Source organism: Chlorocebus sabaeus, chromosome 11 (assembly GCF_047675955.1).
Source record: "Chlorocebus sabaeus isolate Y175 chromosome 11, mChlSab1.0.hap1, whole genome shotgun sequence".
In the NCBI taxonomy this organism is placed as follows: domain Eukaryota; kingdom Metazoa; phylum Chordata; class Mammalia; order Primates; family Cercopithecidae; genus Chlorocebus; species Chlorocebus sabaeus.
In genome coordinates this window covers 62,610,870-62,755,048 of record NC_132914.1, presented here as the reverse complement: position 1 = coordinate 62,755,048, position 144,179 = coordinate 62,610,870, and the positions used below count along the sequence as shown (strand labels likewise).

Here is a 144,179-nt window from a genome sequence, read left to right as displayed (position 1 = left end):
CAGGATACCATAAAAGTATCAGAGTATTTGAAAAAGTCAGAATTATTATACCTGGAACAATGGATGCTGAGAGCCTATCAGAATTCTTCTAGCTGAGTACAGTGGCTCATGCCTGTAATCCTAGCACTTTGGGAGGCTGAGGCTTGGAGATCGCTTGAGGTCAGGAGTTTAAGACCAGCCCGGCCAACATGGTGAAACCCCATTTCTACAAAAAAATACAACAATTAACTGGGCATGGTGGCAGGTGCCTGTAGGCCCAGCTACTCAGAAGGCTGGGGTGGGAGAATCACCTGATTCCAGGGAGTTTGAGGCTGCAGTGAGCCATGAGTGTGCCACTGCACTCCAGTCTGGGTGACAGAGTGAGATCCTATCTCAAAAAAAAAAAAAAAAAAAAAAAAAGAAGAAGAAGACGAAAGAAAACATTCTAGGTGATTCACTGACATATGGAATTTATAGTTTAGTGAAGATGAATATATATGGACTTAACTACCACACAAGACAATATAGTAAAACTTGTACTCCAACCATGGTCCAAAACGCCTTAGAAGCACAAGGAAATTACAAATTCTGTGGCAAGAGGAAAATGTCACAAACTACCATATGAGAGGCCTGAAGGACTTCAACCTTTTCTGATAGAGAAGAGGTTCAGGCAGTAGGAAAAGCCTAAAGGAAAGGAAGAGGCAGAAAATGTTAGATATGTGTGAGAAATAGGAAAACAACTGATTAATTCTTGGTCCCTAAACTATTACTATTTCAAATATCTCTACCACTTATATAGTTTTAATGAACTTATCCTAAAGAGCCAATGGAGGTCAGCATTTTATTCAGTGAATTCCTGAAAATATGCAGATGATTATTAGCAGAGTGAATTAGTTGTTATCAAAGAAAATGCTCACAATTCATTTTAAGGACTACAACCTCATAACATAAAATGGAAAAATGCAAAATCAAACCATCTATATGACTGTACTATGTACACCAGATAACTCTAGAATTAGAAGAGACTTTAGGGAAAATCTAGGTCTACCATGTGACCTAAACTGTGTCTATCAGGTTCTACCTCCCAGGAATTTAGGATCAAGGTTCAATAATATAGTTCCTCCTTATGAAGGGACACATAAATACTCAGGAGCTGCTGAGCAGCCACATCTAACCATGAAGAGAAAAAAAGAAAAAACAAAAACACCAGCAAAGAAAGAACAGTGAAGCAAACAAAGACTAGAGACAGGGAACGTTCTAGATTTTCCAGTCCCTGATCTCAGGCCCTAAATGAGGTCTGCCTGCATTTGACTTCCAATAGTTTTCCAACAAATTCCTTTCTTCCTTTTTGCTAAAACTAGTTCATTTCTGTTACATGCAACAGAAGCTTAACTAAGGCAATAACCAAAATCTTTCATAAAGTCAATTGTTTGATGAATTACTGATCTTTTCTGTACTTTCCTTTTTTGTACTTCCCTTAAAGCCATAAATATGACTTCAGCATACTCTACAGACAAATATACGAACAGGGATGAGGGACTGTGCTAAGCAATTTTTTTTTTTCTTTCTGAGACAGAGTTTTGCTCTTGTCGCCCAACATGGAGTGCAGTGACATGATCTTGGCTCACTGCCTCCTGAGTAGCTGGGATGACAGGTACCCGCCACCACGCCTGGCTAATTTTTGTATTTTTCATAGAGACAGGGTTTCACCATGTTGGCTAGGCTGGTCTCGAACTCCTGACCTCAGGTGATCCGCCTGCCTCGGCCTTTCAAAGTGCTGGGATTACAGGCGTGAGCCGCCACACCCAGCCTGTGCTGAGCATTTTAAAAGGAAAGTCCATCATGGCCAGGAAAGAGAAAATACAGAATATTCAAAGTAAATCCTTGATATACAGCAATAAGAAATGCTAACGACTGGCAAATTAAATAGCTGATTACCCTCCCATCCAAATTCAATTTAATCTGCTAAATCAGATAGGTAGATCCAACTCAATCTTCTCTGAGGTAAGATCCAAAGGTCATAACCCATTATAGGCTATTTCATCTGGAATGCTCACAGATAACTAGCCTTCCCAACCACGGGAATGTCTGGATGCTCTCTGGCAGTATCCCTAACTCAGACCTAAATAACAAAACTGAATATTAAACTGTCTTAAGGCCTGGGCTTAACTATCCCCGAAAAGCAGTTAGGCATTTACCCTATGACATAACCAGCACTTTCTGCTATTAGATGAGGAAGAAAAAGTAATAGACGCTTAACAAGGAATTTGTCCAGGTATGTATGTATCTTTGTGCATGTTCCAGGTGTTAACACAATCCTGAGACAGATCCGGACTATCCAAAGCTGGACCACACCCATCACATTTGGCTATGGTAGACCAGTTTGACATGTATAGCAAGTCACAGGTTGACAATCAGAAGTTTGAACCACATGTAGTAGGTGGCTCTGCAGAGTTATATAAACAAAAACAATATTATAGGATCTTGGAGTTAGAAGAGACATGGAAACCGTCCAACTTAATAATTTTACCAAGAAGCTAAACATGGGAATCAGATTCATCAACCAAATCCGTAACTATGATAAATTAATTACACAGGTACAGAAAAATTAGAGGGATTGTGACCAGATTATGATAGAATCAAAAATGCAGTGGTGTGATCACGGCTCACCACAGTCTTGATCTCCCCGGCCCAAGCAATCCTCCCACTTCGGCTTCCCAAGTAGCTGAGACCACAGGAGTGAGCCACTATGCCCAGCTAACATTTTTTTAATTTTTGTAGAGACAGGGTCTCCCTATGTTGCCCAGGCCGGTCTGCAACTCCTGGGTTCAAGCGATCCTCCTGGACTGGCCTCCCACAGTGCTGGATTACAGGCATGAGCCACTACACGTGGCCTTAAAATCTATTTTTAATTAATAAGTGGCATATGTATTAGAAAAACTGATGAATCTCACTGTTGGGATAGTCTTTGGATATTCTTTTGAGTTGAGCAAAACAGTAAGGATTTCTGACTTAATGGATTACCATCTTAGTTAAAATACTGGAACAAGCACTTTTAAGAACAAAAAGCAATGTGTTGATTCAAAATCTCAATTACATTGTATGCTGCAAACTTGCCAGACAGTTTAGGCACTGTGACGAAATTCTAGATGGCAAAGAGCTACTTATCTTAATATAAAAATTTCCAGATATTTGTATACGACCCTAACATAAGTCATCAGAAATTAGACTGATATATCAGCTGGGACCAAAATTAAAAGAATATATGTTTAAATGGTTCAAATATAAACTTGGTGTTCGAAATTACTGGCAAGGGGCCAGTACAGTGGATTTTGGTCTTCGAAGGCCAGTTCACCACAAGTATTAGATAAGCCAACACATCACTGGGGAAAAAGAAAGCATACATGTATTTCCTGGCAATAAAATCCACTCTTCGCTATCCAGCACAGTATTTTTTAGAAATCCATTGATAAAATGTGAAATTAGAACCTGTTGTATTTCCCAAGAAGTGCCATTAAAGTTACTTCTAAAATACGAATCTATAAAAAGCAGGGGTTTTTTGAAAAACAATACTATGCAGAAACAAATTTGAAACCAATATCACTGCTCAAGTTACTATTTACAAATTGCAAATTTAATAAAGTTAAATATTGTAAATATCTGTCATTAATCTGAACTGACAATTTTATAAGTTATATGAACCCTGAAGATTTTTCATAGACAAAATTGTCTTTGAAAATCCATTTTGCCACCAGTGCTGCAAATGAAAATATGAAGAGATAAACCAGAAAGTACTGAAAATAATCTATGCTTCACAGAGTCAGGTTTCAACTAATTTATGAGTCCTAGTTTGCCATATCTTATTTGACAATTTAGTCTATTGGTAGCAAAAACAAAAGCAAACTGAAATCTCCTAAGTAATCTCAGCTCTAAGGAATTATAATTTATGTTCTTCCATTCCAGACAAAATTAAGAAACAAGAAACTTTGACGACTACTCATCACAAATGTAAAAGTCCATGCAATTTTCCATTTACCTTTATCCCTACCTTTGTACTTTCAAATAACTGCTTTTTAAAATAATAATCTGATATTAAATTCCCCCCTAGTATTTTCCACATGATTCAAGAAGATTATCTTATGAAATCTTACTGTAACGACTTCAAAACTGCCACTTCCGATAGCTATTAGCCCTAAACCAAATAAGGCAGGAACAGCCCTTTTCATTCATATAGTTTGACTTGAAATAGTCCAGTGTAAAACTTCAAAAATAGACTTGGATGCCATTTTCTACTTAAAAACAAAACAAAACTGATACCTGGCAAACTAGGGGTTCTGTTCGATTTTGGCCTGTGAAATGCCAGCCGGGCCCGCGGTAGTCTGGCCCAGCAGCGGGGTAGCAGCGCACTGAGGGCGGGCGGGCGGCGGGTGCGCTCCCGGGTGCACCCCTCCCTGCCGCCTGCCCGGCGCCCCTGTCCTCTCCGAGGCACGCGGCGAAAAGCGCAGGCCTGGCGGGCCGGTTCCCACGCCCTGGGCCCGTTATCCGAGCGGCAACCCTGGCAGGGCCGACGCACGGAGCAGAGGGCTCCGGGATGGACCCCTCCCCTGCCTCCCGCGGGCTGCCCCGCCAGAACCCTCTCTCGGGGGCCCGCGCGGGGCGAGAGGCTCCCGCGGGTTCAGGTTCGCTCCCGGGACAGGATAAGGTGTCAGTAAGGCTGCCAGACGCCTCCCGTCGGCGGGTGTGGGGGAAGCCAGCCCTGACCTCCTTCCGTTCGGCCCCTCACCGCTGGCGCGGGGCGCAACCCTTCTGCTCCCCTTCTCGGCTGAGGCAGGGGCTGTCTCCGCAGGCGGCCGAGGGGGCGCAGCAGGCGCGGAATGGAATCCGGGCTCGGGGTCACACCCTAACGTGGCAGGGTCGGGGTGGGAGGGGTGAGGCGAGGAGGGGAGGAGAGGGGAGGGGAGCCCTAACTTACCGGACTGCGCACTTCCCAGAGCCGCGGCCAGGCAGAGGCAGAGGCAGAGCGAGAGGGGGCGCGGGAGGGTCCGCCGCGGGCTCATGGAAAGGCCAGGCAGCCGCCGCCGCTGTCCGAACCTCGCTCCCTCCCTCCCCGGCTCCGGGCGACGGACGGGGCGGCAGGAGGCATGACGGGAAATTCCTGGGCACGGGCAGCCGAGTCCAAATATGAGCATAGGAGACGAGCGAGGGAGGACCACGGAGCGCGCCGGCCGCGGACGGGGCCCGCTGCCCGGGGCTCTGCGGCCGCCAACTCCCTCCTCCTCTGCCCTGTCCTCTTCCTCCTCCTCCTCCTCCTCCTCCTCTGCGTCGTCCTCCTTCTCCTCCTCCCCCTCCTCCTCCTCCTTCCCAGGGTTGCCGGCCGCCCTCTGCCAGGGGGCATCCCTTTCCAACACGGGACCTCAGAGCACAGCCGAGCGCCCACCTGGCGTGTTCCACCTGAGACCACTGAAGGAGTGGGAAACAGACAAACCAACACGAAGAGACCGGACAGCGAGCCAGGGACTTGTGGGAAGACGTGTCAGGAGTTGAGAGCGTTGGTGGTGAGGGGATAAAAAGTTGTGGGAGAGTGAGGTAGGAGCAGGGCTGCCAGTTAGTTACTTGGCCATCCTATACATACCGAACAAGCACTCACTATAATACGCGTTCCAGGTGAGCTGGCCCTCTCTAGCAGAGGAGGGTGAGTGTGTGTGTGTTCTTGGCCAAAACTGCAAAGGGGCTCGTCCCAAACTTATGTTTGAACACCATATATGGAGCCCAGGCAGGCTGGCTGAACAATAGTTTTTCACAACAAAATGCTTAAGTTTACACTGGTGTTTCTCTCCACGTGGCTCCAATCTCTATTCATGTCCACCCCCCAACCCCCTCCACACACTTGTTTTGTATTTACCGTAACTTGTCTAAAATGCAATGCTGTAATTCATTCAGAAGGTGCCACCTCTGATGAACAAAACTTCAGTCCTATATGTTTAATTACAGGCCCAAGCCTGTAATTGCCTGAGTTTTCCTTGGCACTGATAACTCCTTGGGTAATCAAGTCCAAATGGCCCTTAACTTTTCAAGACAACATAATTATGTCTTAATTACTATATTTTTTCCCTGAAACTAATGGGACAGGACCTGGAGATATAGGGTGTTAAGTAGTTACGAACATTTTAAAATGCTAGATGATACAGAAATGATTTATTGATCCAAAATACTTAAGGGGTAAATATCAAACAGATTTAGAGTGTGGATTATTTCATCATGAACCAAAGTGATGGTAATTTGTACATCACACTATTTGTTTGAAAATGCTGTATTTGAAAATCAAAAACCTTGTTTCAAATCAAACTCAATTCTGGCAAAGTATTAAAACACATACACCAAAAAAACAGTCCATTGCAAGTGGCTCACCTCAAAACATCTGGCAGTGAAAAAACCACATCCTGTGAATTAAAGATAGCAAGTGGGCAAATGTCATCCTTAATGCATTGGCAATTATAATGGGACTAAGGGTAGATGACCCAGATAAAGTAATTGTGAATAAATTGTAATGCAATGAATACAGAATTTAAATGACACATAAAATGACTATTTAATTAGGAAGCTAGAACCTAGGTAGTTGGAAATACTGAAGAAACTCTTCAGTATTCCCTCCGTTTCCTCTTTTTTTATAGCCTTGTGTTACATAAGTGTCTGTTTTTCTACTTCCCTCACAACACCTTGCAAAGTTCTTTGCCCGTAGTCCAAATGTTTGTTTAAAAACAAAAATAAAATGGGCACAGCCATTTGTAGAAAGGAATATGGGAGCTCCCTAAGTGTTAAACATATTCCAAAGGCTTGCAATAATTATGGCTATATTTAAAATATTTTAGTGAAGAATCTTACATACAAAAATATAAAATTATAAATAATACAATATCATTACAACCTAATTTATGTTAGTAAAAATACAGAGTTCATTGTATCAACATAGCTGACATCACTGTCAGCAATGCCAACTGCTATTCTAAAGGCTTGAATAAATATGCTAAGCGTGGCAGAAAAGAACAAAAGTTACTAAGTGCGTGATAAGAGCCAGACACTGTGCTAGATGTTTTTTATACCTGATATCTCATTTAACCCTTACAAATATCTCTGAGATTATTTTTATCCCTATTTTACAGCTAAGGAGGCTGAGCCATAGATAAGTAATATGCTACCAGGAAGAGGTGAAGTAGTATTAGAATTAAATCCTCATTCTAAGTGTATATATATTTTACCATACTAATCAGTCTTATTTTCTCTACATTAAAAAAAAAAGTGGCATTCAAAAACTGTATTCGTTGGGCTCTTGTGGTTTTAAGTAACTGGTATGCACTCAGGTTACCTCAAGTAACCGAGGTAAAGAATACATGTGGAAATAAGACCAGAGGCTTACCTGGCGTGTCAGATCATCCTTTGTGGGCATGGTGGGTGGGGCCTGTGCCTTTGATAGCTAGGGAAACAGGAAAGGTACCACCCCCTTGACCACATTCCTATGAGTTTTGTAGTTTAACCATTGATACTTTAATCATATATTTTACAATGCTTTTTAAATGTCTTCTTTGTTAATAACAATCATGTTACCATATTCCGTTCAACATTGATTTTAAGGCAAAAGACCCAGAGGAGGTAGCTGCTTCTGGCTGCTTCCTACACCATCCCTCCCCCAACCCAGTGGTGTGCTGGTAAACATTTAACAACCAGATCTGGATGAAAGGGGTAGGGGCCCTTATCTACAGCGTTAACCAATTCACATGGTACAAATACTCCCACCAACCAGATGTCTCTGAAGGCAGGGTTGGGAAGGGATCCACACAACCAGTTTTCGGGGCCATAGAGTCAGCTCCGGCATACCACAGCTGCAACTCATGAAATGTCTTCAGAACACAGAATAATTCAAGTTGCATAACCACAGCTCTTTGTCTCTCTGCCTGTGTTTCCACTTCTGTTCCCACAACCAGGTGCCAACTCTCTCCATACATCTCATAAACAAATGCCCCAGGGGGAAGAATCTGATTCTATCACCATTCTTATATTAAGTCTGTCTCATAAGCCACTGAGCAGACTATAGAATGGCCGCCCCCGATCCAGGTGCTAGTTCTTCAGTTGTGGCTAAGATGGAAAGGTCATATGCCAACAGAACATGGCCGCCCATCCTAAAGAAACAGCCTGTGTTGCTGTCTTTTTATAGGGCTGTGCTTGGGGCAGCCTCTTTCAAAAAGAATAGGTGAACATGACAGGCATCTAAGCTGTAACCTCCCCAAGGTGCTATTCTCAGCTCTTTAATAAAATCTCCTCAGACACTGCACAAAGCCTTGGGACAGCCCCCACTTCACATACCCCAAGAAACATCTTAGGTGGATGCCAACAACTGTAAAACAAGTGCCACTGTTCTAAACCAATTAATGCTCAATTGGACAGTAACAGTAATACCTCTTGGGGGATGTAATTCTTCAAACTACACTCAATACAAACTCCCCAAATTCTGCTTTCCTATAGTGGGAAGTGGGCAGTTATTACTCTCACCCCTGACAAAACTGTGTTATACTGATAGAAGCATGCCTCCTGCCTCAGTGCGCTACAGTGGGAACAGGGTTGAGAACTATTCTCAACAATGTGGGGGGCACACCATGAGTACTGACTGACTAAGGGAGACGCCTGAATTTTTCTCAGATTCTGAAAAATGATCTCCATTGCCATAACACCGTCCAGCCCCCAGTCACCAAGTGCGTTAAAATAATAAGCACTCACTACCAGCAAATCAGGTAGGACTCATAAAGCAGAGAGAGAAGACCAAATTAAAGTGACCATTTTCCTTCTTTTCACAGTAAAGTGATTTGCCTGCATCTCCAATGATGGTATTTTCTGTTTGACACAGTCGAAGCTATCCCTTTTGTTGATAAATTCTGGAGAAGTTGAAGTCTATACTCCTGTGATTGATGTGCTGCCTGACTCTGACAGATTTTTCTTTGGATATGCTGCAGTAAGTAATAAATATTTAACAAGATTTTCCATATTATAGAGAATTAAGTAATCGTCTCTAGACCAACAAAGCTGCTTGGCTTTTGGCAAGGTTTTATAACATAAAGCGGAATAGGCAAAAATCAACTACACACACAGAGAATAGGACAAGGGGAAGAATTAACTTTTTAAGTGGTACAGAAGCATTCACTCAGTCTCTGTTCCTAAGTGCTTCTTGTATTGCCAGCATCTCACCCTATGGGTATGTATGTCCAATTCTAAAGGTGTGTATTTTTCAAACAACTTGGCCCTAACTGCAGATCAGTTCTTTTATCTATTGTTCAGCCAAAATGGCTACGATCTGGTCCAGTGGTAGAGGAAACTCTAGCTGTGTTAGGTTTTCTGGGAAATGGCATGTTGTTTTCCAAAATGATGACTCAAGGGATTTTCACCCTACAAGCTGCTGTTACAGCTTAACGGCCACATAAGAGTCAGGACCACTCAGGAGTCAGGGACTTGGGCTTTGGTATCAGATACATCTATCCAAGTGTGGCTTCTACTATGAAAGCTTTGGGACAGTGGACAGGTAACTTCTCTAAAGCCTTGATACTTGTGTCTATAAAATGGAACAGTGAAGGTACCTACCACATACGGTGCTTAGCACTTAACCCCACGCTAGCGCATGGTAAGTCCTTAATACATGTCAATATAGTACTAATATTAATTTTTGTTATTACTTCCCGACTTTCAATCACTACAAAGTCATTCTTTGCCCTTAAAGCCTTATCTGATATGATTTCCTCTGTCTTAAATGAGTCATGACTCAGTTTCTCTTCACAGCTCAGAATCCTGCATTTGTATTCATAGTTACTTCTTAAGGAAATCTGTTCAGATTTAGTAATCTCTTCAACATATTTTTCTTCAAAATTTCTTTTTATATTTACATCTAAAGTTACTAACAGTAATTATTTTTATAATTTAAAAAAAATTTTAACTCCTTCAAAGCAATAATATTAGAAGACTACACACACATTTAATGATTATTCAAACTATTTTGTGAAAACCACTTTTAGAATTGCCATCAAAATATATGATGCAATTTTTAAAATATCTTCAACAAGGGAAATCATCTTTGCAGTCATTCATTCATTCACTCAAATATCAACCAAATGTTTGCTATGTGCTAAATAGACAATAAACAAGATAAATCAGTAAAATATTTAGTAAGTTAAAGAGTAGTAACTACTGATAAGATAAATAAGGCAGAAAACATTGCTAAAAGTGCTGGGGAAGTGACAATAATGACCTGAAAGAAGAAAGCAAGCCATTCAAATATCTGGGAGAGGAGGGAATAGCAAGCAAAAGCCTGCACCCAAGGTGAAAGCAGGCCTGCTCCGTAGGAGGCCCATCCTGGAGGCCAGGTTAGGAAGTAGATGGTAAAAAGGGTAGTGAGGAGATGGGGAGAGCATTAGTAGCTGTGGTCTGGGAGGCAATCTTGTAGGATCTTATGGGTCATTATAAAGACTTGGGTTTTTATGGTGAGATGGGAGGCTATCACAGCGTTTTCAGTGGAGCAGTTACATTACCTGACTCACATTTTAAGAATAACTCTGGCTATTCTGATAAGGCATGTACAGACCTTGTTAGGAGGTCTTGAAATAACCCAGGTGAGACAGGAGGTGATTTGGAGTAGAGAATATTCAGTGGCGGCGGTGGAAAGTGATTAAATTGCAGATATATTTGGAAGGAGAGGCCCACTAGATTTGCTGACAGACCAAATGTGGAATGTGAAAGAAGAAGGAAAACTTAGAAGTTTAAATTAAAATTTTTAAAATGTGATATATAAGTACATGCTGACAGAAAGTCACTTTGGAAAGCAATAGGAATCATCATAATTTCTTGGGTGGAAGAGAGCTTAATAAAAGTAGCTTCTAGCCAGGTGTAGTGGCTCATGCCTATAATCCCAGCACCCTGACAGGCCAAGGCACGAGGATCACTTGAGTAGTTTGAGACCAGCCTGGTCAACACAGGGAGACCCCATCTCTACAAAAAAAAAAAAAAAAATTAATTAGCCAGGTGTGGTGGCATGTGCCTGTAATCCCAGCTACTAGGGAGGCTAAAGTGGGAGGACCACTTGAGCTTGGGATGTCAAGGCTGCTGCGAGCCATGATTGCACCACTGAACTCCAACCCAGGTGACAGAAAGACTCTGTCAAACGAAAAAAAACAGAAAGAAAGAGAGAGAGGAAGAAAGAAAGAAAGAAAAGAAAGAGAGAAGAAAGACAAGAAATAGAAGAAAGAAAAGAAAGGAAAGAAAGAAAGAAAGAAAAAAGAAGAAAGAAAGAGAAAGAAAGAAAGAAAGAAAAAGAAAGAAAGAAGAAAGAAAGAAAGAAAGAAAGAAAGAAAGAAAGAAAGAAAGAAAGAAAGAAAGAAAGAAAGAGAAAGAAAGAGAAAGAAAGAAAGAAGAGGAGCAGGAGGGAAGGAGGGAAGGAAGAAAGGAAGGAATGGAAGGAAGGGAAGGAAGGAAAGGAAGGAAGGAAGGAAAGGAAGGAAGGAAGGAAGGAAGGAGAAAGAGAGAGAAAGAGAAAAGAAAGAAAACAATTCTAAAAAGTGGGCCGTGGGGAAGATCGGAAGAAGAGTAATGTTGGGAAGCTTACCCAGGCTAGTATTGCAGATACCCAGACTTGAGATGATGAGGACCCCTAGACTAAATGGTAGCAGTGAGACTCAAGATGAACAAGGAGATATGGTAGGAATAAAGTTGTCGGATAAAATACAGAGTACCCAGATACATTTGGATTTTAGATAAAAATCAAAAACATTTTTTAGTATAAGTATTGCATGGGGCAAACTTACACTAAAACATTATTCATGGTTTACCAGAAACTCAAGTTTAACTGGGCATTCCATATTTTTATTTGCTAAACCTGGCAGCCCTAGCGAGAAACTGGTAAACTCACTCCCACCCCGCAAGTCCCCATATTTCAGTCAGAGGCAAATTCTGAAACAAACAAAAAACTTGTGTAATGTGACCAGTGTGATATGGAGAGAAATTCATTGTTAGTCCAGCTCTCTTGAAAATCTTGAAGAGATCAGTAAAGATGTCAATTTTCTTTACAGATCTATTTATTTTCCAGCCAGGGCATGAGCCTTATTAATATTGTGGCTACATTCTATTCTCAATACAGGTTTGATACTATGCTGTATAATCTATATGAATGTGTATATGTGTGCACATGTGCACGTTTAGTGTATGGGTTGATTAGCAAAGGAATTGTAGGGTCAGAGTTCCTGCTGGAGGGAATATTGAATAGGAAACATGGATTGGAGGACCCACAGTCAGCTCACCCATCATCCCCCAGTGTACACATATGAACACACACACAAACACACACACACACACACAGGCAGGGATATTTTTCCCAATGTGGTCCTCACAGGCCAAACCTGTGGCCTTATGTGATTGGACAGTGTATGGTATGGGTGGGAAGGAAGAAGGGCTCAGACTATAAGGCTCCTTTCAGTGGAGGAGTAGGGACAGTTGAAAGATTCAAAGAAGGGGATCCATTTGGAGTAATAACTTGAACCTAGAGGCAGGTCAACAGAAGCATTCAGGAAGGTGACTGTCTGAAACCATAAGACCCTTGGGTGATGCAAGGAGAAATTCAAAGTAGAACTGCAAAACTTTTACCCTTGTCTCTCCTACTTTGTAATTCCATTCTGGAATCGCCTTAGCGGGGCCTGGCATCTAATTTTGTGGAGACTGAAAGGTCAAAGCAGCAAGAAGAAGAGGTATGGTTTCCAACCACTTGTAGATACAGGGAAAGACTATGATTCACAATTGATGATTGACAGTAACCAAGAATAGCCCACAGTAAAGCTAGAGGCCACAAAAGGCCTGCAGTCCACATCCCTGGGGAGTATTATTTCTTTTCTTTCCTGGGTTTTTTTCTTTTTCTTGGCAGGGTCTGGCTCTGTTACCCAGGCTGGAGTGCTGTGGCATGATCATGGCTCACAGCAACCTCCATCTCCCAGGCTCAAGGGATCCTCCCATCTCAGCCTCCCAAGTAGCTGGGACCTCAGGCGCATGCCACCATGCCCGGCTAATTTTTTTTTTTTTTTTTTTTTTGGTAGAGATGGAGTTTTACCATGTTGCCCAGGCTGGTCTCAAACTTCTGGGCTCAAGCGATCCTCCTGCTTTGGCCTCCCAAAGTGCTGGGATTATACCACTTGTGAGCCACTGTGCCTGGCCTGTTGAGGGTATTTTGGAGAAGACAAGTGGAAGAGAAAGTAAAGCCAACCTTCATGACTGGCTTGTGGCCTAATGAGAGCTGGCCCTGAGCAAAAGTGAGCCATGCTCACTTTTGGACATGTGGATAGTAGAGATATAGGGGAAAACTTGGCAGGACTTGGATACTGACTGAATTCTCAAGAGTAATAAAGAGATTTGCAAAGGAAGTGAGAGTCTGCCTCCTTTTGTGACTCCTCAAATGGTAAAGGACACTTAATACATGCTGGTGACTGACCCTTTATAGTTGTAGGGGGAATGATTAAAGTGTAATTTATATGTTTCAACTCTCATAGAGAAAACAAATAGACCAAATAAACCATCAGCCACTTAACTTTTCATGATAACATAAAATGAAATAAAAATAAGAAACCTTGTAGAAACCATTTATACTCTGTTCCCAGTGATAACAGTTATAAGAACAAGTAAAATTGGCTCATGTTAATGAAAATATGTAACTGTATCACAACCAAAGCTCTGAAAAATTCAAGACATTTAATGGAAAGAGACCCAGAAGAGACATTTACTACAGTATCTGAAGTAAAAGCAAGGCATTAAAGCAATCAAAACATCTTCCAAATGAATCAAATGGAAGTCAGCTAATTTCATGTTACTTCATATCAATAAGGAAAAATATATTGGAAACTCCGTATATTAAGTAAGCATTGATATTAGCAACATGAATGAAATAGCTCTAAACTATTTCCAACTTTGCCTCTAAAATTCCTTTGGCCTGATGGCATAACGTATTATTTCCTGTTCTTCTACTCTGTGGGAAGTAACACACCCATTTCAATCTTTGTCACTCTTTTTCCTATATCAGCATTCATGGGAAGAATTATTTGGAGCTGCTCTGATGATCCTCCCTAGGTTGAGACCTCAAATCATATCCAGAAACCGTATGGCAGTGAGTCTCAATCTTAAAAATCAGAATTACTTTGAGAGTTCATTAATATCCTGGGGTCTTTCCCAGACACAGCGATTCAGCAAGTCTGGTGAAAGGTTCAGGAATCTGCATATCTAACAAATACTCCAGGTAATTCTAAGACAGGTTGTCCATAGATCATTCTTTGAAACACTCTGGTTTAGAGTAACTGGAATAATTTTCATGTCTGCTTCCCAATGGGGATGAGGGCATAAGTTTAAATCTCTCTTTTCTGTAATGCCCATAACAGGGGTAAGAAAGATTAATAGGAAAATACATGAGTGTATATATGACACAGCTTTCATGACCTTTCTGAAATACATGGCTTATTCATAATCCAACTAATCAGAAAAATCAAATAAGTAGAATTTTCAGTTTTATTCTACAATAAGTGAGGTTCATTATGAAATGAGGCGCTGTAAGTTTCTGAATTGTTTCCTAACTCATCAAAGATTAAATTAAGCTGCTTATAGTTTTAGTGCTGTGAAGTTTTTGAAATTATCTTTTAATTCAGTTATAACTCTTAGGTAACTGTAATATTAAATTTACCAGGACACATTTTTAATAATTATTCCAGGAAAATAGGAATTAACTGTACCAATCTAATGCTAGAATATGATATACTTTATTATACCAAAATATAGTTATAGTACAAATTTTTCCTGAACACAATGAAAATAGTATGCCTTCTCTAAACATTTTTAATTACACAGAGAATATTTCTTCAACCAGTATCTATATATGAAAAGGTTCCGTTTTATAGCTAAGTTGTGTTTTGAGGACATTGTGCTGTCCTTCGGAAACACCAAGAAAAGCAATTTTGATTTTTTGATGCTATTAAAGCATAGTAGAATGTGAAAATGATAAATTTTTATACAATTAGAGTTTTATTTAGATATAATACCATGTAATTTTTGAAAATGTGCTTTTATTTCAACGTTATGTATTAAAATGTGGCTAATATTAAATGTGAAACAATGTAGAATTCATAATAATAAATAAATAACAGAGTAAGTGGCCAATCAACGAGGTTCATGGCTAGTTCTTTGGGTCTGCAAACGGGATTCAACAACCCACATGGTAGCTTATACAAATAATCGCTCTTGCTGTCTACTTCTCTCTTGTTTATATTGCTCCCTATTATTTTCTAGGGATGTCCGCCATACAATCGAGCCATATTGTTACAAGATGTAATCACATGAATTAATTTTTAAGACTCCTATGGTTAAAGATTATACTAGCTTATATGTTTAGAGGGACATTAAGGAACATTTTAATAACACAGGACTAATTGTAGACAGTCAGTTTCAAGATTTAATATCTTCTATTGGAATGCACAGACTGGTCATTGCAGTCAGATTGACACCTCTGTAATGAGTGACACTACCCTAGTTCCAGTGATAATAATTCTTCAACACTGCCATACGTGGTATCCGATCTCAATGTTATTCACATTGAGAAAAAAGTTACATTTTGATTTTTGCCTTTTTGAAGCAGAAGCACCAAGCATAAAAGACAGACATTATGAACACAATAGCTGAGGAAAACAATAAGATGAATCATTTAGCAAAGATGAAAGACAAGGTATATAATTTCAAAGCAAATGAAAAGGATATAGTAGTTTCAAAAGAACAAAAACAGTTAATGAAAAGCAACAAGTTTCAGAAATAAAGGAAAACATCAAAACTTCTGGGCATTCAAAACTGCACTCAAAAGGGATATACCAGAAAATTCACCACTAATGTGATGTTTGCTGTGGGTTTTTTCATAAATATCTTTTATCAGATTTAGGAAGTTCCCTTCTACTACCAGTTTGCTAAGAATTACTTTTTACAAAAAGATATACGAATATTGGATGTTATCAGATGCTTTTACTATATCTGAGATGATCATATTATTTATTTCATTTGTTAATGTGACAAATTATACTGATTTTCTTTTTCTTTTTCTTTTCTTTTCTTTTTTTTTTTTTTTTTTTGAGATGGAGTCTTGTTCTGTCACCCGCGATCTCAGCTCACTGCAACCTTCACCTCTTGAGTTCAAGAGATTCTCTTGCCTCAGCCTCCCAAGTAGCTGGGATCACAGGCACTCGCCATCACACCTAGCTAACTTTTTTTGTATTTTTAGTAGAGATGGGGTTTCACCATGTTGGCCAGGCTGGCCTCAAACTACTAACCTCAGGTGATCTGCTCGCCTTGGCTTCCCAAAGTGCTGGGATTACAGGTGTGAGCCACCATGCCCCGCCGGATTTTCTAATGTCAAACTGCATTCCTGGAATAAATCCAACTTGGCCATGATGTGTAATTCTCACTCTATGTTGCTGAATTTGGTTTGTTGACCAATTTGGTTTATTTGGGATTTTTGCTATTTTCTTTATTCAGTGAGATTGGCCTTTGAATTTTCCCTTTTTGTCTTGTATTTGCATCAAGATTATGCCAGTCAGGAGTGCACCCCTTTTTTCTATTTGCTGGAATAGGGAATATGTCATTTCAAAAGGAAGCACTGAAGAAATAATACATTTTCACAAGTCTTACGTGTGAGCATCGTTAAGGGGGATCACAATGAAGAACAGCAAAGGGATGTTAAAAATAAGTCATATTATCAAGTTGTTGCTCTCACAGACCAGTTTAGAAATAGTAACAGTGATATTACATGGCAGTCATTTTGCATTATTTCATTGAGTTCTCTTGATAACACCATTATTACTGTTTTAAAAATGAAGAAACAATCTATTTACATAACTTGCCTAAGGTCACACCACCATCAGTATGTGTCAAAGCTGAAATCTAAGCATGGTTCTGATTCTAGAGACAATGCTCCTAAGCACTTATCCCTCTTTTCTCTGCCCCTCCTGCCACCCTGTCTCTCAATGGAAGGATTGGGTGTGTTTCAGAAGTCCTTTCCTATGTCTGCTAACAATAACAACTCATGGCAGGCAAAATAAACATAGCCCTTTTCCGAAGTGCTGAAGTTATAAAAATTCTCATTGTCTGAGATTCATTGCCAAAGGTTGGCAGTAATTCGAAATATATTAGCAGAGGAGATTAAATTTTACAAACAGAATAAAGACAGTTATGAGAATCTCAATTAAGGTAAACATTTAAATATGTAATAAATATTCATGGTAAATTTTGTAAAATACGTATGTAATCCAACAGATTGGTCTCCACTGCTAAATTTTTGAGCATTTCTTTCCAATTGTGTGTAGAGAATACACTCAATTTATTTTAAACATATAATTTTTCACCTTTTAACAACTCTAATGTAGAAATAAAACATTTCAGAATCAATGATATCTTAAAATTGTTGTCAAAATTACAAATAAGAAAAGTGCTGCCTACCTGCATTAAGGTTCATTTCTGCCAGGGGGATGGATGTTTTCTTCTTCCTGGAGGGAACTGCCTTGTCTGCCCTCATTTCCTTGGTTGATCTCATCCAGTTATGTGGCTTTAAGTTCCATCTGTACACAGTGATTCCCAAGTTTATAACTATCCTTGTCTCATCCTTTGAGCAATGGCTTTCTGCTCTACAGCTCCTCTTGGATGTCTAACAGGTATCTCAAACTTAATATACCCAAAACCTACTCTTTTTTGTTTGTTTGTTTTTTGAGACAAGTTCTCTGTCACCCAGGTTGGAGTGCAGTGGATGGTGCAACCACAGCTTGCTCCTGTGAGCACTTTAAATTTTCTTTTTGCTTAAGCTTTTCAGATGATGCTGGTAGTAGCAGTTGAAACCACAATCTGAACAAGGACTGGTTGGTTTCTTTGCAGTTCCCTTCTAGAGACAAGTCTACTTCTCATTTACCCTGACCCTACCTTTATGCTAGGGTCTTCTACTACAATCTACACCTTGAATGTCATTTTTGTTGTTTTCTTTCTTAAGGTCCAGAGAAAATAATGGTGCCTCTTACAACTGACAGTGTCTTATATGAAATATATTTGAGGCCAGGTGCAGTGGCTTATACTTGTAATCCCAATGATTTGGGAGGCTGAGGTGGGAGGGTAGCTTGAGGCCAGGAATTCAGACCAGCCTGAGCAATGCGGCAAGATCCTGTCTCTACAAAAATAAATTTTTAATTAGCTTGGCATGGTGGACATGCCTGTAGTCCTAGCTACTTGGCAGGCTGTTTGAGCTCTGGAATTTGAGGCAACAGTGAGCTATCCTGGAGCCACTGTACTCCAGCCTGGGTGACCAAATGAGACCTTATCTCTCTACATATATAAAAAAAATTATACATATATGAATGATCTAATGTATATGTAACTTAAGCAGTTCATAGACACTACTTTCCACATCTTAAATAATCTTCAAAGGCACTATTTTGATGATTTTCCAGAATTCCATATGATAATCTGTTATTTACTTATTACCATATCTGTAGATTTAGTTGCTTTTAATTTTTAGTCACAATATAAAGAAAGTTGTGATGAAAATCATTTTCATCTATCTTCATGTTATCTCTGGTAATTTCTTCAGAATAGACTCCTAAAAATTAAAATATAAGAGTATGAACATTAAAATATTTTTTTGTTACATATTGCCAAATTGACCTTCAGAAATGCTCATCGTGTTACGCAACAACCAACCGTTATGTAAAGGGCCTATTTTCCCTAAACTGAAGTCAAATTTATCCAGTTTCCTGTAAAAAACACCTTCTCAATTGTTCTTTAATTTGCCTTTATTTCTGTGGCTGAATGTTTTATGTATTTATTGGCCATTTGCAGTTGTTCATTTGTGGCTCATCTCCTGATGTCATTTGACTACTTTTCATTGAGATACTGGTCTTTCTTTGTTAGAATATTTTTTCAGAATATTTTTGCAATGGGCCGGGCGCGGTGGCTCACGCCTGTAATCCTAGCACTTTGGGAGGCCGAGGTGGGCAGATCATGAGGTCAGGAGATCGAGACCATCCTGGCTAACATGGTGAACCCCGTCGCTACTAAAAATACAAAAAATTATAGTCTGGGGTGGTGGCCGGCGCCTGTAGTCCCAGCTACTTGGAAGGCTGAGGCAGGAGAATGGCGTAAACCCAGGAGGCGGAGCTTGCAGTGAGCGGAGATCACGCCACTGTACTCCAGCCTGGGCCACGGAACGAGACTCCATCTCGAAAAGTTAATTAAATTAAATTAAATTAAATTAAATTTCAATCATTATTCAGCATTAGGTAAAAATATAGACAAACCTGACAAAAACAAGTAATGGATAAAGGATTCTCTATTTAATAAATGGTGCTGGGCCACTCCTATTCAACATAGTGTTGGAAGTTCTGGCTAGGGCAATCAGGCAAGAGAAAGAAATCAAGGGGATTCAGTTAGGAAAAGAAGAAGCCAAATTGTCCCTGTTTGCAGACGACATGATTGTATATTTAGAAAACCCCATTGTCTCAGCCCAAAATCTCCTTAAGCTGATCAGCAACTTCAGCAAAGTCTCAGGATACAAAATTAATGTGCAAAAATCACAAGCATTCTTATACACCAGTGACAGTCAAACAGAGAGCCAAATCAGGAATGAACTTCCATTCACAATTGCTTCAAAGAGAATAAAATACCTAGGAATCCAACTTACAAGGGATGTAAAGGACCTCTTCAAGGAGAACTACAAACCACTGCTCAGTGAAATCAAAGAGGACACAAACAAATGGAAGAACATACCATGCTCATGGATAGGAAGAATCAATATCGTGAAAATGGCCATACTGCCCAAGGTAATTTATAGATTCAATGCCATCCCCATCAAGCTACCAATGAGCTTCTTCACAGAATTGGAAAAAACTGCTTTAAAGTTCATATGGAACCAAAAAAGAGCCCGCATCTCCAAGACAATCCTAAGTCAAAAGAACAAAGCTGGAGGCATCACGCTACCTGACTTCAAACTATACTACAAGGCTACAGTAACCAAAACAGCATGGTACTGGTACCAAAACAGAGATATAGACCAATGGAACAGAACAGAGTCCTCAGAAATAATACCACACATCTACAGCCATCTGATCTTTGACAAACCTGAGAGAAACAAGAAATGGGGAAAGGATTCCCTATTTAATAAATGGTGCTGGGAAAACTGGCTAGCCATAAGTAGAAAGCTGAAACTGGATCCTTTCCTTACTCCTTATACGAAAATTAATTCAAGATGGATTAGAGACTTAAATGTTAGACCTAATACCATAAAAATCCTAGAGGAAAACCTAGGTAGTACCATTCAGGACATAGGCATGGGCAAAGACTTCATGTCTAAAACACCAAAAGCAACGGCAGCAAAAGCCAAAATTGACAAATGGGATCTCATTAAACTAAAGAGCTTCTGCACAGCAAAAGAAACTACCATCAGAGTGAGCAGGCAACCTACAGAATGGGAGAAAATTTTTGCAATCTACTCATCTGACAAAGGGCTAATATCCAGAACCTACAAAGAACTCAAACAAATTTACAAGAAAAAAACAAACAAGCCCATCCAAAAGTGGGCAAAGGATATGAACAGACATTTCTCAAAAGAAGACATTCATACAGCCAACAGACACATGAAAAAATGCTCATCATCACTGGCCATCAGAGAAATGCAAATCAAAACCACAATGAGATACCATCTCACACCAGTTAGAATGGCGATCATTCAAAAGTCAGGAAACAACAGGTGCTGGAGAGGATGTGGAGAAATAGGAACACTTTTACACTGTTGGTGGGAGTGTAAACTAGTTCAACCATTATGGAAAACAGTATGGCGATTCCTCAAGGATCTAGAACTAGATGTACCATATGACCCAGCCATCCCATTACTGGGTATATACCCAAAGGATTATAAATTATGCTGCTATAAGGACACATGCACACGTATGTTTATTGCAGCACTATTCACAATAGCAAAGACTTGGAATCAACCCAAATGTCCATCAGTGACAGATTGGATTAAGAAAATGTGGCACATATACACCATGGAATACTATGCAGCCATAAAAAAGGATGAGTTTGTGTCCTTTGTAGGGACATGGATGCAGCTGGAAACCATCATTCTTAGCAAACTATCACAAGAACAGAAAACCAAACACCGCATGTTCTCACTCGTAGGTGGGAACTGAACAATGAGATCACTTGGACTCGGGAAGGGGAACATCACACACCGGGGCCTATCATGGGGAGGGGGGAGGGGGGAGGGATTGCATTGGGAGTTATACCTGATGTAAATGACGAGTTGATGGGTGCAGCACACCAACATGGCACAAGTATACATATGTAGCAAACCTGCACGTTGTGCACATGTACCCTACAACTTGAAGTTTAATAATAATAAATAAATTTAAAAAATAAATAAATAAATAAATAAATAAATAAATGGTGCTGGGAAAACTGGCTAGCCATATGCAGAAAATTGAAACTGGATCTCTTCCTTATGCCTTATATAAAAATTAAGTCAAGATGGATTAAAGACTTAAATGTAAAACTCCAAACTATAAAAACCCTAGAAGAAAATCTAGGCAATGTCATTCAGGACACAAACAAGAGCAAAGATTTCATGATGAAAATGTCAAAAGCAATTGCAACAAAAGCGAAAATTGACAAATGGGATCTAATTAAACTAAGAGCTTCTGAACAGCAAAAGAAACTGTAGTCAGCACGAACAGACAACCTACAGAATGGGAAACAACTTTAGTACAACCAAACATGTAACATTTTTCTTTATCATTTCTTCATCTCTGTGCTTAGACCTTAGACCTATATCAAATGTTTTCCTCTAATTTTTCTTTTGCTTATTTTATGAATATTTCTCAAGTCTTTATTCCTACTGGAACTTACCTGGGTATATGTAGAGGAGTATTAACAAATAAAGTTTGCAAAAGTTTGTTACTAATATACATATCATATTAATGATATACAGTCTAATACGAAAATAGAATCGAAGTGATTGAGAGTCAGAAAAAAATCTAGCTTGCTTCCTCATCCATTCTCTGCTGAAATCTGTGATACTCTTCCCTAAATCAAATGACTGTGTTTGCCTAATGGTATTATTCATGTTCTCCCTGTTCCCAGCTAATTGCTTAGAACAGTGCTTCCCCACCTTGTTTTAAACTTTAATGGCGGGGGGGCGGAGCAAGATGGCCGAATAGGAACAGCTCCAGTCTCCAACTCCCAGCACGAGCGACACAGAAGACCGGTGATTTCTGCATTTTCAACTGAGCCTCTGCTGCTGATACCCAGGCAAACAGGGTCTGGAGTGGACCTCAAGCAATCTCCTACAGCTACAACCTACAGCTGAGGATCCTGACTGTTAGAAGGAAAGCTATCAAACAGGAACGACACCTACACCAAAACCCCATCAGTACATCACCATCATCAAAGACCAGAGGCAGATAAAACCACAAAGATGGGGAAAAAGCAGGGCAGAAAAGCTGGTAATTCAAAAAATAAGAGCGCATCTCCCCCGGCAAAGGAGCGCAGCTCATCGCCAGCAACGGATCAAAGCTGGACGGAGAATGACTTCGACGAGATGAGAGAAGAAGGCTTCAGTCCATCAAATTTCTCAGAGCTAAAGGAGGAATTACGTACCCAGCACAAAGAAACTAAAAATCTTGAAAAAAAAGTGGAAGAATTGATGGCTAGAGTAATTAATGCAGAGAAGCTCGCAAACGAAATGAAAGAGACGAAAACCATGGCACGAGAAATACGTGACAAATGCACAAGCTTCAGTAACCGACTCGATCAACTGGAAGAAAGAATGTCAGCGATGGAGGATCAAATGAATGAAATGAAGCGAGAAGAGAAACCAAAAGAAAAAAGAAGAAAAAGAAATGAACAAAGCCTGCAAGAAGTATGGGATTATGTAAAAAGACCAAATCTACGTCTGATTGGGGTGCCTGAAAGTGAAGGGGAAAATGGAACCAAGTTGGAAAACACTCTTCAGGATATCATCCAGGAGAACTTCCCCAACCTAGTAGGGCAGGCCAACATTCAAATCCAGGAAATACAGAGAACGCCACAAAGATACTCCTCGAGAAGAGCAACTCCAAGACACATAATTGCCAGATTCACCAAAGTTGAAATGAAGGAAAAAATCTTAAGGGCAGCCAGAGAGAAAGGTCGGGTTACCCACAAAGGGAAGCCCATCAGACTAACAGCAGATCTCTCGGCAGAAACTCTTCAAGCCAGAAGAGAGTGGGGGCCAATATTCAACATTCTTAAAGAAAAGAATTTTAAACCCAGGATTTTATATCCAGCCAAACTAAGTTTCATAAGTGAAGGAGAAATAAAATCCTTTACAGATAAGCAAATGCTTAGGGATTTTGTCACCACTAGGCCTGCCTTACAAGAGACCCTGAAGGAAGCACTAAACATGGAAAGGAACAACCGGTACCAGCCATTGCAAAAACATGCCAAAATGTAAAGACCATCAAGGCTAGGAAGAAACTGCATCAACTAACGAGCAAAATAACCAGTTAATATCATAATGGCAGGATCAAGTTCACACATAACAATCTTAACCTTAAATGTAAATGGACTAAATGCTCCAATTAAAAGACACAGACTGGCAAACTGGATAAAGAGTCAAGACCCATCAGTCTGCTGTATTCAGGAGACCCATCTCACGTGCAGAGACATACATAGGCTCAAAATAAAGGGATGGAGGAAGATTTACCAAGCAAATGGAGAACAAAAAAAAGCGGGGGTTGCAATACTAGTCTCTGATAAAACAGACTTTAAACCATCAAAGATCAAAAGAGACAAAGAAGGCCATTACATAATGGTAAAGGGATCAATTCAACAGGAAGAGCTAACTATCCTAAATATATATGCACCCAATACAGGAGCACCCAGATTCATAAAGCAAGTCCTTAGAGACTTACAAAGAGACTTAGACTCCCATACAATAATAATGGGAGACTTCAACACTCCACTGTCAACATTAGACAGATCAACGAGACAGAAAGTTAACAAGGAGATCCAGGAATTGAACTCATCTCTGCAGCAAGCAGACCTAATAGACATCTATAGAACTCTCCACCCCAAATCAACAGAATATACATTCTTCTCAGCACCACATCGTACTTACTCCAAAATTGACCACGTAATTGGAAGTAAAGCACTCCTCAGCAAATGTACAAGAACAGAAATTATAACAAACTGTCTCTCAGACCACAGTGCAATCAAATTAGAACTCAGGACTAAGAAACTCAATCAAAACCGCTCAACTACATGGAAACTGAACAACCTGCTCCTGAATGACTACTGGGTACATAAAGAAATGAAGGCAGAAATAAAGATGTTCTTTGAAACCAATGAGAACAAAGATACAACATACCAGAATCTCTGGGACACATTTAAAGCAGTGTGTAGAGGGAAATTTATAGCACTAAATGCCCACAAGAGAAAGCAGGAAAGATCTAAAATTGACACTCTAACATCGCAATTAAAAGAACTAGAGAAGCAAGAGCAAACACATTCGAAAGCTAGCAGAAGGCAAGAAATAACTAAGATCAGAGCAGAACTGAAGGAGATAGAGACACAAAAAACCCTCCAAAAAATCAATGAATCCAGGAGTTGGTTTTTTGAAAAGATCAACAAAATTGACAGACCACTAGCAAGACTAATAAAGAAGAAAAGAGAGAAGAATCAAATCGACGCAATTAAAAATGATAAAGGGGATATCACCACCGACCCCACAGAAATACAAACTACCATCAGAGAATACTATAAACACCTCTACGCAAATAAACTGGAAAATCTAGAAGAAATGGATAATTTCCTGGACACTTACACTCTTCCAAGACTAAACCAGGAAGAAGTTGAATCTCTGAATAGACCAATAGTAGGCTCTGAAATTGAGGCAATAATTAATAGCCTACCAACCAAAAAAAGTCCAGGACCAGATGGATTCACAGCTGAATTCTACCAGAGGTACAAGGAGGAGCTGGTACCATTCCTTCTGAAACTATTCCAATCAATAGAAAAAGAGGGAATCCTCCCTAACTCATTTTATGAGGCCAACATCATCCTGATACCAAAGCCTGGCAGAGACACAACAAAAAAAGAGAATTTTAGACCAATATCCCTGATGAACATCGATGCAAAAATCCTCAATAAAATACTGGCAAACCGGATTCAGCAGCACATCAAAAAGCTTATCCACCATGATCAAGTGGGCTTCATCCCTGGGATGCAAGGCTGGTTCAACATTCGCAAATCAATAAACATAATCCAGCATATAAACAGAACCAAAGACAAGAACCACATCATTATCTCAATAGATGCAGAAAAGGCTTTTGACAAAATTCAACAGCCCTTCATGCTAAAAACGCTCAATAAATTCGGTATTGATGGAACGTACCTCAAAATAATAAGAGCTATTTATGACAAACCCACAGCCAATATCATACTGAATGGGCAAAAACTGGAAAAATTCCCTTTGAAAACTGGCACAAGACAGGGATGCCCTCTCTCACCACTCCTATTCAACATAGTGTTGGAAGTTCTGGCTAGGGCAATCAGGCAAGAGAAAGAAATCAAGGGGATTCAGTTAGGAAAAGAAGAAGCCAAATTGTCCCTGTTTGCAGACGACATGATTGTATATTTAGAAAACCCCATTGTCTCAGCCCAAAATCTCCTCAAGCTGATCAGCAACTTCAGCAAAGTCTCAGGATACAAAATTAATGTGCAAAAATCACAAGCATTCTTATACACCAGTGACAGTCAAACAGAGAGCCAAATCAGGAATGAACTTCCATTCACAATTGCTTCAAAGAGAGTAAAATACCTAGGAATCCAACTTACAAGGGATGTAAAGGACCTCTTCAAGGAGAACTACAAACCACTGCTCAGTGAAATCAAAGAGGACACAAACAAATGGAAGAACATACCATGCTCATGGATAGGAAGAATCAATATCGTGAAAATGGCCATACTGCCCAAGGTAATTTATAGATTCAATGCCATCCCCATCAAGCTACCAATGAGCTTCTTCACAGAATTGGAAAAAACTGCTTTAAAGTTCATATGGAACCAAAAAAGAGCCCGCATCTCCAAGACAATCCTAAGTCAAAAGAACAAAGCTGGAGGCATCACGCTACCTGACTTCAAACTATACTACAAGGCTACAGTAACCAAAACAGCATGGTACTGGTACCAAAACAGAGATATAGACCAATGGAACAGAACAGAGTCCTCAGAAATAATACCACACATCTACAGCCATCTGATCTTTGACAAACCTGAGAGAAACAAGAAATGGAGAAAGGATTCCCTATTTAATAAATGGTGCTGGGAAAACTGGCTAGCCATAAGTAGAAAGCTGAAACTGGATCCTTTCCTTACTCCTTATACGAAAATTAATTCAAGATGGATTAGAGACTTAAATGTTAGACCTAATACCATAAAAATCCTAGAGGAAAACCTAGGTAGTACCATTCAGGACATAGGCATGGGCAAAGACTTCATGTCTAAAACACCAAAAGCAATGGCAGCAAAAGCCAAAATTGACAAATGGGATCTCATTAAACTAAAGAGCTTCTGCACAGCAAAAGAAACTACCATCAGAGTGAACAGGCAACCTACAGAATGGGAGAAAATTTTTGCAATCTACTCATCTGACAAAGGGCTAATATCCAGAACCTACAAAGAACTCAAACAAATTTACAAGAAAAAAACAAACAACCCCATCCAAAAGTGGGCAAAGGATATGAACAGACATTTCTCAAAAGAAGACATTCATACAGCCAACAGACACATGAAAAAATGCTCATCATCACTGGCCATCAGAGAAATGCAAATCAAAACCACAATGAGATACCATCTCACACCAGTTAGAATGGCGATCATTCAAAAGTCAGGAAACAACAGGTGCTGGAGAGGATGTGGAGAAATAGGAACACTTTTACACTGTTGGTGGGAGTGTAAACTAGTTCAACCATTATGGAAAACAGTATGGCGATTCCTCAAGGATCTAGAACTAGATGTACCATATGACCCAGCCATCCCATTACTAGGTATATACCCAAAGGATTATAAATTATGCTGCTATAAAGACACATGCACACGTATGTTTATTGCAGCACTATTCACAATAGCAAAGACTTGGAATCAACCCAAATGTCCATCAGTGACAGATTGGATTAAGAAAATGTGGCACATATACACCATGGAATACTATGCAGCCATAAAAAAGGATGAGTTTGCATCCTTTGTAGGGACATGGATGCAGCTGGAAACCATCATTCTTAGCAAACTATCACAAGAACAGAAAACCAAACACTGCATGTTCTCACTCATAGGTGGGAACTGAACAATGAGATCACTTGGACTCGGGAAGGGGAACATCACACACCGGGGCCTATCATGGGGAGGGGGGAGGGGGGAGGGATTGCATTGGGAGTTATACCTTATGTAAATGACGGGTTGATGGGTGCAGCACACCAACATGGCACAAGTATACATATGTAGCAAACCTGCACATTGTGCACATGTACCCTACAACTTGAAGTTTAATAATAATAAATAAATTTAAAAAAAAAAAAGAAAAAAAAGAAAAGAAAAGAAAAAAAAAAAAAGAAATATTTTATCGAAGTATAAAAAAAAAAAAATAAATAAATAAATAAATAAACTTTAATGGCACTCAAAGAAAAGGATAATAATTGTACCATGCATTGGTTCAATAAAGGAAGCTGCTTACAACCTGCTGGAGGCAACTAGGCCTTGAGCTCCACTATCCCAAGTCCTGCCACCTAAAGCTAGTATTTGGGCAAATCTGTAATGCATTCATGGCATACCAGTTGGGACGCTGTGTTCCAGAATAGTTCTGTTACTTACATGTTCCTAATAGGATCCCTGTTTCACTGATATGTTACTGGGTTCTGTTAATCAAATGCTGGTAGTGATATAGAAGAGCCCAGTGGAGATTATCAAACAAAATGAGAATCCTGAATAAAATAAGCATCAGGAAACCATTGTCCTTTTGTCCATTTGTCCTGTAAGGAGAGAAGCCTGCTAAGGAGAAGAGCCTGAATTTCAAGAATACAACTAAATATTTGTTGTATTATTGGGACACAGGAAATCTTTGTGAAAGATATCCTCTGTCAGTCAAGTTTGTATGAGGAAATTGAGTGACTCTCTGTGTGGAAGTATCAATTCATAAAGATCTTCTAAGTTATTACAAGCCAAAGAGCCTGTGCCTCTTCTAAGGAAACACAGTTGCCGGAGCCATAGGCCCTGGCAATAGTAACATTAGAGCTCTAACTTTCCTCTTAATTTTTTTTTTTTTTTTACTTTTATTGAATGATTCACTTTTCTTATTAATTTTAAAAGCCACCTTTATCATATACTAAATTCTTACATACTAGAGTATCTTCATAATTCAAGTGTTTATCAACTATATAACCTCACATGGAGGTTATATGGTTATTTGTGGAATTACAACATAAAATATTCTCTTACAAAAGTGCCCTTTAAAAAGTCAGTGCCTCCTTGCATATCCTTGTCTGCTTCACAGTATGATCTATTTCTGCCCATTATATTAATGTCTGTGTCAGTGTCTTGCAGATTGTCATTAAAAACACAATATAAGTTCAATGAAACTCCACTAAAAAGTGAACTAGCAAACTTCTCAAAATTTGGAGGATTTCACAAAGTCAATAAAAATGACATAAAACTGCTCAAATTACAAGCATTACCAGAAATGTATCAGGGTTTGTCCAGTTAGCAATTAAAAAAAAGTTGGAAATGATAAAAAACAATGACAAGGAAGTCAGACACAGTGGCTCAGGCCTGTAATCCCAGCACTTTGAGAAGCTGTGGTGGGTGGATCACTGAAGCCCAGGAATCCGAGACAAGTCTGGGCAACGTGGAGAGACCTCGTCTCTAAAAAAATACAAAAACTTAGCCATGCATGATGGCACACATTTGTGGTCCCAGCTACTCAGGAGGCTGAGGTGAGAGGATTGCTTGAGCCCAGGAGACAGAGGTTGCAGTGAGCCAAGATCACACCACTGCACTACAGCCTGATCGACAGAGCAAAACCGTCTCAGAAACAAACAAACAACAACAAAAATGACCACAGGAAGAGCCAAAAGGAATTATATGATCAGAGAGAGACCGTTTTCAAAATGAAGCCTGGGATATTATGCAAAATGATTCTTTGATTATAGAGCAGAAATCAAACATAAACTGAAAATTATCGTTTCATGATTTTAAATAATTTGTCAAAATGCCAACTGGCTTTTTTGCAATAATTGAAGCATATCCCACCAAAATTATTAGGAAATTGAAGGATCCAGAATAGTCAACACGATCTTGACAAAGAAAAACAAAGTTGAAGGACTCACACTTCTTGATTTAAAAACTTGCTAGAAAGCTACAGTAATCAAGACAGTGTGGTATTAGCATAAGGATGGACATATAAATCAATAAAATATAATTGAGATTCCAGAAATAAACCTTCACATTTACAATCAGTAGATTTTTGACAAGGGTGACAAGACAATTCAGTTGGGTAAGGAACAGTCTTTTCAACAGATAGCTCAGTGCTGGGATATCTCATGGGATGTCGCAAATGGATACCCACATACAGAAAAATGAAGTTGGACTACTACCTCACACAATATTAAAAAATTAACTCAAAATGGATCAAAGTCCTAAATGTAAAAGGAAAAGCAATAGAACTTTTAGAAGAAAACATAGGTGTAAATCATTATAACCTTGGATTAGGCAATGGTTTCTTAAATACTCAAACCACAAGCAACAACAAAAAATAAATTGGACTTTATCAAAATTTAAAACATTTGTCCTATAAAAGACATCATCAAGCGAGTAAAGAGCCCACAAATAGGAGAAAATATTTGCACATCGAAATCTGATAAGGGACTTGTGATCTACAACATTTAAAGAACTCTTACAACACAGTAATGAAGGCTATACCCCAATTAAAAATGGGCAAATGATCTGAATAGGTATTTCTCCAAAGAAGATATATAAATGCCAATATGCACATAAAACATGCCCAACATCACAAGCCAGCAGGGAAAATGCAAATCAAAGCAACACTAAGACACCATTTCATACCAACTAGGATGGTTTTAAAAAAGATCATCAGTATTGAAGAGGGTGAGAAGAAACTGGAACCTTCATACACTGCTGGTGAGAATGTAAAATGGTACAGCTGCTTTGGAAAACAGCCTGACAGTTCCTCAAAATGTTAATCATAGAGTTACCATATGACTTGTGGGTTGCCACAACCTTCACTTCCACTCCTACTTATACCCAAGATAAATGAAAACCTGTATCTATTTGAGAACTAGTATATGAATGGTCATACCACCATTCTTCATAATAAGCAAAAAAGTGGCAATAACCCAAATGTTCATCAACTAACAACACATAAATAAAATATGGTGTATCTATACATATTATTCAGCTATAAAAAGCAATAAAGTACTGATACATGCTACAACATGGATGAACCCTGACATTACTCTCAGTGAAAGAAGTTGGCCACAAGGGACCACATATTGTATGATTACGTTTATATGAAATGTTCAGAATAGGAAAATATGAGGACACAGAAAGATTAGTTGTTGCCTAGGAATGTGAGGGTTAAGAGGATTGGGAGTGATGGTTAAGAGGTGTAAAGTTTCTTCTTGGGGTGATGATAATATTCTAAAACCGATTGTGGTGCTGGTTACACAGTTCTGTGAATACACTAAAAACTACTAAGTTATACACTTTAAATAGATGAACTGTATGATACGTGACTTATATCTCAATAAAGTTGAGATAAATACACCTAATATATCTCATAAAGACAAATTTTTAAAATTCTATTTATGAGTTGATTAAACCCAGCTGAACATAAAATTAGTGTACTCACAAATGGATGTGAAGAAGTTTCTCAGTATGTTGTACAGAAAGACAAAGAGATGGAAAATATGAAAGAGGGACTAAAAAAATGGAGTGATGATGGAGTAAGGAAGTCTAACAACTACCTCCCCTTACTAACTCTACAGAGCCCCTTGTAGGAGCAGTGCATCCCCAAAACCATCTCTCTGTATTTCATTATCACCCTTTAATCAACCTTTGTGTCCATATGCATACTAAGGTGTTTTTTTAAAAAAACTATCGTCCAAACTTGTGATCAAAAACCAAATGCTGCAAGAATCTTTTCCACAAATCTATGTCGAATTTCAAGCTAATGGCCACAACTTTTTCTTTTTTTTGAGACAGAGTCTTGCTCTGTCACTGAGGCTGTAGTGCAGTTGCACAATCATAGCTTACTGCACCCTCTATCTCCCGGGCTCAAGTGATCCTCCTGCTTCAGCCTCCCAGATAGCTGAGACTACAGACACATGCCACCATGCCCAGTTAATTTTTTTTTTTTTTTGAAGTAGAGACAGGGTCTCACTATGTTCCCCAAGCTGGACTTGAACTCCTGAGCTCAAGTGATCCTCCTGCCTCAGCCTCCCAAAGTGTTCAGATTACAGGCATGAGCCACTGTACGAAGCCAGTCCACAACTTTTAGGAGGAAGACTAATTTCGCATTCAGAAAGAGACTAATTTCACATACAGTCCAAAAGAGGTAGGAAAAAAGGAAAAGGAAACAACAGATGAGACAAATAAAAAATAAACAGCAAAATGACAGACTTAAACTTAACCAATGAATAATCACATTAAATGTTAAATGTAAATGCTGTATATACCCCAATTAAAAGGCAGAGATTGAGTGATTATCAGACCAGATCTTTTAAAAGGATCTAATTAAATACTGCCTACGAGAAACATAGTTTAAATATAAAGATATGAATAAGTTAAAAATAAATGAAAAAAAGATATACCCTTCTACCACTTATCAAAAGAAAGCTAGAGTGGCTATCTTAATATCAAAGTAGATTTCAGAGCAGAGAATATTATCCGGGATAAAGATCACTTCCATAAAGGAGTCAAAACACAGAGAATATAACAACCCTGATTATTTATATACATAATAAGAGAGCTTTGCAATACATGCAGCAAAACCTGTCAGAACTGCAAGAAACAGGCAAATTCCCAATTATAGTTAGAGATTTCAATAATCCTTCTCAATAATTATCAGGTAGATGAAAAATTAGTAAGAATACAGACTTGAATAATACTATCAAACAACTTCATCAAATTTACATTTATAAAACAGCCCACCAAATAACAGCAGAAAGCACTCTTTTTCAAGTACACATAGAATTTTTATGGAAAGTTTGTGTTGTGGACCATAAAGTAAGTCTCAACCTTAAAAGGATTTAAATCATTCAATGGATGCTAAAGGAATAAAATTAGAAATCAAAAGTGTAAGTAAAGTTACCTGGAAAATCCTCAAGTATCAGGAAACTAAATAACACATTCCTAAATAACCCAGGGGGCAAAGAAGAACTCAAAAAGGAAATTAGGATGTATTCTGGACTGAATGCAAATGAAAATACAACACATCAAAATCTGTGGGATTCTGCTAAAGCACTACTTAAGAAGAAATTAGGTCCCTGAAAGTTATATTGAACTCCCTAGAATCAAAACACAAACTTAATTTTAGATGCAGAGTAACAGAATAAAGTGTATGGGTTGATTCAAAAAATATATACTGAGCACCTAATTTCAACCAGACACTATTTGGGGACTTAAAAATCAAGCAAACACCACAAAAATAAGACTCCCTATTCTTATGGGGATTGATATTGTAGCACGGGATATAGGTAACAAACATATAAGATACTTTCAGATATTAATAAGAAAATAAAACAGCAATTTAAAAGAGAAAGGCCAGAGAAGATCTCTATGAAGAGATGTGAACTGAAACCTGAATAAGGAGGAGCAGGCCATTCAAAGATCTGGTCCCAGGGAAGTAATGTTACAGGCAGAGATCAGCAAGTATGAAGGCCCTGTAGATAGAAAGTATACAGGAGACATAGAAAACCAGTGTGGCTGGAGAAAGTTAAGTGAAGGAGGCATAATAGGATGGTTATCAGTAAAGCCAGAGAGCAACATCAGAAAAGGCAGAATCAAGTAAAAGTTAGGTATATAGAAGACAGGCAAACAGTTTAGTTCGACTGGAGCACAGGTAGATGGATGAGGACTGGGATTTGGCTGGAAAGGTACAGGTTGGTTTAGACTTGTACTCATGGTAGCCACTGTCTACATGTGGCTATTGGCTACATGTGGGTAGTACAACTGAAGGACTCAAGTTTTAATTTGATTAATTCAAATTAATTTAAATTTGAATTTAAATTTTAAAACTTTTAAGTATTTGGGAAGAACTTGGGTATGTGAATCTACTGTTTCAACTGTAGATTTTTTGATATCTCAATATAGATCAAGTATTTCTAATTAAAATGTCAAATCTGGATTAAGATAGGCTGTAAATAAAGTTGCCCACTGTATAGGTTTTAGCACTTAAGTCATATATCCCAGGGTCACCTTAGCTATAATATATACTCCAGATTTTTGAAGTATGTAAAATAACATTTTTAAAGACAGGTTCAAATAATTTGAATACATAAGGTTAAACATACTAAAATTAATTTTACCCATTTTATACTTTTTTTAATGTGGCCATTAGAAAACTATTAATTACACAACTGACATATTTCTCTGAAATAGCACCTGTCTAGATAAAGGCAGGCCTTGAAAAATCCAACTTGAATTTCACTATTATTTGGTAGGAAATAGTCACTGAGATTTCAAAATTCCACATTAGTGTTTTTTTTGTTTTTTTTTTTTTTTTTGGTCAAGAGAAGTATGGCAACATTTGGAACTATAAAAATAGGACTGCCCTTTAAAAGCTGTATTTTTAAATCACTTCAACAAAATGAAGTCACCAAAAAAAAAAAAAAAAAAGAGGAAGAGGAAAAAGAAAAAGGCTTTCAGGCCAAATGACTTGATTACAGTTACACAGGCTGTCTAACATAAAGCCTCAAACAAATTTCTAGTTTTGAGTGTAAGATAAACCATTTAAGAACAGTTCAAAACTGTTCTTAACAGTTGACAAAAGTCAACTTTAGCATGTATTCCTTCTTTCGACAGCCGCAGGTTTCTAGACCTATACAAAATCTCATTTTTCTACAAACTAGGAAAATTTCTAATCAATATCAAACAATCACAGGCAATGGCAGAACATTTTAAAAGCTAATTCTGTTTTGTGGAGAGGAGAGATTCTCAGAGACAGTCCCCTCTTGCCCTTCCTCCAACAATGTTCTGCAGTAGACAAAGAGAAGTCAGAGGGATCATTTTGCCTTATTGTGTCAATTTTAGGACATCTTATCTAGCACCATAACTGACTTCCTGCTCCCCTCCTCTAGTGCAGTCAGCCCTGTGTATCCACAAGCTCTAAATCTGTGGATTAAACAAACTGCAGACAGAAAATATTCAAAAAAAATGTAAATAATAAAAATACAGTATAACAACTATTTAGATAGCAATAACATTGTATTAGGTATTAAAAATAATCTAGAGATGATTTAAAGTACATGGAAGGGTATGAGTAGACTGAATGCAAATATTATGCCATTTTATATGTATGGGAGTTGAGCATCTGTGGATTTTAGTGTCCACAGGGGTCCTGAAACCAATCCCCTGCAGATACCATGGGACAATTGTAATCTATAATTTGGGGAATGTCATCACCAGCCAACCAGCTACCCAAACCAGAAATGTGATGGTCATATTAGATTACACTTTAACTTCACATCATTGAAACACTTTCTCAAATTCTACCTTCTTAATTTAGTTCAAATTTTCCTTTCTACTTCACCCCATCCCCAATCCCCATCTAAGGGCCACACAGGTAAGTATGGCAGAAATGTGATTAACCATTTGGACTCGCTAGGTCATCTAACCCAAGGTCATGGTTCTAACTCCCAAATTGTACCTCCCTCAGACAGTTCTTAAAATATCTCAGAAATGTAGATCCCCCTTCACTTGCTAGAAACCACCACCTAAATGTTTTGTAGGCAGGTCAAACTCAACATAGCCAAAACCCCAATTTATCATTTTTCCTATCCAATCTGTTCCTTAAAATGTTGGGATTTTGGATTTCCCATGCTAAATAATTAGATATCAGTTTCTCTCTCAATAATTAATCAAGTCTTTCCCATTTTCTTATTCTTCAAATCTTTTCTCTATTTTTCATGTCAATAAATCCGTATCATCCATTTCTCACCTAAACTCCCCTTAATATCCAACATCCAATCTTCATGTGACCTACAAAGACTTCCATGGTGTAACCATTGCCTACCCCTCTTATCTATTTATGTCCTTAAGCTTAGTGATTCAGTCATAAGAAACTGCTTATGGTTTTTTTTGGTTTTTTTGTTTCGAGTGAGTCTTGCTCACCAAGGCTGGAGTGAAGTAGTGTGATCTTGGCTCACTGCAACCTCCACCTCCCACATTCAAGCAATTCTCATGCCTGAACCTCATGAGTAGCTGGGACTACAGGTGCGTGCCACCGTGCCTGGCTATTTTCTTTTTTTTGTAGTAGAGACGGGGTTTCACCATGTTGGCCAGGCTGGTCTTGAAATCCTGGCCTCAAGTGATCCGCCCACCTCGGCCTCCCAAAGTGCTAAGATTACAGGCCTGTGCCACTGTGCCCAGCTGATTTATTTTATTTAGATATGGGGTCTCATTCTGTCACTCAAGCTGGACGCAGTGGCATGATCATAGCTTACTGCAGCATCGAACTTGTGGGCTCAAGCAATCTTCCCACCTCAGCCTCCCAAGTAGATGGGGACTAGGAAGTGTGAGCCACCACGCCCAGCTAACTCTTTTTCTCATTTAGAGATGGGTCTAAATGTTGCCCAAGGCTAGTCTTAAACTCCTGGCCTCAAGTGATCCTCCCATCTCAGCCTCTCAACTAGTTGGGATTACACACGAGCCAACACACCCAGTTGTGCTTTTAGTTTGTGCATAAACTGGGTTGTTTCTCATCAATATTTGTTCATGTGCTCTCTATACCTATAATGCCCTCTTTCCAGTTTCAGGAGCATTCTCAGGTCTCCAGTGTCTACCCATGAAAGAAAAAGTAAATCTGAGTTACACAGGCTCTGCTGGTTTTAAAATCTAAGAATCAATAAAATGTGTTTATCCTGTTACCCCTAGTAGAGGTTTTCAGGCATAGAAAACCACCATGAGAATGCATTTCTAGTCATAAAGTTTAACCAATGGGGCTTAAAGGTCAAGAGCATTCTGGACATTCAGTTTATTTAAAGCACAACTCTGGTTCCTAATCATCTCAGTTCTTAAGTATCTGTTCTTCAGCATCCTTCCCAAAAGAGTGATTGCCAAAATTCTGTTTGATTTAGCACCCTGTATGAGTCAGCTGGAAAAAGTGACTTGCCAAGGTAACTCTAGGGGGAAAAAAAGGCAAAAATGCCATGGAGGGGACTTACAAAAATGTGATGTCAAGAGGAGCAGGGAGGAAGAACTGCAAGATAAATCTTATTAAAGGAAATGTTCTGGGCACACGACACATCAAAACACAGTTCACTTGGAAATCATAACTTACCATTCAAACTGTGAATACAAGGAAAATATAACAAAATCCAACATCAGCCTTCAATATTCACAAGATATTCATGAATCTACATACCAATGAGTATTGATTTTATAATTACACAGATCACATTCCTTTTCATGAGCTCACCACAGTAATAGAAGGGAAATTTTATCATTGTATCTATACTAATTGTATACTATAATTAATTGTATCTATACTAATTAAGAGTGTTCAACTGAATTAAAATAGGGCTCAGTTGTTGCCTCACCTGCCCTGAAGTCTTCTCTCTATATTAAGATGCATAAGGTGCCTTTCTTTACTCACAGAATTCCTCTGCCTGTTTCGCTCTCACTGTATTTTCCACATTATCTTTTATCTGCTCTGTGTTCTTCCTCTAGACTGTGACCATCTTGAGGACTGGGTCATGTGTTTTTCATCTTTGTATAACGCGTAATAGTACTTGGCATTTGTTAGTAATCAATAAGCGTACCACATGACTGACTAATCTAGTCTTTTTACTTGATTAACATATCAAAAAGTCTAAACCAATGCTAAAGTAACTAGCCTATGAACTGTTTGTTAATAGTTTATAATGCAATAGAATTCAAGCCAGAATGTTAAAAGAAAAAGAAATGCTTCCTTTTAAAGAAAGTCTTGCTTGAAAAAGTATCTAGCAGAACTAATGCTTTGTGATGCAGCTGATTGACATTCTTGCCCCATTTTGGTTCAAATACTTGAAAGTTGGATGAAGACATTTTCATGAGAAAAAATAAAATGCTAAGGGGATGGGTAGTTAAAATTAACTTTATGGTCTTCATTCACCTTTATAAGCACAAATATTCATAGACTGTCAAACTGATTTAAACTAAAGACACCTATTTTCAAGGGTAAAAAATAAATACAGACACAGGGCACTTAAAAAGTTTTTAAAAAGCCAAGACACATAAAAAAAAAACTAATAAATTTTTAATTAGAATTTTTTCCTTTTTTTTTAACAGGACAAGTAACAGATTACATCAAACTTCAGAACTTCTCAAATACCTAGTTATTATACACATTCCCATCTGTCTTGCAGGGAGGGATCTTGGTCGGCTTAACAGTTTCAGGTAAAATAAGTTGCATAATAGTATATATTACAATAATAAATGTACAATGTTTACATGAAATATGTTTTAGAAGCAAGAAAAAGATGCATCTGCATCAAAGGCGACCTTTTAAAATGCCACAACTATTTTTTACATTCACTCTTGCAACAGGTTACAAGATGGGGGTCACTAAGCTCAGATAAATCACTAAGATGCACATAAAATACAGGAAGATTGGTTACTTTATATATTATATATATTTATATTTTCACACGTTAGCATCTGAGACATAAACTGAGAATTTAAAATTTATTCTCTTCAGATAACAAATCATTTTTTATTCTTCATAAACAAGGTGCCCATAAAAGCACATAGGTAAGGCACAATAGGGCTTTCTGTTACAGAATAGTGTGCATCATGTTTACTTAACCAGAAAACGTGCATTATCTGTGCAAGTTCATGCTGCAAACCCAATGCATACAATAAAACGAAAAGGAAACTGAGCTTTAAATAAAACCAAAATTGGTACAATTCCAGCTGCTTCACATATTCATTTGGACTGACAATTATATATCAACAGGTTATTTTTAAAAAGCCAATTGTAGATTACAAGTAAAATTTACTCAGCAACTATTTTTATCTGAAATCATAAACAGTAATAAAGTAAGTTTACTGAAACAAATTAAATACTGAGGCACAAAGCAACGGTCAATCGTGCATTTACTATACTGCAAACTTTCATGACCCAAAATTGCAAGTATAATTTGTCAAATACACATTCTGCTGCAACAATGTGCCCTGCTTTAAACTTGACATATAACAGAGGCACTAACATATCATTAAATTATAAATAGATTGGGAAAATGACTTAATCCCAATGGTACTATGTCACAGCCCTGGTATCTATAATAAATACAGCTTTTCACAAAATATTTTTCCAATATCTGCCAATTTCTTCTTTATTGCTCACATAAATTTAAATCTATTACAACTGGTATCAGAACTTTCACACAAAATCATACTCAGACATTTTTATATAAAACCTATAAAAGATATTTTAAACTTGTATCTAATACTTCCAGGTGTTTGGCTGTTTGATCTATGCAAAAGTACAGCCATATGTGTATATCTGTGTGTGTGTATATATATACAGCTATATATACACACACACATATACACATACATATATACACACACATTAGATTATGAATAAAATAGAAAGCTTATTTTACTGCTTTAATGCAGACATCTTCACAAAACAAGACTACTTTCACCACCACCAGCATTTATACATATATACAAAGCCAGTTTAAGTACATATACATCCACTTACACATATTTGTAACCACTAAGCCCAAATTAATTTTCCCATATTCCAGCTGTAGCAAATGAATCACTTATAACAGAAACCTAAGGTTAAATTGGGAAATCAACAGTTTTACCACATTAGCCTGTAGGAACTATGCAGGTGACTGCATACAAAAATTCACAACATTAGTTCACAAGAAAGTATGGGACTACAATAAGCCTTTTCATCATGCTTTTGTGTGGTTATCCAAACACTTCTTGGTGCAAAAATACAACCACCACATCTGAAAATGCTTAATAAAGTCAGTGTTCCTCATGCAAAACTTTAAATGCATTGGCTTAACTGAGCTCCAAAAACTGAATGAAATAATTATCCTACCTACTCAGCATTGCTGCCTCACTGCTAAATCCCTTTGGAACCTTAAGACTTCTGGAACGTTCAGAGATGTATTCATCAATAAAAATATTACATACAAAAAGCATTTAAAAAGGAAGACAAAAAGCCAAACAGGAATTTTCCTATTGTAAGTAACAGTCTTAGAAATGGAAGGAAATCTTTTCAGGAACTTCCTTGAGAATTGGTTAGGCCAGTCCGAAGACGAAGATGAGACATAGAGTTCATATGTTTATTTGATGGCTTCAATGGAGTGTTGGAAGTGAGAGCCTGGGGAAAGCGATGGTGGTATCTATCTAGCCGTAAATATTTTACTGTAACCAATTTCCCTGTTGTAAGATAAAAATAATATTTTAGATCAGTAAAACTGTTTAATATTTGCAGAAAATTAACTGTGGTAAAAGACATATAAGCACAAAACATAACTAAAGTCATCTAAAATTATTACTCAAAAAAATGCTAACCTAAATTCTTTTACTTGAAATCTGGTATAGTTTAGAATTAAACTATAACTATCTTTTCAAAATGTTTATAATACTCAAATTTCTTACCATCAAACCAAGAGCCATGCAAAGCTTTAAAAGCCTTTCCAGCATATTCTGGAGACAGACATTTAACATATACACAACCCTGGGATATTAAAAAAGAAAGAAAATAGTCTTAGTTTAATAGCAACAAATCCAAAACATGAAATTCAATATTAAAAGTTACTTTACCTCACGTGAATTTTTGTCTACTGCAATGTGAACAATGCCATCATTATCACTGCATTTTTCTAAAATTGCTTCTTGAATTGCCAAATGCCACTGATCCCCTATTTCCCTAAAAGTTAATGAAAACAAAAATCAACAACCATATTCCTACTCGGTAAAAATTCTTCATTGTCTCTTACAACATATATATACTACTAGAATTGGGATAGTTTTAAAACCACATATGATTTTAATTGGTATTAAGTAAATGTTTGTTGACTAACAGGAGGTGGATTTAAAAATAATAATTCAGAAGTCTCAGCCCTCCTCTCACTTTCCAGTAAAAGAGTGCAGAGAACTGGCCGGGTATGGTGGTTCACGCCCGTAACCCCAGCACTTTGGGAGGCCGAGGCAGGCAGATCACGAGTTCAGATTGAGACCATCCTGGCTAACATGGTGAAATTCCGTCTCTACTAAAAAAAAAAAAAAAAAAAAAATTAGCCGGGCGTGGTGGTGGGCACCTGTAGTCCCAGCTACTCGGGAGGCTGAGGTAGGAGAATGGCGTGAATCTGGGAGGCGGAGCTTGCAGTGAGCCTAGATCATGCCACTGCACTCCAGCCTGGGCGACAGAGTGAGATTCTGTCTCAAAAAAAAAAAAAAAAAAAAAAAAAGGACTGCAGAGAGCTGAGGCAATAAAAGACTAGCCCACCGCTGCAGAAAAAATGGATTGGGTCATTCCTACGTTTAAAAATCCTGTGTACTTACAATTATTTCTGTTTTCTTTCTAGTGTTAATAAGTACTTTAAATCAGTTGTGAACTTATTAAAGTTGTAAAAGTTAAATGTTATTTATTTATTTTGAGACAGGGTCTTGCTTTGTCATCCAGGCTGGAGTGCAGTGGCGTGATCTCGGCTAACTGCAACATCTGCCTCCCAGGCTCAAGCCATCCTCCCACCTCAGCCTCCCAAATAGCTGGGACTATAGGCGCATACCACCAATCCTGGCTAATTTCTTTTGTATTTTTTGTAGAGACAGGGTTTTGCCATGTTGCCCAGGCTGGTCTCGAACTCCTGAGCTCAAGTGATCCACCCACCTCGGCCTCCCAAAGCACTGGGATTATAGGTGGGAGCCACTGTGCCCGGCCGAATGTTATTTTCTTTAATTGTAATGATATGTTCAAATTCCTAAAGAAAAATCTTAGTAAATACTATATTTGAGCTTCTCTTTTCCAAAATAATGATACAGGACTAACATTTTGTACAGTCACCTCACTATAACGACAGTTCTAACGTTTTTCTGCTGTAGTAATGGACATTTGTCTTGCTTGTGAGACAAAGATGGTGGGAGAGAGAGGAAAGTGACTTCACTTTAAATCACAAATTTTCACCTTAGGTAATAAAATAGTGGACTTGCGAGTTCCTAAGATATGAGGTGAGATTTCCAACAGAGGTATCATCACACTGCTAATTGTTTCTATCTCTGCAAAATTAGAGGCGGTGTCTCTATGTGTGTGTGTGTGTGTGTACGTGCGCGTGCAAACAGGTGTGCATACTGCTTCCTCACATTTCCAATTCTACTGTCACTTATTTGGAATTTCATCAATGAGTGATGAGACTCTGGGGGTATTTTATACATACTGTAATTACCACTGCCGGGACTTTTAAAACAAAAAGAATTTGATCTGTAATATCACTCCACTGTCGGGACTTTTAAACAGAATTTGATCTGTAATATCACTGGATAGATAAGCAGTACCCTCAGGAAGCTAACTGTAAGAATTATTACAGCTTATATATGAAATACTATGAATTCTAAGGTAGTCACTTTTGACTGTGCTATTCTCTGGAAGCATATGTTGTTTGAATTATAAAGTCTGAGAAGTTCTTCAAATATTACATTGACAAGTGGAGACAGGACTTTGTAGAGAAGCAGGTGTATACATCTTTACAGGAAATGTTTTACAATTTGAGATTTGAAATTTTTAAGAAGCAGTGATTTTTTCATCTACATTTTCTACTGAGGCAAAAATATTGACAGTCATGTATAATGACATGAGTCATTAATTTGCCTCAAGCATTTATCTATTTATCTGTTATGAGGATTCATAGGGAATACAAAGATTTATAAAAGTGTTACAAATCTTTATATATTAGTGTCCTTTGGCCAAATCTTTGCTTGGAATTTAATGAAAGAGAAAAACATAACGTTTCTGTAGTAGAGATTCAGAAGAAAAACATTATCAATTACAGACACACCATTATAAGAATATCATGCATTTTCCAGCCAAATATTCAGAATAAGAGTTACATGTACCCCTGATCATAATACTTACATAACGGGATCAAACATATTCCGAATCTTTAGACACGGTGTCAAACTATTTGGCGGTGAATTTCTTCTATCTAAATGAAATGCTACAAAAACAAGTTAGATTTACTATTTGTCATTGTTCCAATTTGTTGAAAGGTATTCACTTATTCAGTTCATTCGAAAAATATTGACTGCATGCTTTTACTAGGAGCCAGAACCCTGGTTAGATGTTAAGGTAAATAAGACAGATAGTCATTGCTATCAAAGAGTTTACAGTTTAATGGGAGAGACAGATGATAAAGAGTGTCATGCAAGAAAGTACCACTGTGATTATTAAGTCCTAAGAAAGGAAAGTATAGACAGCTTTTTAAAAGTAACTTAACCTCATATGAGAAAATAAAAGTTCCCTGAAAAAGTGACATTTATGTGGGAACTGAAGAGTAAAAATTAGCAGGGTGAAAAGAAGTGTGTAAAGGAAAATTTCAAGCAGAGGTGACTGCTTGTACACAGCTCCTGGGGCAAGAAGGAGCAAATGTGGCTGGAGTAGTAAGAATAGAAAGATAAATCTACAGAAGATGTCAGATTATTTAAGATGATGTAGGCTCCAAAAAATATTTGGGCATTATCGTAAGAGTAATAGAAAGCCACTCAAGTGTTTTTAAGGAGAAGAGCATGAGATCTGTCTTTTAAAACTACAAATTTTAAAATACATTGTTATATGGAGACTCAGGTAAAAGCAGAAGTGAATGCAAGGTGACCAGTTAGAAGGTTATTATTATATTATAGTTGTCTAAGGAGGAGAGGATAATGATGTGGGTAAGACAGGCCAACAGTGCAGGTGACAAGTGGATAGAATCAGGGCATATTATGAAGTAGACATGACATGACCTGTTGAAAGATTGGACAAAGAGGGATAAAGGAGAGATTAAGAATTACCCCTAAGTTTATGGAGAATCAACTCAGAAAAGGTATCATTAACTAGACTACGAACACTGGAGAGATCAGGCTGGTGTACATGTTGAATCTGTGGTGCCCACCTCCTAGTAGAGAAATATATAGTTGGGTGAAAACCAGACTTCATTCAAAATAAAAAATTGGGGAGTTATCCCAATATGGTAAATTAAGTCACAGCAAGATGATCATCTAGGAAGAGATGGCACAGTGGGAAAAAAAAGATGGCCTTGAGAAACTCTAACACCTAGAGGTGAAGAAAAAGAGGATAATCTAGAAAAGGACTGAAGAAAAGTCTGAGGTAGGAGGGGAAAAAAAAAAAAAAAAGAAGAAAGTGGCATCCCCAAATCCCAATGAAGAAAGTTTCAAGGAGGGCTGAACTGTCAAACACTGTTAAGAGGTCAAGTAAAATAAGGAATTCTCTATTTTCAGTTTATAGGGAAACTGAAATGCATGCATCATTTAGAGGAAATAGTATAATCGTTGGCAACATCAAAGCATCATTTTTAAATTTAAGTTCTGGATGTATGTACAGGACATGTAGATTTGTTACACAGGTAAACGTGTGACATAGTGGTTTGCTGCACCTATCAACTCAAACCCATCACCCAGGTATTAAGCCCTGGATGCTTTAGCTATTTACCCTGACAGAGCATCACTTTTATGCCATGTTTAAAGAAGCCTCTTTTTCAAGCTTTTTCAAAGCGAAATTTAATTGGAGAATAAAAAAGGAATGACTGGACTTTGTATTGCATGTCCAAAACAACTTACTTACCTTTTCCACAAATACTGTGTTTAGCAAATATTGACATACTTTTATAGGAAAAAATCATAATCTTCTGATGCATTGTTTTCTGCTTTTCTGTGTAGCAAAGGTTTGGGTACATATGGCAGCCAATCTTCAAAACCCCCTACAAACTTATCCCTTCCTTATTTATACATGTTTTTGAAACTATGTAGGCATTAAGAAAAATATAGAAAGATACCCACAAAAGTTACTTGGAAAGACGGATATATAAATAGAAAGGTCTTAGTAAGAGGAGGCAGGCAAAAATTGGAAAAAAAAGAGCAGTTAAAAAGTTATAACTTCACTTATATACATACAAGTTATATATATTATACTGTATATATAACATAAATTATGTGTTATTTACATAAAGAAATTAGATGAAAAGAATGCAGTTAATATATATAATACTAAGTTGCTTTGTTAAGTGAAATAGGCAAGATTCAAGGAATATTCATCTTTATTAAAGATAAACCATTTATGTTTGCATTAGCAAGGACAAAAGTGTGGAAGGATACTTAAGAAGCTAACACTGATTCCTTCTATGAAATGGAACCAGAAAGACAGCTTTGCCTTCATACATCTTTGAATTGTACTGTTTCACTTAACACATTTTTGTCATTTTGAAAAATTGGAAGATTACTTTTTTGATGTTTACAAATACATACCTTGACCTTGCCATACTTTAGAAGGTATAACTAATATTTTGTCACAGGATGCAGAAGGCTGGATCCACCGCCAAACCAGAAAATCTGCACCACCTATTCTTCGTGTTTCCGTGCGAACTCTAGACTCATTAGCAGCAAGGAAGTCAACAGCTCTATCCCAGACTTTCTTCATTTTTTTCCTATCAAGTGGACAAAATGGCAAATTTACTATCATCTTGGCTTATGTCATCTTTTTGAAATATTAGTATCTGAGGTAATGTTAACTCTAGCTGTTCTTACCACTACTCATGGAGTTTATTCAAAGAAGATTTAGATGCCTATACCTCATCTCAGATTTACTGAGTTTCAATTTCCAGAGCTAGAGCACAGACATCTGTATTTTTTTTCCCCCCAAAGCTCCACTGGCGATTATGTGCTGCTAGGGTCAAGATGCTGCTTCAGGATATGGAATTATCTATTATTTTCAAAAAGTTGTATTTAGTTTTTACTTTAAAAGCTTCATTAATAATAAAGTTAGTACTTAATAAACATTAGTAAAACACCAGCCACTGGCTATCATCTATTTCTTTATCAATATGAAATTAAAGGAAATAAGATGGAGACTAACAACAAAGAATCAAGAATGCCTAGGAATGAGAATGACTTAGAAATCCAGGTGTCACTCAAAATCAGGAGAATAACAGAAGAGAATTTAGAAAGAGAGTATAAAGTACAAACAAAACAAAACCTGTGCAGTAAGTCAGTCTAGTTGAGAAAGGTCACAGCTCTCAATATGATTTTCAATACTGCAGAAAGCACCTATATTTTCTGATTTACTTGAACTCATAATGCTTTGAACACACCTGTCATGAGGCTGTATTAAGGAATCGCGTACATGTGGAATAGGCATGTAAGGCTGTAAATCTTTGTTTTCCTGGCAGGCTTCATTATGACTTCGTAAAACATCTAAAAATAAATAAAATTTACAAAGGAATCAATCACTTGACATAATGTTGTAGTTTAATCACACAATGACTCTTGCAGAAATAGTTGAGATTCTTAGAAATAGTTGAGATTCTTAGAAATACCATACCTATAATCTTCACCACCATATCATACATCTGCCTTGTTTCTTCCTCTTCTTTTGTCCATCGATATTTCATGTAACGCAGAACGACACAAACCATCACTACACCTGTAATATTAATATACTTTGTGTTTTAAAAATTGTGGTAAATATCACTCAATAATATTGCAGTGATTATTTTAACTGCCACAATGGAATGAATCTTCAAGACAGATGGCCCAATTAGCTATACGATTAAAACTACATAAAAAAATTTAATACTGAACATTTTCTAAAGTTTCACTTCTATCTAGAAAAAAGCATTTCTTCCATTACCTTGACAAGTGAACATTTAAATTCTAACTACTATTTAAAAAAAATTAAATATAACTATGTTTCACAAACTGTTTTCCTTTGCAGCATAAAATGACTAGAAAAGTGAATCTCATGAGACTAAACATACTAAATCTTATAAAAATCATCTTAAAAAAGAAAATGAATTTTTCTTTTGTTGTTGTTGTTTTTGAGATAGGGTCTTGCTCTGTCATCCAGGCTGGAGGGCAGTGGTACAATCATGGCTAACTGCAGCCTCCAACTCCTGGGCTCAAGAAATCCTCCTACCTCAGCTTCCCAAGTAGCTGGGACTACAGGCACATGCCACTATGCCTGTCTAATTTTTAAAATTTTTTGTAGAGGTAGGGTCTCACTATGTTACCCAAACTGGTCTTAAATTCCTGAGTGCAAGTAATCCTCCTGCCTCAGTCTCCCAAAGTGCTGCCATTACAGGTGTGAGCCACTAAAGCTTGCCAAAATGAATTATTTTTAAAGAAGAAAGAAAGAAAGAATTTTAAAAAAGCCTATCACCTAAATCCCTATTATCAATTTAAAAATGATAAAAATTTTAATTTAGGTAAATGACATTTTAAAAACATAATTTTAATAAACTTAATTTATAACACTATTATTTAAAAATAAGCTCAATTTTTATATTTTTCAATTGTACTTTCTAAAGTAGATTTCTATGTATACACTGACCACACTTGTTTTTTTTGTGACAGTCTTATGACAAAGTTTTATTCCTACCTCTCCTTATATTACTGTTTTCTAAGCCCTTAGAATGATCCTGACATTATTTTTATTATATTTAGAGAAGACATCTAGCTGTGACTTATGTGGCAACAATCACAAAAATGAAATCTCAACTCTGGCATTTAGTGAAATACACACAAAAATTCAGACTGCAATTTATCTCCTTTCTTACCTTTACAACTTACCTAAGCATAACAACAATAATCTGTGAGTTACAGTAACAAAAGCACGTCGAAAACGACACCAAAAAGACATCAGTGGTCTTGTGGACTGTAAAAACTGCACATCAGTTATATTTGTCAATTCTTCCTCAGGGCCAAAACCAACACACCTATGTAAAAATAAGTAAGGTAGAATTTAAAGTCAAAATCACTTCTCCCAGTACAACATGGTCAAAGTGGAAATCAGATCCTTTACCTTATTCCAACATCTTTTCCATTTTCTAAGATCCACTGCAATGAAGTGTTAAATATACCTTCATATTCAGGACCTAAATCCTAACAACAAAAATAGAGAAAAATAACTATTCTTAATCTACATTCGACTCTCTGTAAGGTATCCCTTATAACACACTCTATATAACATTTTTATTTTAACTACATAACATAAAATATTCATTACAGAAAATTTAAAAAGAATGAGAAAAAAGAAAAAAAAGGTTAGCATTTTCCCACTACTCCAATATAATCAGTGTGAATATTTTGCTTTTTTTGTTTTTAATTTTACATATTTGGGAACTGAGTCTCTCTCACTCAGGCTGGAGTGCAGTGGAACAATCTTGGCTCACTGCAGCCTCTGCCTCCTGGGTTCAAGTGATTCTCCTGCCTCAGCCTCCCAAGTAGTTGGGATTACAAGCGTCAGCTACCAGGCCGGGCTAATTTTTTTTTTTTTTCTTTTCGTACTTTTGGAGAGACGAAGTTTCACCATGTTGGCCAGGTTGGACTTAAACTCCTGACCTCAAGTGATCCGCCAGCCTCAGACTCCCAAAGTGCTGGGACTACAAGCATGAGCCACTGCACCGGGTTTGGAAGTTCTTTATTATCATTAGTTTATCAGTGCCATCATAAGAGTGAATTCACCACTTTTTAAAATGCAGTACTATTTACAAATGAACAAAGAAATGGCAAACTCTTCCAGATATGGATGTTTCACAGACATATTCTCAACACATAAAAGCAGTAAGCCTATCAACTAAAGAAAAACCGACTGGGTTACCAATTATAAGATTTGAGCATTCAAGTAAAAAGTAGAATTTTGGAAAACTAGCATTCATCTTTGTGATCTGGACAACTTCACAATACTTGAAGACCTTTCCAATGAGATTTGTGTAACATTCACAAATGCAGTTTTTTGATATGGAATGCCGGGCGCGGTGGCTCAAGCCTGTAATCCCAGCACTTTGGGAGGCCGAGGTGGGTGGATCACGAGGTCAGGAGATCGAGACCATCCTGACTAACACGGTGAAACTCTATCTCTACTAAAAATACAAAAAAATTAGCCGGGCATGGTGGCAGGTGCCTGTAGTCCCAGCTACTCGGGAGGCTGAGGCAGGAGAATGGCGTGAACCTAGGAGGCGGAGCTTGCAGTGAGCCGAGATAGTGCCACTGCACTCCAGCCTGGGCGACAGAGCAAGACTCCGCCTCAAAAAAAAAAAAAAAAAGAAAAATTCTGATTTTTATAAAAACCAATCACGCATATAACATCATGCATAGGTAAAAGATCCATTCAAAGTACAAAATAAACAAAAGGATTTTATGAGACAAGAGTACGAAAAGTTCACTGATACAGTTTGACATTCCACATTGCAACTAACATTTAAGAAACTACTACTTATAGATGTTTGGTATCATATCAAAGAAGAGTATCTATCTACAATTATCTGAAAAGGCAACTAAAATACTTTCCAATGTTTTGACTACATATCAATGTGAGGCTGGATTTTAATGATGTACTTCAACTAAAACATCATGACAGGTTGAATACAGAAGCAGATAAGAATCCAGTCTCCTTTTATTAAGCTACAAATTTAAGAGATTTATAAAATATATAACAATGCCACTGTTCTCATTGAATGTTTTCATTCTGGAAAAGTCACTTTTCATAAAAATACATTATGTTAACATATAATAGATTCATTTTTCTTATTCTAAATACATAAATTTTTTTCAGTTTTAATTTTTAATATAAACATGTATTTGTAATACATATGTACCATTAGAAAGTAAATATATCTTTCTAATATAAACAAAAACATATAAAAATATATCTCCCACAAACAAAAGCCAGAGTCCTCAGTAATTACAGGGAACCAAAAAGTTTAAGAACTGCTCTGTGTGGGTGGAGTATTTTTAAATTAAAATAGTAAAAATAAATGTGGTATCATACTACACATACTATTGTTCTATTTGCTTTTTTTAATGGAACAAAATATTGTGTCAATGTCAGTACACATAGAAAAAATCCTGTTTTTTCAACAAAAGAGTATACCATTGTATGATTATTCTAACTTTTAATCAACCCCTTATTAATGAACATTTAGAGTATATCCAATTTTTAAAATTTATCAAATATAATACTGCTATAAACACCTTTACCATGTGCCAAGTACTATTTTAGAAACTAGAGGTGCAGCATAAACAACACAGTGAAAATTCCCTATGTTCATGGAGTTTGTATTATTAGTATGTCTTTACGTCCTTTTTAACCAAAAAATGAATTTATTTATTTATTTTTTTTCTGAGAAGGAGTCTCACTCTGTCAACCAGGCTGGAGTGCAGTGGTGCAATCTTGCTTCACTGCAACCTCTGTCTCCAGGGCTCAAGCAGAGTCTTGTGCCTCAGTCTCCCAGGTAACTGGGCTATTACAGGCATGTGCCACCACACCCAGCTAATCACTGTATTTTTAGTAGTAGCAGAGATGGGGTTTCGCCCCGTCGGCCTGGCTAGTCTCAAACTGCTGGCCTCAAGTGATCTGCCTGCCTCGGCCTCCCAAAGTGCTGGGATTACAGGCGTGAGCCACCATGCCTGGCTCATAGGGGAAAAAATGAATTTCTAAACACAGAAATAAAAGTTATTAAAATCTCTCTTAAAAAGAGATTATTCTAAGAAGTGCCCTATTGTATTTTATCAACAAATTCTTCAGCAGCATTGGAAATTGTAAGGTTTTCATTTGATCAGTATAGTTTACTTCCTAATATAAAACTGATCAGTTATTCTAATGTATCAAATCTGCAAATGTAATACAAAGTTTTATAAAGCAAAACAAATCTTGTTAGGCATCCTCGTTACGTGAAACTACTATTGGGATTTTTAAGATGGTGAAGATAACTATAGGCCATCTGTCTTTTTAAGCTTGGGTGTTTATTATAGCATTTACAAATATCAAAAAAATTGCAGACAATGTATTTAATGATTGAAAAAAGTTTATATGTGAGATCATTTCAATGGATATTATGAACTTAGAAATAATCATGATGAGAGCTAAATAGCTATCTGCTTAAAAAAATAAAACTACGTTTAATTTATATATATAGTTATACCTCAGTATTCATGGAGGATTGGTTCCAGGATGCCCCATGGATACCAAAATCCACAGATATTCAAGTTCCTGACATAAAATTGCATAGTATTTGCATATAACCTATGCACATCATTCTTATACTTTAAATCATTTCTAGATTACTTATAATACCTAATGTAACGTAAATGAATATAGACAGTTGTATTTTTTAAATCTGTATTTTTTCCATTGTATTTTTTTTTTTCTTTTTATTCCCAAAAAGATTTTTGATCCACGGTTGGTTAAATCCGTGGGTGCAAAACCCATGTATACGTAGCGCCAATTGTATTTGTAATTATAAAAATATATGTACTCATATGAGTAGCATAAGAATGAGGATACAAGTGATTTTTATTTGCTTTAATATTGTATTAAAATATGCAATAAAGTTACACAAAATAATTTCAGGCAATTAGTTTCAATTACTACTAGAAATCACTTTGTGTATAAATGAAAATCTACAAAGCAAGATTAATATAGATTATCAGTGCAGCTGAAGACAGCATTATTGCATTTAGTTTTCTTTGTAATGTTGTCACTACCATACATTTTTAAAAAGGATTTTGTGTTCATTTGGTTCTTCAAAGACACAGATGTCACATAGTACCCTTCAAATACATGCATATATTAAAAATGAATGAAATAAATGTTGTATTTACTTGTACTTATATACATGCTGTTCAGCTTGTATTACTATGATTTGCCTAGTATCATGGCATGCTTTGCATTACTACATATACTACTGGACAAGTTTAATCTAGTCTTCCAAGACTAGACTATAAACATAAGTTTCAGATAACATAAAAACAAACTCCCAAGGTTATTAGTTGCAAATTTTAAATATAAAAATTTTAGGAGGCTGCCATTATAAATATTACTGTTCTCATCAAATATCCCTTAAAAATTAACAAGGACACCCACAGATCTAAAAAGCTAAGTACGAGGAGGAATGAAGGCCTTAAACCTCTTAGTTACAAAATAACAAGGGTAAGAAAAGACGATCTGTTGTTATTTTCCCTTTTTCTGTTTTCCTTTCCCTTGTTAATATCACTTGACATCCACTCACTATCTGGAATACAACGAAACCACGGAATGTTCATTTTATGGGTACACATTCTCAATAAACAATTGATTATTTAAAACCTCATTAAGGATGTAATAGGCTGTTGCGGTCTAAAATATGCCATTATTTCCACAAATATATATATATATATAGCATTCTAGAGTATTAGAAAATGGAATTTTTATAAAAGCAAAAATTGAATTATTTGCTTGTGCCAAATAGTTGATGCTAATACTGTAGCATACATAGCATATACCTGATTTTAACAGTTTAAACTGTTTTATTATTCACTTTTTGTAGCCACCTGGAAAGCTGTGGGTACAGCAGGGGTTGGTCAACTTTTTCTTTTTTCCGTGAAGGGCCAGAGAGTAAACGCTTTAAGCTGTGCAGCCATATAAATTTCTTTCTTTTTTAAAACCAAGCTTTAAAACTGTTGTAAAACCACAGCTCACAAGCCATACAAAAACAGGCAGGCTGGATCTGGCCCATACGCCATGGCTTGCTAACCTCTGAGGTAAGGCATTCCAGCATCATAAAACAAACATTTTCCAATAACTGATGACAAAAATCAGGAGGAAACTAAGTTTTTAATTTTTAAGGCACAACTTTTATTACTATTATTTATTACTATTTACTTATAGGCAAGAGCTCAGTCAGTATACCACTGACTGCTTCATGTAAATCTTTCTCAATTCGAAGTATATTTTCCCAAATCTTAAATCTAACACATGTGTGTACTCACACATACCCCCATGACCTCTCCCAAATGTTATTTTCAAAATAATGGGTCAAAAATGTGTAAACCCACATCAGATGCTCTGAACTTGGACTACAGTTTCCAAGTACAAAAATAATACTGTTTCATTAAATAAGGCAACAAAACTTTAGTTAGTAAGAAGGGAAAAAGGCACTGGTATAGGGAGAAATCAAGCAAAGACTAAAAACCTACTATGGATAGTTTATGAAACTGGTAATTTACATAGTAATAGCTATGCAGCTTTCCAGCTGGTGAATATTCTAGTGAACTGTGAGATGATATACACTATACATCAGATGGCACCTTTTAAACTTAATTAAAATATAACACACAAAAATCCACAATGCTGAATAGGATATCACTCCTGATTCAGTAAAGAATTGTATGATCTTTCACCTGCTAGAATAACAGAAAAAAACATAGTCTTTAGAACCAAGTGGACCCAGGATCAGATGCTGGCTCCATTATAGATTAGCTATATGTACAACCTTAAATGGGACAAGTGAAAATATGCCACCTATTCAGATGTATCTACTTTGACCACCTTTTCCAATCCTAACCCTTAATAGCATCAGTTCACTGCCCACTCAATAGCTGGAGCTAAGGATTATGAATCCACTCCATCCATCTAAGAGGCAGAACAATATATAGAAAAGAGCAAGTACTCTGGTTCTATTCCCAGTTCCATCACATAGTAGCTGGATACTCTAGTTATTAGCCCCTCTGTGGTTTAGTTTCTTTATGAAATTGGTCTAATACCATCTATCTTGTTGGGTCATTCTGAAATTAGAATTAACATATAGAAAGTACCATATTGTACTTTATAAACTTTAATTATTATCATAAAATTTCCCCCTCACTCCACTTCTCAGAACACTCATTTTTCCACACAGGTTTTATTAACAGTAATTAGCAGTCTAGGCCATAAAAGTCTATCCAGCCCCATAATTTGACACATTTGCAGCTGTCTACTTTCCTATTTTCTTCACAAATCTTAAACATATTCATTGTGTTAAAGGTTAAGCAGGTTTTGAAAGCAACCTAGGAACGTAACCCCCATTCATTACATCATTCCATAAAAAGTTATACAAAGTTACTACCATTTAACTTAAAAACCAACCATGTATTTTCATGGAAATATAAACTATGTATTTCTTAAATGTTCCACCAGAGGGACCTCTTAACTTTTCACAAATTAAAATAAGCTTTCAATATCAAAAATGAGTCTTTTAAAAAGCTCAAGAAGAGCACTGGAGTAGTTAGAAAAATAGTGTTTAAATTATTTAAATTAGTTATTAAGTTTATTAAATTTCCTCTGAAGAAGAAAATTGGATAAAGTAAGAATTAAACATAAATAATTAAATTCAAGAAAACAAAAAACATGTTACTGAGGCTTATTCACTCATTTTCTCCATCAAACATTTACTACACTTATTGTGCTTAAAATGTACTAGAAGTTGTGAAAAAATTAGCTTATACCTGTAGGGGCTCTACACATTCTTTGCTTTATTTATTCCTCAATCTAAAAATTAAATGTGTTGCTGGTGAAACTACAGTGCAAATATATGAAAATATGTAATAGATCTCTTTTTCCATAAGCAGAAGCCCCTCCACATAGATATTATAATCCTTGTTTGTTACACCTTTGTAAAGAGTTTCCTCCATATTTATGCCAGAATATGGACAAAATAAAATAAAATAAAGGCTAGATTGTGCTAAAGCAGTTATTTCAAATTGGGAAGTAATACAGCAACATATATCAAAAGCACTTTTAAAAGTTCATGCTGTTTGAACAAGTAATTTCCTTTTTAGGATTATTTCCTAAGAAATATTAGAAAATTACTATATGCAAAGATTAGAGTGATTTCATAATATTGAAAAACCACAAACCAATAAAATAAAATCATATAATGAAATATTCAATGATAGAAAACATTTTCAAAAATCGTTCAGTGGTTTTTGAAATACACACAATAATTTAAAGGGAAAGACACATGAATATTTATAGTATAAAATATTTATAATAAAGTAATATTAGCTTTAGAAAAAAAATTTATAATAATTAGAGGAAAATGGACCAAAATTTTGCCAGTTGTTATCCTTAGATAGTGAATTTGAAGCTTTTTTTCCTTTCATTTTCCATATGAATTAAATAATGAGTGTTATTTATTTATTTCTTTATTTTTGAGACAGGATCTCACTCTGTCAACCAGGCTGGAGTGTGGTGGTACAATCAAGGTAATCCTCCCACCTCAGCCTCCTGAGGAGCTGGGACAACAGAGGGTCTACAGAGCCATGTGCCACCACACCTAGCTATTAAAATTTTTTTTTTTCTGTAGAAACAAGATCCCACTCTGTTCCCCAGTCTAGTGTGCAACACTTGGGCTCACATGATCCTCCTGCCTTGGCCTCCCAAAGTGCTGAGATTATAGGTGTGAGCCATGGTGACTACCCGGTATTACTTAATTTTACATTGAAAAAATAAGCATTATTAAAAATAGTACTTTAAGACTTTTATATAGACCTTAAAACTATATTTTTTTGGGGGAAAAAACCCTGTTTAAAGCTCTCTCTGTTTTGCTTTTGGCAGTACAAACTGCGTCTATGGTGATGACAAACCACAGCAGGTTTTATAGCATTTGAAAAACATGAAAAATGAGATTCCAAAAAGAAAAGGTAACAAAAACGCACATACATAAGCCTAACTACATAAAAAGAGTATTAACATTTTACATAAAATAATTCTTTAATGAAGAATGAAATTAAATTAATCCACAATCTTATAAAAATATACAACAGAAATTCTAATAAATAAGACAAAATCGAATATGAAACATAACATAACTCAAGACATAAAAATATTCTAAAGGCTACAGAGTTCACTGGAGAAAAAGCATTTAATATAATTTAACATCTCTTCATGATAACTCTCAACGAACTAGGTACTGAAGGACACAATAAAGGCCATATATGGCAAACCCACAGCCAACAGCATACTGAATGAGAAAAAGCTGAACGCTTTCCCTATAGGAAATGGAATAAGACAACAGTGCCCATTCTCACCACTCTTATTTAACATAGTATTGGAAGTCCTAGCCAGAACAATTAGGCAAGAAAAAGAAAGAAAGGGCGTCCAAACTGGAAAGGAGAAAAATTGTCCCTATGTGCAGATGACATGATGTTAATGTAGAAAACCCTAAAAGTTCCACCAAAAACCTCTTAGAACTGATAAACAAATTAAATAAACTTGCAGGCAGAAAATCAATGCTCAAAATCAGTAACATATACCAACAAAAAACTAGCAGAGAAAGAAATCAAGAGAGCAGTTCTACTCACAATAGCTACAAAAATAAATAAATGAATACTTACAATTAAATTTAACCAAGAAGGTAAAAGATATCTAAGAAAAACCACAAAACACCAATAAAAAAGACATCCCATGTTCACGATTAGAAGATTATGAAAACAACTACACTACCAAAAATAATCTATAGATTCAATGCAATTCCTATCACAATACCACTGACATTATTCACGTAAGTAGAAGGAAACAATTCTAAAGTTCATATGGAACTATGAACAGTCAAAGCAATCCTGAGCAAAAAGAACAAAGCTGGATGCATCACACTATAAAACCTCAAAATATACTACAAAGCTATAGTAAGCAAAACAGCATGGTACTGGCATAAAAGCAGACACACAGACCATCGGAACAGAATAAAGACTCCAGAAATAAATCTACATATTTACAGCCAACTGATTTTTGACATAGGTGCCAAGACCATTCACTGGGGAGAGGACAGTCTCTTCACTAAACAGTGCTGTGAAAACAGGCAGAATGAAACCAGCCTCCTTATTTCTCACCATACACAGAAACCAACTCAAAATGGATTAAATAATTTAAGACCTAAAATTATGAAAGTACTAAAAGATAATACAGGAGGAATGCTTCAGGACATTACTATGGACAAAGGTTTTTATGGAGAAGACAAAAATGCAAAAATAAATGGGGTTATAGCAAAATAAAAGATTCTGCACAGCAAAGGCAGCAACAGAGTGAAGAGACGACTAGTAGAATGGGAGACATTTGCAAACTATTCATCTGACAAGGGAATGATATCCAGAACACACAAGGAACTCAATGGGCAAATGAGCTTAACAGACATCTCTTAAAAGAAGACATACAAACAACCAACAGGTATATGAAAAATGCTCAACATACTAATCATCAAGGAAATGCAAATCAAAACCACAATGAGATATTCACTCACCCCAGTTAGAATTGCTAGCATCAAAAAGACAAAAAATAACAAATGCTGGCGAGGATGCAGAGAAAGGGGAACTCTTATCCACTGTTGGTGGAAATGTAAAGTACAGCCATTGTAGACAATAGTATGGTGGATCCACAAAAAATTAAAAATAGAACTACCATATGATCCAGCAATCTCACTACTGGGTATATATCCAAAGGAAAGGAAATCAATAAGTGAAAGAGGTATCTGTACTCTCATTTATTGCCACATTATTAACAACAATATGGAATCAACCTAAGTGCTCATTAACACATGAATAAATAAAATGTGGTATATATACAATGGAATACTATTCAGTCATAATAAAGAACAAAATTATGTGATTCACAGCAACACAGATGCACTTGAAGAACATTACGTTAAGTGAAATAAGCCAATCACAGAAAGACAAATACCATATGTTCTCACTTGCGGAAGACAAGTGAGTTAGAAGTCCAAGTTAAGAACTACTAAGAAGTTGGCTTATTTTACCTTTGGGGAAGCTAAAAAGTTGATCTCAGGGAGCGAAAAGACAATAGTGGTTACTAGAGGCTAGAAAGTGGCAAAGTGGCAGGAGGAGGGGGTGTAGCCAGAGGTTGGTTAAACAAAATTATAACCAGGTAGGAGGAATAAATTCTAGTGTTCTACAACACTGCAAGGCAACTATAATTAACAACAATTTATTATATATTTTCAAATAGCTAAAAGAGTGATTTTTGAATGTTCCCAACACAAAGAAATTATAAATATTTGAGGTGATGGCTATGCTAATTACCCCACTGGATCATTACACATTGTATACATGTATCAAAATGCCACACTATACCCCATAAATATGTACAATTATGTTAATTAAAAATAATAAAAGTGGCTGGGTGCAGTGGCTCACACCTGTAATCCCGGCATTTTGGGATGCCAAGGCGGGTGGATCACGAGGTCAGGAGATCGAGATCATCCTGGCTAACACGGTGAAACCCTGTCTCCATTAAAAATACAAAAAAAATTAGCCAGGTGTGGTGGCGGGCGCCTGTAGTCCCAGCTACTTGGGAGGCTGAGGCAGGAAAATGGCGTGAACCCCGAAGGCGGAGCTTGCAGTGAGCTGAGATTGCGCCACTGCAATCCAGCCTGAGCGAGAGCGAGACTCCATTTCAAAAAATAAGAAGAAGAAGAAGAGGAAGAAAACAAAAAAAGTTACAGTTCATTAATAACTTTTTTTTTTAAGTAGATATAAGCAGTTTCCAACTTAACTCATGCAAGGGTGCTTCCAGTAACTTCTTTGCTGCCAGTCTCTAGTAGAATTAATCTTATACTCTACTGCTGCCTGGCTTAGACTTTGACTTACCTCAATCCCACGTCTGTGCCCCTTCTTTTTAACATGTACTATTACTGACCCACAGCTACAAGAAAATGGTTGGGAGAAGTGAAAAAGAGGTTAATAATTCTACACCAATCCCTGCCTCTTCCTCAGTTCTACCTTAATTACTAGTCAGGTCCTATCTTGTTCCCAGTCCCTATCCCATTTCTTCAGTCCTTCAAACACAATACAGTCAGTCCTTTTATCCATGGGTTCCACATCCATGGATTGAAATACTGAATAGAGTCAATATAGTCTATCATGAATCAAAAATATTTGGGAAAAAAACAGATGATTATGTCTACATTAAACTTGTACAGTCCTTTTTTTTTTCTTTTTTCCCTTATTATACCCTAAACCAGGGGTGTCCAATCTTTTGGCTTCCCTTGGCCCCATTGGAAGAATTGTCTTGGGCCACATATAAAATACATTAACAATAGCTGATGAGTCAAAAAAAAAAAAAAAATCGCAAAAATTCTCATGTTTTAAGAAAGTTTACAAATTTGTGTTAGGCCACATTCAAAGCCGTCCTGGGCTGCGAGTTGAACAAGCTTGCCCTAAATGATACAGTATAATAATAACTATTTACATACCATTTACATTGTATTATCAGTAATCTAGAGAAGATTTAAGGTACATAGCAGGATATGCATAGGTTATACATAAATACTACAGTATTTTATATAAAGGACTTGAGCATCTACAAATTTTTGTGTCCATGGGGTCCTGGAAGTAATCCCCAGATACCAAGGAAGAATTAATTATATTTAATATGCCTTAAGAGTCTCAGGATTCTTCTGTAAAGCAAATGAAACTTGCTCCAGGAATTTATGACCAATCATAACACAGATCTGTGGTATTACCTCTCAGAGATCAAATCTCAGAGGTTTAACTACATAACAAAAAGAAAATAGGAAAGAAACACTGAATGGAATAAGACAGTCCTACTATTAGAAGTAAAAACCCATTCAATTATTTTATAAGGAACAGTTTGCTTGCTTTGGATTCCCACTATGCCTTTCTTCACGGAATATTTTATTCTATGTCTCCTTTAGCCTCCTCAATCCAATCCCTTTTCAATCCAATCCCTTTTCTTGCCTGCACCTTGACATTCGTCCATCCTATAACACTGAGCCCTATAATCATAACTCCTTCTTAGTCAAGATCTTTTTGAATTCTGATTCTTTAACTGTCTAGTCTATTAGCTATTACACTATCCATAAATTTTACTGTCATTAATGCTCTCATCTAGGTCAAAATTGAAAATAAAGACAATAAACAACCTTAAGCAAAATTTCTGTGGCATGTTATTAGAGATTACTCGCTAAAGTGGCACTGATTTAATTAGAAAACACAGAAACTGAGTTTATTGGGAAGCTACTATAATCATCAGGCACTGAGCTAGGCATTTTACATACTCAAGCCTCCCAAAAACTTTGACAGGTATTAACAGCAGTCCCACACTCACAAAGAAACGGGTTCAGAAAAGTTAAAGAGACTTTACCAAAATGCAATAGCTTCTACTGGCAGTGCCAGAATTTAACTCCAGATATAATCTCATTATTAAACTGTCTTAGGATCTTTTTGGTACCTACATATAAGTCATGCATTAAGTTAAAAACTCAGTCAATATTTCTCTTTGTTGATGAGCATATCACAGGAGATTATTACCAAAACTTTGCTGAAAGCCTTAAAACATATACTACATTTTTAATTTTTAAAAAGTGGAGGAGTGACATCAGCAAGATGGCAGAATAGGAAGCCCCAGACCCTCCTTCCCTCAATGAGACACCGATCCAACAAAAATACATGGACCAATTCCATTTAAGAAAAATCCAGAAATTAGTTAAAAGGTTCCTGCAGCTAGGCAAGCACAAAACCACCTCTATCAAAGCTGTTATGAAAATTCATGTCACTCACTTCCCAGACACTCCCATCACGCTACAGGGCAGTGCAATAGAGAGGAAACTGCCAACTCATGGCTTCCCCCTCAGAAGGAAAACAGAAGACTAGAATATACATCTAATGGTCTAACTTTTGGAGGCAACTGGTTTCTGTCGTGTCTGAATCTAATGGTTGAAAGATACCAAGTTAAGGACTACTAAGAACAAAGGCAACAGCACTCACTCACCATTGTCCCTACCCCCAGCTCGGCATAAGAAAGTTGAGAAAAACCCCAACTCTTGGCTTCTCCCTGAGGAGGAAAAAAGTTAGACATGCATCCAAAGTTCTGACTTCACAGGGGCAGGGAGCATTGCCTGGCTGTCTTCTGCCTCACCTGATTCAAAATGCTGACAGGACTCAGTATACTCTTGACACCTGGGGGCCCCTAAGAAGAAAAAGGAGCTGGGCCGGGCACAGTGGCTTACGCCTGTAATCCCTGCACTTTGGAAGGCCGGGGAGAGTGGATCACAAGTTCAGGAGATCGAGACCATCCTGGCTAACATGGTGAAACCCCATCTCTACTAAAAATACAAAAAATTAGCCAGGCATGGTGGCGGGCACCTGTAGTTCCAGCTACTTGGGAAGCTGAGGCAGGAGAATCGCTTGAACCAGGGAGGCAGAGGTTGTAGTGAGCTGAGATCATGCCACTGCACTCCAGCCTGGGCAACAGACCGAGACTCTGTCTCAAAACAAACAAACAAAAGAGTTGGATAGCTTATGGCAGCTCCAGATAATCTACAGACACCAGGGATAATCTACAGATACCAGGGATCAAAAGATTATAAATATAAACTATAAGAAAATAAAACAGCAAAACTTCTCTAATTGGAAATTCACACACAAAAATCCAGAGAGGACACAACCACAACCACAGAAAAGATATGTAAGAAACCCAGAATCTCTACACAGACATATTGGTAAAAGACTTTCCCTGCACAAAGTCTACAAAGGTGGCTGGGTTGGTTTTTGTTTTTTTTTTTTTCCCTGTTGTTGTTAAATGCATGAATCCCAACACAAAGTAACAAGGCACATGAAGAACCACAAAAACATGGTCAAAGAAACAAAATACACTTCCAAAACATATCCTAAAGAAGTAGAAGTCTAAGGATTACATGACAAAGAATTCAAAAAAAGCCATCATAAAGATACTCAACAAGATCAGGAAAACAATGCATGAACCAAGTAAGAATATCAACAAAGAGACAGAAAGTATTTTTAAAACCCAGAAATTTTGGAGCTAAAGAATAACTGAATTTAAGAATTCATTAGAGGGGTTCAAGAGCAGACTGTATCAAACAGAAGAAAGAATCAGCAAACTCAAAGAAGGTAATTTGGAATTATTCTGTCAGATAAGCAAAATGAAGAAAGGATAAAGACAAGTAAAGAAAGTCTAAAGAACTTAATGTGACACCATTAAGCCAACCAATATAAGCAATATAAGTAATATGGAAGTTTCAGAAAGAGAAGAAAGAAACAGGCAAAAAAAAATCAAAAAACAAAAAACCATGTATTTGAGGCCCAAAACTCCCCAAACCTGGGAAAGAAAACGGGCATTCAGACTCAAGGAAGCCAATGAATCCTAATGAGGATAAACCAAAATAAGTCCATATTGAGACATGTTATGTTCAGATTGTTGAAACCCAAGGAGAGGAAAGCAGCCAAGACGCAAGCTACTCATCACATACAAGGGAGTCCCCAAAAGACTTTACAAAGCAGAAGAGAGTGAAATAACATATTCAAAGTAATGAAAGAAAACAACTGCCAACCAAGAATACTGCGTGTGTGGGCGAGGGGGTCAGGGGAGTAGTACATCATACCATTAAAAATGGCATACAATGTGAGACTTATGAATTGTTTATTTCTGGAATTTTCCATTTAATATTTGCAGACTATAGTTGACTGGGGGTTACTGAAACTGTGAAAAGCAAAACCATGGATAAAGCGGACTACTACATATCCAGAAAAACCATCCTTCAAAAATGAAGAAATAAAGACTTTTTCAGAATAAAAGCCAAGGGAGTTAATCATCACTAGAATTGCTTCATAAGAAATGCTAAACTGAGTGCCAAGTTAAATGAAAGGATGCTACCTAGCAATGCAAAAGCATATGAAAATATAAAGCTTGCTGATAAAGGTAAATATATAGACAAAATCAGAATATGTAACACTGTAATGGTGGTATGTAAATCACTTAATTGTGATATAAAATTTAAAAGACAAACGTGTAAAAAACTTTATAAAAATATGTTGATGATATACAATATGCAAAGATGTAATCTGTGACATCAATAATATAAAGAATGAAGAGAGATATAAGTAGAGACTTTCCATGTGACTAAAGTTAAGGTGTTATCAGGTTAAAATATCATTGTGAATATAGGATGATTTATATAAGTCCCAATAGTAACCACAAATGCCTACAAAAGCCACAAAAAAGAAAATGAGAAAGAGATCACAGCTTGTCACTACAAAAACAAACAAACAAAAAAAGACACACAAAAGAGTAAGACATGAAAAAGGGGACAAAAAAAGCTATAATACAGAGAGAAAATATTTAATAAAAAAGGCAATATAAGTCCTTCCCTATTAGTAATTACTTTAAATGTAAATGGACTAAACTCCCAAATCAAAACACACTGAGTGGCTGAATGAATTTAAAAAAAAAACCTCCAATTTTATCATGTATACACCTTAGATTTAAGGACACACACAGGCTGGCAGCCAAAAGATGAAAAAAGATATTCTATGCAGATAATAACTAAAAAAGAGTAGGGGTAGTCATACTTATATTAGACAAATTGTTGACTTAAAGGCAACATGGTGAGATCCTGTCTCTACAAAAAGTTTAAAAATTAGCTGGGTGTGATGGCATGTGTCTGTAGCCCCGGCTACTTGGGAAGCTGAGGTAGGAGGATCACTTGAGCCCAGGAGTTTGAGATTGCAGTAAACTATGATCTCACCACTGCACTCAAGCCTGGGTGACAGGCCTAGACTCTGTCTCAAAAAAAAAAAAAAAAAAAATCATCACATGAGACAAGGAAGGACATTCATTATATAAATGACAAAGGGGTCAATTCATCTGAAAGATTTAACAATTCTAAATATATATGTATCCCACATTAGAGTACTTGATTATATGAAGCAAACAATGACAAAAGTGAAGGGAGAAATTACAGCAACACAATAGGATGTTTCAATACCCCTCTTTCAATAATGAATAGAAGATCAATAAGGGAGCAGAAGACTTGAACAATGATTATAGATCAAATGGATCTAACAGAAATATACAGAAAATTCCATCCAACAGGAGTAGAATACACATTCTTATCAAGTGCACATGGAACATTCTCCAAATTAGATATATATTAGGCTACAAAAATCTTAACATATTAAAGACGACCAAAATCCTACCAAGTATCTTTTCACACCACAATGAAATGAAACTAAAAATCAAGAGCAGAGAAAAACTGAGAAATTCACAAATATATGTAAATTAAACAACATTCTCCTAGAACAAGCATTGAGTCAAAGCAGGAATCAAAAGAAAAATTATAAATTTATTAAGACTAAAAAAATAAAAAACACAACCTAACAAAATTCATGACAAGCAGTAAAAGCAATACCAAGAGAGAGGTTTACAGTAGTAAGACTATGTTTAAAAAAAAAAACAAAAAAAAAACTCAAATGAGAAATCCAACTTTACATCTCAAAGAACTAAAAAAAGAACATACTAAGCCTAAGGTTAGCAGAAGGAAGGAAATAGTAATAAAGATTGGAGCAAAAATAAATAGAGAATTTAATGAATCAACAAAACTCAAAGAGTTGGTTTTTCGAAAAGATCAAAATTGACAAACCCTTAACTAGACTAAGAAAAAAATCAGAATTCATTTCTGAGTTTATTATCTATTTTATTAAAGAAGAATTAATGCCAATCCTATTCAAATTCTTCCGAAAAACTGAAAAGGAGGAAACACTTCCAAACTCATTTTATGAGGCCAGCATTACTCTGACACCAAAGCCAGACAATGATACTATAAGAAAATTACAGACTAAAATCCCTGAGATACAAAAATCCTTAAAAAACCCTAGCAAACTGAATTCAAAAGCACATGAAAAGGATCACACACCAGAATCATATACCTCAGACACAAAGATAGTTCAATATACAAAAATCAAAATTGAGTATGCCACATTAATAGAACAAAGGATTAAAATCACATGATCATCTCAATAGATTCAGAAAAAGCATTTGATAAAATTCAATATCCTTTCATGATAAAACCATTTAATAAAGAGGAATAGAAGGAAATTATCTCAACACATTAAAGGTCATACATGGAAATCCTTAGCTAATATCATACTCAATGGTGACAAACTGAAAGATTTTCCTGGCCAGGCACGGTGACTCACGCTTATAATCCCAGCACTTTGGGAGGCTGAGGTGGGTGGATCACCTGAGGTCAGGAGTTCAAGACCAGCTTGGCCAACACGGTGAAACCCCATCTCTACTAAAAATACAAAAAAATTAGCCAGGTGTGGTGGCACACACCTGTAATCCCAGCTACTCAGGAAGCTGAGACACATGAATCACTTGAGCCCAGGAGGTGGAGGTTGTAGTGAGCAGAGATCATGCCACTGCACTCCAGCCTGGGCGACAGAGTGAGACTCTGTCTAAAAAAAAAAAAAAAAAAAAAAAAAAAAAAAAAAAAAAAAAAAAAAAGATTTTCCTGTAAGATCAGGAAGAAGGCCAGGGTGGCTATTTTTCCCATCTCTATCTGTCATAGCACTAGATATCCTAGCCAGAGCACTTAGATAAGAAAAAGAAATAAAAGACATCCAAATTAGAAGGAAGTAAATTTATCTCTCTAAACAGAGACATAATCTTATACATAGAAAGCCCTAAAGATTCCACCAAAAAAATCTTGTTAGTTGGCTGGGTGCAGTGGCTCATGCCTGTAATCCCAGCACTTTGGGAGGCCAAGGCAGGAGGATAACTTGAGTCAAGGAGTTTGAGACCAGTCTGGGCAACACAGTAAGACCCCTATCTCTACTAAAAAAAAAAAAAAAAAAAAAAATATATATATATATATACACACACACATAATTAGAATAAATAAAGTCAGCTAAGTTGGAAGATATAAAATCAATATACAAAAATCAGTTACATTTCTATACACTAACAACAATCAATCTGAAAAGGAAGTTAAGAAAATAATCCCATTTACAATAGCATCAGAAAGATTTAGATATTTAGGAATAAACTTTACCAGGGAGGTGAAAGACTTACACTCTGAAAACTACAAAAAAAAAGCTGACTGAAATAAAAGACACAAATAAATAGAAAGACATCTCATGTTTGTGAATTGTAAGACTTAATATTACTCAAATTACTATACTACCCAAAGCAATACAGCAATACGAAATCCCAAAAGCGTTTTTTGCAGAAATAGAAGACATAATCCTAATATCCATATGGAACCACAAAGGCCTCACGCTGACTTTAAAACATATGACAAAACCACAGTAATCCAAACAGTATAGTACTAGCATAAAAACAGACATAAATGGACCAGTGGAACAAAATAGAGAACCAGAAATAAAGCCACTGATGTATGATCCAACAATCTACAAGGGTGCCAGACTACGCAATGGAGAAATGACAATCTCTTCAATACATGGTGCTAGGAAAACTGGATTTCCACATGCAAAAGAATCGAACTGGACCTTTATCTTACACCATACACAAAAATCAACTCCAAATGGATTAAAGACCTAAATGTAATACCTGAAACTATAGAACTCCTTGAAGAAAACATAGAAGAAAAGCTTCTTGATGTTGATACAGGCAATAATTTCTTGGACATGACACCAAAAGCATAGGCAACAAAAGCAAAAATAGAAAAATGTGCAGTAAAAGAAACAGTGAGAGTTAAAAAGTAACCTATGGAATGGGAGAAAATATTTGCAAACCATGTATCTGACAAGCGGTTAATATGCAAAATGCATAAGAAACCCCTACAATTCAGTAACAAAATAACCGAATTTAAAAATCAGCAAAGAACTTGAACAGCACTTCTCCAAAGAAGATATACAAATGGTCAACAGATATGGTATTATATATATGTTGTATATATGCTATATATACACACAGATGTATATGTATATAAATGGTATATGAAAAGATGTTCAACATCAGTAATTATCAGGGAAACACAAATCGAAAATACAGTGCGCTATAAGGCAAATAAATGGTAAGGATGTGGAGAAACTGGAATCCTACTATACTATTGGAGGGAATATAAAATGGTACAGTCAGTATGAAAACAGTGTGGAGGTTCCTCAAAAAATAAAAAGTTGAACTACCATATTATCTATCAATCCCACTTCTAGGTATTTGTCTAACAGAATTAAAAGTAAAGTCTCAAAGAAGTATTTGCATTGCCATGTTCATTGATGAATTATTCACAATAGCCAAGAGGTGGAAACAATCTAAAAGCCCATCAACATGACTGGATAAAGAAAATATGTGTATACATACAATGAAATGCTACTCAGCCTTAAAAAATGAAGGAAATACTGTCATGTTACAATATGGATGAAATTTGAAGAAATTATGCTAGGAGAAATAAGCCAGTTACAGGACAAAAATTGCAGGATTCAACTTATATGAGGTATCTGTTAATCACATTGATGGAGGCAGAAAGTAAAATGGTGGTTGCCAGGGATATGGGGCAGAGGAAAATGGGGACCTGCCATGCAATGAGTATAGAGTTTCAGTCATACAAGATGAAGAAGTTCTAGAGATTTGCCGTACAAGAATGCACATATAGTTGTACTGTATACTTAAAAATATGTTAATAGATTTCATGTTACGTATTTTTTACCACAATTTTAACAAGGGAATGGGAGGCATGAAATTTGTATGGCATGACTTGTCCACATTCAAATGCCAGCCACCTTCCAGGGATCAACATTTCCATTTGCAAGAACTCATATCTTTATGAAATTATCTTTATGGAACTGGACTGACAACAAGCTTTCCTATATGGTTTTCAAATTCCACTTTCCACTTCTGAGAAATCAGAATGACATTTATCCATCTTTAATCTTCTAGTACCTTTCCTTTCATTAAGATTTTCCAGAAATTATTTACAGTAGTTTAGAAAATTCAGCAGCAAGTTCTCTTAGTATTCTGAGAAGAAACTGATCTGGGACAGAAGATTTTAAATAAATGGTTAGATGTTTACCTGCTTTCTTACATGCTACTACTCACCTATCTCAATTTCCCTCTGACCAATGTTTCTTTGTACCCTTTCCAAATTAATATGCATTCTCTCATAGAGAATGTTCTAAAACAAACTAAAAAAAATTGAACAGGCGGCTCACGCCTGTAATCCCAGCACTTTGAGAAGCCAAGGCATGCGGATCACCTGAGGCCAGTAGTTTGAGACCAGACTGGCCAACATAGTGAAACCCCATCTCTACTAAAAATACAAAAAACATTAGCTGGGCGAGGTGGTGGGTGCCTGTAATCCCAGCTACTTGGGAGGCTGAGGCGGGAGAATCGCTTGAACCCAGGTTGTGAACGTTGCAGTGAGTCGACATCAGCCATTGCACTCCAGCCTGGGGAACAAGAATGAAACTCCGTCTCACAAAAAAAAAAAAAAGAAGTTGCACAATTTCACCTTCTCATAACTGCTCATATTACACCAAACAGTAGGTCCAAGCTTTTAACAGTACAATTAAAATAATAAAATATATGATTCTTACAAGTAGCAATGATTTATATAATTTTTTAAAATATAGCTATTAAAATTCTAATTTCACTGCTTACTTTTAAATACGCAGCTGCCTCTTGAACAGAAAGCGTTCTTTGACTAGAACTGCCACATTCATGATCTCCTGGAAAGATTAGCATATCATTAATTTTGAAACAGTACTCTCTTAAACACAAGAAAACAATTAATTCAAATATTTTATATATTATACAATTATAGGTTATATTATTATAATCAGTAAACGAAGAACATGAACAATATTATTTATACTTTCTAGAAGTGATTCCAGTAAGAATATAAACAAACAACTACCCTTACATTAACCACAACTTTTAAATGCATTTCAGTCCAAACGGGAACATATCTTTTTCTTATAGTCCCAACTAAATTGTAAGCTGTTATAGGAACGATGTCACACTGATGCCTATCCACAGATCTTGGCACACAAGATGCCCTCCAGAAATATGTATTATGCCTAAAAGGGAAAAAATTCAGCAAATTCATTGTGCTAACTTATTTTACACATCTATTCTTAAAGCTAATCATTTAAAGGTTCAAGTAAGTTTGAATTTATTAATGAATTAAAGTATGTGCATTTTCAGAGTATAACTAATCCTATCTTTAGCAAGGGGTGTACATGCCTTAAAAATTGTTATAACATAGCCAGGTGTGGTGGTGTGCATCTGTAGTCCCAATTACTCAGGAAGCAGAGGCGAGAAGACAGCTTGACTCCAGGAATTTGAAGCTGCAGTAAGCTGTGATCACCCTACTTCACTTCAGCCTGAGTGACAGAAAAGATCTTGTCTCAAAAAAATCTTTAAAATATTGTTATAACAGATCAACAGGGAAATCAGGTACAAGTTTCCACCTATGATCTGGTTTCTACAAAGGGATGTGCTACATATAAATCACTGGAAAACTACATTTATCTTTTAATTGTTGATAAGAAGAGAATTCAGAGCTTTTTCTTTAGACTGTAAGCGGTTATTAGAAATAAATTATCCTCATATTGAACTCCAATTGTCACGTTTTCCCTTCCCTGTGTCTTTCAAGTAGTTTTGTTAACATCAAAGTAGAATAATTAAAGTAAAATCCTTGGCAAATGTTTCTAAAATAAAAGTTGCCATGTTCTTATTTCAGTTTTGTTCAAGTAATTATTTTAATATCAGTAGCTATAAAAAGGGGAGAAGTACCTGTTAAATGAACAAGTCTTGAAAGTTTATTAGTGCATCCTCAGAGATGTAGATCCCATAGATTTAGAGCAGAGGTCTGCAAATTACAGCCTATGGGTCAAATCTGGCCTACTGCTGGTTTTTATAAAGGAAGTTTTATTGGAATACAGCCAAGCTCATTCACTTATGTAGTATTTATGGCTGCTTTCATGGTATAACATAACTGAGTGGTTATGACAAAGGCAAACTAATCTACAAAGCCTAAAATATCCACTATCTGACCCTTCACAGAAAAAAAGCTTGCTGACCCTTACTCAAGGGGAAGGAATCTTATCTTTAAAAGCACACCAGATTATGCTGATTTAGCTGGCCATTAACCATACTCGATAAAACAATGCTACAGAGATACCTGTAGAAGCTTGTGTTAGCAATATCCCTGGCTAGCACAACTAGCATATACTTAACCTATCTCTGAGTGCTACAGTATAGCAAATAAATGTCATTAGCTTGCAGTGTGTGAATGACAATCAAAGCAAAGAAGGCTTTTGGCAATATAATACAGAATTAAAAGCTTAAAAAATTGACCAGAATTAAGCACCTAATGGACAAAACAAAGATAGATGAGAGAATGGGAAACTGTCAGGATCCTAAATACTTCCATTCAACCAGAGAAGTTCCATATTTACCTATAGGCTGCTACCAATAATCTGGTTTACACAAAAGATCTGCTACACAGAAAAGTTTGAAAACTGTATTCTTCTTTTCTTATGACTGCTTACAAGAATCCAAGTCTCTTCTTTCAGATTATATGTAAAATAAAAATTAAAAAAGAACTAAAAAAAGGCAATAGATAAGCTGCTACTGCAGTTTATATGTGCTAAACTTGATACCAATTCATCTATAATAAATTATTCCAATTTCAGACAAGCTCAGTACCTTAGAGCTCTCAAAGAATTGCTACGAGCAGAATACGAGGAAAATGCAATGAATCAGGAGAGAAAACTGCAGGAGAATAAATTTACTTTATCCAACAGAATGATACCTATACAACAAATAAAGAAAATCTGCATTTGTATATTTAATCCAATATTTTAGTTAATTCATTGCTTACCTAATTCCTCTGATACTTAAACTTTCAGGATTTTTTGTTACTATTAATGCAATAAAGAATTTTATCAACTTTATAACTATATAATATATATAAATATGTATATATATATATATAAAACCTCTAATACAGATGGAAGACAGGAAAAAAGCCTTGATTAAATACACATGTAAAAATCAAAAATCACTTTGTATAGGTAATAAAAACTTCTAAAGAAAAATATTCCACAAATATAACACTGGACTTGAAAAAAGATTTTCTACTAATAACATGCTACATACATTTTTCAAAACATTTTTAGCAACTACAAAAGTTAAAACAATTACCTGCAAGCTGTGCCAATCGATCATGAAGCTTATACAATGTGTTCATCATAAGATTTTTTTCACTTTCCTAAAATTAAAAGAAGTTATTATGAAATACCCAATTCCAAGAAAAAAAATACACCAAATAATTCTTATTCAAAAAGAAAAAGCAGTAAATTTAAAATCATAGAAGCCACACAATCTGAAAGACAAATTCATATTTAAGTAATGGGCACCATATTTTTAAGAAACCTTAATCTAAGACTCTGTTGCTCTAAATATTTCACTTTCTGGAGAATGATTTAAAAATTGGCATAAGGTTAGTGCTAAAAAAGGTCTCACAGACAATAAACTCCATCAATCACTAAAGCAATGTTCCCAATCCGTCTACACAATGTATTCTTATGTAAACTGCTCATATGAGACTGTTTTCTTCATCAAGGCTGCCCCCCTTCATGTCTTGTTTTAATCTAACTCAACCACATAAAACTAAGGGAATGAGGTGCCCCTGTATAAACTTACGAACCATTAAAATGAAACAAACATTCAACAAACATCTACTAGGAGTTAAGAACTGTTCTCTCAGCAAAGCGAGAGACCCAGTGAACAAGATGGTTCCTGTTCTCAACGGCAAAAGGCATATTAAATGTTACATAACAACTGTAGAGTAATACAGAAGATTCTCTTTCCTCCTTCTTCTGTAAATACAGAGGAAGGGAAGGAGGGAAGAGAATCTATTGAACAGAATATTTGAGTTTGGTTTCAAAGGAAAAAATAACAGATCAGCATTCTAGGCAATGGGAAAGACCCTTAGCAAGGGCATGAAGGTATGAAAGCATTAGTTATATTTCTTACATAACCAGTAGCCTAGTTTGATTCTGCAAACTACTAGAAAAGTTGTTTAGTATTAACTACCAGACAGCCTTGGATAGGAACACAGAGAGTTTGACTTCATTCTGAAAATTTAGCAGGAGAGTAAAACAGACTTGTACATCAGGAATACTATCCGGGCCAGAATGTAGAATGTATAGACTGGCCTGGAAGCATAAATAATTGTATAAAGAGTCTAGATACAGAATTATTGCAATGGTACAGCCTAAGCACCTGCCAAGTAGTCTAAAGCAACAAGACCCCCAATTTAAGAGCAATTACGATCAAGAGGGACTCATATAAATGATGGAGGAGGGTAGGTTGGGGAAGGGGTAATAGCTTATTGCACTATCTAAAATAAATCTATGATTCATCAGGGGGCTCTGTCTTTATTATTTTCTTTCTTCCTGAAGTTTCCAACAAAACAGATTTACTGGATGAATAGATTATGGAGCAAATTGAAGCAAGATATAAAAGGCTGGAAAAATAACATTTATATGTCTAATAACATGCAACCTCATCCACTTATTTTGTGGTGAATGTTCGGGGACAGAAGAGAACATGTTTGCACACTATGGGTGGCATGCTTTTGTCACTGCAGATTTAATCAGTTAAACTAAGAAGAAAACTCATCAAAAGTGCCAAGATCCTACCACCAGAATAGCTGGTTTTATGTCAGATGGTTGACTGAGATAAGTTACTTATTCATTCAGTTTACTACTTGCCTTCCTATATATATATACACACACACACATACATACACACACATATATATATTTTGCCTCAACTTTATCTTATTCAGATTCTGAATCAAGCCAGTCCTTACCTTCACATAAGAACAAAAATTCGAACTGCAAAAATTAGATATCAAAAAGTAAGAGTAGGCCGGGTGCGGTGGCTCACGTCCGTAATCCCAGCACTTTGGGAGGCTGAAGCGGGTGGATCATGAGGTCAAGAGATCAAGACCAGCCTAGCCAAGATGGTAAAACCCCGTCTCTACTGAAAATACAAAAAATTAGCTGAGCGTGGTGGCATGCACCTGTAGTCCCAGCTACTCAGGAGGATGAGACAGAAGAATCACTTGAACCTGGGAGGCGGAGGTTGCAGTGAGCGGAGATCAGGCCACTGTACTCCAGCCTGGTGACAGAGCGAGACTCCGTCTCAAAAAAACAAACAAACAAACAAACAAAAAAAAACAGTAAGAGCAGGGGCTGAAACTCAGGATTCTGAAACCTAAGCATTTTGATACATTAAACCACAAAATCATTTTTAATAAATAACTTCAACATAACAGGATGAGTAGGTGTTCCAATGATAGTGTAGCTTATGGATTCTGACACATAAAACCAAGGTGAATCTAGTTAAATTTTGGGATTAAAGTAACAGAAAGTTTCTTTTTGTTTTATATGTCTATCATACCCTTCCTCACTCCCCTTTCAAAAACAAAACAAAATTTAAACATTTGGCATCTGTCTTCTGATTACATCTTTAATAAACATAAGAGGGACCTGGGAATAAACTTTAGCTTTTGATTCACAGATATTACACAGGACTAGATAAGTACAAGCAACAACACTTAACCAGATGGAACTGATCTCATACTGGATAACACACACACTGTTAAATTCTCATACAAATAACGTAAGAACTCAGAAAGCTCAACTATAGTTTTTTACAAGAATTATTGTTCCAATGAAAATTTATTTAAGGCTGGGTGCAGTGGCTCACACCTGAAATCCCAATAGTTTCAGAGGTTGAGCCAGGAGGACTGCTTGAGCTCAGGAATTTGAGACCAGCCTGGGCAATGTGGCAAAACCCCATCTCTACAAAAAAATGCAAAATTTAGCTGGGTGTGGTGGTGTGCACCTGTAGCCCCAGCTCCTCGGGAGACTGAGGTGGGAGGATAACTTGAGCCCAGGAGGTTGAGGCTGCAGTGAGTCGTGATCATGCCACTGCACTCCAGCCTGGGTGATAAAAATGAGACCTTGTCTCAAAAAATAAATAAACAAACAAACAGAGAGTTTAAATGACCATGTATATACTAGAAGGGCCTTAACTGCTATCCAAATGGCCAACTAAATTATAATCTAAATAGGTGTTTATGATATATATATACACACACACATACTATTTACTATCTATCTATCTATCTATCTATCTATCTATCTATCTATCTATCTATCTTTACAATCTTGCTTTGTCACTCAGGCTGTAGTAGAGTGCAGTGGCATGATGATATATGTTGTTAAGTGAATGAATACATTTTGAGAAAGAAATAGAAAGGTTTTGGTTCAATTATCTTTAGTACAAGTACACTAAACTAGCAGTAAATCTGAAAAGTATACAAATCAACTTTTAAACTTACTTATTGGTTTACAGTTTGATTATACTCTTCTTCCATTTTGACTGCTTTTCAGATTGTCTCCTAATATTTCAGCTTAATGTCTAACTACTGGCTTCCCTAATCATTCTGCAAACTAGTTAAAGTTCCACAAGTAAATACATAAAATAAGCTTTCGAATAATCTTTCATTAAATAAAGGCAATTTTATAATTTGAATTAGCTACTTTATAATTGTCTGTTTTAGTAAGGGCCAGATTATTGTTTTTCATTTTAGAGGGAGAAAAATCCATAGGGTGACTCTCTCCAATTTTCTCATCTATTATCACCATTAAATATTTCCCTCTTTAACCCTCAGCCAATTTTCTCTTCAAGGATATTTTTAACTGTTTGCATTATGTCTTTGATTAAATAATTATGAATTTTGACACTTGTGATATGGTTTGGCTCTGTGTCCCCACCCAAATCTTACCTTAAATTGTAATAATTCCCACGTGTTTTGGGAGGTAGTGGCGAGAGGTAACTGAATCATGCATGGGGTGGCTTTTTTTCCTATGCTATTCTCGTGATGAATAGTGAATAAGTCTCACGAGGTCCAATGGTTTTATAAAGGGAAGTTGCCCTGCATATACTCTGTTGCCTGCCACCAGGTAAGATATGACTTTCACCTTCTGCCATGATTGCGAGGCCTCCCCAGCTGAACTGTGTGTCAATTAAACCTCTTTCCTTTATAAATTACCCAGTCTCGGTAAATCTTTATTAGCAGCGTGAGAACAGACTAATACAACTTGGCAAGGGGCCCTGTACAGAATGAGCATTTAATATAAGTAAACAGCCACTATCTTCATTATAATTATTACTATTATTCAGAAGTTCAGAACTTCAGTTTCCTCCTTGGGGAAAATTAAACAGAAAAAATAGTCTTCTATTTCCAATGTTCAGTAAGTATACTGTACCAAATTTAAATTATGACACTGTAGCACTGTTACACTTAATAATGTAACTGAAAAAGCCAACTTTGTTTTAAACAATTATCAACACAATAGAATATTACTAATCATTTCAGAGTTCCACTTTAACAACAGAAAGTGGCCGGGCGCGGTGGTTCAAGCCTGTAATCCCAGCACTTTGGGAGGCCGAGACGGGGGGATCACGAGGTCAGGAGATCGAGATCATCCTGGCTAACCCGGTGAAACCCCGTCTCTACTAAAAAAATACAGAAAACTAGCCGGGCGAGGTGGCGGGCGCCTGTAGTCCCAGCTACTCGGGAGGCTGAGGCAGGAGAATGGCGCGAACCCGGGAGGCGGAGCTTGCAGTGAGCCGAGATCCGGCCACTGCACTCCAGCCTGGGCGACAGAGCGAGACTCCGTCTCAAAAAAAAAAACAAAAACAGAAAGTAATATTCTATGGATGTGATTACATATTATTACACATCCTTCAGTACAACAAATAATGTTTTCTATGCAAGTCTATATAACAGTTCCTATAATTAAAAATTAACAACTAATTACAAGCTTAAACATCTTAATCTCTGAAGTCCCTGTAATGATGGGTAAGTGAAAAATATTTTTACATAAATAAGATTTAGGTTAAAATTAGTATTATAGCACTCTTTAAAAAATTAAAGAAATAGCCTGAAGGACATGCTGTCTTTCTAAGTCCTTTTGATGGTCGAATAGGCATGCCAATATGCAGAAGATCCAAAGAGATAAAATGAGGGCAAAACAGACAAAAACTGCTAAGGTATCCAACAACTACAGGCAATAGGTATACTTTTAAGTGTTAAGATAAGATCCACTGATGATATGCCACTCCCATTTTACTTGGCAGTTGTCTTTTACAGTAAAGAGATAAACAGTTCAGCTCTTAAGAGAAAATCTGTCAGATTTAATTATACTACAGTTAAGGAACACTCAGAATAAGAAAGCCTATTGTTTTAGACTAAAATAACCCTAAAATTACTATTTTTTACTTGATAAAACCTATTGTTTTAGACTAAAATAACTTTAAAATTACTTTTTTTAGTTGATAGTATTCTAATGCTTTTATCATATAAAACATGACATGAAAGTATCAGTATTATGATCATTTACTTACTTGTATTTTTCCAAATGTTTCACCAAAGGGGTTTTCTACTATCAAGGAAAGAAAAAAAGAGAAGTATTAGCATCACTTAAGAATTAAAATCCCCCAAACAAACTCTCTGAAATGCCAGCATGTACTTTGCTAAAACTGGATATAAATATGCAAACCAAATGTAAACAAACTGGTGATAATAAAGGTTGGGGAAGTAATTTTTCAGACTTACACTTATCATTCTCACTCTGAATTAGTGGTTTTCCTCATAATCACTGAGATCAGGTGCTCTGGTGTCACAGAAGCTGAGTTCAAGTCCCAGCTCCACCTCTACCACTTATTAGTAATGTCTCTTTGAACTAACATCTAATTAGCTACTCTTAAATTGTAGTTTCTTCTTTAAAGGAGTTTGGATAACAATGATACCTACCTTATACAGTTGTTGTCAGAATTAAATGAGATAAACAAGATAAAATGTTTGACACAGTGTCAAGCACTTAATATGCACTCAATACACACTATTCATTATTATTACTGTTAATGACTATATCATTTGTTTCCACCTTAACTTGATTTCACTTCAAAATATAGAGTAAGAAGCAGTTAACTACTGAAAGAAATCTATAAGATGCTTTAAAACTGAATAATTCATTTAGAATTCTGACTTCTAATGATTTTTTAAAATCCACCTTCCTAATCCTTGCTAATATCTGAAAAAGTGGCAAGAAAAAAAAAAAAATACAGATCGAAGTAACTAAGCATTAAGTCTCAGTATTAAACAATTCCAAATGCCCAATAAAATATTACATAACAAGGAAAGGATCTACCACTTTCCATCCAACCCCTAAGCCCCTCCTTCACTTCTAAATTAAGATACAAAAATGTTTATGGCTGAATATGTAGCACCTCTCAGGGTTTTTATTCAGAATCTTCTCCTTATCATTTTGTTTATTTTAATATCACATACAAAAATATTCAAAGCTTTCATATACCTGTAAACTTTTATATTTTATATAGACTATATATCTGCATACTCCAGGTTACGACTAAGCCTAACTGATCTCACAAAGTAGTTCACACTGACCAGGTTTCCTTTCTGAGATGCTTTTCTATTTTTATTTGAGAAAACAGGAAGTCCCATAGGAACCAGGAACTGCCTGATTCTAAGAAAGTTCATGTGAGACCAGCTTAACAAGGTACAATAAAAGAGCAAGGAAAAAAAAAATGTATCCTGTTATCATAAGGGATCTTGCTAATGGATTTTTAAATGATGTTTCTCTATACATCAAAGGATTTTAATGTTGGGAAAGAAAAAGTTTTGAAAGATATTACAGAAAATCAAAAGTACTCAAAAGGGGAATATGGAGAAGAAATAATATAGCTTCAAGATTAAACAAAATGTTAATGATCAGAACACATGGACTAAAAAGATACCCTTTTTAATAATACTAATTTTTCAATGTAAACATTGAACAGCTATATTTAGCTCAATATACCACCAAAAAAATGCGTTGTCATTTGGCCAAATGACAATAAATTAGCCAAACAATATGAAGTGTAAGAAGTATTTGCTCTTTATAAGAACAATTCTTAAAAATATAAGTGTGCAGTTCCAAAAACAAGTTTTAATGTCTATGAAGAAAAGCCATGCTAGTATTGCTTTTTTGATTATATACAAAATTACTTTTTGTTAAGACTATCAAATGGAAAATCAGCTCTCTGAGTAAGCTCCATAAAAGCATAACTGTAAATTATGAATGTTCACCAGACTGCTCTACTGTGGGCTTCTCAAGACAGGGAGTGTGTTATATACATGTGCATGCCCAGAACCAAGCATAGTACTAGACACACAGTTAGTGCTTGAAAAATGCTGGTAGTGCTATCTAGGCAGTCTTCTTTATTTCACTTTGTGCTTTAACACTGAAGCAAAAGTGTTAAATTCTGCAGGAAGCTGGAGGAGGGTATGTTCTGAGCTACTAAGAAGGGAGAGGGTTAGGATAACACAGAAAGCTGAAGAGGAGGAAAACAATTTTGCTGAAAATATTGCTCTGCCCCTAGTATCCTTCTAGATTTCTGCCTCTTGCCTTGTAGTCTAAAATACCTGGAGTATAACATACCTAAAAAAGCCAAGAGTATACTTTCCGCCCAACAAAACTTCCGTTAATTTTTTTTCCCAAAATGCTCATGATAATCGCCACCTATTAAATGAACAGAGACCTATTAACAACAGCAGAAGTAAAACATGTCCTTGGGGTTAAGTTTTTACAGGAAAACACCACCCCAAAACAGCAACTCTAACAAATTAAAAGCCCTCAAAGTTTTCAAAGTGTCTTTACACATTTTTTTCCTTTCCCCAAATCATTTCAGTATTTCTAAAAACATACCAATATCTTCTATCACATTCAAATTACCTAGTCTTTAATGGAAACAACACATACTGTTACCCCTAGTGAAAATATGTAATACCCTATCCCAATTAGGTAACTGAAGAGAAGAAACCTTGTTTCAAAAGCATCCCACAGCAAAAATTTGCCACTTCATTCATTATTCAGTCAACTAGGGAGAGAAAACTAGGGAGGGACCTGAGAGTGAATTACAGCTCTTATCTCTTATCCTAGAGCAATGATAATGAGGAGATGGTACTTCAAAATTTACTCTTTCATCCCCTAAAGGCAAAGCCTTGAAGCCATTTTTGATCTGTTGTCCTCCTTTAACCCTACACTCCCAACAGCCTCTCACTATTGCTTTTTTGGACCTTTCTTCTTCAATACTTTAGTTCAGATTATTTCAAGCCTCAAATATACCAAACTTTTCTTTGTAAATGTCCTTAATATTTTGACTTCTTTTCCCTTTAAACTATCCTAATAACTGTAAAAATCAAATTCCTTAAATGATTCATTAGAACCCTCAAAATTTTCCAATGGTTTCTAATCACACTTTGTTGCAAGGAACGAATTCTTATCTTGTGATAATTATAAGACACACAATGCTTCTCCTCCAAATCCCTCCCTCCACACCCCAACAATTCCAAAAATGTTACTAGTTTTACTGGTCTTTTCTCAAATGTAAACAGGTTTCCATCCTCTTATATAGAAATAAAATTTATCATCTGTTATGAATTCTCAGATAAAAAGGAAAAACTTGCGAACACATCTATACTTTTATAAACTTCAAAGTATGTGCTTTCCTAGCTTAAGAGTCCCAAGCATTTGCAAAATAAATGATATGCTACTTATGACTCAGGAAAACAGGCAATAGTACATCCAGGATGCTTTCCTACGCTTTCTTCGGGTCAACACAGCCAGCTTCAGTCTGCTATGACAATTTTTTGTTCTGTATACATGGAACCACTGTCAATTATAGCACACAAAAATATTCTCTCAGAAGACTGAGCATTTGATCTTTCTGGTCTTCTTTAAGCCTGAATGTTTTCTCCATTCTGCTTTGAAGGTTCAGTTTGCAGCTATGCTACAACCAAGAAGGATGCCTAATCACTGCAGTTTATCGTGACCTCCCTCTCAGAACCCCCCTTCACAGAATCTCAGTAATTTACTACCTTTCATCATGATTTCAATATTTGGTGTTCAACTCCTCACCCCCAGCCCCAACAAGACTGCAATATCGCCACGTATCTCAATGCCTTTGCAGATACTGGGTACTATGCACATGCTGAACAAATAGAAACTTGAGGGTATACTACAGTCTCCGAGATGAGTAGTTTCGTCAATGCCAGAAAAGTACTAGCCTTGATCACTACAACCCTCTTCTCTGAATAAAAAGGAAATTATGTTTATCAAGTTCCTAATACGCACCAGGAATAATGCTGCTGCCATGTACTCAAGAGGTACCTCATTTCATCCTCGTAACACTACCATTCAGAGTAGATATTAGCCCCATTTTTGCAGACAGAAATATTGAGACATGTTGAGGTTAAGTTGCTTCCTTGAGGTAAACAGTTTAATAAGTTGGGATTCAAAAATAAGAGACTCAAACCTATTTATGTCTGACTCCAAAGCCTACATAACTCTCATCATAGAAATAACTATAGAAAATAAAACATTGGTTTTATATAAAGAAAGCATGCTCTAAAACTTTCCAATTTTGAATCATTAATTTGGTTATTTATATAATGCATCAAAAATGACAAAAATGGGGATATGGGAGGAAAACACTGCTGTTGAAAAATACATTTTCTCTTAGATGAGGAAAAAATTCTCTTCAAAACAGATTCTCCAATTGTAGCCTAGGGAAGTATTTTCCATGATATATAAAAATATAAAGTATTCCGTGACTTTCATGGACAGAATTATTCACTCCCCTTCTCTCTGAGGCCATGGCACTCTGTTCATATGACTACTACAGAGTGTACCACATGGCATCAGTTTAAAAAAATTACAATTTCTGGCCGGGCGCGGTGCCGCAAGCCTGTAATCCCAGCACTTTGGGAGGCCGAGACGGGCGGATCACGAGGTCAGGAGATCGAGACCATCCTGGCTAACACGGTGAAACCCCGTCTCTACTAAAAAATACAAAAATCTAGCCGGGCGAGGTGGCGGGCGCCTGTAGTCCTAGCTACTCGGGAGTCTGAGGCGGGAGAATGGCGTAAACCTGGGAGGCGGAGCTTGCAGTGAGCTGAGATCTGGCCACTGCACTCCAGCCTGGGCGACAGAGCGAGACTCTGCCTCAAAAAAAAAAAAAAAAAAAAAAAAAAAAAATTACAATTTCTGATTTAGTACCATACTACATCTAAACGATATTTTCATTTGGCTTCATCTTGCAACATAAAATATTCACAAACATATAAAGTGCCTACTATGTCCAGGTATTATGCTAGTTACAAGAGATTTAAAAATAAATACATATAAGCCCTGTCCTCAGACATTCAGTCCTAGAGGGCAGCAATTCTACAGACAGGAGTTTTAAAGGCAGTCTCTAAAACTCCATGACCTTCAGGCTAGTGTGACCTTAAGGACAGTTTCAATAAAGTCATCTAGGCAGTTATATTCAGATGCCTGAATGTGCAGTTATCTCTCTGTATTACATCTTTATGTAAACAGACATTCAAATTCTCAAATCCCATCTTTAGCATTAATGGTGTCAGCACAGCATAATTTTATGTGAAGAAAGCAAAGGGGTTGTGGGTGAGGGGGAACATTTCCAACAGCTGTAAAACATTGCACCTGTGTGGCAAACAGTTCTGCATTTCACTATTATCCAGACCAAACTAAAAATGGACAGGATGAACAAGGCAGGACATGTTTTTGTAACACAGCATTTTGCCCATTTGTTTTCTGAAAGTTCTCTAATTGTTTCATGGCTTTATTAAATAGATGGTCATTCTAGATGACAGGAACAGTTCACTTGATGTATACTTAACATATGAATATTGAGTTTACGTAATCAAAATAGGAAAAGTTTTATGGACAAAATTATCTATTACTGTCTTCCATAAAACTTGCCTAAGGTAAACTCTTGTACCACCACCCTTGTATTCATTAATAACCTTTCAATTGTAATCCCACCTATTGATCTGAATTTCGATATACAAACCTAGATGGGGATAATCAGATATAGAGAAGGGAAAGGGCAAGAACACAAAAGCTTCTCCACTTCTGCCTTCTGCTCTCCTACAGAACTCCCAATTTTCACCTGTCCTTGTTTGAGAGGCAAAAATCCCATGCTGTTTTCAAATAAACTATGCTTAAAAATAACAAAGTACACACTGATTTTGTAAAAAAAAAAAAAAAAAAAAAAAAAAAAAAAACCAAAAAAACAAAAAAACAAAAAAAAAAACTTTAAATATTGTTATCAAAGTACTATGAATATAAAGAAAACTGAAAACAATGTGTCTAAGGAAGTAAAAGGTCAAAACTCAGAGTCAAATTTTCCATTATCCTTATTACTTAGCTGGTTCTTAGTCTTTATATATGATAAAAAAAATTATGGTCTCTTTCAATCTGTAATCATCTGAAAGTCTCACACTTGCTCAACATAAAAATGAAGATTCTTGGGGTGGGGGGGGGGGGAACTGATATCAGACTGATATGGTTAGGCTCTGTGTCCCCATCTAAATCTAATCTCAAATTGTAATCCCCATGTGTTGAGGGAGGGATCTGGTGGGAGGTGACTGGATCATGGAGGCAGTTTCCCCCATGCTGTTCTTGTGATAGTGAGTTCTCATGAGATCAGATGGTTTTATAAGCGGCTCTTCCCCATCTGCATTGTCTCTCTCCTGCCACCTCCTGAAAAAGGTACTTGCTTCTGCTTCTCCTTCTGCCATTATTGCAAATTTCCTGAGGCCTTCCTAGCCTTGCAGAACTGTGAGTCAATTAAACCTCTTTCCTTTATAAATTACCCAGTCTTGGGTATTTCTTTATGGCAGTGTGAGAATGGAATAATATAGAGACTATAACTGAAATTACTTATATTTACTCAAGCACTAATTCCACATGATAATTGTACCCTCAGTTTGAGATCTCTGTAACAAAAGCTGTAAGAAAGACTTCTAACCACAGGCTTTTCAACAAGTCTTTATGAAGTATATTCTGGCAAGGTGTGCAGAAAAAGGAATGCTTTTACACTATTGGTGGGAGTGTAAATTAGTTCAACCATTGTGGAAGACAGTGTGACGATTCCTCAAAGATCTAGAAGTGGAAATATCATTTGACCCACCAATCAATTACTGAATATACCCAAAGGAATAGAAGTCGTTCTATAATAAAGATACATGCGCACATATGTTCACTGCAGCACTATTTGCAAGAGCAAAGACATGGAATCAACCTAAATGCCCATCAATGAGAGACTGGATAAAGAAAATGTGGTACATATACACCATGCAATACTATCAGCCATAAAAAGGAACAAGATCATGTCCTTTGTAAGGACATGTATGGAGCTGGAGGCCATTATTCTCAGCAAACTAACACAAGAACAGAAAACCAAATACTCTATGTTCTCACTTATAAGTTGGAGCTGAAAGATGAAAACACACAGGCACGTGGAAGGGAAAGACCCATACTGGGACCTGTCAGAGGGTTGGGTGGGGTGAGGGAGAGCGTTAGGAAGAATAGCTAATAGATACTGGCCTTAATACCTGGGTTGACAGAATGATCGGCGCAGCAAATCACCATGGCACACATTTATGTAACAAACCTGTGCATCCTGCACACGTACCCCTGAAATTAAAAAAAATAAAAATGAAGAAAAAAAAGTGGCAGTTTCTTAGAAGCTACTGATGACATTAACTCTTACTTTGAACATCAATAGTTCAAATGCACTAATTAAAACATGAGTGTGGATAACAAAACAAGACCCAAGTATAAGTTGTCTGTAAGAAATCCACCTCAAAAGTAAAGACACATGTAGATTAAAAGTAAAAATATGAAGAAAGTTATACCATGCTAACACTAATAAAATAAAGTAAGAGTAGCTGTATTAATTTCAGATACTGCAAACTTCAGGGCAAGGAAAGTTATCAGTGACAAAGAAGAGCATTACATAATGATAAAGGGGTCAATTCTCTAAGAAGATATAACAATACCTAACGTTTATGTACCTAACAAAAAAGTACCAAAATATGTGAGGCAAAAACTGACAGAAATGAAAGGAAAAAAAGAAGAATCCACTAACATAGAGACTTCAACACTGCTGTACCAGAAATGGTCAGATCCAGCAGGCAGAAAGTCAGTAAGCATAGGTGAACTCAACAAATCATTAATCACCTGGATATAATGAACAAAAGACTACTTCATCAAACAACAACAGAATACACAGTCTTCTCAAGCTTACATGGAATGTTCACCGAGACAGACCACATTCTGGGCCATAAAACATGCCATAACAAATTTAAAACAGAAGTCATACAATGACTGCTCTCACACTGCAACTAAATTAAACAAGAAATCAATGGAAAGATAGCTGCAAAAATCCTAAAATACTTGGGAATTAAACAACACATTTCTAAATAACATATGGGTTTACAAAGAAATCTTGAGACACTTTAAAATATTTTGAACTAAATGAAAACAAAATGTACCAAAATTTGTGGGACATGGCAAAAGCAGTGCTTAGAAGGAAATTTATTAAATTTATGTCTAGTGTTCCATTATTGGAACACGAAGCATGTGGGAGTTATTAATACCCTACTGCACAAGATCATCGCCAAGGCCTGATTGCTAAAATTCAAAAAATTGCAACCTAAGGCATAAATGACTTAATGAATGCATAAATTAGGAAAGAAAGACCTAATATCATTTATAAGCTTCCACCTTGGAAAATCAGGAAGAGAGTAAATTAAATCCAAAATAAACATAAGAAAGAGTAAGAATTAGAGCAGAAATCAATGAAATTAAAAAACAAGAAATCTACAGAGAAAAATCAATGAAACCAGAAGCCGGTTCCTTGAAAATGTTAATGAAATTAACAAGCGTTTAGGCAGGCTAGCTAAGAAAAAGAGAGAGGAAACCAATTACTAGTAGCAGAAATAAAAGAGGACATTACTATGGATCCCACAGATATTAAAAGGATAACAAAAGAATATTGTGAACAACTCTATGCCCACAAATTTGACAGCCTTGATGAAACACACCAATTCCTCGAAAAACACAATCTGTCAAAACTCACAGAAGACACAATCTGAATAGGACTATACCTATTAAAGAAATGGAATCAGTAAGTAATAACCTTCCAAAATAGAAAGCACCAGGCCAGATGGAGAATTCTTCCAAAGATTTAAGGAAAAACTTATACCACTTCTCTACAATATCTTTCAGAAGACAGAAACAGATATGAGTTCAGCATTACCCTAATACCAAAACTAGACAAAGACATTACAAGAAAATTTCAGAACAATATCTCTCATGAACACAGATGCAAAAGTCTTCAACAAATAGCAAATTCCACAGTATAACAAGAACAATATTATAACCAAGTGGGATTTATTGCAGCTGTGCAATCTGAAAATAAATTAATGTAGTCCATATCAAGAGGCTAAAGAAAAAAAAAATCACATGATCTTATCAACAAATACAGAAAAAGCATCTGACAAAAGGTCAATACCCAGGCCAGGCATAGTGGCTCACGCCTGCAATCCCAGCACTTTGGAAGGCCAAGGCAGCTGGATCACCTGAAGTCAGGAGCTCGAGACCAGCCTGGCCAACATGGTGAAATCCCATCTCTACTAAAAATACAAAATTAGCTAGGTGTGGTGGCACACGCTTGTAATCCCAACTACTCGGGTGGCTGAAGCAGGAGAATTGCTTGAACCTGGAAGGCCGAAGTTGCAGTGAGCCGAGATTGCACCACTGCACTCCAGCCTGGGCAACAAGAGCAAAACTCCATCTCAAAAAAAAAAAAAAAGTTCAATACCCATACATCAAAAAAAAAAAAAAGACAAAAAACTCTCAGTAAAATAAACTAGGAATACAAGGGAATTTCCTCAACTTGATAAAGAATATTAATTTAAAACAAAATTAAAACAAAAATAGAAACAAACACCTACAGTTTACACCATGCTTAATGGTGAGAAACTCAAAGCATTCCCATTAAGATGAGCAATGAAGCAAGGATGTTTTGTCTTCTCTCACCACTGCACTGCAACATCATACTAGAAGTCCTAGCTAATGCAATCAGAAGAGAAAGAAAAAGTACAGAGGTTGAAAGAAGAAATAAAACTTTGTTCACAGATAATACGACAATATATGTAGAAAATCTGAAAGAACTGATCAAAAAAACTCCTGGAACTAACAAGCAACCATAGCAAGGTTGCAAGATGCAAGGTTAATAGACAAATTCAACTACTTTGCTATATGACTACAAGGAACAAGTGGAATTTAAAATTTAAAACACAATAATGTTTACATTAGCATCCTCCCAAAATGAAATAGGTAAATCTAACAAAACATGTACAAGATCTACATGAGCAAAACTTTAAGACTCTGATCAAAGACATCAAAAAGAACTAATTAAACCGAAAGATAGTTCATGTCCATGGATAAGAAAGCTCAGTATTTTCTAGATGTCAGTTCTTCTCAACTTGATCTGTAAACTCAACGCAATACCAATCAAAATCCCAGCAGATTATTTTGGGGATACTGTTTAACTGATTCTAAGGTTTATACGGTAAGGCAATAGACCCAGAATAAACAACAAAATATTGAAGAACAAAGGTGGGAGACTGACAGTGTCTGACTTCAAGACTTACTCTAAAGCTACAATAATCTAGACAGTGTGGTATTGGTAAAAGAACAGACAAAAAGATCAGTGAAACAGAATAGAGAGCCCAGAAATAGACCCACATAAATACAGTCAACCGATCTTTGATAAAGGAACAAAGGCAATACAATGGAGCAAAGATAGCTTTTTCAACAAATAATTCTGGAACACCTGGATACTCACATGCAAAAAATTTAATCTAGACACAGATCTTATACCTTTCCCAAAAATTAAGTCAAAATGGATCGCACACCTACATATCAAACACAAAACTATAAAACTCCTAGAAGATAAAAGAGAATCTAGATGACCTAGGGTTTAGCAATGACATTTTAGATACAACACCAAACACATAATCCATGAAAGAAATGATAAGCTGACATTCACATTAAAAAATTTCTGCTCTATAAAAGACACTGTTAGAGAATAAAAAGAGAAGCCACAGACTGTCAGGAAATATTTGCAAGACATATTTGATAAAGTACTGCTATCCAAAATATATGAAAAAAATTCAGGAAAACAAATCCTATTAAAAAATGGGCCAAAGAACTTAACAGACATCTCACCAAAGAAGGTATACAAAAAAGATGATCTACATCATATGTCATCAGGGAAATACAAATTAAAATAATGAGAAACCAGGCCAAGGTGGGCAAATCACGAGGTCAGGAGATTGAGACCATCCTGGCTAACACGGTGAAACCCCATCTCTACTAAAAAATTCAAAAAAAAATTAGCCGGGAGTGGTGGCGGGCGCCTGTAGTCCCAGCTACTTGGGAGGCAGAGGCAGGAGAACGGCACGAACCCGGCAGGCGGAGCTTGCAGTGAGCCGAGTTCATGCCACTGCACTCCAGCCTGGGTGACAGAGCGAGACTCCGTCTCAAATAAAAAATAAAAATAAAAAAATAAAAAAAAAAAGAGATATCACTACATACCTATCAGAATGGCCAAAAACAAGAACAATGACATCATAAATGCAGTGAGGATGTAGAACTATTACTGGTGGAGGGTCTTGACTATGAGTCATCCTGGTTCTTGGTGTTTTGAACAAATAATTGGACAAAACACACAAAGCAACAAAAGAATGAAGCAACGAAAGCACAGATTTATTGAAACAAAAGTACACTCTACAGAATGGGAGCAGGCTCGAGCAAGTGGCTCAATGGTGCTGGTTACAGAATTTTCTGGGGTGTAAATACCCACTAGAGGTTTCCCACTGGTCACTTGGTTACACCCTATGTAAATGAAGTAGTGGCTCATGACCAGTCTGATTGATGGTGGAAGGTGACCAATCAGAGGCTTAAGTCACAAAGTTACACCCTTATGCAAACGAAGACTAGGCCAGTGATCAGTCTGATTGGTTCCTGGAGGGGAACAATCAAAAGTACTTTCAATTTCTCATCTGTAATGCAGAAGGTGGCACAGGGGCTGGGGGTGCAGGGGTTTCAAAGGGTGTAGCCTCTGTTCCTTTGTTACTTGGGTGTGGAAAATTGGGGTTTTCCTTTTGATTCAGTTCTAGGAAGTCAGTGTGAGTCAGTCTTAGGTTCCCTGCCTCCAGACGCTACTCTCCTATCTGAGAACCCTCATTCATTACTGGTAGGAATGCAAAATGGTATAGCCACTTCGGAAGACAGTTTGTTGGTTTCTTACAAAACTAAATGTAATCTTCCCACATGATCCATTAATCATGCTCTTTGGTATTTACCCAAAGGAGGTGACAACTTTATGTCCACAAAAAAAACTTGCACACGGATGTTTATAGCAGCTTTATTCATAATTCAATCTAAACTCTTTATAAATTGAAAACTGAAAAAGAAAAGTTCCCTCTCTTTTGCAAATACCTAGAAGATTCATTGTAATGTAACAGTTTTTTTGGTTTTAGAATGATGTTTAATATACTCTTATTTTTAGAAATTCATAAAATTTACATTAGAAATAAGATTTTATTTTATTTTATTTTATTTTTGTTGTTGTTGTTGTTGTTGTTGTTGAGATAGAGTCTCACTTTGTCACCCAGACTGGAGTGCAGTGGCTGGATCTCAGCTCACTGCAAGCTCCACCTCCCGGGTTCATGCCATTCTCCTGCCTCAGCCTCCTGAGTAGCTGGGACTACAGGCGCCCGCCATCTCGCCCGGCTAGGTTTTTGTATTTTTTAGTAGAGACGGGGTTTCACCGTGTTAGCCAGATGGTCTCGATCTCCTGACCTTGTGATCCCCCCATCTCGGCCTCCCAAAGTGCTGGGATTACAGGCTTGAGCCACCGCGCCCGGCCAAGAAATAAGATTTTATTTTTACTAAAACAATGTCAGAAACAGCATATTGAAAAATAGCTAAAATGTAAGATCTTGTGTCTAGAAATTTTAAAAATGTGGCTGCAAATATTCATAAATTATTTTCTAAAATGCTTAACCTATTGAATTGGAGGTGATTCATCCATCAATGATTTCGTAAGTCTGGTTTCATTTATGTAAACAAAATATTACTAAATTAGAAAGTTAGATCATTAGCAAATCCAGAAAATACCAAAATAGACATTTAAGACTTTAATGACAGTCTACTCCTTCCAAAGATGAATTCTGATATCTTTATAGAGCATCCACAACTCAAAAAATATTGTTTGATAGAATTATTCTTCCTGAATCTGACTAGTAACTAAAATTGAAGTCCTCATTCAAAGAAAGTTTAATCTAAGAGAAGACTCTTAGATGTTAAGTAAATATCAACAATTTAAGATAAACTACAAAGTTAATAATGAATTCCCTGCTTCACCCCTCCCACAAAGACAAACTAAGTCCCGGCGGCTCAAAACTCCAGAGGGAAACAGTTAAGGTGCTGCCTCTATCTAATTTGTCAGCTAAAGACACCCCTGTAGTTTACCACAATGTTGGGAAGAAAGGTAGTGGTGATAGCCCTCTGTATCCATGTGTTCTGCATTCAAGGACTCAACCAACTTGAGATCAAAGATATGTGGGGGAAAAAAACAAAACAATAAATGCTAACAATATAACTACAAAATAATACAAATTTTAAAAACAACACAGTATAACAACCATTTACATAGCATTTACATCATATTAGGTTTTATAAATAATCTAAAGATGATTAAAAGTAACAGGAAGATGTGCATGGGTTATATGCAAATTCTACACAATTTTATATAAGGGACTTGAGCATCTGTGGATTTTAGTATCTGTGGGGGTTCTGGAACCAATCCCCCATGGATACCGAGGGATTAATATACAAGGGGATCAGATTCAAATAAAGACAAAGCAATATGTCTACTTAAATTATGGGAGCTTAATCTTACTACATTGCTCAAGGTAGAAAAGTTTGACTGACCTACCTCTTAGGAGTTTCAACAGATCTCTTCCTGAAAACTACTTTTGTACATATGACACTTAAATAATTATGCTACTGCCTACTGCACGGTGGCAAGTCAACAGAAAAACAAAAGCAAGTCAACTTGTAAAGGTTAGATACAAATCTATAAATAATACAAAGCATCTGTGCAATAGTTAACTTGGCACCCAAAGTAATTTATGCTAATGAATACTATAATTTATTAAACATGGTTGACAGCTCACTGTAGGAAGAAATTTTAAATATTAACTGTTACACACTGGAGACTATAACAGTTCCTCTAAATTTACATTAAAAGATACAAGCAAAACTTTATTATAACAAAGTCAATTCTGAAGGAATTGTGCTAAACAAGAGTCTGGAGATCCAAAAGGGATTTGTGATGCACTGGAGATGTGCAATGCAATAGTAATACGAATTTCACATACAATTAAATACAACAGGTCTTCCATTTTGTAACATTCAAAATTACAATGCATGTACTTAACATCTTCAATGCTTATCTTCAGTTGTAGTTTTGAGTGGCACAAAAACAATATGCAAATAAGAAAACTGGAGACAGCAAATGCACAGAGGAATAAAATAAGTAAGACTTAAATAATAGTTTCTCCTCCATTCACTGAATGGGAATAAAGAGCAGAGGTATGATAAAAAAGGAAAAGGGCATTATACATACAGACAACATATAGAGGTGGAAGTATGACCAGAATGAACATACAAACTAAATTTGAAGAAGTTCCCATCATTGACTTTATAAGAAATGTGCTTAAAAATGATATATATGTTTGGATTTTACCTCTGGAAGAAAACAGACACAGATGAAAAGTCATTTAGGAAATAGAGACACTTAAGTATGTCATCAAGTCAAAAACAAAACTGCTTGGTAAAATAACAATTTAAGCAGTTATAATATGTGGTAAAGTAGGCTAAAGACTTTTTTGTTGATTATAATATATGGAACCTTAAGAGTAAAAACCATGCTTCCCCATGAATACAATGGACAGAATGTTCAGCATATACTGTAGTCATATCAGATTCTCACTTAACATCTACTCTAACTTCTACAACTTCTACTTGTAGTGGAGTGAGAGAATATACACGAATATGTGTGAGTGAATGCTAAAAAAATGATACCTACAATTTCCCACAACCATTCTACTTGGCTATTACACGTGCTTCAGCCACATCTTGAGATGGGAAATATGACTACTATTAAAACAAATCAGAAAGAAGCCATTAGATTGAGCTCTGTAAAATGGAACTCCTACGTTAAGCAAATCAAAACCCAATTCAATGTAAACAGGATAATGAAACGTAACCTCAACCAATCAGAAACCATCAACTAACCTCTAGCTAGGATCTTGCCACTCTAACCAAATAAATTTTCTTCATCTTACTTCTGTGTTCAGGCTATAAAAGTTCACTGCCCACATGCTTCAGAGTAGAACTCTCTCAACCTCTTCTGGTTCTGAGTGCTGCCCAATTCATAATTCATTCTTTGCTGAAATAAACTCTATTAAATTTCTTTTGTCTCAAGTTTTTCTTTTAATAGTTCTAGTGTTAGAAATGAGGGTCTGAAGGAGATCCCACCAACAATAACCCACAGGAGCAATGAGTAACAGGCATAAGTGCCCCCACTGAGCCCCCTGAGTTCATGGTTTTTTGCTGCACATTTGGAGGTCACCATGGTAGGTCCCTCTCAGGATACAAGCTTCACTACTTGTTTTGAGTTCTCTTGACTATGAGCATTTCTGATCCAGACTGGGCCTATAAGTCATGACAGAGACTATATTGGTCAGCAGGAGGCCCAATATAGTCTTATATAAGGTAAGTTAGGTAAGTTTGAGAAGGCAGTGAATCATGGGTTCATCTGCAGGCAAGAAGTCTAGAACTCTGCCATCTGGAACGTCAGCCAATTTTATGTTTAAAAACTTAGGGCTCAGAACCTGTGATTTTTTAGAGAAATGAGTGAACCTTACCAAAAGTAACTCAAGAGTTCCAGTGGCCACACTGATAAAACTTAATTTGCAAGGCACATTAGAAAAAAAGGATCCAAAATACCTCAGAAACAACAGAGTTCTGTTTGGGGTTTTTTTGGTGTGCAGAGGCTTCTAAAAGACTCAAAAACTGCCTCTCTCAAAGACTCCCTACAAAAGGCAAATGAAAAGCTTAAGCAGTTGATTTTTTTTTTTAAATTACATGTTGACTGACTTAACTCTGATCGCACCTCCCCACCCCATCCTCTGCCTATTGTTTATCTACTAAGCTTTTAGCTATTTTCCCAACCCAAAGATGAAAAGAAAGCTAGACAAATGTTTTATAAAGTTAGGCCTACACATCAACCAGGTCTGTATCTTTAACCACCTTTATGCCTTGGTCAAAATCTTGAGCTCAGATCAAGCAAAGGTTTCTCTGTCCCAAAGGAAAACCCCCAGAAATCTGGTGAGGAATTCAGAATTCTCATTGGAGCACAAGATCCAGGACTTCTTGATCCTTCTAGCTAAATTAGTCTCCAAAATATGCCTTACTGGCATAAGGACTATTTTTAACCAGTTATTTTTAGACCGTTTTGTAAGGGAAATTTACATCTATAAAAGAAATCTCCCATTTGTCTCTCTCTCTACACCAGAGAGAGAAGTAGGGCTGAATCACTAGAAATTCTTACAATGGAGAAGACAATGACTTAAACCTATATAACTAGCTTTACCTAAGCATTTAAGAAGCTTTTCCTGGTCATCTTGTTGTAACTGGGGCTTTACCTACAATCTTCTTTCCTTGTTTCAGTAAATGACAGTACTGAAGCCTGAAGCCTTAGCTCTGTGCCTTTGAGATATAAATGCTCTACCTAGTCTAACCTAAGAGCCATCCCTTTAGACATGTAAATTTAGGGAAGATGACTCATCAGAAGAGGAAAACGGGGGTACAACTATTTGGAAATTGGCAAATAAAAAATCTTCAGTCTTTTCATAAACATCAGTAAGAAGCGTAGCCATCTGGCCAGAGACACAATTTGAAACTAGCTATTTTTTTAATAAACAAGTGAGTTCTGTATTTAGACATCGCACATGGCTAAAATTTTCAAATGAGAGCTATATGATCTGTTTACTTCTGCCTATATATTTACGTACATGTGTTATATTTGTGTGATATTTTTCTACCTCCGGATGGTATTGCCAAAGACAATTATAAAAGAGCTCTATTTAATTGGCTTAAAGAAAAACAAGTGCTTATGTAAATTAAGTATAGCTGGTCCACCATATCCACAGGTTCTGCATCTGCAGATTCAACCAGCCATGGGTCAAAAATACAGTGTTTGCAGGTTGCAGAACCCAAGAATGAAACCACCTTTGCAAAAATTGTAACGGTAAAAAAATCATGACATTGAAAGGGATCTGATCTTACCAACTCCCATCTTGCCTTTAACCTCCAAACTGTCCTTAGTCATTCCTGGGGCTTGGGCCAAGCTAATTTTGGGAGAAATTTAGATTACAATTCAATAATTTAGATTATACTAATTTAATAATTATTTTATAATTATAATTAAGATTATAGTTTAAATAATAACCATTCTCCAAAACGAAACTGCCTATTTAAAACTAATGAAAGACCACCAAATTAGGAGGATGAGAGAAGCCCAAATTCTGCTAAGGTATAGACATCAATTACCAGCCATTATCCCGGAGATCACAAGATTTACAATTCCCCCAATTACTTCTACATCAGTATTGTAGAGCCTAAGACTGCCCTTTTGAGATGTCCTTTAAAGCTTTTATGTTTCTGACCACCAACAGCTCCATCCAGACCCATGACTCTTGATTCAACAGGTCCTGTGGCCCCTACCTAGAAGCAGACTCAGCACACAGGAACCATTTCCACACTGCTATGACTGCATCCACAACCAATTAACAGCACTCATTCCCTTGTCCACCAAACTATCCTTGAAAAACTCTAGCCTCCAAATTTTTAGGGAGGTGGATTTGAAAAGTAATAAAACTCCAGTCTCCCATTCAGCTGGCTCTCCATGAATTAAACTCTGTCTCTATTGCAATTCCCCTGTCTTGATAAATCAGCTCTATCTGGGCAACAGGCAAAACGAACCCAATATTGTTGGTTTAATAAAAACAGCTATGTCTTCTCAGTTACCAGCTTTAAGCATAATACGAGCATAACATTTTATTTTACCTGCTTTTACTAGTCAAATAAGTTTGTTATCTTTACTAGATGTTTAAGATTATAGAACTATGGGTTCAACCTAAGAACAAATGTGCAAGTGAAAGTGCAGTGTCCAGTTTCCAAGTGCCTTGTTACAGGAGGTAGCTAGTCAAGTATGAGCAAGGCAGCAGAGGCCCCCTCCCCCAAAACACACACACACACACACACACACACACACACACACGCCAGTTATGTTAGGCGACCATCAGGTGATGGCCAAGCAGTTGTTAATTGTCTCTCTAAAACAATAATTAGTTGCAGCCAGCGCCAGGGATAGGCAGTCTACCAATAAACAGAAACACCTGAAACTGGTGATCAGCAGCTTTCCAATAAGATCTCAGGACTTGGGCGAGCGGGCTCCAGCATATGCATTAAGAAGCAACATGGAGGATTTTAACTGATATATGACCTTTCAGGGACATGTGAGTGATAACGGAAAAACAGCTCAAATGAGCATGCATACAACTCCAATAAACACATTGCATATGCTGGCCCCTTCCAAGTGCTAGCAGGCCACTGCACATAAAAGCAGCCCACCCCAAGGGAAGAATCATGGGAAAAGGGATGCAAGACCCCGGAAGCATGCCACCATATAAAACTCCAAGTCAAAAGCTCAAACCGCACACTTAATCTCTCAAGTCACCCACTTGGCCCTCTTCCAAGTGTACTTTACTTCCTTTCATTCCTGCTTCAAAGCTTTAACTCCTGTTCTAAAACTTGCCTCCATCTCTCCTTCTGCCTTATGCCTCTCAGTCGAATTCTTTCTTCTGAGGAGGCAAGAACGGAGGTTGCTGCAGATCCATATGAATTCGCCGACAGTAACATACTTTGGTGCCATGTCTCTGATACGTTCTGCTAACAGCAACATGTATTATACAGCACAGCAGTAAAACAAACAAACAAAAAAAACAGGTATTTAACTTTTTCAAGATTCTTGCTTTCATGGTGACTACCTAACATGCACATGCTGTAAAAATAGCTAACAAGGAAATAACTTGATAATGGCTAGCTTTGTTTTATGTTATAATACATCTACTTAAAACCAGTTTCCAAAATCTCTGGTAACTTACACCATTGGAGTTTTGCTAAGTTAAAAATAATAAGGGAAACAACTCTGTATGGAGGAAAGTAAGACATGTCTTTGGTTAAAAAAAAAGCTATTAAGGTATAAAAGATGTGTTTCTGTTAAGGGAAAAAGTAATTTCCATCCTAAAGAAGAATGACTGGTTGTTCGCAATGGGAAGGAAGAAGGGTATAGGGCAAAACTGAATGCATACGAGAAAACCGTAGACATGTAGAAAAGCAATCGTGAAAAAGGAATTTTATGTGTGGTCAAAGTGGCTAGAAGGTGAATGAATTTTATATTTAAGTTATTTTTAAAATGATGAACCTTAATATCAAAAGTACAGTGGTAACAAAGTTTTCTTAAAGTATTGGTCTGTTTTTGCTTTATTAGGTCTTTGCTTAAGAAAACTGAAATCTCCTAAAAGAGCTAAGGTGCTTTTTTTTTTTTTTTTTTTTTTAGCAACTATGTAACTTCCTGTATTTGCCTCTTAATTATCACTCTGATTAAATCAGTAGGTATTATTTCAAGTGATCTGTGATCTATTTTAATCAAGTATTTTTAACCTTTGATATTTTTTGACAAACTTTCCCAAAATTCTATTCCATTATTCCGTTGTTTTTTTTTTTTTTTTTTTCTTTTTGAGACGGAGTCTGGCTCTGTCGCCCAGGCTGGAATGCAATGGTGCGATTTCGGTTCACTACAACCTCCATCTCCCAGGTTTGAGCGATTTTCCTGCCACAGCCTCCTGAGTAACTGGGACCACAGGCGTGCAACACCATGTCCAGCTAATTTTTGTAATTTACTTAGTAGAGACAGGGTTTCACCACATTGATCTGGCTGCTTCCTGCCTCAGCAAACATCTGCCTGCCTCGGCCTCCCAAAGTGCTGGGATTACACGTGTGAGCCACCACTCCCGGCCTCCATTAGGTCTTTTTTACCTCAAACTAACTTTGGTAGTTTCCAGGGGATTCCTAGAATATCTCAAAAGAATCTGTTCTCTCTCCTCATAAAAAGAGAGATGTTAAACTAATTAGCCTTAGTTTAAAGGTTAATTATGCTAAATGTACATAGTAAGCACTGTCAAACAAGTAATGATGTTTAACTTTCCTTCAGTTATATTTGCCTGGGTATGTTACTGAGTGTTCTAGAAATGATATGGAATTCCTACAAATCTGATATGTCCTGTTACGATGTTACCAGTCATAATTTTGATTTTTATGTTAAAATACTGATGTCACAAAAAACAAAATTTCCTTGTCAATTGAATAATAAATTCTTATCATAGCCATTTTAACTCTCGTCATCCACAGAGTTAATTTTTACTGTGACGCTTTCCTGAAAGCTTTTGCAAGCAACTATAATCCTAAAGTGTTTCATCTTCAAGGAGATTCATGGAAAAGACTCTGAATAAGTAAAAGTTTCTTATAACTGTAAGATTATATCGTTGGTCTGGTAAGAGTTTCCACAACACTGATGAAGAAACTGGTTCATAAAATTGTTAACCTGACATCAAGCAGAACAGGAATTACATGAGACTGAACAACTAATGAAAAAAAATTATAGGTTTTTTTATGGCCTTTTTGTTTAAAACATTGCTGATTCTGCAATGTTGTGCTTTGCATATTTAAGGAAACTTTTCTTTTCTCTTAAGCTATCTCTACAACTTTCAATAATTTGGTAAAGTATAACTTTGTGAATGAAGATGAAACACCTTTTCTCAACTATCTGATCCCTCCAGAATTCAGAAACTATAAGCAACTACTTCTATTTTTATGGCAATACAGTGTAAACGAAAAAGTAACTGAGACAAGTCTCAATCAATTTTGAAAGTTTATTTTGCCAAGGTTAAGGATCGCCCATGACACACACTCAGGAGGTCCTGTTAACATTTGCCCACGGTAGTTGGGGTACAGCTTGCTTTTATACATTTTAGAGAGACATAATACATCAATTGAAACGTAAGATTTATACTGGCTGGATCTGGAAGACGGGGAAAACTCAAAGCAGGGCTTCCAGGTCATAGGTAGATTTAAACATATTCTGATTGGCAATTGGTTGAAAGAGTTATGATATATAGAAAGGAAGGGGTTGCAGAGACCTAGGTTTTTATCATGCAGATGAAGCCTCCAAGTAGCAGGCTTTAGAGAAAATAGACTGTATATGTTTCTTAACAGACCTAGAGTCTGTGTTGACGTTAATACTGGAGAGGTATAAATGAGGCACGTCCAACCCCAACTTAAATGAGGCATGTTCAACCCCCACTTCCCATCATGGCCTGAAGCAGTCTTTCAGGTTAAATGTTAGGGTTCCCTGGCCAAGGAGGAAGTCCATTCAGATGGTTGCAGGGGACCTTCAAATTTTATTTTTGGTTTGCAGTAAATTACTTGCAAAAGTTCAATAAAAATCTGTTCTGTTTGTAACAAGTTATAACTGGAAACACTGGTTATAATACCAAGGCTTTTAACTCGAAAGTCCTATTTGAAAATGTGCGTAGAGCTGGATATGGCCAGTTTTAAAGAACTAAGGTTTACTTTATGAAGCCATGAAAGCCCCTTGGAAAAAAACTGGTGCAGTATGAGGCTTTAAGGGTTTCCTGGCCTTAAGGGTTGCATAAGGCAGGCCCAGTAACTTTAAAAATATTTTGAAGACCTTGAGAAGAGAGGAATTCATCCAAATCTATAGGTAGTACAGGCAAAGTCTACTGGTAAGTCTTTGGCATGGCTTCATAGCCTAGAGAGGCTTTTAAAGTCTAATCTGAGATGCCTTTAAAATTTCCAGCAAAGCAGATTTAGACAGCCTATATGGTCCATCACTACTCTTGCTGCACGTATGTGAATAACCAAGCCAAGTTTAATGAGACTAGACCTATTATGCAAACAAATTAGCCTTATTGTGATTATCTTTGATAGAAATGGGAGCAGCTGTAGAGAGAAAAATTAGGTTTCAGTAGAAAACTACAGGGCACCCTTGTGCATATCAGATTCTAGTCCTGTTCATTGTCCTTGACATCGTACCTACAAACTTCTTGGTTTCTGACGCCCTACAGGCGGGTACTGGGCAACACTCATCCCTGCTGATGAATGGGCCACTCAGGGAGTTCACCAAAATGCCCAATGCCATAGCCAGAAACATTCAAACTGCAAACCAGGAAAATATGCTTTGAGCTCAAATCTAGAAACCTTGACCAACTGCCCTCTGAACACAGAGAGTGAGTTTATGGTTTGTTCTAGCCATCAACCTTTTTATTTTACTTGGTTCTGTGCATGGAGGCCTTGGCTAAAGAGCATACACCAGTCCTTTGATGACAGTAGTCCCTCCTCCCTCTTTATGGCAGTTTCACTTTCTGCAGTTTCAGTTACCCCTGGTCAACCATGGACCCAAAACAGATGAGTACAGTAAAATAAGATATTCTGAGAGAGACCACATTCACATAACTTTTATCAGTATATTGTTACAATTCTTCTACCATTGGTTATTGTTTTTAATCTCTTAACTGTGCCTAATTTATAAATTAAACTTTATCATAGGTATGTATTATAGGAAAAACATAGTATATATAGGATTTGGTAGTATCCAGTTTCAGGCATCCACTGTGGGAGTAATGGGGGTCTTTTTTTTTTTTTTTTTTTTTTTTTTTTTTTTTTTTTGAGACGGAGTCTCGCTCTGTCGCCCAGGCTGGAGTGCAGTGGCCGGATCTCAGCTCACTGCAAGCTCCGCCTCCTGGGTTTACGCCATTCTCCTGCCTCAGCCTCCAGAGTAGCTGGGACTACAGGCGCCCGCCACCTCGCCCGGCTAGTTTTTTTTTTGTATTTTTTTTTTTTTTTAGTAGAGACGGGGTTTCACCGTGTTAGCCAAGATGGTCTCGATCTCCTGACCTCGTGATCCGCCCATCTCGGCCTCCCAAAGTGCTGGGATTACAGGGTTGAGCCACCGCGCCCGGCCTGGGGGTCTTGAAACATATTTCCTGTGGGTAAGAAAGAACTACTATTATCCTCCTGATAGTGCCCATTGTCATCTTCCTGGTGCACTGTATTCTTTCTAGTGTCTTAAATGAATGTTTGCAGCCACCAGCAATATGCCAAATGGTCTCACCGCAATTAGAAAAACAAAAATAAGATGAACCAAAAAAAGGAATATTGCTTCCATGGGCCTGCCATCATGACTTATGTATTCCATACTGAGACCAAGTAAGTCCGCTATAATGGTGACAGAAAGTGTCATCAATGCTCAAAGTTTTAGTCAAGCACTCAAGATTGAGAGGCTGACAAAAGGAGAGAATTGTTAAAGCAAGTAAGGAGGAAGCCATTAGCCTGAAGATTTTCTCTGTGAACAGAACTCCTCTGTAAGCAAACCAAAACCCAATCCCGTGTAAACAGTAAAACAAAACTTAAGCATACCCAATCAGAAACCACCAACTAACTTCTAACAAGGGCCTTTCCACTTAAGTTTTGTCTTACTTGCACATTCAGCCTATAAAAGCTCACTGACCATCACTGCTTTGGAGAGTTCTCTGGACCCCTTCTGGTTCTGAGTGTTGCCCAATTCATAAATCATCCTTTGCTATTTTGCGTAAAGTTTTTCTTTTAACACTAGGCTACCTCTCCCCGCCTTCAGCTGCTCTCAGTTTCCATGTAGCTTACATAGTCTACTTCAACCCCTGAGTATGATTTTAATGTTTAAAATGTATAATGGTCCCTAATCCTTTATCCAATATTAACAGAGTCTTAATACTACACTGGAGGGGGGAAAAAATTGGCCTTTCTTAGAGACCTTATTGTAGACTCTAAATGTTGAATTTTGCTTTATTCTCTGATTTCAAAAACCTGACTTCAAAAAACTTGATTCATAAAATCTGAATCTGCCAGAAAACAGTTTTCTGGACGAAGTCAGTAAGATTGATCCTCAATACCATTTTAAATAAACACTGAAGGCATCTTCAAATTCCAGATTAGGACTAAATTCAAACTGATTTTCCTACATACCATTTCTATTTATTAAGGTCTCTTCAACAAATATTTACTGAGTAACCAAAAACCAGGTGCTAGGGAATACAAAGATGAGAACTCAGAATCTTCCCTAGAGCTGCTGGTAGTACAGTGACTTACTACCTTGGAGGACAGAGATCCTTTTGAGAATTTAATAAAATTTATGAACCCTTTCCCTGCAAAAATGCATGCATATTCAAATATGTACATATACTTTCAAGGAGTTACTGCTTACCTGGAGTCCATTTATCTCTTCCTTAAGATTGATGGACCACTGTTTTAAGAACTCCTGGTCTAGTAGAATGTGAGACTTTTTTTTTTTTTAAAGGGGGGAAGTGAGAATAATTCCAAGAGAAATCTAAAACACAAATACATGAAATAATACAAAATTGTGCAGATAGTACAGTATAGGGACAAAGATCCCATAGTGGGAGTCAGATTATCTGCACTCAAATCAGTTCTGCCACTTACTGACTCTGGATGAGTTTCTTAACCTCCCTAGGCCTCAATTTCAAGAATTAAGTGAAATAATCCAAGAAAAACTTAGCACAGCACCGAGAGACAGAGGCACACACACAAGCACAGACCCGGAATCCCTTGAACTGTCTCTACAGTCGAAGTCTACATACATCCTCATAGTAAACACTCACTTTCTTAAAACTGTCCTTATAACCAAAAAAGCCCAACTAAAACATTATCTCCCTCAAACCCCTGAAGTAGCTAAAGTAGCTAATATGGCTTAAAGTAGCTAATGGCTTCTAAAACTCTTTTAAACCCTAAGATTATCGTATATAGCAAAACCATTGGTTTCATCTGCTTTTATTTATTCAGTGTATCCTCCCTTCCTGCAGAACAAGGATTAGCAAAAATAAATGAAAAGTATGGCAACAACCCTGTAATAAACTGGTAAAGCTGATTGTGTTAGAACATATGTAAAAGGCCTTACAAATTAAAGCACAAGTAACTTATTTATATTCATATCATGTCTGTACTAGCTAGCATATGGTCTTAGCAGAATTTTGACTTGCCACTTTAAGTTGTTTTTTTCTTCCAAATTTCCAAACATACTACTATAGCCTATTTAATCTTGCTTTTTAAACATCAAAACCCATACACCATGCTTATATATTTTCACTTAACTACTGTGTTTGTACTATGGTTCTTTATCACTACACACGTACTGATGTAACACCAGTGTCTTTTATTATTTTAACCCTTGAAGAATTTATTAGCCAAAAGGAATTTTAAAGAAAACAGAAGGTGTCAGCAAAAAAAACACAAAAAACAAAAAACAATCTAAACCAACCTTGCAGAGTATTATATTCCTATTTTTTTAAATGCATTTGGATTGATATTCTTCCCAAAACAAAATTTCAGGAAAAGATCCTCCTAAATCATCCTAGTTTCTCTCATTTCCTAACTCAAATATGAGAATTTTTTAAAAGGTACTGAATATTTTCAAAGTCACTCAGTAATATTTTTATCCTTTTTCCTTCTTAGATAAGATGGCATTAATATAATTTATAGCTATTTTGTATTAAGTTCAACCTTGTACAATTTTTTAAAAATTAAAGAATTTAAGTAAAATACAAATTTTCTTTTAAGTAATGCTTGCTCCGTAAGTTATATCATTTAGATGAGTAAGTATCTCTTCATAATAAAAAGCAACGGGCAAAATTAAAAAAAAAAAAATCTGAGGCAAGGAACACTAGCTCCAAAGTTTATGACTTACAATCTTAAGCAAGTTACCCTCTCTGGGAGTCTTAGTTCCTCAATGTAAAATGGGATGTTTTGTAACTATGCCCAGCAGCATGGAGAGAGATAGACTCATGTATCTTAGATAGATTAATAAGTCATCTTTTCCCAATCCTAGCATGAAATAAAAAATAGCACGTTTATAAAATAACATAATATACTGCAAATCCAACCTTCATCTGTCTCTACCATAGAGCTACTGGGATAAAATTATAGTTCTTAGAAAGATAGACTTCAAGGCAAGGCTCCCCAAGTCTTTTATAATGCCTGAATTTTTCACTTACTGCCAAAAATGTTTTACCAATCAAAGATATTAATAGAATCTGAGTTAATCAAGATCTTGTACAATCGCCTCTGAGATTAAGGGGTTACCAGCTGGTAAGTCAGTCAGTCATTTCAACACTACAACTGATTCTCTGACATTCAATATGAATGTCTTGAAAATAAATGCTATATATATTTTATATAAAATTTATATAAAATCTCCTTGTAACATTCTTTAAGTAATGATTCTCCACTCTTAAAGCAAAAGGACCTCTTCATTTATATCAAGATATTCAGATTCCCCATAACAGTACTTTTGATATCCACTTATTAAGGAAATATGACCAAATTCTACCATGCATACAATATTTTATATTTTAATCACAGCAGTATTGAAATACTACAATAGCACAGTATGAAATGTAAATTATTTATTAGGTCTTCAGACAAACTTTATAATGGGCACAGTTCCCAAAATGTTCTCGGTCCACAGTTGAAAACTACTGCCATAAATTCTAACAGAAAATGTAGAATTGTAGGCAATCCAGCTACTACACATTTAAGGATAAAGAACAATTTAGAGAGGCAGGGCTAAACTCTGATTCCATATTGGCTCAATCCTCACTAAAGATAATCACATTACCAAATTTTATCATAAAATCATACAATTTTTATGAACAGAGCTCTGCAATATTATATTATAAATTCATTCAATCAAACGGCTTACCCTAACATTTAAAGTAGATGACTGCCAGGCTTGGTGGTGTGTGCCTGTAGACCCAGCTGCTCAGGAAGCTGAGGTGGGAGGATTACTTGAGCCCAAGGCCCAAGTAATTACTTGAGGCCAGCCTGGGCAACACAGCAAGACACGTCTCTTTCAAAAAGAAAATAAAGTTTCTGAATTGAGGGAATAAGGGAAGTTGGGACTTAATAAAGAGAGAAAGGAGAAGAGGATATGTGAAAGAGGAAAACAGTATGTACAATGGTTAGTGGATGAGCTTTCAAGTCATGTTGCTAAGGTTTTTACCCAACAACATAACTCCATAACCCCTCTCCCTGCCCTATAAACTTGGACAAAGTGATTAACCTAATCCTGAGATTCCTCATTAATGATGGAAAACTAGGCCCTACCTCATAAAACTCTTAAAAACTAAATGAGATACAAAGGAGCATAAAATGTTTACTTGCCAAGCACTCAACAAGTAAACCTATTTCATACAGAAAATGTTGAAGTTATTGAGTACTTAGAAGTTACTGAACCTTTTAAAGTTATTGAGCCAAGATCATATTAAAACAGCAGAAAGCTTAGGCCAGTATAAGTTGGAAAACAACAAAGTATAAGAGAAAACATTAAAAGCCAAAAATAAACTTTCTTTCTCCTCCAACTCTCACAGAACACAATCCATTGCTCTGATTCCCTAAACTTAAACCAATAGTATATTAGTGGTAAAATAGGATGTGGTTTTAAATAGGCTTCTGTGGGCTAGCCCAGGAACTTAAAACCAGTGTAGTAAAACATGCTCTAAGTTCAAACAACCGTTTTACACACAATCTGGAAGACAACGTATTCAAAAATCAGGGACTGCCTATTTTTCCTTTTGAAATGAAAAAGCTTGTCTTTGTGAGAAAATATTCTCTAGGAATCCAAATGTAATTCAAAGAAATTATTCAAATTAAATAGAACAAGGTGCTAAGTATTAATCCACTATATAACATCCTGTAAAATAACTGAAAAAATATTTACAATTCAAAGAGCATGATAAGAACTTCTCAATTCTTTCTCAGAATGAAGTACTGAAACCCTCAGAAAACTTCTTCATCCAGACATAAGTTTTACTAGACATTAGTTTTCACTTTTGCCAATACAAGCTGAGTTTTCCCTTATCTGCCGCCACGGTCCTGTAATAGACTCAAAGAGCCATCTCTCCATTCTACATGTTTCAAGAATTGTAGAAAGCAGTTTAATGAATGGGAAATAGGGAATGAGTATAAAGGAACATTCTCAATAAGTAACATGAGTAAGGACTTAGAAGACATCACTTCCACTCTAAGCTAAGACGTCCTTTGTGCCTAAAAATAAGGAGAAATTAAATCACAAGTCACTGGCTGAGCAGTGCCAGAACTATAGCTCACTCACCTACCTGCCCAAACCCTAAGTGGCAGTGCTTTAAAACAGCGCAACAGAAACAGAAAACAGGACAGGGGTTTTAGGGTCAGATTTAGCTTTAAATCCTGCTCCTCTACAGACTACCTGTTTAATCTTAGGCAAATTAATATCTCCATACCTCACTGTCTATGTCTAAAATGATAACAAAGCTGACATCATAGAGTCATTACAAAGATCTACTGAAAATACTATAGAGAACACTACGCATGGCACATTACAAACATTCAAAAACTGACAGTCATCAGGTCTCATTAAACCAATAATGTAACTCCATAACTCAGAGCGGTCCAGACTTGCCTAGTCTGAATCGAGATACACCATGAGTGCAAAATACATATCGGATTCTAAAGCCTTAATTCAAAAAAGAGCATAAAATATTTCATCAATAACTTTTGTATTGATTATAAAACAGTATGTACAATGGTTAGTGGATGAGCTTTCAAGTCATGTTGCTAAGGTTTTTACCCAACGACATAACTCCATAACTCCTCTCCCTGCCCTATAAACTTGGACAAAGTGATTAACCTAATCCTCAGATTCCTCATTAATGATGGAAAATTAATGATATCAAAATAATATTCTAGATATACCAGATTAAATAAAATAAAATAAAATAAATTATTAAAATTAATCTCAACTTTTTTATGTTTTAATGTGGCTACTGTGTCTGGACGGTTCTGGTATAAACCATCACCGATAACAGTTTCAAATGCAAAATGGGATGGAAATTTCATTATGTGCTTCATATGACTTATCTAAGAGACTGAAGATCCTAAAGTACTTTAAATACCTTCTAATTTAAGTAGTATTAATATTCACCTATTGCGCATTCATGGGGACACACGTCATCTTTCCACTTTGATAATAACAGTACTCATGGTATCTTACAAACTAGCTGAAGAACAGCGTGTGACAAGTCACCCTTCTGTACCAACTGTATGCATTGTCTGTTCTTCACATAATATTAACAGAATCTTACTCTAAGACCCATCCTCATTCTTAAAAAATGTTTTTCTGTCTCAAATTCAGTACTACATTTTGGATTAAAGCAATGTATCCCATCTCTGACTTTCCTATCAGCAAATCTACCTTTTAGTGATCAGCAAGGCTACAATCCAGTTTCAAGTTGTGTCATCACCTGTTTAATATAGCTGCAAAAAAAAACACATTATTTTTCAGTCCTGGAGATAAGGAAGGCACTAATTATGTAATGTGAAAAGATAACTCCCTTTTATCTGCTCAAATGGCTTGAGAGAAAGGTTTAAAAATACTGATAAGGACTATAAATTTAGCCAACTCTATTACTTATTAACATTACTGACTGGACATGTCATAGTACTGAACATGTGTTACTTAAACTACTATAGATGTTAAGTGCTAACTTATAATATTAAAATTACAGTTACGTATCACTCCAAATTTCTCCAAAGCATTTCTACAGACATTATCACAGCAGTTCCCTACAAAAATCACTGGCTGGAAGTAAAGTTGATTTTACCATACCCTCATTTAACAGACACAAAAAACAAGGCCCAGAGGTTATGTGTATCTTGCTTGCTCAAATAAAGCTTGTAGCTAACAATAAGATAAAGTATAAAAAAATTCTACTGCTGCCTGGTAGTTAATACTGTGAACTCTAAAGTTAGATCTTGAGTTCAAATGCTGGCTCCAACACGTAGTAGCTGTGGGACCTTGGACAAATCACTTGTAACCTTATTCCCTCTATCTTTCCATTTTCTCACAGACATAGTATGAGTAGTTACCCACATGAAAATTAAAATAAAATGCTCACATACACTGAAAATTCTCAATAAATGTTTGCTCTTATCACCTAAGGCTTTAAAATCTGAAAGAAGGGACATTTAGAGATGAAATTTTTAAAAAACCAAAATAACACTGCTGTCAAAAGGATAAGAATATTTCTAGAACATCTTGAACCATAATCATAAATGTTCAGATTTTATAACATTTTCATTTTTAGCAAATTCATTCTTCATGTCTCTTCCTTTTTTAAAAATTACTCCTAAAAACCTGCAAGAAATAATAAAACCTACATTTATTAAAATTGTGTGGTTTTAAAGGTAGAATTCCCAATGGAGAAAATGGTAATACAGAAAAGGTGAAAGGAATGATCAACACACATTACTTCAATTATCCAACTATTTCTTTTGTGTACATATCCACTGTGGTAAGCTTTACCAGATGGTATACTCGAATTTACAGAAACTAATTTTTAAAGTATGTTTCCTAAGTCACAATATATAAAAATCTGATATATTGTTGCATGGTAACAAAATCCGAATTCTGAAGGCTAGCTAGTGCAGAAATATTTAGGAGAAAGGAGAGAATGCCAGCCAAAGTGTGGGGAGAGTGTCACTCCCATAGTTCTAAAAAGTATGATACATACTTATCTTCTGGTATTACCTGGTACGTAGTATAGGTGGCTCAATAAATAATCTGAGTGAATGGGTGATTGAATAAATAAATGAGTAGGAGAAACTTAATGTTTCTTCAAATGAACTAAATCAAACAAGAAAGCATTTGTGATCCCATGGGAGATACACTTATAAACCAAGGAAGTCATTAATAAGGCTGACTAAGGTTCCAAGTCATAGCTCAGAGGCTAGAAGTAGATATTCCAAGATTCCCTTCACCTCCTAATTAATTTCAACAATCCTCTTCATATGCTTTGAAAATTTTATCTTGGTGAACTCCTACAGAGCAAAAGCATCCTTTGTAAGTATAGCGTGCTTTCAGGAATTAGCCATAGTGAGCAAATTGAGTGTGTGTGTGTGTGTGTCTGTGCGCGCACGCGCGTGTGTGTGTACATACTCAGATATATATGAGCTAACTGAAAAACAAAATTAATTTTCTGCTATGTGCTAAAATACTCATTTGCTACTAAAGGGTTTTTTCTATTCATGTCATATTTAGGGCAGGACAGCAATTGCTGGTGCATACTTACTACCCAATTAGTTCAGGAGAGCTGAACTAAACTCTTGCATAGTTTTACAACCAAGCCTTGTTTTTAAACTTTAGCTTGTCATTTGATAGTAACATAGCTGTAAAGATGAATTCAGAAGTCATCTTGCAAAAGCATTTTAAGTAAAAAGGTGTGCAAAAGCACAAAGCAATAAATCTGCTACCCAGGAAAAATTAAGTGGTATAATTTTAAACTATACCTCGAAATAAAAGAAAATGAAGACATAAGAAAAGTAATACATGATGGCTTCCATACGATAGATGCATTATTCTATTTTTAGAGATTACCTGTTACAATAATTTTTATAACCTTTTTGAAGAGCTAATTTCCTTAGAAATATATTTTTAAAATAATGACATTAAACGTGCAAAATAAATTATTACGATCTAACTTCTTTCTTCCTGATCAACTGTTGTTTAAAAAAATTTTGGTAGTATTGTTAATAAAGAATATTATTAACAATATATATATGATATAATGTATAAACTGATGCAGTTTAAACCATAGATTATTAAAACAGCGAAATCCAAAGGTTACTGTTCAAATATACTGCCACTGGTTCACTTTAAAATCTATGTTAAGGCCGGGCACTGTGGCGCACACCTGCAATCCCAGCACTTTGAGAAGCCAAGGCGGGTGGATTACTTGAGGTCAGGAGTTTAAGACCGGCCTGGCCAACATGGTGAAACCTCATCTTTACTAAAAAATACAAAAATTAGCTGGGCGTGGTCCCATGTGCCTGTAATCCCAGACACTTGGGAGGTGGAAGCAGGAAAATCACTTGAACCTGGGTGGTGGAGGCTGCAGTGAGCAGATACTGCACCACTGCACTCCAGCCTGGGCGACAGAACGAGACCCTGTCTCCAAAAAAATAAAAAATAAATAAAATCTATGTTAAAAATAAATTCTAAATATGAAAATCAAAATCCAAAGTTATAAGCAAATAACTGTCATAATAATTTCCACAATTCAGATTAAGCTATGTTCCCAAATTAAATGGCAGCAATTTTTAGTGTATAATCAATACAAGATTAAAATACATTTTTTAAAAAAATGTTAAATTTTAAGTTCTGGGACACATGTGCAGGATGTGCAGGTTTGTTACACCGGTGAACACGTGCCATGGCGGTTTGCTGCACCTATCAACCCATCACCTACGTATTAAGCCCAGCATGCATTAGCTATTTTTCCTGATATTCTCCCCACCCTTAGAATATATCTTTATTCTAATTTAGATTATATCATTAGTAATAAAATTTTCACAAAGAAGTTAGTAGTACTTATTAATTAACAAGTATATTTTGGAGGAGAGTTCCAACAGTTTAAGGTGTCTTTCTCTTTTAAACAATTTATAAACTATATCATTATCTTTGCACTGAGGATAGAAATTTCCTTTTATTTATATAACATATTTTTCAGATAGGCAAAGTTAATACTGAATAACCAATGAGCAAGGAGAAGCAAGCTTTAAGAACTTTCCAACTCTTAGGAATCATGAAAATAACTTTTTAAAGTGTCCCTGAAAGTATCAAACACATCCTTTCCATTAAAACGAATGAGTATAAAAGGAAAATACAAAGTTTATTTAAAAGGAGCAAAAAAGGGGGAACAAATGTACGAAAAGGTCTTTATATCCTAAAAATGAACAATGGAAAGAACAAGTTGTAAGTGGTAATACAAATCAAAAGATCACTTTCCCTACTGGTCTTGAGACTGTGCAAATATTTTAAAAATTAAAAACAGTTTTCATATTGTATTATTGTTCTATGTATTACATATTATACTTTGTATTATAGCAGATGCCCCCTCCCCTTTAATTAATCTAAAACCTTAAGGATAAAAAGTTCCATGTGATTCATAATTGTTGAATGAATACCACTTTTCCTAAAGTTGTTAGGTTTCATAGATTATTCCTGGCACTTCTAGGATTTTATGAATCTATACTCTTCACAGTTTTCTAATAACAATAATAGTAGAGAACATATATCAAGTCCTTATTTATACATATTAAAAGGCAATCTAGAAGAATGGTTAAGAGCCACTATCTGAGTTCAACTACTGCTGCTTCACTTACTAGCTACAAGACCCTAGGTGAGTTACTTCTCAGTTACTTCTCCATTTACTTATAAAATGGGATAAGTACCTACCTCATAAGGATTAAATAATAATTGTTTAGCTCAGTGCCTGGCACACAGTTAATGCTACATAAGGGTTAGTTATTATTATTACTATGTGCCATGTATAAGTTTTACTTTATACACATTACTTCATTAATTCTCATTTAACCTATTTTCCAGATGAGGATATTGAAGTTTACAACAGCTAAGCAACTTGCCTTAGTAAAAAAAAAAAAAACCTAGCAAGTGGAAGCGCCAATACTGACATCTAGGTTCTCTGATAGCTATGCCAATGTATCCTCAAACTAGTCTCCGTGGATATATCTGTAGAGATTCACAAGTTTTTCCTCTGATTATTTTTAATTTTAAATCATTCTAGGGATAATTTTCAAATGAAAAACATCTTCATAGAGTAGACTTTAATTTCTGAAATCATCAAACTGGTATACGCAAATCCCTGGCATTCATGGGAATATTCTCATAGATCTAGGATTTTTTTTTTTTTTTTTTTTTTTTTTTACAAAGCAGTCAACTCGTAAAACTTCAAACATAACACGGAGCTTTCATTCTTCAAGAATGAGAGAATAGGCCAGCCACTATGGCTGACACCTGTAATCCCAGCACTTTAGGAGGCGAAGGTAAGAGGATTGCTTGAGCCCAGGAGTTCAAGACTAGCCAGGACAACAAAGTGAGACCCTATCTCAACAAAAAATAAAAAAAATTAGCCAAGTGTGGTGGTGCAGAGCTATAGTCCCAGCTACTCAGGAGGCTGAGCTGTGAGGATTGCTTGAGTCCTGGGAGGTTGAGGTTGCAGTGACCCATGATCACACCACTGCAATCCAACCTGGGTGACACAGCAAGACCCTGTCTCATGTTGGGGGAAAAAAAAAGAATGAAAGTAACAACTATTTTTCAAAATGCTTATGCCCCATATTCATTTTAGATACCAAGTTCGGTTGGGACCTTTTGGCTAGTCTACTTTAAAAAGTAAAAATATTTTTTTTTTTACTTGACATGAAACATGTTACCTCTTTGTAACAACCGGTCTTGGTTTTAAAGAAAAAAACAACACATTAAAAGAACAAACAAACATTTAAAAGTATTCCTTTAGTAAACAGTACTAGTACTCACAGGCAGCACCAGTCTCTCATCTTCACTCCAATTCTGTATCTACAAGAGCCTTCAAGAATTTTTCACTTGAACAACTCAAATAATAAGTCCTAAGTAAACTCATTTTCCCTAGACCACTTTTCCCCAAACAAGATCCCTCTTCAACATCTCTAATTCCTCCAATGACATTACCATTCTCAGTCATCCAGGTTCATGGCTAGAACAATCTTTGACTCCTATCTCTACTTTATTCTCTATATTCAAAACCGTATGTCTTTCTTCAAATGAATTATGTCGTTCAGAGGCCCAACTCTATTCCCACTTATCAACCTCCTTCAGGTTTCATCACCCTACTCCTTCCCTCCAATCCTATCACTATCTACACCATCACCTGTTTATCCTTCTTAAAAGACCAGTTCCATCATGCTTGTCCTCTGCTTTATAACCTCTATGAACTCCATTACTCAACCTACAGAATAAAATCCAAATGTTGAATTTAGAGCTTCTGATCATATAAGACTGATCATTTGAGAATTTACAGTGAATTCTCCCCTTTTATACAAGTGTGTCACCACATAATATCCCGTATGTTTCTTAGCCATTTCCTATTACTGTTATTAGTGGTATGGAGGCTTCTACAGAAATAAGATTTCTTTTACATATCCTTACCAGACACTAAGTAGATAACCAATTACTGAGTTAGATATTATGAGTTAACAGTGCATATATACTGGGTACCTGATATGTGATCATTTATTCAACAGATATTTGCTGAATAATGAATCTGTGCTGAAGATACTAATGTGACTTCCATCTACTAAGAGATTTCCATGTGCCAGACAACACTAGTTTAGATGCATTATCTCACTTAATACAAGTCATCCTGAGACAGTATTATCAATCTCATTTTTAGTATGAGGCAATTATATCTCTAGTATAGTCTACTTTAAAAAGTAGAGCCAAAATCAGAACTGAGTAAAAAGTCTGTACTCTTTAACACTGTATTCTACTCCTACAGAAAGATTACTCTAAAGAGAGGAGCTGTAATCTATTTGGCATGATGGACACACAAATATAATACTTTACCCTAAATACTATGAAGGATGCATTAATGTCTTATTTGAGCACAAAATGATGGGCCAAACTCTAGGGTAAAAAGACAGAGAGTCAGAGATGTCTGGAGATGACATATTTAAGAATGAATCACAGTTACACAATAAAGAAACAACATTCCCAAAAAAGGGGATAACTTATGCAAAGGTAGAAAAGCACAAATTTCATTACTTACTCAGAGAACATCAAGTAGTTCAGTTTTCTAGAAAGTAAGTGTGATAAGGGGGACTGGTAGAAAGGGCAAGTATAGTCAGATCTTGAACAGTTTAGCCAAGGATTTTAGATTTTGGCCAATAACTAACAGAAAGCCATTGTGTAATTTTAAACAAGAGGGGATGATCACATTTGTGCTTTAGAACTACCGCTCTGTACTGACAAACGGACTGGAAGAGCTAAAGCCTAGAAGCAGGGACACCATTTTAGGTTACTAAAAGAGTTCAGCCAAGAGACTAACCTAGAACAGCGGCGAGGAACAGAAAAAGACTGATTCAAAAGATACACAGGAAACAGAACTACAGGACTTGGTAACCAATTAGGTTGGGGGTTTGGAGGAAGGTGAGGGAAAGGAAAGAATCTAGGTAAATCCAAGGTTTCTCTCTTGAGCTCTGTCTGGGTGGATGGAAGCACCATTAACTAAAACAGGGAAGAGGAGCAAAAACAAGATAAATATAAGCAAAATGTCAGATGGTATTGGTACATACTTCTAGTATACCCAAAACATGTCTAGTAAACAAATAGGTATACCTAGATCTCAGGAGAATTCCAAGGTAAAAATACAAAACGAAGATAATGGCCAGGAGAGTGAATGAAACTTCCTAGAGAAATGTGTACAATAGGAGACAGCCAAAGATCAAGCTGTGGAGACCACCAATATTCAAAACAGGCAGACAGGAGTATGAAAACTAAGAGAGAGTAGTGATACAGAAGCTTAGAAAGGAGAAAGTTTCATGAAGAAGGGAGCTGTCAATGCACCAAACATACCAAAGAGATGAGGATTTGAAAATTGAGTAACTGGTGACTTGAAGAAGAGAGGTAGCAGAGGAATGGCTGGTGAAGAAAGCTAAACTAGACAGGGTTGAGTGAATGGCAGGGAAGAAAATAGAGGTAGAAAGTTTGAGAAGAGAGTAACAACTAGAGAAGAAAAGAGCATTGAAGAACAACATTTTTAGAATGATAGAGATTTTAGCATTTTTATACAATGAGAAAGGGACTAGTGGAAAATGAGATTTTAAAGTTATACCTCTGTACTTAAAATCAGTATATGGAAAAGTTACCCATAATACAATGTTAAGTGAAAAAACAAGTTGCAGAACATGTATGCTATAATGTCACTTAAAATTCTGACTCCTTTCAACGCCCCTCAAGGTGTTTAGGTCTTTACGATCTGGCCCATACCTACCTCTAACTTCACAGCATGCCATTTTCCCCTTCATTCATTATGTCCCAGCAACACTGGCCATTCTTTTTGGTCCTCCAACACACAAAGCTGTTCTCGCCTCAGGAATTCTGCACTTGCTGTTACTTCTGCCGAATGCTCGTCTCCTGATCAAAGGCTAGTTCCTTCAAGTCATTCATATCTCAGTTCAAACATCCTTCCTCAGAGAGGTCTGCCTACCTTTATGTAATATTGCATATCTCCTCACCTCAGCCCCAAAAAGTTACCAGCAATACCTTGTGTTAGCAACTACCATTATCTGAAATTCTTATTTATTGTCCATTCCCCTCCTAGAAGTGTAAGCTCTGTAACAGAGATTTCATCTTCCACATATGCAACATATTGTTCGCCACATATCCCTGCTGCTTAAAATAGTACCGGGCACATAGTAGACACTCTGTTTTTGAATGAAAATCTGTACGCACACACATATACACACACACACACACAGATGTATTTACATGAAAAATAATAAGGGAGGTCAGAAAGGATCTTAATACTTGAACTTATTTATATGGGGGCAGCATGAGGCTAGGAAGAGAGGCATACAATAACCATTCACTGTTTCCTTCATCTCTATTCAAACTTTCTGTAGAAGTCATGTCTTTTGTAACTGAAAAAAAAAAATTAGTAATGATCATATGAGCCTAGGACAGTTGATCTACTCTGCTTCTCTATTTTCGTTTGGTGGGCTATAATGATCTAATCGCCTGTGGAACAAGTGACTACTCTGACTGCAGGTTGATCCTTGAGTTGTTTTGGTATGGCAGTTCAAAGTTAGAATCTTAAACCTTGGAGCTGGAAAGAGCTTAGGGATCATCTAATCCAACCTCCTAGTTTTATAGATGAGGAAGAAGAGACTTATAGCAATTCAATTAATAAAAAATAGGGTATTGATGAAAAAGTTTCAAAGACTATATGATTAAGAACAATTTAAAAGACTAATCTATTATATGTTATATGTAATTTAAAGAACTAATAAAAGCCTCCTAAAAGTTACTCTCACATATAACCTACAATCTTCTGGTGAAAACTATTGCTCAAAGTACAAGGATTTCCCTAAGCATACTATTTGACCAACAAACTCCACGGTTAAAGCATCATAATATAACAAAGGATATCGAATACGTGTGTGTGTGTGTGTGTGTGTGTGTATACATATATATATGGAGTGAAAATATTATTCACTCTTGATACCCTAACACTGTTAGGTGTGCAGACTAACTGAAGTTAGGCACTTCTTTCCACAGGGTAGACATACAATATGTCAAGTATATCATACATTAAGGATTCATCATACTTTGATTCAAATTTCTGTATTGATTTCTATAATGGGATAAAAACCAAATGTTAAACAGGTAAGAAATGCACTACTATATCATTTATAGAAATGTCTTAACTATTTCTCTCTCTAGTTTACCAGGAATACAACAAATGTTGTCTAAACTTCTGAATAATACCACCTTATGCTTAACACACTGTCTCACTTGACCCTCACAACCCCAGAGACAGCAGATATTGTTATTTCCATTTAGTATATAAAATGAGGCTCAGAGATTAAGGAGCTTGACCACAGTCATTCAGACAAGTCCTAGAACCTAGATCCTCTAACTTCTTAGCCATTGTTCTTTCCAACACCCAGATTACTTCACATTTACCATTTATTAAAATGTAAATATAATTTCCTTCCTTCCTTATCAGTGAAGGTGAAGAGTACCAAAATCCTAGCATTCCTATCCTATTCTACCTGAACTTTTAGTACATCACATTAGTCATTCATCTTAATACTGATGAGAAAGATGTGAAAGTCACCTTAACTGAGAATTGTGCTTATCAATAATTCTGTATGAAATCCTACCAAACAGTCAATTACTTTTTTTTTTTTTTTTTTTTTTTTTTTTGAGATGGAGTCTTGCTCAGTAGCCCAGGCTGGAGTGCAGTGGCGCGATCGCCCACCACCACACCCGACTAATTTTTTTTGTATTTTTATTAGAGACGGGGTTTCACCATGTTAGCCAGGATGGTCTCGATCTCCTGACCTCGTGATCCACCCGCCTCGGCCTCCCAAAGTGCTGGGATTACAAGCGTGAGCCACCGTGCACAGCTGTCAATTACTTTCTTAATCATAATAAAGGTACCCACTTATTTAGAAAGTTCTCTACAAACAATACCCAAAACTGTTAAAATGGTCTTTATAGTTGGAAATAAAATCTGAAACCAAAGCTTAGCCTTACTACTAACTGTTCAACACTCAGTGCATTTCTTAACTTAGTATCATCCTCATCCAAAAAATGAGGATAATACCACCTGCTTCTGTGAGTTGCTGGGAAGATTAAATGGTACAATAGATGTAAAACAATTAGCTCTTAGAAAATGGCCAGATCTGCTAACATGGTGAAACTCCGTCTCTAAAAAATACAAAAAAGAAATTAGCCAGGCCTGGTGGCACGTGCATATAGTCCCAGCTACTAGGGAGGCCGAGGCAGGAGAATCGTTTGAACCCAGGAGGCAGAGGTTACAGTGACCAGAGATCATGCCACTGCACTCCAGCCTGGCGACAGAGCGAGACTGTCTCAAAAAAAAAAAAAGGCCAGATCTTATAGCTGTTAGAGACACAGATGCAGATAGCTACTGCTGATAGGTAATGTCATTTAATTTATGTGAACTTTTACTAGTTGAACTTCTAGTGTGTCCTTATTTTTTTTCTCCCAAATATTTGGGGCAGGACACAATACACTCATGCTCCCAGGGAACAAATTAAAGTGAGAGCTGAATTTCATTCTTGTTCTAACCCCTGTAATTAAGCAATAGAGTAATAATCTATTATTTGACTGTCTTGGAATTGGCTATATCAAAGCTTACACTATTTTGACTCCTACTCTTTATCTGAGTTGGCTAAATGCATCTTTCACTCTATTTTGAAATAAAACTAATAAGCCAACTTTATGAATACAAATAAAAATACAGTGAATTCATCTTGGGTGAAAAGAGTAGGAAGGTTTCGGGGGAATGCAGAGAGAGACCTAACACTGAGAAATTATGTATTCAGAAGTCCATTTTGTACTAATTTACTTTCTCTTTTAATCTTCACAAACATCATTCTAGTCAATAGAGGCCTCATTTTATAGATTAGGAAAGTTCAGAAGCTTTAACTCTTACTCTCTCCCTTTTGCTCAAGGTGCTTAACCACTTTAACCTACAAGAAGGCTCTCTTGCTCAACTCAAGATCTTTCCTCTTACAATCTCTGCTCAGAATGGTCTACTGTTTCTCAACAAGGCTGTCTCCTGCTTCAGGTCTCACCTCAAACAGTACCTCCTCCGTTCAATCTAAAACAGTGTACACCTACGTCAGTGTAGTGTGGTAAGTTTTTTTAAAAAAAGGAAAAAAAAATAAAGTTGTGTACTTCAATTACTCATCTTTATTTCCTTCGCAGAACACAAAATGGTCTGTATTCATCTTCTTTTTGTGTTTAAGGGCAGAAATACTTTGATAATGACAATGAACACACCTACCTACAGTCATTTAGCAAGTAAATAACAGGACCTGGAAACCAATCCAAGGAAATCTGACTGCAAGCTCCTGCACTGCCCTACCACTACTTTTTGTACAGATGACAGGTAAAATGCTTTGGGCTGGGAAATAAATTAAGAGGTGTGCCTTGCTGCTTTTTTATATTCATTCACTATTAAGAAATTATACATATAGTTAATACTACAAAATATTTAACCCGAATTTATGCATACAGTTAATACTACAAATAATTCGAATTTCAAGAGCCATTACATTGCCTACTAGAATCACAACTCGATTTGAAAAAACACTACATTTATAATGTGCCTTATCCTAATACTTCAAATTTGTTGAGTGATTGGCATCTGCGCAAATAGTTATTTAGGGCTAAAAGAAAACTGTCACATATACAATGAGTTTTACTAACAAGCTTATAATATTCTTTTAAAAATTGTTTTGAATTTCACAATACATCATGCAGAAAACTTAACACCAGTCATATGATATCATTTCGATAATGGTGTTCTTTCTTAAAGAAAGATGTCACATGCACTGACTGTTGCGTTTTTGCTGTTAAACCACGTTCTTGCAGGTAAGTCAGTTCATGTAAAACGCTAAGCGCGGCTAAAGCGGACCACTAACAACATTCCCTTTGTTACCTTACCCACAGGATTTAATACTTACTGCTGAGTTCTCCATCCTCAGATACTCCTGTCCCTCTCATTCCTAGGTAAGTCAGTCCCAGTATTAGGAAAAATAAGCAGGCAGCAGTTAAGAGAAACATCGACAAGTAGTGGGCACTGAAACTCCCTGTTGGGGACACCTCCTCCCGTTTAAATTGCTGGAGAAGTTCCTCTTCGGGTTCGGAAAGCTTCGGTTTGTTGTATGTGTTTTTCAGGTAGGTATGATTGGAGCCCGTATGATTGGCGTGGTTGATCCTGAGTGAACTAGCGGCGGCCACCGCCGCACTGGGAGGGAGGCTGTTAGAATAAATCCTGGGAGAGTCCACATTGAAGGCCCCACCGCCAATATGATTATTGGTTTTCAGAAGGGAGCCTGTTGACGAATCCAAGGTTGAGTCCATGTCAGTAAGTGGCGGGGGCAGGAGTGGGGTCAGTTTCTTAGCGTTAACACGGTATCTAGGAACCGGGCTGGAGTCCACTTGATCACACCCTCCTCCCTGCTCCGCCGCCGCCGCCTCTTCGAGGTTTCGGCTCCTGTCTAGACTCCCGGCAGCCGCCGCCCTGTCATTCATCGCGTGTCCTCCCCCTCCCTGAACTGAAGTCTCCAGCCTGCCGCCGGCCGATTTAGCAGTCAGCGGGGAGAGAGGCTTACTATGGGTTCGTCTGGGCCGATGCCGGGAAAGGGAGTCGTCCTTTAATACCTGTCTGCTGGAGGCCACGTCGTCGTCGTCCTCTTCCTCTGAGTCCGAATAGTTTTCCCGGCAGCTGTAGGGGACAAGCCGGCTGCCATTCACGGTCCGGCTCGCCCAGAGCGGCTCCTCGGCCTCCGGGTCCCTCTCCTCACCGTCCTCTCCCTCCCCTTCCTCGTTCTCCACTGCTCCATCTTTCCCCGGCGGGGTCTGCAGGTCGGGGCCCGCCGGCCTCCTGGCCCCCCACCACGAGTGGGGCTTCCTTCGCTCGGCAGAGTTGCTGTTAGTCACCTCGCTGGCGGCCAGGGGCGCCGGCGGCGCTTTGAGTCCGCGGTACTGGAGCGAAGCCCGGTCTTTCCTCCCGCCGCCGCCGGCCTGGTCCCGGGGACTGGCCTCCACGTCCGACTCGTCCGAGCTGAAGCCCAGCAGCACTTTGCTGCCAGCCGTGGGGGCGGCGGAGGCGCCCCCGGGCCCTCCCAGGAGGTTCTCCGAGCCGGAGGCCGAGATTCGGCACAGGCCCCCAGGAGTCCGTAAGTAGGAGAGGTCGCCCGCGACTGGCCGGACCCCCATCCCCGCGGCTGCTGCCGCCGCTGGTCCCGCGGCTACGACCGTGGCGGCTGCCGTGTTATTGTTATTACTGTTCCGCGTCTTGTTGCCGCGGCCCCCCGACCGGTGCTGTTGCTGCTCTTCCTCTCGAAGCTTCTTCAGCTTCTTGAGGTAGACCGGGCGGGTGCTCTCCGTCACTGGTCCGGGAGACAGGCCGTAACGGCGGAGCTGAGAGAAAAGCTCCTCATCCGAGAGCTGCTGAGGTGCCGAAGCCGCTGCCGCCGCCATTTTCTCTCCAGGGTGTTTTACAAGCTCCGCGCTACCGGAAGTGACGCGCCGCCCTAGACCCTGAACTAGACCGCGCTGCGTCGCCCTCCCAGCGCCGCGGGCGTCTTGGCCAATGGGAGGCGCGGGAGGAGCTCACCTGAGCGGGAAACAGCCACCTGAGCAGCGCGCGGCTCCCACGGCTGAGACTGTTTCTACTCTCTCACCTTGAGGTGTCGGCGCATTCTCCCCCCTCTTCTCTGTCTCATCTCCAGCTGTTCTCCGCCCTGCCCTTCCAAGTGCCGTTCCCAGGAGCTGTCTCTTACTAAACCACACCTTGACCTCTCCTTCCTAGGTTCCTGCCACTGGGCAGTAATAATTGAAATCTACCTTGAAGTTCATGGCATAAGTTTACTTTACATCTGGATTCCCACTGCCAAGGAAGCCTAGACCTACTGAAAGAAATTCTGCTGGCCAGACTAGATTGGCAGCTTTCCCGTCTGACTTCAGGTTGTCTATTTTCAGTTCGTCTTTCGCTTGACTTACCAAAAAAAAAAAAAATTGACTTTCTCTCACTGCTCTTTTTGAGAAGCCTCACCTCTCCCATTCTGAGAAGATACAGAGTACACCAATCACAATGCAATTTTCTTCTAGCGTAATGGCTGTTCATATTCATTAGTTAATTGTAAGATATTATCTTATTTTTTCCTTTTTTGAAACCTAATGACTTCCCTACGTCAGCACTTTTGAAAGTGAAAGCTTATCTGCTTCATTTTAAGACTCTCAAAGACATAACACATGATCCTATTTATTTCCTTCTTAGCACCTTTCCAACCAATAGTTATTTATTAGTTATTAATAAATATTTGTATTTATTTTCAAAATTATTTATTGTCCTATCCTTTTGGACTGTAATAAGCTCCATGTGTGGAGGAACCTTGCTTCTGTTACTCACGATACTAGTAGAAGCTCAATAAATATTTGTTGAATTAATTAAAGAATTGCAAACAAAGGATAGTATGAGATGAATATTTTGAAATAAGACTAGTGCCAGGTGAGGTGGAGAAACCTTCACACAAAGTCAAAAAAACAAGGACGAGACCTGGAAACCCAACTCTCCCATTTACAGAATAGGAAATGAATCCCAGAGAGGTGAAATATGCCCAGTGTGGTAAAGATCTTTTCCCATTTTCCCATTTCCCCAAACCTTGGCAGACAGACAATTCTTTAGTACTTCAATCCTAGTAGCTACAAAATACTACAATAATTTTTTGTTGTTGAATGAGCTATTTTACCTACTACATTATATTATACACCTGTACAGAAAAATGTTAGTCAAAAGCATAGATACCGCCGGGCGCTGTGGCTCACCCCTGTAATCCCAGCACTTTGGGAGGCCGACGGGGGGGTGCGGATCACGAGGTCAGGAGTTTGAGACCAGCCTGGCTAACATGGTGAAACCCCGTCTCTACTAAAAATACAAAAAAAAAAAAAAAGAAAGAAAGAAAAGAAAAGCTGGGCGTGGTGACAGGCGCCTGTAATCTCAGCTACTCCGGAGGCAGAGGCAGGAGAATTGCTTGAACCCGGGAAGGTGGAGGTTGCAATGAGCCGAGATCGCGCCACTGCACTCCAGCCTGGGCAACAAGAACGAAACTCCGTCTCAAAAAAAAAAAAAAAAAAAAAAGCATAGATACTAGCTTTTCAATAACCAGAATCAAACAGCAGAATAATACCTCAATTTTTCACTTTTCCTAGCAAAAGGTTGCCATCTTCTCAAAAAAAAACTTTTCTGTGGAGGACACTTCCTCACTTCCTTGTCCTTTATCATTGAGACTTTAAGATTTACAAATGTTCCTGAATCTATGACCGTTACATACTTATAAGAGAGTTTTGAACGGTAAATTATAGTGGCTATGATGATGATGACCTGGACTTTATTGCCATAATTATCTGGGTGGGAACTAAAATTATTATAAACTTAGCGGACTTGTGTCTCCATGTAGCAGAGTGCTTAAGCTGTGAACTTTGGAGTTAGACGAAACTATATATGGACCCAGCCCTCTCTTACTTTCATTCTTGGTTCAACATTTGCTTTATGCCATACTGGCTCCTCTGATAGGAATCATAGAGCTCTGTTGGTTCAGCCTCTGATTTTCATGAACCTTTAAATGACCTCCTATAAGGACTGTTGAACCATTTATGTTTCTGCCTGTGACTTTGGACAAGTTAATTCATCTTTCCGAGCTTTAGCTTCTGTACAAACAGAAGAGGGATGATAAAAATTCCTCAGAAGGCTGTTTTAAACAGTGAATAAAACTATATATCTGCATAATGCCTAGCACCATACGTAACACACAGTGTGCACTCAACAAATGTTAGTCAATATATAAAGCTAAGTATTGTGTGCAGCCATTTCGGTAGCATGGCCCCTAAGAACGCTATGTAATAGCAATTAAAGAAAATGCTACTCCATAGACAAAAATGGAAATGGTCAAACTTCCCTCAAGGCATTAAGTAATTCCAATGAAGAGTTAATGAAGATGGGCCGGGTGCGGTGACCCATGCCTGTAATCCCAGCACTTTGGGACGCCAAGGCGGGGGCGGATCACCTGAGGTCAGAAGTCTGAGACCAACCTGGGCAACATGGTGAAACCCCATCTCTACCAAAAAGTTACAAAAATGGCATGATGGCGGGCACCTGTAATCCCAGCTACTCGGGAGGCTGAGGCAGGAGAATGTCTTGAACCCCAGAGGCAGAGTTTGCAGTGAGCCGAGATAGCACCACCGCACTCCAGCCTGGACGCCAGAGGGAGACTCCGCGCCCCTCAAAAAAGAAATACAAAAAAAAAAAAAAAAAAGCCAGGTGTGGTGGCGCATGCCTGTAATTCCAGCTACTCAGGAGGCTGAGGCAGGAGAATCGCTTGAACTCGGGAGGCAGAGGTTGCAGTGAGCCGAGATCGTGCCACTGCACTCCAGCCTGCATGATGGAGCAAGACTCAGTCTAAAAAAAAAAAAAAAAAAAAAAAAAATTTAAATGTGGAGGATATTGCCTGCCCTACCTGGCAGACAATTCAATCAATATTTGTTGAGAATGATGAATGAACACTGTATGTGAAAACGTTGTTCAAATATGTTGTTTACAGGTTAAGTATTATTTTCAGATATTAATAATAATGACAACTATGATTGATATGCTACTTTATACTTTTCAAAGAATTTTCCTATACATGACTTTGTTTGATCTACAAGAAACCTTTCCACTCTGAAGATACTGAGAGCGTGATTTATTTCATGGAACTATATGGGTTTATAATTACCCTTTGTTTGGTGTTTGAGAAGACCCAACACTTTTTCAGGAGAACCTTCACTACCTCAACACTGTCACTGCTCACTTCCAACATTCTCCTCATTTGCCAGTGGATCTTGCTCCTGCTTCCAGACTGGCTAACACTTAAAGTATGAGGCTCTCTTCTTGACTACACCCGAATACTTGACAGGCAGTGCAATGTCAAACTCAGTCCCGCTCCATAACTTCCAAAAATCTGAGGAAAACATTTATGATGGATTCTAGTCCAACTCTTCTTTGAGGTGTTTTTATTTCTGCATTAAGCCTCCTTATGAAAGACCAGTGTAGCTTGGGCCACATTACTAACACGCTATTCCTCCTACTCTCTTTCCCTACCTACCCTGTTCCCAATGGAATACCTTTCACCATGTCACCCATTTAACCTTGACATCAGTTTATATTGAAGAATGATATGAACGCAACATTTCGTTCAAATAAAGATACTGCCAAGAGTTCATTTCCTTAAAGAATGTCCTGTCCGGTCTCATTATTAGAAATGGTTGTATATTTCCAGAGCAATTCACTTGTTTTAATTTTTACTGAAATGACATTCATATGATATAACATTGTTTAATTTTATTTTATTTTATTTTTGAGACAAAGTCTTGCTGTGTCTCCCAAGCTGGAGTGCAGTGGTGCTATCTCAGCTCACTGCAACCTCTGCTTCCCGGGTTCAAGCAATTTTCCTGCCTCAGCCTCCCAAGTGACTGAGACTGCAGGTACACACAACCATGCCTGGCTAATTTTTGTATTTTTAGTAGATACAGGGTTTTGCTATGTTGGCCAGGCTGGTCTCAAACTCCTGACCTCAGGTGATCCACCTGCCTCAGCCTTCCAAAGTGCTGGGATTACAGGCGTGAGCCACTGCACCCGGCAACATTAATCATTTTAAAGTATACAATTAGTGGCATTTAGTACATTCATAATGTTGCACAACCATCAACTCTATCTAATACAACTCTTTGTGGGTATTTTCATCACCCACAAAGTAAACTCGGAACTCATTAAGCAGCCACTTCCTATTTTCCTCTCTCCCCAGCCCCTGACAAATACTAATATAGTTCTTGTCTTTAGGGACTTAACTAGTCTGGCTATTTCATGTAAATGGGATCATACATTACATGACCTCTTGTTTCTAGCTCCTTTCACTTGTTTTCGAGGATCATATGTGTTGCAGCATGTATCAGTACTTCATTTCTTTTTATGACTGAATAATATATTTCATTGCATGAATATGCCATATTTTATTTATCCATTCATCCATTGATGAACATTTTGGTTGTTTCCACCTTTGGTTATTGTGAATAATGCTACTATGAACATTGGTGTATAAGTATCTGTTTGAATAGCTGTTTTCATTTTTTTTTAGGTATGTACTTCAAAGTGGAATTGCAGATTATATGGTAATTCTATGTTGAACTTTTTGAGGAATCACAAGACTACTAATTTGTTTTTAACTTTATGAATGTGTTCAAGCAAATAAGGAAGCCATTAGGCCTGTGCGGTGCCTCACACCTGTAATCCAAGCACTTTGGGAGGCCGAGGAGGGATCACTTGGGGTTAGGAGTTTGAGACCAGCCTGGCCAACATGGTAAAACCCATCTCTACTAAAAATTCAAAAATTAGCCGGGTGTGGTGGCTCGTGCCTGTAATCCCAGCTACTCGGAGGGCTGAGGCAGGAGAATCACTTGAACTCAGAAGGCGGAGGGTGCATGAGCTGAGGTCGCACCACTGCACTCCAGCCTGGGTGACAGAGCAAGACTGGGTCTCAAAACAAAAAAGAAAAAACAAGAAGGAGGCCATTAGCCTAAGGTTGTCTCTGCACCTAAAGCTCTTATATAAGCAAACTGAAACTGAAGTGGAAGGAGTTCTTATAATTAACTTAAAAAAAAAAAAAACCCCACCAGCTTTAGCCAATCACAAACAGCCAATCAGCTGATTGGATACATAACTAGAGACTTCCCATCAGACCATACCCAAATAAGGCCAATGCATAGCTGTAGCTAATCAGGTAATTTCTGTACTTTGTTTCCGTGTCGTGGCAAACAAAAAAAAAAAGAAAAGAAAAGAAAAAAGAAACACCTCCCTGCTTTGGCTGCTAGAGTGGAGCCCATAAACTCTTTTTGGTTTTGATACTTCCCAATTCATTAATCATTATTTTCCTTAAACTCTATCAAATTTATTTTGTCTTAAGTTTTCCTTTTAACAGATGGACACTGTCTGGTGACTTGCCATGTTTCCCCCTTTGAGATGGCAGCTAAGAAGTTTATACTCAAATTTGCAATCCAGTCAGAGCAAGTGTAGAGGACTACATAGCCTATATTTTATACATTAACCTTCTTGCTGAGTCCATCTAAATTTCTTAACTTTACTTTTGTGTGTCTCATTTTAAAATATTTTTATTTTATTTTATTTTGGTCAAGCATGGTGGCAGATGCCTGTTATCCCAACCCTTTGGTAGGCCAATCACTTGAGCTCAGGAGTTCAAGACCAGCCTGGGCAGTGTAGCAAGACCCCATCTCCACAAAAAGTTAAATAAAATAAAACTTAGCCAGGCATGGTTGTGTGCACCAGAGTCCCAGCTACTTGGGAGGCTGAAGCAGGAGGATCACTTGAGCCCTGGAATTCAAGGCTGCAGGGAGCTGTGGTTTCACCACTACACTCCATCCTGGGTGAGAGAGCAAGAGCTGTCTCTGAGATAAAAGAAAGAAAGAAAAGAAAAACAAAAAAAAACTTTAAGATGTTTTTAATGTTTACGTTATCTTCCTAATATGCACCTTTTTAGCTGCCTGAAATCATTTAATTTATATAATTTTATATAATTCATCTGACAACCCAATGGGTAGGTTTTCTTAGTCTTTATCTTCTACAGATGAAAAAACTGATGGCTAGCAAAGTTACTTGACTCAAGTCTCAATAGACAAATGAGAAACTGAAACCCAGGACCTCTGAGTCCAAATTCCTTGTTCTTTCTACTATACCATACCAACCTTGAATACCTTAATTGAGTCATACAGTTATATGGTGGTAAAAATAAACTTAGTTCCCTCTTTTCTTATCTACCCTAAAGAGGAAGGTGTCTGTAATGGGGTGAAGGAGAGGACAAAGGCTTTTACAATTAATCTGTTTCTTTGTTTTGTTGCTACATGTAACAACTGGAAAGAAAACTCAAAAATACAAAACTGATTATATCACTTACCATTTTAGCAGATCAAATAAGTAACACAATATTATATTGATGTTATCACTTCACTCTGTTGCCCAGGTTGGAGTGCAGTGGCGCAATCTCAGCTCACTGCAAGCTCTGCCTCCCAGGTTCACGCTATTCTCCTGCCTCAGCCTCCTGAGTGGCTGGGGACTATAGACGCCCATCACCACGCCTGGCTAATTTTTTTGTATTTTTAGTAGAGACGGAGTTTCACCGTATTAGCCAGGATGGTCTTGATCTCCTGACCTTGTGATCCACCCACCCCGACCTCCCAAAGTGCTGGGATTACAGGCGAGAGCCACCGTGCCCAGCCAATGCTATCACTTCTGTTAAAATGCCTCTAGGATGTGTTCACTAGTTTTGATCTACAAAGTTCCTGATATTTATTTTTCTTTTTAATTGCTCAACACTAACACTGCTTATAAGGAAGAAACCAGAACAAACAGGCTGAAAATACAACATGGTATTGAGAAATGTTGGATAAAATTTTTATCCTATGTTACTGTAAGAATTAGCCAAGAAAGTTTTGTAGTGAGAGCATCTGCTTTATTTTTCTATATATAACTCAGACAGGTGGGGAATTGTCATAGGATTTAAGTAAACAACATATGTATGCGATGATTGATAATTATATTCTACTCTAACTATGCAAGTGAGTGAATTGCTTAAATTGCTAACTAAAAGTCATGGAAAAACATTTCACTTTAATACATGGACAAGGGTCTGAAAATTTGGAGGTTTGGGTTCTATTCCCAGTTCTACAATTGTAGTAATATTTTACATTTTTATTTTGCCTCATAGTCTATAAAATTCTTTTATTGTCTCATTTGATCTTTAACCAGGATAGAAGCCTCTATCATTTGTCCTTTGTGAAAGCTAGCATGGACTGAAATTCAAAATCACTCTAGGTTCTCTGACCCGTAAGTCCACTGTTCTTTCTAACCCACCATGCTGTCCCATATACTGCATGAAATGAGTCATTTAATCTTTTGGCTTTCAGTTTCTTCATGTCTAAAATGAGTAAAGCTACTGTACCATTTAGATCCCTTCCAAATCCAAAACTTTCTGAGAGTACTTTCTTATAGTACTTATTATTGTACTTTTTATTATAGTTATATACTTGCTTTATCTTGCCCCTTAGACTCTACATTCCTTGAGATAAGGGTCTATACCTTTTTGAAATTTGCATCCCTCCCATCTCCTAGCATATTGTCTTATGCACAGTATTCTGTACAAATGTGTTGCCTGAATAGTAAAGAGATACCACATGTAACAAAATGGCATTAGGAAGACTTTGAGTTACACACCAAGAAATACATTTGGAGTAGGCCTCCTATAGGATTATCTAAAAATAAGAGAAAGATATGAGTCTACAAATTAAGCGTGAAATTTAAGGAATACACCTGCAAAGAGGATCATGGTCCAGGGTTCTCTAGAGGTTTGGTTTCATTAAGCAGCAGAAACCATTTTAATACCAATGTTTTCCTGTCCCACATCATATGAGCAGTGGTGTAAACAAAGAGGTCTGAGCACCTCCATTTAGGATTATGCATTCTTGTTAACAGAAACCTTTCTTTAAATGTCATCTTATTTGTTATAAGAGAACTTCATATGAAACAGGCATCAAGAATCACCAGGTTTTGGTTTAATAAGACTTTTACACTTTGATTTATTTATCCCTTGATGTTTCTTGTCTGTTCTTCCCGGAAGCTTAAGCCTTCTTAAAGGAGAAAGGGGACAGAAGGGGAGAGGGCCAATGTTAGTTTTTGTTGATGGACTAGAAAGCATCCTCTTCCATTGCCCGTGGCTGAAACCTGCTCCTGACCTCTGCTGCTTGACCCTAAATGAGAGAATTTTCTGCCCATCCATACAAGAGGAATGTTTCTGAGTGTCATGTATCCTTTCATTGTTCATTTGGCCCTAAAGAACAGGTTTACAATAAATGGCAATGGTCATTGGGCTCCTCCTTTCTGGTACACAGCCTGGAACTTCTCTCCTAACAATAAATGGGGGCAATCTTAGCCTCACCTTATTTGTTTCCCCTCTCTCGGAGTCACTATCCTTTGTTGCCCATTGTCTTGAAACTTGTTTCAGGCTACAGAGTAAATCCAGTCCCTCTTATTCCATTTTGACAGGAAGCAGAAATCCCAGTACATGGGGGTTTAATGTACTAATCTCTCTACTTTTTTACGTGTTTGAGATTTCCCAAAATAAGCTGTAAAAAAAAGGTAGAAACAAGATGCCTGGTAGTGCAGAAGGTTTTTGAAGCAAAACAAAGGTGTGTAATGGGAATTTTATTTGGTTCTATTATGTGAGATATAAATTCTCTTTTGTGACCCCCTAAGAAGTCTTCAGTATGGTCTATATAACTAATTGTTTTGTTTTGACTATCAAAACATTAAGAGTAATATCATTATATGTCTTCATTACCACCCCCTCAGTTAACAACCATTCATTTTGTAGTATGATTTTGGTATTTATCATTAATAAGGATCATCTCTTTCCTCTCTCTCTCTTTCCCCCTTTCAGTCACTCTCTCTCTCTCTCTTTCTTTCTCTCTCTCTGTCTCTCTGTCTCGTGCACACACACACACACAATATGTATATAAAACATTTTGATATCACATTTTACGTATACAGTTTCCTGCAACTTACCTTGTCACTCAATATTTTGTGAGATTTAGCCATATATAACTCTAGTTCAGTTGTTTTCACTGTATTAAATCAATGAATAGCATGTTTACTTTTACCTTCCCCTGTATATTTTGTCTAAGTATTTGGTTAAGACTATCTAGTTCGTTTATTCATTTGTTCAACAAATATCTACTGAGTACTTACTTTGTGCCAAACATTGTTCTAGGTGATGGGGATACAACAATGAACAAAATAGACATCCTAGATCTTACATTTTAGCTGAAGAAGATAGATATTAAGTAAATAATATGTAATATGTCAGAAATAGGTGCTAAGGTGAAAAATGAAGGAAGGTAAAATAGGATACAGAGTGAAGGCTTCAGGCAAATGATGCTATTTTATTTGGGTGATTAGGAAGACCCTTCTGATCAGTTGATATTTGAGCAGTCATCTGAAGAGAGTGAGGGAGTAAGCCAGGAGGATATCTAAGGGAGAAGGGAATGGCAGGGGCAAAACCCCAGTGTGGGAATATGCAAGATGGGATTATTCTTAGAACAGAAAGGAGGGCAATATCACTGGTATAGGATGGGAAATGGGGCACTAGCCATAGGAGATAAGATCAGATCAGTGGTGGAGGAGAAGTGTAGATCTTGTAGGGCCTTTTAAGCCATGATAAGGACTTTGAGTTTCACTCTGAATAAGATGGCAAGCCTTTGTAGGGGTGGGTGGGGGTTGAGGACTGGAGCAATGTGATATAGTTTACATATTAAGACCTGTTGTTTCCAAAGTAGACTTTAGAAAAGGAAAGAGAAAAGCAAAGAGACAAGTTAGAAAGCTATTGCAACAATCTAGGTTGAAAATATTATGATTTGCAGCAGGATGGTAGTGAGAGGAAGTGAGAAGTATTAGGATTCTGAGTGTATTTTAAAGGACTTGCTTACAAATTAGATTGTGAATGTGAGAGAAAGGAATCAAGAATGATTCCAAGGCTTTTGGGCTGAGCATCCAGAAGAACGAAGTTGCTATTTACTGAGATGTAGCAGCCTGGTGTACAGTAAGTCTTTAGAGAACTCAGGGGATTCATTTCAATATGATTTTTGGGGCTTTCAAGAAAAGGAATTTGGGAAAAATGTATACATGAGCTTGGAGTTCAAGAGGGAACCTCTGGGCTAAAGTCATAAATGTGTGTCAGCAGCAGAGAGATGAAATTTAAAGCCATGGAAATTAGCAGGATAGAAAAAAGGAAAAGTCTGATAACTGATCCCAGAAGTACTCCAACATTTAGAGATGGAGGAGATGAGAAAGAGCCTGCACAGGAGGCTGAGAACAAGATGGCAGTGAGATGGAGGAAAAGCAAGAGAGCGATACCTAGAAGCTGCTAAGCTAAGTTCCAGAAGACTCTCCTCAATCATATACTCTCCTTATGGATAATGGACACTCTGTACAAAGACCTAAGGGTGGTGATTCTCAACAAGTTAAGGAACACAAATATATGTCTATAAGAAGTAATAAACAAAATTTTAAAAATAGCTGCATTACCATAGTGGGGTTATAAATATTTATTTTAATTGTCAAATATTTAATCATGTCTTGTTTTCAATAAAAATATGCTTCATAAAACTGGAATTAATATCCCAAGTTGTCATTCTTTTCTATTGTTCATATTAACTTAGGTTCTTTTCTTAGCATTTGGATTTGTTTGCATAAAAGTTCAAGTGGTACATTTTTTTCTAAAGGAAAGAAAAATAATTGATTGCTACTGTCTGCATCTTTTAAATTTCGTATTAAAAGGCTGTTTTTATTCAAGCAGGATGTATTATTGTTATTAAAGTCTTTAGTACCATAGGTGGTGACCTGAGCTATAAAACTTGTATTCAGTGAGTAAAAAATTCTTTCTAGTTTAGCACAAGTGGTTGTTTGAATTACTTGAACTAAACCTTGTTGGCTTCATTTTGGTATTTTAGGACTCCTTGAAAACCCTTTTGCTCATGTAAGGATGGCACCACTGCTCCTATTTGAAATGCAGCCTAAATATTATATCATAAATAAAATAATCATAAACACCACTAGAGATGTACCTTGATAAAGTTAAATGGGCAAATAAGATTTATGTGATTCTTGAGTGTGGGCCAGCATGACAGATTTTTAAAAATTCAGGGAGCTGAGAGGCATCTTAAAAAGTATGTAGATAAATCCTATTATTTTTTAGGTTAAGGAAATAAAGCCTATCAGGTTGTGTTATTTGTCCAACATTACTCAACTAGTTAGTGAGAAAATTGGGGTTAGAACCCAGGTATCCTAAATTCCAGACCAGTTCTCTATACTGTGGAACTATGCTTTAATGAAAAAAAGTAGCAGAATAAGAGGAGCTAGTCTGATTATAACTCAATTCAGGGTCTCTGGTCATTTTTCTTGTTTTATATCAATACTCCTTTGGCACTTCTATGATGTCGCTGAACTTTAAAATAGCCCTATTCAATAGTAGATGCAAGTTATCAAAATTCTTATTTTATACAGGTGATGAAATTGAAAGATAGAGTTTAATTTCCTTCTGCAACATCACAAAGCTAGTAGATGGGATAGTACTCAGGCCTTCTGAATCTAATTTAACTCTTCTTTCTACAATTACAATATTTTTCAATTTTCAACACTTTGGGAGGCCGAGGCGGGTGGATCACCTGAGGTCAGAAGTTCGAGACCAGCCTGACCAACATAATGAAACCCCATCTCTACCAAAAATACAAAATTAGCCAGGCGTGGTGGCACATGCCTTTAATGCCAGCTACTTGGGAGGCTGAGGCAGGAGAATCGCTTGAACCTGGGAAGCAGAGGTTACAGTGAGCAGAGATCGCGCCATTGCACTCCAGCCTGGGCAACAAGAGCGAAACTCCGTCTCAAAAAAAGATAACCTCGGCTACAAAATAAGAACAACAACAACAACAACAAACTTTCGTGTTACATGACAGTTGGAAGATAGGAAGGAAAAGTTGATGAGAAAATGTAATGGCTGAAAAAATAGTAACAACTAACAGTGTTGCCATAGTAGCAAAACTGAGCAATTAAAGGCATTGATGCAAATTTCTGTGAACAAAAATAATTGAATTCCATGAAAGAAGATAATTTTTTGGTCAGTCCTTCCATAATTTCAAAACACCAACTGCCTAAGTGCAAGGGTAAGTAGATTTGAATTAACATCAGTTGCTGAGTGAAGATGCAGGAATTTTCATTAACTAGAAACAGAATGTGATCCAATGTTATGACACAGCTTCCAAAAAAGCTAATGCAATCCTAGACTGCAGTGATAGAGGTATGTTTGGAGTAAACTTTGCTGGTTATACAAAAGTTGAGGCCAGGCAGGGTGGCTCACACTTGTAATCCCAAGTGCATTTTGGGAGGCTGAGGCAGGAGGATTGCTTGAGCCCAGGAGTTCAAGACCACCCTAGGCAACACGGTGAAACCCTGTCTCTACAAACAATTTTTTAAAATTAACAAAATAATTAGTTGGGTGTGGTGACACAAACCTTGTGCCCAGCTACTTAGAAGGCTGAAGTGGGAGGATCGCATTGAGCCTAGGAGGTCGAGGTTGTAGTGAGCCATGCATGATTGCACCACTGCACTCTAGCCTGGGTGACAGAGCAAAACCCTGTCCTCCAACCAAAAAAATAAAAGTACTATGTTCCTTTTAAAGACACTCAAAAACTAAAATTCATACAGAGGAGGATGACCAGAATGGAAGTCTGGGAGACATTTCCCAAGGTCGATGTTTGCCAACTCAACTGTGTTGCAGCACAGCCTGTTCTGAAGCTGTTGTTCTGGTTCCCGCTAACTAGGATAGTGCTCTCTTTTCTTGTGATGGAGACTCTGGCACACCTGTCTCCCTAAAGACTTAATTTCTTATCCCTAAACTAACTGTTTATCTCTATCTCTGCTGATCTGCTGATTACTGGCTACTGAGGCCATTGTAGAATGTCTGTCCCTACCATGTGTATCAGGCAGGGTTCAATGCTGGAAAGAGAAACCATCTGAAGTATTTAAAACAGATTTAATACAGGGTGTTAAGTCATTATAAAATCACCGGAAGGGCTGAAAGAGTGGGTTTTAAGCTGAGCTCCAGGAGTGATTCACTGAACACCATGAAACTGACCTCCCAGAGGAGTTACCTGCTCTGCCATAATCGGGAAGGTTGGTATTCGAGAATCTGCCATAGAGCTATTAAAGTTGAAACAAAATAAAACAAACAAAACACTGTAGCTGTAATTCAGAGCTCAAGAAGCTGATGCCACTGCCACTGCGACTTCCTCTTAATAGCTCTGAAACTGGAGATCAGACACTGCATAAAACCCCCACATTTCTATAACCATGTTTACCATTAGTAAATAGTCAAAAGCAGAAGTAAGGAGACTTCCTGTTTAGGACCACTTTTCCAAATGTGTGTAGGTGTATTGAATTGGTGTAATCTAACCAAATGTGGAACCCTGGTGGCAAGGAAGTCAAGGAAATATACTATTTTGCTTTCCATCTACTTCAGTACAGAAAGTCAAACTCAAAGAAAGTGAAAAAAAATACCAAGTCATTTGTAAAATAGGAATGAAAAGAGAAAGAAAAAAGAAAAGAAGATTCGGCCTCAAGCAATCCTCCCATCTCAACTTCATAAGTGACTGGGACCAGAGGTGCTCATTTTTCACAGCTAATTTTTATTTTTAATCTCTTACAGGGATGAGGTCTCACTATGCTACCCAGGTTAGTCTGAGCTCAAGTGATCCTCCTGCCTTGGCCTTCCAATGTGCTGAGATTATAGGCATGAGCCACTGTGCCTAGCAAAAGATTTCTTAGATCCTGCATATTTTCAAAGATTCAAAGGGCTTTGGAGTCAGGTAGACTTTATCTCTGCCACTGATGATGTGTATGCTTTTAGTATAATAACTTTTTTACTCTAAATCACAGTGATACGGTTTGGATCTGTGTTCCTGCCCAAATCTCATGTGGAAATGTAATCCCCATTGTTAGAGGTGTGGCCTAGTGGGAAGTGATTGGATCATGAGGGGGATTTCTCAGGAATGGTTTAGCCCCATCCCCTTTGGTGCTGTTCTAGTGAGTGAGTTCTCATGAGATCTGGTTGTTTTAAAGTGTGTGGCACCTCCCTGCTCACTCTCTTGCTCCTGCTCCAACTATGTAAAACGTGCTGACTTTGCCTTCATCTTCCACCATGATTGTGAGTTTCCTGAGGCCTCCCCAAAAGCAGAAGCCACCATGCTTCTTGTACAGACAGCAGGACCATGAGCCAATTAAACCACTTTTCTTTATAAATTACCCAGTCTCAGGTTTTGTTTGTTTGTTTTGTTTTTGATTTTGTTTTGATGGAGTCTCACTCTGTTGCCCAAGCTGGAGTGCAGTGATATGATCTCGGCTCACTGCAACCTCCGTCTCCCAGGTTTAAGCAATTCTCCTGAATCAGCCTCCGAAGTAGCTGAGACTACAGGCACATGAAGCCACGCCTGGCTAATTTTTTTGTATTTTTAGTAGATACCAGGTTTGGCCATGTTGGTCAGACTGGTCTCGAACTCCTGACTTCAGGTGATCTATCCACCTCGGTCTCCCAAAGTGTTGGGGTTACATGAGTGAGCCACCGTGCCCAGCCAGGTATTTCTTTATAGCAGTGCTAGAAGAGACTAACACAACCAGTTTCTTTAGTAAGGCCTTTTGTAAAGATTAAATGAAATATTATATGTACAGTGTTTAGCACACTACTCATTGCATATTATATACCCACTAAATATAGCTATTAATATAAACAAAAGTGGCTGTCACATTCTTGGACTTTGGTAAGATTTTCTTGTATTCTAGCCCAATTTTACAATTTTCTAGCATCCCAAGTGAATAATGGATAGGTAGAAAGCTAAAGCTGAGGCTTGCATTTTCTTAAGGCTGGAGTCCTTAAAACTTTGGTCATCAAAGAAAAAGTGAGAAGTTGCATGTAATTTGTATGTAAAACTAAAAACTTCTGCTCTTCGAAATTGGCATCACCTTTGTTCTTTTGCTTCAGATGATGCCTGCTCTTTAAGTTACATGTAAAGCTAAAAACTTCTGCTCTTGGAAAACCGTCTTTAATAAAATGAAAAGGCAAACCACAGATGGAGAAAATATTTGTAACACAACTAATAAAGAACTAATATATTACACTCTTATAACTAAATAATAGGCAGGCAAAAAATTAAAAATTTTAATTTATAGTATTTGAACAGACTTTTCTCATGAGAAGATATACAAATGGTCAATAATAGTATGCTTAACCACTAGTTATTAGAATAAAGCAAATTAAAACACAATAAAACTACACACCTACAAAAATGTCTAAAATTTTAAGAAGTGATGATATCCAGTGTTGGCCAAGATGTGGAGAAGTCAGTACTTTCATCCATCACTGGTAGGATTGTAAAATGGTACATCCACTTTGGATAGCATTTTGGAAGTTTCTTATAAAGCTAAACATATACTTACCTTATAAACCTAGCAATTCCACTCCTGGGTATTTGCCCAAGACAAATGAAACCACATGTCCACACAAAGGCTTACATATGAATGTTAATAGCAGCTTTATTCATAATAGCAAAAATTGAAAAAATATCAACAAGTGCATATATAAACAAATTTTAGTGGAACTACATATGAACTACTCAGTAATGATAAGGAATAAAGTACTGATACATACCAATCTGGACACATTTCAGAAGCATTGTTTAGGTAAAGAAGCTCAAAACAAAAGAATACACACTATATGACTCTATTCACATAAAATTTTGAAACAGAAAAAATTAATCCATAGCAAAAGAAGGCAGAATGTTGCCTTTGGTGAAGGGTGGAGAAAGTGACAGTAAAGGGATGTGAGTGAACTCTTTGGGTTGATGAAATTTATCTTAATCGGGGTAGTGTTTACATGCTTTTGAAAAATAATCACTTAACAGTACACTTCAGTGGCTGTATCTTATATGTAAATGACATTCTAATAAAGTTTATTTAAACTGTAAAAACTCAAACTCCATAGTATATGTGCCTCTGATCATGAAACCAATTCCATTTCATATTTTCCCCAGGAGCATATAACCATATCTTTTTTTTTCTACACTGGTAACAATTGCTTGACCTCCCAAAGTGCTAGATTTACAGGCATGAACCACCGTGGCTGGCCAGGTTATTTGATAGATCACTTAAATATTTCTCCTAATATAACTAATTGTGGAAAGAAAACATAATAGGATTCAGAAGGTCTGAGTACTATCCCATCTACCAGCTTTGTGATGTTGCAGAAGTAAATTAAACTATATTTATCATTTTCATCACCTGTATAAAATAAGAATGTTGATAACTTGCATCTACTATTGAATAGAGTTGTTTTAAAGTTCAATGAAATCATAGAAGGGCCAAAGGAGTAACAACCCTGGAGATGATAAATCATTTAGATATTTTTTCCATTTGGTATGCAAAAAGAGTTCTGTAATGGACACATTACCTAAATATCAGTGAATTGCCTGAAGTACTAACTTTTAAAGGAGGAAGCAAACGAAGAGAAACGGATACATTAGACTAACAAGGAACAACAAGAGAGGTATCCACAGGAGTAAAGGGAGTAACCTTTCTAACTCCTCTTGGGTCTTTTCTCTTTGTCTCTCTCTCTCTAGTCTTACGGTATTGGGATTTTATTTAGTAAGTAGGTCATTGTAATCTGTTGTTGTTGTTTCTTGTTTGTTTGGTTTTGATCCTGTGAACACCATCATAGAGAAAATTAACCATGCAGCAGGGAGTAGGATAGATTGGAAAGAGACCCTAGTGGTAATGACTTAGCTAGCCTACTTAGAGTAGGAAGAGATCAAATGAACTAACGTGGCATAAGTAAAGGAAAGGAGGGAAATGATGCTGATGAAAAAACCATTAAAGGATCCGTAAACGATTATGATGGTCAAAATAAAGGAGATACCAAAAATAGCTCCGAAAGTTTTGATGCAGAGAGAGGAAAGAGACTGAAAGCATACCAGTATTCAAAGTACTTTAAACGTAAGATGCAATCTGCTTTCCTAGATTTATATTCCATTATTTTCTTATATCTACTCAGACTGTATGGTGTTGACAGTTGTTATTATTGTGTCTGTATTAACAAAGGCAACATTTCTTTTTTTTTTTTTCCCAAAGGCAACATTTCTAAGTAACCATATGCAATAGCAAAGTATTTCTAAATAACTGTATGCAACAGGCAACCTCTGGCACTTCATCAAATGTTCAGAAAGACTTCTATTCATATGCCACAGCTGTTTCTGTGGTCTGGTTTTCTTGCAAAGTACATGTTTCCTTCAGGTCTACCACCATAAAAATGGTGTATGCTTCTCTTGTGTTATTCAGAGACATATTTAGCTAGTTCATTCTCCAAGCAAAGATTCACTTATAGAAATAGCCTTTCTTTACTTAAACAAGTCTGTATTTTATATAGTCTGTTTCAGAGACCTTGTTTATGCTTTCAGAATCATTCCTTTTTTCAGAGTTATTGAGGTATCCTTGACAAGTAAAAATTGTACATATTTAGGATATAAAACTTGAGGTTTTGAAAGAGATATATACAGTGAAATGATTACCACAATCAAGCAAATTAACATATCCATCACCTCACATAGTTATCATTTTCTTTCCTTTTTTTTCTGTGGATTGAGAACACGTAAGATCTACCCTCAGAAAATTCAATTATACAATGTGGTACTGTTAACTGGAGTCACATTGTTGTGAATTAGGTCTTCAGAACTTATTCATCTTGCATAATTGAACCTTTGTACCATTTGACAGGCATCTCCCCATTTCTCCAATTTTCCAGCCCATGGTAACCACCACTCTACTCTTTGCTTCTATGAGTTCAGATTTTCTAGATTTCACATGAGTGAGATCATGAACTATTAGTCTTGCTGTACCTGGCTTATTTCAGTTAGCATAATCTCCTCCAGGTTTATTCACATTTTCTAAAATAGCAGAATTTCCTTTTTTAAAAGGCTAAATAATACCCCCATTTTGTGTTTATGTGATATATATATATATATATATCTGTAATCTGATATGTATATATATTTTGCTGAATATCAGCAAAAATGTCACCGTACTGTTTTCAGTAATTGTTGTACCAATTTACTTTCCACCAACAGCATATAAGGGTTTCCTTTTCTCCACATTCTTGCCCACACGTATCTTTTGTCTTTCTGGTAATAGTCATTCTAACAGGTGTAAGGTGATATCTCATTGTGGTTTTGATTTGTATTTCTTTGATAATTAATGATGTTGAGTATTTTTTCATATACATGTTTGCCATTTTTGTGTCTTCTTGTGAAGAATGTCTATTCAAGTCTTTTGCCCATTTTAAAATCAGGTTATTTGTTGCTTTTGCTATTAGTTTCTTTGAGTTCATTCTATATTTTAGATATTAGCCTTTTATCAGATATATGGTTTGCAAATATTTTCTCCCACTCCATAGATTGTCTTTTTACTGTTTTGATTATTTCTTTTGCAGTGCGGAAGCTTTTTGTTTGATGCAATCTTGTCTATTGTTGCTTGTGCTGCCTGTATTTTTGGTGTTATATCCAAAAAATAATTGCCCAGACCATTATCAAGAAGATTTTCCTGTATGTTTTATTTAGCAGTTGTGTAGTTTCAGGTCTTATGTTTAAATATGTAATTCATTTTGAGTTGATTTTTGTACACAGTATGAGATAAGGGTCCGATTTCATTCTTCTGCACATGGATATCTAGTTTTTCTCACTCCGTGTATTGGAGAGACAATCATTTATCTTTACTTTGCCTTAAAGGATACAGTCTCTGTTAAACTCGACAAATATTTATTGAGTGCTAATTTGTGAAATATGCTACTCTAAGAATGGTCTACAAAAATATAAAATATAAGTAGGGCAAAGCCCTTTATAAATCTTATAATTGGGTACATGATTAAGATTTTTAAAAATCCTGAAAATCTGTAATTTAAAGCAAAAATATTTTCATTACTACAAGAGACACACAAAACACTACAGTGACTCATAGAAGAGGCAAATCATATGTGGTGTGTGAACCGAGGCTTTTTGACAAGAATGGTTTTTAAGAAGGTCCTGGAAGGGTGGGTAGGATTTTAATAGGCAAAGATGCTTCAGGAAAGCTTTCTGGGCAGAAGGAATATCAAGGATAAATATCATGCCATTAAGAAAGTGTTTGGTGTTTTCAGAAAAGCAGCAGCGTGTCATTTTGACTGATGCATATTGTCCATAAAGCAGGAAGTGGATGATGTAGTTTAGACCCATGTCAGTAAAAAGCCTGGAGTGGTGGCCTGAGTGGTTTGGACTTATGTTCAAAGCAAGGAGCCAGTTTGGTAGTATATAGCAAATGTATGATTAGCACTATGTTTGAGGAGGATTAACATGCAAAAATAGTAGAAGGGAGAAGAAATCAAAAAATAAGGAGGAAATTTGGGAGTCTTACTCAATATTAGACTAAAAAAATACATTGAGAGGAGGCAGCCATAAAGGGGAAGATGAATAAAAGTGGCATTTTTGTAAGTTTTTGCAGGGCTTAGCAATATATTGAAGGAGAGGGGAAGAAGGCAAACATCAAATCAGCAACTGCTTGATATAGACACTGGGCTCAACTGCTATGCTGAGGGCAAGTTGAAAGGGGCAGCAAAGATGTCTCCAACATTGCAGATGAGTAAAAGGAAAGAATGCTTGTTTTGTGAATGGAAATTGGGAAGTTAGGAGATAGTCTAGTTTGGATATGTTGATCTTGATGTTCTGGTGGAACATTTAAGTAGTAATCTGTAGTGGAAATGGAAAATAAAACAAGGGAGCTCCTGAGTAGAGTCAAGGTAGATTTTTCATCCAGGCAGTAGTGATAGTAAAAGCTGAAGCTTAGGTCACTCTAAGAGACCTTGTCGAGAGAGAAGAATGGCTCTGTGCAGAATGACAGTAATATTGATACTCTTCATCATCATTGCAGACATTACTGAGTGATTAGTATGTGCCAGGCACCATACCAAACAGTTTAAATGCATTAATTATTGCAATAAATACATTGGAAGTTATCATTATGACTAATTCGTTACTAATATACAACGTAAAAGATAAATTTTGTAGAAACAAAAGCCTAAATGATTTCAAGATGAGAAGTACTGAGGAGGGGGCTATAGAAGGGATATGGAAAGAGCACTAAAGTGTAATGTCTTCTTTAGAGCATGTTCATTCACTTCAACTATTGATTATTAAAATAGAAATTCAATATGTATCAAAAATTTGGAGGGGATATACTTTGTCCTCTAATCACTGCAAAAAAATGGAGTAAAAAAATAAGTGACCATGAAGATGTAAGAGTTAGCATTCTTTATGGTCTAACAGGTTTTTTAACTGTTAGAAATACAGAAATAATCACAAATCCACAATCATGGTGGAAACTATCAATAAACCCTCTTATAAACATATATCAAGTAAATAAAAATAAACAAGGATTTAAATAACATGATTTAAAAGTGTGAACATATATAGACACAAACACATAGATGATTATAGATGAGTATTGTTTTCAAATGTCTATGGGACATTATCAAATAAATGGATTTTGGATTAGAGAACTAACTAAGATGATTTCAACAAAATCTAAGCAACAGAACTCACAATGTCACATTTTCTAATCATGTAATAAAAAGAATGCAACAAAAGGATAGACAAAATTTTTAAATAACTCTTGATTAAAGAGGGAATTTAAGCTGAAATTACAGGTAACACTGCCCAAATTGCTCTATAGATTTATTGCAATCTTTGTGAAAATCCCAGTGGCTTTTGTGCAAAAATTGACAACCTAACCCTATGGAAATGCAAGGGACTCAGAATAGCTAAAACAACATTGAAAAAGCCAAAAGTGGAGGACTCACACTTCCCAATTTCAAAGCTCACTACAATGCTACAGTAATCAAGACTGCAGTGCTGGCATAAGGATAGACACATAGGCCAATGCAGTGGAATCATGAGCCCAGAAATAAACCTAAAGTTGTATGGCCAATTAATCTTCGACAGGGTGCCAAAATCATTCTGTGAGGAAAAAATAACCTCTTCAATGAATGGGGTTTAGATGACTGAATATCCACATGCAAGAGAATGAAGTTGAATTCCTGTCGCACAATATATACAAAAAAAGTTAACTCCAAATGGATCAAAGACCTAAACGTAAGATCTAAAACTGTAAAACTCCTATACAAAACCAAAAGTATAAATCTTCATGACTTTAGACAGTATGTCCTTATACATTACATTAAAAACACAAATAAGAGAAAGAAATAAATTGGACTTAATAAAAATTAAAATCTTTGTGTTTTGAAGGATACTATCAAGGAAGTAAAAAAACCCCACAGAATGAGAGAAAATATGTGCAAATTATATGTCTGATGAGAATATATATATGATATATATACATATACACATATATATGCACATATTGTGTATGTACGCACACACATATTGCTTGTGGAAATGGAAAATGGTAGAGTCGTTTTTGAAAATAGTTTGGCAAGTCTTCAGAAAATTAAACATAGGATACCAGTGCAATCACTCAAAATCACAACATTTCTTTATAGAACTTGACAAACCGGCCGGGCGCGGGGGCTCATGCCTGTAATCACAGCACTTTGGGAGGCTGAGGAGGTTGGATCACTTGAGGTCAGGAGTTCCAGACCAGCCTGGCCAACATGGTGAAACCCCGTCTCTATTAAAACACAAAAATTAGCCGGGTGTTGTGGTGGGCGCCTGTAATCCCAGCTACTCAGGAGGCTGAGGTGAGAGAATCGCTTGAACCCAGGAGGCAGAGGTTGCAGTGAGCTGAGATCGCACAACTGTACTCCAGCCTGGGTGACTAAGCAAGACTCCTTCTCAAAAAAAGAAAAGAACAGGAAAAAAAAAAAAAAAAAAAAAAAAAAGAACTTGACAAGCTAATTCTAAATATCCTTTTAGGTATTGATAAAGGCCAGGTTGAAGGAAGTGGCTTACGTGTATGGTAACTGAGACTCAGAACAAGGCGTGCTTATCCACCCACCCCCAGCATCCCAGGCACATCTGGAGAACCAAGTCCTCCTCACAACGACCCCAGTGCTATAAAATGCCAATGTCTTAATGCAGCAGACCAAAATGTATTTCCTGTAAAGAGAAAAAAAAGAGACAACCGAACTGTGTATGCCTGTTTCTTCTCTTTCTTACCCTAAACTCACTAAGCAGAGAAGTCACTCCATCTTCCCTGGGGAAGTTTGAGGCCAGGAGCTGTACAAACAGGCTGAGGAGTGTTTAGGAAAAATCTTTCTCATAAAAACCAGAGGACTGTAGAAGATGCAAGAGTGTATAATTTATGTTACCGTTGACAGATGTGCCAGCCACTGCAAGTTACCTTTGCAGTTTCCATTCTCTCCTTTTTTTTGGTAACAGAATTATAACTTGGGGGTGTCAGTGTGCTCTGCTTGGCCTCCACTGCGACTATGGGTGGCTGTATGATGTACTTCTTAACAATGAAATGTAAAACAGAAGCCTGCCAGTGATTCCTAGAAAGTTTTACTTTCTTAATTAAGATGCCATCCCTTCTGCTTTGTTTCTCCCTTCTTTTTTCTGCCTGGAACACAGAAGTGATGTCTGAAGCTAAAGCATCCATCTTGTAACCAGAATGAGAGCCACATGCCAAGGATGGTGAAACAGAAATAGAAAAGTACCCTGAAGACATTCTTAAGCTGCTACATCAGCCCTACTATGTCTTTTGCATGGAGCGCGCTATTAATTCATACCAAGGGACAATACTTTTTCTATTGAATGCTTTCAGCTTTGAATTATATTTGCCTTCTATATCTGTCTGGTTTGTATTTACAAATTATTTTATTTTAATCTTTTTGTAATCTTTTATTTTAGATGCCTTTCTTTAAATAACTAGATTTCATTTTCCATTCCAATCCGAGTCTTTGACTTTTTGCTAAAAGAATTAAGCTCATTTACATTTACAATCATAATTCTTCCATTTGCGTAGTATATGGTTGCAAGACGTAGACACTTATCTCAAATTAGCTTAGGCAAAATGGAAATTCACTGGCTCCTACACGACTGCAGCTAGAGACCCATTGAACCAGACACTTAATACCACCAGTATTCTCTTACTCGGCCTCCCTTCTTTGCTTCTCTCTGATTAGTTTTCTCCACATACACTACGTCACACATCTCTCGGCTTTATCTCCTGCCTCCCTGCAGACCCAGTTGAACAAACCCTGAAGAAGGAGCGTGATGGTCACAGTTTGTGCCAGATGTCTATATGCCTCTGTGCTGTACCAGTCTATAGGGCCAGATGGCGAGTGGGTGAGGAAGATGAGGTTCTATGATTGACTCAGCTTAAGTTAGAAGGTCACTTCTAGATTATCTAGACTGGGGAAATAAGATCATCTAAAAACCACATTATCTCCATTTGGAGTCTATGATTCCAGTGGGAATGGGGGAATGGAGTGCTTTTCCCAGAAAAATGCAGAGGTGCAGGGCAGAAAAATCAGTAAACGGCCATTTTAATTGTTACAGAAATAAAATGTCTTATTTTATACTTCTTAAGTTTTAATCTCTTTCCTCTTCTTAGGTATGGACTATTAATTTGCTCTTTTTCTCTACAATAATTGAGAAAGAAGCATCCTCTTTCCATTAAACCATTCTTAGGCCATTAGCATCTAATTATTAAAATCAAGGACAATGAAGAACTTGAGTTTTCTGAGAAACATTTCACCCAGAGCTTTGTCTCCCTTTGTGAAGTTCCTCCTTTCTCTCCTGTGTTTTTGTTTTTCTCTTTCATTTAAAATGTAGTCATAAACTGCATAATTGTCTTTGTACTAAATAGTATAAATAATATGTTCCAAGTAGCTTTATTTCACATTTATAGACAATTTGTATAAATTCAATTTATCTCTGTATATTTAACTAATCTTATTGATCACTCCAATTCATTTAGGCCACTTTTTTTCCTTGAATCTAAATTTTGATTATTATCTTGGGGTCCTACAGTAGGCATTCAGGATATTTATTTGGGAAGACAATCTGGTTTCTGAGTCCTTGGATACCTGAAAATGCCACCCCATTACTTCCCTGTGTGATAATAAATGACCTAGGTAACTAAGAATAAGTAGAACTTTGATAACTTTAGTTACTGAGTCATGGTCACTGTGGCCATGAGTAATGTTCAGGAAGAAAGGTTGTCATATTTCAATCCTACTTCACAGGTAGGTAAGAAGGATAATTTTGTTTCTTAACAGAATCTGACTCTATCTTTTATTTTGCCTTATGTTCATAGACAATTTCTCTCATTTCATATATTTTCCTGGTTAGTTTGGTGGGAATTCAGAAGAGAATTTTTATTGTGTTCTTTATTACCATTTTAGGCAAAAGTTCTGTGATTCTATAGCCAGGCCTGGCAGCTTTTGAGTATGAGCAAAGAAAACATTCAGTGGAGATTTCCTATGCTTGAAGACTGGCAAACAGGCTATGCCACAGAGTCCAGGTCAATGTTCAAACAAGTGTTCTACTAGCAAGGCTTGCCATAGGGTCATACTGGGTAGGAAGGCAAATGGGTTGCAGTGGGTAGGTAGGTGTTCTGAAAGAACAGAGAAAAGTAAAGAATTGGAGTTTATTATTTGTACAAATAGTAGGTTTGGTGGGCATGAAAGAATGGGATAATTAGAATATCAGGATGCTGTAATGAAGACATAAAATATCAGAATTGGAACTATCGTCACATTTTAGTTGCTCATATCCCTCAATTTGATATTCCATTTTTTCCTACGTTCAAATGTTATCTGAACCCTTCAGTCAATATCAGCTTGATGCCATTAGTCCACTATTGTATCATCTTTCTGCCGTACAATTTTTCTTTATCATTTTATCTCTGGCCCACACCAATGTTGTACTGCACATTTTCTTTTCATAAGCTAGATTCCTAAGCAGCCTTTCCAGTCTTCTTTATGAAAACTCACCATAATTAAGAGTCAGGGTATTCTGAGTTTCCCTTCTGAGAATAATGCCACCTCTGTTTTAACCATCAGCTCTGGTTTTTGAATATTCATTTTCAATGTAACCAATATTCCAAAACTTTTGTAATTATGCCTATGCAGTGAGAACAATGTGTATATCTGTTCTGAATTGGAGAAGAATTAAAAGGACAGACTAATGTTAACTCTGACTTAGTAAACACATACTTGCCATTATGCATGCCACAGAGATTTAGACTCTAATTAAAAAGCTTTTCATGGCTCCTTGATTACATAATTGAGCTTTATAATTTACATTCTACTATATCCTCTGCAAAAGATTTTATGAACTGCTTAATTGTTATTATGACATAGCCCAGACTCCAACTCTGGTGTTTTCATTCCAAGTTGCATTTTTCCTGCTATTCCACATTGCATCCTTGTGTCTTATGTTTCTTCCTAGAGTGTCAATTTTTTGAGGGCAGGCTCTCAGTAAATATTTGTGGATTACATTTGTCTGAATCCATGTGTTAAAAAGGGTCATATAGAAAATGGTTGTGACATAAGGAATTAATTCCATTGCTAGAATAGAATTCTGACTCTTTTCTATTTAAGCATATTTATAGTTTATATAAAATGTGGTATTCATGCTGATACCAGTTGGAAATAAAAGAGAAAAAAATTTAAGTAGGAATTACACTTTTGGTTCAAAATATTCAATCAGAAAAATACAAATATACCAGCAAAGCAAATCTTCCTTCAATAAACTGTGTCTGTAGTCATTGTCAAGTAAACTACACTTTCTTTCCAATTTCACCTCAATTTGAACCTTATACAAGCATATCCACACATAATTACAAAATTGGGAATGTTCTCTAAGTGTAGTTTTATATCTT

General features: G+C 36.9%; 2 protein-coding genes across 7 annotated transcripts in view; both read right to left on the bottom strand.

The window, feature by feature from the left end:
* Nucleotides 1-5,239, bottom strand: part of MSRB3 (methionine sulfoxide reductase B3) — a 193,874-nt gene extending 188,635 nt beyond the window's left edge. Inside the window, exon 1 of one of the 6 annotated variants that reach the window (XM_073020917.1) lies at nt 4,952-5,239. In XM_073020917.1, the coding sequence (XP_072877018.1) occupies nt 4,952-5,168 (217 nt within the window). In that variant the 5' untranslated portion in view covers nt 5,169-5,239. Of the gene's footprint in view, nt 1-4,296; nt 4,388-4,740; nt 4,857-4,951 lie in introns of those variants that run through there. The other 5 variants (XM_073020918.1, XM_073020916.1, XM_073020919.1 and 2 more) reach the window with 5 other exon arrangements.
* Nucleotides 5,240-37,961: 32,722 nt separating this feature from the next.
* On the bottom strand, nt 37,962-118,140 carry LEMD3 (LEM domain containing 3). Its single transcript, XM_008003910.3, has 13 exons — nt 116,572-118,140; nt 75,617-75,654; nt 70,331-70,397; nt 67,781-67,848; nt 47,396-47,475; nt 47,164-47,309; nt 45,917-46,018; nt 45,687-45,789; nt 44,845-45,023; nt 42,461-42,542; nt 40,153-40,258; nt 39,988-40,066; nt 37,962-39,765 (listed from the first exon to the last, which is right to left on the bottom strand). Exons 1-13 carry the CDS (start codon nt 118,091-118,093, stop codon nt 39,602-39,604), a joined length of 2,736 nt encoding a protein of 911 aa, XP_008002101.1. The 5' UTR covers nt 118,094-118,140; the 3' UTR covers nt 37,962-39,601.
* Nucleotides 118,141-144,179: the final 26,039 nt, after the last annotated feature.

Coding starts and splice junctions, on each gene's coding strand:
- LEMD3 (XM_008003910.3), bottom strand. CDS start 118,093: ATGGCGGCGGCAGCGGCTTCGGCACCTCAGCAGCTCTCGGATGAGGAG. Junction 75,655..116,571: donor TGAGGATGGAGAACTCAGCA/GTAAGTATTAAA, acceptor TTTCCTTGATAG/TAGAAAACCCCTTTGGTGAA. Junction 46,019..47,163: donor ATTATTGTTGTTATGCTTAG/GTAAGTTGTAAA, acceptor TTAATATTACAG/GTGTAGTGATGGTTTGTGTC.